Here is a 139610-nt window from a genome sequence, read left to right on the forward strand (position 1 = left end):
TCTGCTGGGTCATGGGCCTCATAATCCACTTGAAATGCAGAGTTAATATAGCAGCCTATCTTAAGGTGTAAACATTTGTCTTTTGGGAGATAAGAGACGTTTTATTATTCTTTTCAGAGGAGGTCAGTTAGCTAAGCAAATACTGCCTTGATTCCCAAGCAGACTTTGAACCTGCTATGCTGTATGAATTGTATGGGATTTTATTCTGACTTTGTAGTCTCTTGCGAGCTACTTACATGCTTGTATTCTGTTAGCTTATCCAGCAATGAACCAGTTATCTTTCTTTCGCTGTTGATGTGGCAAGGTCTCTGTGTTGGCTGCATTTTTACTCCCTAACATAGACACTTAGAACCCGTTTCTCTGTTAGGGGGTGATACCCTTGAAATCCCACTCTGGGAAAGACCATGAACAAAGGGGGGCTGTGGAAGACTGTCTATCCTGGCCTGTCTGATGAGGCCCTGGGTAGGAAAATGCCTTCCTTGATCATCTGTAGCCATAAGCCTGCCATCATGTGGGTCTGGCGTTCTAATTTACATTAACTCATTGGTCCAGGAAACCTCCAAGCCTAAAATTAACAGGGAAAGTGGTACCTGGCTGATACCAGGTGGTATCTTCTTGTCAGCTAGAAGTAAACACAAATGGAGGGTCAGGAAAACTTACGTGAGATGACCTCAGCTGAAGTCCTACAGAACATGGGACAACCCTTGATCATTACAGAGCACATGAGAAAGCCCCAGGACAGCTGGTTTCTGGTTCCACATGTAAGGAGTTTGGAAGTTGCCACTCCATCCTAACAGCAAGTGAAAAACTGAACAGACTGAAAAAATCAACCACTCTTCTTAGATGCATAAGAGAGGTGACCACACTGCTGCCCCTAAGTTTGGAAAGAATCACGATTTACTGGAGCAGAAACAAGAGTAGAGCCTCTGTGGGAATCGGCACCAGGGGAGGGAAACCTGACCTGGGACCGACAAGTTGCTGGAGGCTCAGTGTGGACAAGCCTGAAAGTTAAAACTCCAGGGGAAACCTGGTCATAGGGTGTCTGCCTCAATTCTGTGAGACTTCCCTCCAAGAGCCCCACCAGGTTCCCACAGTAAATATCAGAGAAAACCCCCCAGGAGCTTCCTGCAGGGGGTAGGGACCAGGAACCATTTTGAACACATTGTGCTACTCTGTTAACAAGGCCTGCCCTCGGGAGAAATCAGTTAACCAGAGACTCACCAGCTGGGGTATTATCAGGGCCTGGGGGAGGGGCTTAGCCAACTCTAGTCAGCCCTAGCCTTCCACTGCATAAAGGGAAATACCCAACTTCAGCCTCCTCCAGCCATCCTGTCCCACCTGAGGGGGAGAAAAAAACAGAAGCACCTGTGAAGTTCACAGCTAAGAGGCACAGGCACTGAAAGACTGAGGCTTTAATCATCGGACTATAGAATGCCTCCCCTCCCCTCCCCCCATCTCACCACCACATTGCTAAAGGCCTATTTACATCATGTCTGTCTAACAAGATAAAATTACAAGGCACACCAATAGGCAAAAAACACAATTTGAAGAGATAGAGCAAGCATCAGGACCAGATATGGCAGGGATGTTGGAATTACAGACTAGGAATTTAAAACAGCTATGATTACTATAGTAAGGGCTCTAATGGATAAAGTAGACAGCATGCAGGAACAGATGGGCAATGTAAGCAGAGACATGGAAATCCTAAAGAAGAACCTGGAAGAAATGCTAGAGATAATAAACGCTGTAATAGAAAGGAAGAATGTCTCTCATGAGCTTATTAGTAAACCGGACATTCTCAGAGGAAAGAATCTCTGAGCTTAAGCCTACCTCAATAGAAACCTCCAAAACTGAAAAGCAAAGAAACTGATGTAAAAACAGCACAGAATATCTAAGGACTGTGGGACAATAACAAAAGGTGTAACATACACATAATGGGAATACAAGAAGGAGAAGAAAGAAAGGAACAGAAGAAATATTTGAAACGAAAATGGTTGAGAATTTCATCAAATAATTTCAAACACCAAACCACAGAGCCAGGAAGCTCAAACAGCAAGTAGGATAACTTCCCTCCACAAAATGAAACATAAGTATATTATTTTCAAATTACAGAAAAGCAAAGGTAAAGAAAAAATCCTGACAGAAGCCGGGGTGGGGGTGGGGAACACTTTACCAATAGAGGAGCAAAGTTAGGAATTACATCCGACTTCTTCCCAGAAACCATGCAAGCAAGAAGAGAGTGGAGTGAAATATTTAAAGTGTTGAGAGAAAAAACCCTACCAACCTACAGTTCTGTACCCTGTGAAATTATCCTTCAAAAATGAAGGAGAAATAAAACAAACACAGACAAACACAAACTAAGGAAATTTATTGCCAGTAGACCTACCTTGCAAGGTAATGTTAAAGAATTTCTTTAGAGAGAAGGAAAATAATACAGGTCAGAAACTTGGCTCTACATAAAGAAAGGAAGAGTATCAAAGAAGTGAAGGTAAAATAAAAACTTTCATGCAAAAAATCTTAATTCGTCTAACAGATGACAGCTTTTTCAAAAAAAAAATAAGTCAATGAAATTGAAAACAGGAAATCAATAGAGAAACCCAATGAAACCAAAAGCCAGTTCTTTGAAAAGATCAATAAACTCAATAAGACTTTGGCAGGTAAACTAAGAAAAAGAGAGAGGACACAAATGACTAATATCATAAATAAAAGAGGGGGACATAGATCCCATGGATATTAAAAGGATAATAAAAGAATACTATGGCAACTCTATGCCCACAAGTTTGATAATGTAGATGAAAAGGATCAATTTTTTTAATTAACTTTTTTTTTTTTTTGGCTGTGCTGCACTGCTTCCAGATCTTAGTTCCCCCACCAGGGATGGAACCCGTGCCCTCAGCAGTGAAAGCGCAGAGCCCTAACCACTGGACTGCCAGGGAATTCCCCGGATCAATTTTTTGAGAGGCGTAATCTGCCAAAACTCATACCAGAGGAAATGAACAATCTGAACTGGCCTATATCTGTCAAATAAATTGAATCGGCAATTAATATCCTTCCCAAACAGAAAGGAGCAGGCCCAATGGATTCAGTGCCGATTTCTATCAAACACTTAAGGAGGAATGTATACTAATTCTCTTCAATCTCTTTCAGAAGATAGACGCACAGGGAATACTTCGTAACTCACTCCCAGCATCGCCCTACTAACATAACTGAGGAGTGGCAATATTAAAAAGGATAAAATCTGATAATTTCTCAGAACAAATGAAATGCAGGGGACCTCGGGCCGGGGAATCACAGCGAGCGCCCAGCAAGCGAGGAGTGTCCCTCCAAGCGCGAGAGGACCAGGAGCAGAAACCGCTAGGAAGGCTCTTCCCCTAGGGTATTTGAAAGCCTTGCCGGTAATTGTGCTTTACGAATGAAGTGTCCCAGTGTTTGCTGTTTCCTCTCTCTGGGGAGCTGCCCTCTGAACAGAGGCATCTTTGTTGCGCTCAGGAAGCTGTTTAACTACTGCGCGGCGGCCAGCGCCCACGACGGTGGATTTTCAGTCGTACCTTCTCCTTTCCCGCTTCCTCCTCCACTCTTTAATGAGGATTCCGCCCGTTGATTTGCGGGTGCCATTAATTAGCGTGTTTGGGGGGGAGTGAGCCAGAACGAGCAGGATTCCGCAGTCAGACCCGGTCAGCCGAGCGCACGGTCCCGGCCCTGCGCGCAGATGGCCGGCTCCGCCAGGTCCCCGCGGTCCCCGCACCCAGCCCGACCTCGGCCCCACGGCCCTCAGCCTTCACCAGTGAAAACCCCACGCGAACGAAACACAGCTGCAGGGTGGCTGCTCTGCAGCACACATCTCAAAACCTTTGTTGGAAGCAGTGAACCAAACAGCTTTGTAAAAAGAGGTACCAGGCAGGAATAAAACGCACAGCCCGTCCCTGCGATGGGAGGGCCGGTCGGAGGGCTGGGCTGTGACTCGGATGTGGGGCTCCTTCCTGCCCCTCCAGCCCTCGGGTTGCGCGGGGGGAGCTGTGCTCTCAGCCCACCCTCCTCCGACCTGGCCTTGGGAGTGGGGCAGGGGCTCTCGAGGAGAAGTACCGAGGCAGTGCCGCTGAAGTTCACGTCCATCCGCCGCAGATTCCTTCCCTCAACAAATCCTGGCCGTGCGCGGAATGCCGGGCCCACGGACGCCAGGACGGCCGGGCCCTTGTCTTGTGGAGCTTACCGATTGTCTAGGGGTGGGTTCCCCCAAAGCAGACCCTGAGGACGGGGATTGGGTGAAATAGTTCGTCTGGAAGTTGAAACTAGGCAGCCCTGATGAGGGGGCAAGACACAGGGAAGGCGGTGATAATGAGTGGGGTTTGCGGTTCTCCATCCTGACCGGGTGCTGGGAGCGACTGAGGCTGAACCCATCTCAGCCCAAACCGACAAGGATGCTGGGGTATTTACCCACCAACTCCCAATCGTCCTTGGAGGGGTGCTGCTGCGGCCGTTACCTCCCCAGGCCCCCAGGCCCGGCCGGTGCACTCCCGGGGCCTGTGTACATCGTCAGGCAGAGGGGCAGGTGTTGAGGTGTGTTTGGGAACTGTCTACAGGTGCTGCAGGTGACCTGGGCTGGTGGGCAGCCAGCAGTCAGTGCCAGCTTCGGGGTCTGATTAGGGGGCCAGGTAAAGCGCAGTAAACCAGCAGGCAAATGAGTAATTACAATCGTGGAGGTGTGTTGCGGGGAGCGGGCAGGAGCTGAGTGCAGTGGGGCAAGGGAGGACCTCCTTCAGGTGGGAGGCGCCTGTGTCTCCGGTGAGGAACCTGCAGCCCCGCCTCCCCGGGAGAACACATCTCACCCTGGCCAAGGCCTGGGTGGCTACACGTGAGTCAGGGCGGTGATGGTGTATTCACTGCCACTGCGAACTGGCTAAAAGTATGTTATTTGCTGTTAGATAGTTTTCTCAATTGCCAGTAGATGACCTAACACTTGACACTGGGAATGAAAGTCACCCACAGCACCCACCTGCCCTTAGTGACCCCTTCGCATGACCTGTTGGCCGACATAGCCTATGTCACCACCGTCCACCCTGCTGATGCCCAAGCAACACACCTGCTTCCATCTGCAGGTCCCTGTCCCCCTGGGGAGGCCATGCAGGCCTTCCCGGAGTCTTCCTCTGCTCAGGGATCCCCGCTCAGTGCTGGGTGCTGTACTGGCTCCTGCATTTCATCTGGTCTTGGGGTTCGTTGGACTTACAGATGGGACTTGAGGAGTGTGGCCATGAGCTCTTTTGATGAGCTGAAGTGAAGGAGGAGCTGAGGAGGAAGGGGGTGGGGAGAGGAAAGAGGACAGAGGTGGGTGGCGGTCAGGGAAGGAAGAAGGGAAATACAGTCCCGGGGGCCAAAGTGTTACCTGGGTTCCTACTTGGGGTTTCCCTGTTATCTCAGGACCTAAAGAGAAGAGACGGAGCATGGGCACCCGAGCCTCCTGCAGAAATCTGCCTCAAGCCCACAACACCGCTGACTGAAAGCACCTGGAGCAGTGCAAGACTGAGGGCTTTATAGGCCCTCAGCACCTAGAAATTAAAAATAAAACCAATGCTGAACCTCAGAAAAGTGTAGGGAACCCCTGACATGGTCATTTTCCCCATTGGGACTTCGCTGCTTCAGGCCCGACAGTCAGGCTTTGGGTCTCGACCTCTCCAAGGCCTGCCAGGCTAGTTGCAGCTCTGCCCCTCAGTTTTCTCAACCACAAAATGGGGATAAAAAGAGGCCTCCCTCGTTAGGTTTGTCACATGTATTAAATTAATTGATATGTGTCTAGTGCTTAGCACAGCACCTGGCCCAGAAGAGATTTTTACGGCTGGGTGAGGGGAATCTGGGAAGGACTCAGCCAGAGGAGCCCTTTGGACTGGGCCTCCAAGGCGGGGTCCCTGTGGCTGTGGAATAAAGACGGATTGCTGGGGGCGTGGGAAGGGGCACAAAGATGGTGGGGGAGACACCAGAGGTGGAAGGAAGCCCAGTGCCCAAGACAGCATCTTGGATGCAAACCATAGGAACCACAGCCAGCCAATTCATGCTGCAAAGAAGTTTACAGGATGGCATCACTTTTTTTTTTTCCCCAGACTGATGAAAGTTTGGAGAAAAAGAGCAGGGCCGTGACAGGCTGGGCATCTGTGAACGAGGCCAAATTATTCAGGGAACAGTGGGGAAGCGTCAGGGAGTGCAGAGTAGCCACTGGACACTCACCACTACTCCTGTACAAAACCCAGAGTGGACTCTGAGCCTCCAGGATAAGTCGTTTATCTGTGAGGGGATTTCAGGCAATGCCAGTAGGGGAGTTCAACAGTGAGACAGGAACAGGTCTCTAGAAGCAGAGCCCAAAGCACGGTCTGGCTGCATGAGCTTTATGGGGGGAGGGAGGGGGAATTCAGCAGTGAGGGGTCCAGAGAGGAGGGAAAGGGTGGACGAAGATGAACACTTGGGTCCAGATGAGCCTTGGCCTGACCCGTGAGCCGAAAGGGGTTTGAAGCAGAGACGGCTCTGCACAATTGTCCCTCCGAGGGTAAGGGGGCAGCCTCCTACCAAGTCATATCAGTTGATCAACCATTGTGTATGTGGGTGTGGGTGTGGGTGTGGCCTGGGTTAGAGGCTTTTGTCAGCAGAGGGCAGTTCTCCTGATTAGGGGCAAGAGCCTACATTGGGGTGGGGTGTGAGGTGTGGGACTGGGTGGTGTAGGGATAGGGTGGGGGGCGGTGCAAGAGCCCAGGAAAGGGGCTCTGGGTGGGGCACCCATAGCACTTAGGAAGAAAGCAATATGGGATGTGATAATTAGTGATAACTTGAGCAAACCCGGCTGGGGACTTCTGGAAGGCCTGAGTTATCCCACTGAAGACCTGGGGCCGTGTTTATACTCTGACTCCTGCCTTCTTTGGTCCTCGGCTTCTCAGGGCATGTACTCCTTGGCCCCTCTGGCCAGAGGACTCTGCAGACCAGAGAAAGCCCCCAGGCAAAGACGTGGGCCCTGGGCACTGGAGGCCCTGCAGGCTGCAGGCGGAATGGTCAGGGCACAGATGTGGACAGGGCAAAACAGCATCTGCTACAACAGCCTTTAAAGGGGACACAAAGGCAACCGAGAAGGAGCAGACAGAGGCGGGAGGAAAATCCAGAGAAGCAGAGCCGTAGGGTTCCAACGTGCAGACACACGCGATTCTCTATTCGCGGTGTGCATCCCACTCCTAGCGCATCTGCGCTGTATACTACCAGCCTGGCCGGGGGCGGCTCCGAAAAGCCCGAGACGGCTGTCGTTGAGCCACTTACACCCCGGCCAGCCTCAGCCTGGCGTGGCGAGGAGCCGGGACGCGTCCAGGCGGGGAGAACGAGGGAAGCGGAGAGCACATTCGTGGCTGGCCACCGACAGGGGCTGGAAACCTTCCCTGGAAAATACTGAGCGGAGAAACCTTTACTGATTAGTTAAATCCCAGATAATCCTGGTTGATGAAGGCAGATCCAGACCCCTTAACGGATTTAGGGTTCCAAAACGACTCCGGGGGTTGACCTAGGCGGGGACGCGCTAGAGGGCTCTGGCTCTGAACGCAGATTTGTATATGTTGGGAGGGGGGCTGGGAGGCGCCTACCTTCCACCCTGCTGGCGGCCGAGGGGTTCCCCAAAGCTGTCGCCCACTTGCGTAGACTCGGCAACCGCCGGGCGCCCGGAGGGACGCGCGGAACGTGGGTGGGCTCGGAGCCGGCTCGCTCCATTTCCAAGTCTCCTAAAGCACTGGACGCGCTTCCCCCACTGGGCGGGAGCTGCGCAGAGCGCTCGCCGGCTCCCCAGGGGTGGGGTCTTCTGAGCCGATCCCTCAGAGTCGAGGGGCGCGAGTGGACCCGCGATCCACCGCAGGAGCTAGGGGTGGGAGTGGTGGGGGGATTAGCGTAGCGGGGCGGGGCGCTTCTTACCCGGGAGGGGGCAGTGAGATTGCCCGCCCGCGCTGCGCTCCCGCCGCCTCCACGCTGCGGAAAGGAAGGCGCCCGGGGTTCAGCTCTCCCTCCATCCTGGTCCCTCCCGCGGTGTGGCTGGAGGAGGAGGCAGTGACTCTTCAGTCCAGGAATTGCAAGGTCCCCTTATAGCTCCAACCTCGGGGCTCTCGGGGTCTCTCTCTGCTTCGCTTTGCTCTCCCGATTTCTCTCTCCGTGTCAGGTGTGAGCGGGTTAATACACCTCAGTTTCTCTCATCTGCAAAATGGGTTTTATAATATCCTTCCGAAGGGGTTGAAAACCAGTGTGCTGTTGGCATTGAGTGGAGGTCACCGTGTGGTGCTGTCGAAGTTGGCCTCCTCCCGGATGGCCTTTTGGTACCTCTGGTTCCCTGGCCATCTACTCGAGGCCTCCTCTGACAGAGGCTGGGGGACAGAAACTTCGAGACCCGGGCCCAGGCGAGGGGGCGCCATCGGCCCTCCAAGCCGCAGGTGCAGCGCACACGTCTGCCTCTGAGACCGGCCCTTGCAAATGCCCCGGGCGGGGCCACCTCAAGGCCAGTTGTCCAGCCTTCCTGCTCCGGACGTCTGCAAATGTGTGCATCGTTAGCTGTCTTCCTTAACTGCGGCCCCAAATTCTGATTTACAAACTTCTGCTCTGCCGGGCCAAGAGCCAGAGCATCTTGGCTGGGTCCTGTACCCCTAACACCTTCCCCTAAACCCAGAGATAAATTTAGGGAGAAATTCCTGGCGGAGCCAAAAACGACGCTGGCGTCTAAAGCTGCCCCCGACCCCGAGCGACTCAAAGGACAATTATCCCAAAGGAAAGTTATTGTTTTGCTAATCCCGGGAACAGCTTGCGAGGGGGAGATTTGGGTCTTCTTTTAATAATGAAAAGTTAATGCGCAGCCTCTTGTAATTATCTTTATCGGAAGCCTCTCGTTTAATCCTCAGGTTTGCAGAGGACCCACCCCGAGGCGCAGCCAGCTGTAGATCCACTTTGCCGGGTTCGGCTCCAGCTCGGGTTCCTCCTCGGCTCGGGTTCCGGTTCGGCTCGGGCTCCGGCTCGTCCCCGCTCGGCTCGGGGTCCGACTCCGGCTCCGGCTGTGCTGATGGTGCGCGCAGAGACCCGTGGGGCGTCCGCGCGGCGCTGTGAGAGCTGCCGCACCCCTCGCTGGGCGCCCGCCTGGCCGCTCGCCCTCAGGGGCGGGACTGAGAGATTCTGCTTCCCGGGTTCCGCGTTGGAGAAGGGTGGGCTCAGGGCTCCGAGCGATTCAGGTTGGGTGGGCTCAAATTTTCGGAGTGCGAGCCAGGAGAGGTTTACCCATGTGTTTTGTTTCGCGCCCACTTTAACAAATATGGGCGCTGCACGTGAAAATCAGGCTTTCTTTGAATAGTCATAAAATCTGACAATAATGTGTTAGCCTCCATGAAGAGGGGTGGGTCCCAGTAGACAGGCCCTATTTTCCAATTTACCATCCCCACTTAGGGGTCACCAGATAAAATACTGGTACACACTTATAATTTAAAAGAATCACAGTTCATCTGAAATTCTGATTTCACTGGACCTCCTGTAATGCCGTTTGCAAAACCTGGCGCCCTTCTCCGACGCCCTGGCCCGGCCCGGCCGCTCCAGCCTCTCTCTTCTTCTTCTTCAGCTCCTTCAGTGTGTGAATTTTGCGACCCCGACGGCTCGGCCATTAGAACGCTGGGGTGGGTTTGGCTGGAGGTGGAGTGGGCACGGGTTAAATGAACGTTTTCCACTCCTTTCCCCTTGGGGATTTTCGGGGAAGGCCTTGCCTCCGGCGGTGGTGTTGGAGGGCTGGAGGGGGTCATATTGGTGGTAGTGTTGAGAGTGTGGCTGGGAATGGGGCCTTGGTCTTAATGGGCGACTGGATGCGGGGAGGGAGACTTCAGGGAGGCTGCGAGCAGGGCCTCCGCCGGAGTATCAGGAAGGGGAGAGAAGAGAATCGGGATCTGGAACCTGCGGCTTTCAGAGTAGAGGTTTAGGGAGGGGACGACTCTATGTTAGGAATAGAGTTGTCTGCTGCCTATTTTCCTCCCACCGAGAACGGGAGCGGGGGTGGGCAGGGGGACAACTAGAAAGGAGAGGGGAGAGGGAGCTGATTGAGGGGACCGCAGCTGGGAGGGCGGCGACCGAAGGGAGGGAAACTGGTGGCGTCCCCATCTCGCGGGGTCCAAGGCGTGACGCATCCGCGCCCCGCTGATTGGAGCCCTCCTGGCGCCCGACTGTATAAATCGTCCTCAGAGCTGCGCCCCCTCCGCAAAGGTGACCGAGAGAGGGTCCAGCCTCGCCGCCTAAGAAACCATGACCGGTCGGGACGCGCTTTCCGACGGGCGTTCCAGGAGCAGGGCACTGGTGCCCGGAGGCCCTCCCACCGGCTCGCGCCCCCGGGGCTTTGCCATCACCGACCTGCTGGGCCTGGAGGCTGAGCTGCCCGCACCTGCTGGCCCCGGGCCGGGATCCGGCTGCGAAGGCGCCGCGGCCGCGCCCTGCGGGGGTCCAGGGCTCTGGGGCTCCTGCTTGGCGCGCGGGGCCCTCCCTCTGGGGCTCGGCCTCCTCTGCGGCTTCGGCGCGCAGCCCCCTGCGGCCGCCCGGGCGCCCTGCCTCCTCCTCGCAGACGTGCCCCTCCTGCCGCCCGAGGGCCCTGAGCCCAGCGCCCCGCAAGTCCCCGGCCGCCCACCGACCCCGGCCGCCCGCCAGAAACGCAGCGAGAGCGTCTCGACGTCCGGTAAGGCCAGTCCGTGCCGCTCCCGTCCCTTCCCTCGGCTCAGGCGCGCAGGGTGACACTCCGGGGCCCCGCCAAGCCCAACGCAGCCCCCCAGATCTAGGGAAGTCGGAACCCCAGAGCGTGGCCTCGCCGGGGAACGCATTCTCGCAGCCGCGCCCTCTGCCCCTGGCCTCTCCTCCGAGTCTGGTCGCCGCTGCCCCGCGGACACCACCACCACCCGGTCCGGACCCACCCTGGGGTCTCAGCGACCCGGCAGCGGTCTCTGGGGGCCTTTCCCCCGTGCCCGCGCGAGGCTCGGCCTCTGGGAACGGCGGAGGGCGGGAGGCCTGGGCCTGCCTCGTTTGTCAGTGGCACAGAACCCGGTGCCCGCCAAGCTGGAGGGTTCGCTGAATTGACTGACGAATTGTCCGGCTCTTGGAGAGCGCGGGGCGGAGACCTGGAACTGTCCTCCTCCCTGTGCTGAAAAGCCAATCTGGGTACCGCGCTTCTCCCCTCCTCCCAGCACGTGAGAAGCAGGCTCGCCCGTCTTATGGTAGCTGTGCCCAGCTCCTCAGAGAAGTCGGGGTGGATTGCGGGGAACAGAAGGGAGCAATGGAAATCTACAAAGACAGGGCCGAGAAATCCAGAGGTTTGGGGTGTGGGGGAGGTGGACGGAGAGAAACTATGTAGTGGACCGCAGAGCTGAGCATCCAGGCAGCAGAGGCAGAAACAGTGCAGTGGTCTCCACTGCTGATTAAAGGAAGCAGGCGGGGGACTTCCCTGTAGGTCCAGTGGTTAAGACTCCGCGCTTCCACTGAAGCTGGTATGGTGGTCCGGGAATAACTAAGATCCTGCATGCCCCGCAGCGCGGCAAAAAAAAAAAAAAAAAAGCAGGCGGGATCAGCAGGCAGGCCAGCGTCCACCCAGGTCTAAAAGGACTTTGTTTTATGAGTGTCTAGGTAAGATCAAATGAACCCCACTATTAGTTTCACTAAAAATGCAGGAACCACTTTCATAGGATGGGCTCTTTCTGTGTGAGGACCATAAAACTAAAGGCAAAATGCAACTGCATCCTAGCCTGTGAGGGCGTTTCTCAAGACCAAGACCAACACCGTCCAGTAGAAACATCATGTGACTGCGAGTAATGAAAGTTTCTCAGAGCCACGCTAAAAAGGAAAAATAAATAGTTGAAACAAATTTAAATACTCTATCTTATTTAATCCAATACATACAAAACATTGTCATTTTACATATACTCAATATAAAAATTATTAATATTTTACTTTTGGGGGTATTAAGTCTTCAAAATCCACTGACTATTTCACATTTACAGCTGGTTTCAATTCAGATTGGCCACATTTCACATCTCAATAACCTTATATATATATATATATATATATATATATATTTTTTTTTTTTTTTTTTTTTTTTTTTTGCGGTACGCGGGCCTCTCACTGTTGTGGCCTCTCCCGTTGCAGAGCACAGGCTCCGGACGCGCAGGCTCAGCGGCCATGGCTCACGGGCCCAGCCGCTCCGAGGCATGTGGGATCTTCCCAGACGGGGGCACGAACCAGTGTCCCCTGCATCGGCAGGCGGACTCTCAACCACTGTGCCACCAGGGAAGCCCACCTTATATATCTATTGGTATACCAGATTGGACAGCATGGATAGCATAATATTATACTCCAATATTTCTGGTGAAGTAATTGATGTAGGAGTAAAACTGACATTATTTTACTATTTTTGCATTTCTTAATTCACTTTTTAGTGTTTTGAAGCAAATATGCTTTTAAACAATGAACCTGACAATAGTTTGGTCTTCTAACCTTCCTTTCAACCTAGATCTTTTGATATAATGGATTTCAAAAGATAAAGCATAGTGGAGTGGGTTCTTAAAATTACTTCACCTGCCATCTATGAATCATCTGGGCACATTTGCCAAGAATGAATTTCCCAGATCCCACTTCCAGAGGTTTGGAATCGGTACAGCAGGGCAGGGGGCCAGCTCTGATGAGGGTCTGATGTCACAAACCTCCGTCCTCCCTTTGAGAAATGTTGGTGTATTGGTTAAGATGAGGAAGGTGAGATAGAGGCAGAAGGAAGTGGATGAATTAGGAAGCTGAAGGGACAGGAAATGCAGTTAGTGTTCACGTAGCTTTGGCTTCACGCAGTCTGGGGTTTGATTCCCAACCTCACTCTTGACTACCTGTGTGATCTTGGGCAAGTTACTTAATCTCTCTGTGCCTTGGTTTCCTCCTCTGTAAAAAGAGAATAATAATAGCAGCTGCTTTGGAGTTCTTTTAATTTATGGAGAATAACGGTGATAATGCCTGAGCAGCGCTAAGCTCAGCACCTGGAGCATGGTGTGAAAAATGCGAGCTTGTAAATACTCACACCCCCAACAGGTTCAGAGCGTCAATCCTCAAAGTAAAATCCAGAAAGCAAAGTGAAAAATATGCTCACCTTTAAAGTCCTCCCTCTCTCCTTGTGCTAATAGATGAGGACAGCCCATCTGAAGACAGGAGTGACCTGAAGGCATCCCCCGCCCCCGGCAAGAGGAAGAAGCGGAGGCATAGGTACCTGCCCTCACCCCTTTCCTTGGGACACAGTGCCTGAGAACCAGCTGGCCCTGCGTTAGGGCAGCAGCGGGAAGGGCTCAGTAGCCATTTGGGAATGTAATTCTGCAGTTCCCAGGGGGCTGCAGGTCAGCCTTTGTAGCATTTTAAAGACACAGTTTTGTGGGCCTTTAAAATGGGTCTTCTTAGAATGAGTTGATGGAATTCATTGAGGAGAAAAAAAGACCTAAAGAACTTTGTTTGGTCTGAACTAAATTGTGGACTTTCCAGAGGCTAATCATTCAGAGGTGGGGCATCCAGTTTTCATGAAGTGGACAAAGAGGGGCCAGCCATGGGGTCCTCTGAGGCTGGAAGCCTCGCAGCCTCCTGTGGACATGTGCCCACGTGTGTGTTCGGGCCTCCCTCCAGGACCGTCTTCACCGCCCACCAGCTGGAAGAGCTGGAGAAGGCCTTCAGCGAGGCCCACTACCCTGATGTGTATGCCCGGGAAATGCTGGCCGTGAAGACTGAACTCCCCGAAGACCGAATACAGGTGCAGGTCCCACCACCCACAGACACCACAGAGAACATGCTGTCCTTACATGCAGTGAATCAGCCCATAGCCACCTCTAAACAGCCCAGCGCTTCCCCCTCCGCACCCAAACTGAAGGTTACTTAGATGCCAGAGCTTTCCTTTGTGTTCATTTAGAGAGGATGACCCCTGTAACCTTCAAGTCTTTTTTCCTTTTATTAAATCATTCTTAAAATACACGGTGTGTGCTGCATCTAGAAACCAGGTCAAGATATCAATAAAAAAATGACTATCACTCCATTGCAAACCCTCAAAGAAGCCAGTGTAAAGAGCCTGACGAGGCTTTTCTGCAAACTGCCCCCATGCCATATGCACATCTGGCCCTGGAACACGCACTCACAGGCACACAGGATTGGTCTTTGTCTTTACAGAAAGCCGTCCTGTGTGTGCCTCAGCCTCTGTGCTGACAGCACATCCTCGCCAGGTGAGAAGATATGCTACTCACTCACTCTTTTTAAACAGCTTAACGATAGTCAACACTATTATTAAGATAAAGCAATCCAACAACCGAGGTTAGAAGAGACCATTGCCCTGGTGACCTGCTCCCATCAGTGTAAAAATCGACTTCTTTACGCACTGTGGGATACTCTGATTTTGTTTTGTCATCCCTGACTCTGTGGAAACCTCGGTGGAAACTGGTCCCGATCACCCAGCACGACCAGTCCTGCGAGCCACGAGAAAGGCCTGGGTCCCAGGTGCCCCCAAGAGGGTGCACCTGAGCCCCTCTGCGCTGGGGTCTCCTCCCGTAAGCCCTCTGCTTCCCCTCCCGCCTCAATCCAGGTCTGGTTTCAAAACCGGCGGGCCAAGTGGCGGAAGCGGGAGAAGCGCTGGGACGGCAGCAGCGTGATGGCTGAGTACGGGCTCTACGGGGCGATGGTGCGACACTGCATCCCGCTGCCCGACTCAGTCCTCGGCTCCGCGGAGGGCGGCCTGCTGGGCTCCTGTGTGCCCTGGCTCCTGGGTAAGGAAGAGGGTCCTGTGGCCACGTCCTGCCAGAGATGTTGGGGGTCCCCATGCCCGGTGGCCATTGCCAAGCCAAGCAATGTAAATTTACTCAGATTCAGGCCCAGAATATCACATCCGATTTTTAATTAATTACAAGCCTTGGACTCTGATCAGTTGCCTTATTTTTCATTGGAACTATGTAGGCAGTGTGCAGACAGGTCCAATCAGGCCCTGGTTTCATGAGTGGAATGACACACTTTCATTATATGAAATATGTTTCCCAAATGTTGAGAGCTGTTAGAGGTTTTGGAAACCATACAGTTCAGAGCTCATGGTAATAGGAAGTGGGAAGGCGCAGGCAGTGAACCTGCAGACTGTTAACCCCTTGCACCCTGGACTCAGGAGTTCCAGTTCCTGGTCCTGGCTCGGCCATTAATAATCTGCCGCGTAGCTGTTCTGTGCCCTACTTTTTGGTGCTGGAACAGTCTTCACCGGTGAGGTCCAAGCTTTGAGGCTGGTTATTTTGAGGAGCTGGCACCCTTACTGGTCTGTTGGCTGTTACCAGAGACACTCTCGGGCTTGGAGGAATGAGTGACAGACAGCACGCTGGGCAGGGTGTGAGATTAGGATTAGGGGACCGAGGGGGCATTTTAGGCTGGGGAGGAGGAGGGTTTTTGTTCAGCAAACACTTTTTGAACCCCTACCCACCTGACACTATGCCGGGACTGGAGAAACCAATTGTCTTTGCCCTCAAGGGTTGGAGAGCCTGGAGGGAACTTTTGGGCAGGTAACCGGGCCCACCCCTCTGAGTTTACACGAGCAGGTGGGGTGGAGCTTACTGAGTCCGCAGGTCTGTGGCCGAACAAGAAACTGGGCCTTGTGCTGCCAGACATCTGACTTTTTGAGAGAAGCTGGAAGTTTGACTTCTGATGTAAATCTCCTGATATTAAAATGTTGCCAACAAGTTTTAAAATAAAAATTAAAAAATCACCATGTCATCCAAACAAGGCACTTTGCTGGCTGTGTCCAGCTGGCAGACACCAGTCTACAACCCCTGATGTTGAGAGTTACCTACGAGACTCTCCTGCAGGCCCCAAGACAGGTACCAATAAGGGAAATTCTAATGGGATTTAGAGAACAGTGACATGGAAGAAATTTACTTAATTGCTGTATTTAGAGATATCTGTTTTTATTTATTTTCCTTTTTTTGCAAGGGATGCATAAAAAATCCACAGGGATGATAAGGAAAGCAGAAAGTGAAGAAAAGCTGGCAGGACTCTGGGGTTCTGACCATCTCAAGGAAGGTTCTAGCCCACATCAGGCAGGACCCCAGAGGGGCTTGGAGGAAGGCAGCCCTGAGAGCGGCTTGGAAGACGTGGCCATTGATCTCTCCAGCACCACACGTCAGGAGACCAAGAGAGCGCAGCAGGGGTCTGGTGCCCAAGGATGTTCAGACTCTGAGGGGCTAGAAGGGCTCCAGCCAGGGAAGGAGGGGGCCTTATAAGGCTGCAGGTCCCCTCTCCCCCACCAAAGGCTGGAAATGTGCACATTCCTCACCAGCTTTTTCCAAAAGACAAAAGTTGTCGAAGACAAACGCTCTCAGTTGGATTTTCTTCTTCCGGTGTCAGGATGAAATGCAATGCCACTTGCTTTAAGAAGACAAATGGTGACTTATGGAAAATTCCATTTCATTCTAGAATGGAAATCATTCCTTAAAGGCACATGAATCAGTTAATTTGGTGTAAAACTTTAATTCTCTTCTGTAGAACTTGAGGAGGGAGGATATTAAGTCCAAAACCCATTTTCACTGCCAGACATCCCAAGATTTGGTCCAATATACTGTGTAGACTTACTGGTTAAGTCTGCTGTCCTTACTCTGAATCCAAAAATACAAAATTCTTTAACCTACAGAGAATCATATATCTTCATAGATACTGAAGACTTCATGCAGACCTCATATGAATGAAACATAACATGTTTACCTTGAACTTGGCTTTGGACTTTTCCATTTTCCTGTTAGGCAATGATTCTATGTCCTCCTGTGGAACTCTTCCAACCAAGAAAGCCCTTTCTCCCTTCCCTTCTGAAACAGCACAGGACCATATCTGAACAACTGCTGAATATCTATAAACAGTGTTTTAAGTTCAGACCAGGCTTCCTGGTTTTTTAAAATTTATGTTTGAGAGCACTTTAGTGACTTGATTTCATGAATGTTTCCTTGCCTGCATTTCCTTTCCTTTATTTATTATTTAAAAATAAACGTTTTGTGGTGTACTGGTGTTTCACACACCCCCTCTGTCTGCACGTGCACCTCCTGCTGCCCCTACCGAGGGCGCCTCCATTAGCCTGGAAACATTATACCCCAAGCGCTTCACGCTCGGGCTGCAGCACTGACCCTGTGTCGCTCTGTAAACTCCTGTGGGGCAGCGTCCGTGTCTAACTCTCTTTTCTGAGTTCAGAGTCCAGAGCTTGCACCTTGTTGATGGGGAGGCTGAGGGGGAAACACGGCTCGTCTTGAAGAGGAAGGCGTGGGAAGGAGGGTGAGGACCCCCTAAGCAGGTGGCTTCCTCTGGGAATGGGCGCCGCCGCCCTTCGGGCTGGGCCTAGCTCTCCCGATGAGAAAACACAGTTTCCTTCCTTTGGTCTGTTTCTCTCATCCTGTGATTGTCCCAGACCATTGTGAAAATTAAATGTCACCTATCCTTACTGCAGCAACATCAGCTAACAGTGAGCCCCGCCTTCTCTCATTCGTTCTGGCACCAAGGTCTCAGCTGAAGCCTGGGGCTGACAGCGGGAGGGCAGGTGCTGGGAAGAACCTGGAAGTCACCTTCTCTCTCTCCCGCTGGACCCGCAGAGCAGGCCCTGAGCGATGTGGCCACACCTGTTCTGGACCCTTTGCTGCCTCAGGCCAGTTCTCAGATTCTTGCCTCCATCTCTCTTCCTAGTTTATCCAGGGTTGAGTTTGGGGGAGGGAGCTAGTAACCTGTGCAACTTACGTACAGCACACTCATAAAATAAAATATTATGCAGCCACTAAAAATGATAACAATGAGGCATACTTATGTGGAAAGATGTTCATGAAATGTTGCCGAGTGGGGGCTTCTCTGGTGGCTCAGTGGTTAAGAATCCGCCTGCCAATGCAGGAGACACGGGTTCGAACACTGGTCCGGGAACATCCCACATGCCACGGAGCAACTAAGCCCGTGTGCCACAACTACTGAGCCCACAAGCCACAACTATTGAAGCGCGTGCGCCTAGAGCCCATGCTCCACAACAAGAGAAGCCACCGCAATGAGAAGCCCGTGTACCGCAGTGAAGAGGAGCCCCCACTCGCCGCAACTAGAGAAAACCTATGCGCAGCAACGAAGACCCAACGCAGCCAAAAATAATTTTAAAAATTAAAAAAAAAATTAAACGTAATTATAAAAAAAGTTGCTGATTTTTTTTATTTTTTTTTTATTTTTTGCTTTATAACAAATTTAATCAGTTATACATATACATATGTTCCCATATCCCCTCCCTTTTGCGTCTCCCTCCCACCCTCCCTATCCCACCCCTCCAGGCGGTCACAAAGCACCGAGCTGATCTCCCTGTGCTATGCGGTTGCTTCCCACTAGCTATCTACCTTACGTTTGGTAGTTGCTGATTGAAAACTCCTAAACGAACCCAAAAAAGGATACAAGTAGAAAAAAATATGTAAAGCAGAATAAAAATGAAATAAACTTAACTGCCATGGAACTATACAAATAGTGGACAAATTTCTAGGCAAAATTATCTAAAAAAGGAGAAAACAGGAAGAGGCAAAAGAGAAAGGGACTAGAACCAGTAACATAGACCATTTTAAATGTATAAGGACACTAATGTCTCCGTTTTTTCAATCATAAAATGGGGATCGTAATAGAACACCCTTGTTTTCGTGGAGATTAAATGGAAGGATGTGAGTAAAGTGCTTACCTCGGTTTCCAGCATGGTAGAGAAAGAGCAAAATAAATACCATTGTTACACTATTACTGGCATTCCCGTTAGTATCAAGACCCCAGTGAGAACGGTTGTCATCATCATTATTTAACAACATGGGATCCACTAAGTAAATCATGGGATAATAACCGGTTGGAACACTGTGCAAACAGCGTTTACGAAGAGCCCCAGGGGCACAGCAGAACTCCACCCGGGGGCCGCTCGGTGCAGGAGAGGGACATGCCCAACGTGGACAACCGTGCACTGTCCGGTGAACTTAAATCTGGGCTGGGCCTTCCAGCAGCTGGGGGACCCAGGTAGGGTCTGTCTTTCTGCCTCCTTCGCCTGCCCTGTTTGTCCAGGCCAGGGTGCTGGGCGCTCGACAGGCTTCCTCACTCCCCATTGGTCAGAACTGCTGTCACTCTCGGGCCTAAACCAATCGTGAGTCAAGGGGGCAGAATTGCTCGTTGGGCTTAGACCAAAAATTCACCTGCGTTCCCCAAGCTTCTCTCGCCCTAAAACTAAGTATAATTGGGCTCCTTCCAGCAACGAAGAAAAAGGAGTGGCCACTGACCAGCCAAGGGACAGGCTGGCCACAGGCAGAATGTGAAATAGTATATGTGACACTAAAAAAAAAGAAAAGAAGGCAGATGAAATTCCTTTGAAACGTTCAGAGCATTTATCTTTGGATCATGGGTAAATGGATACTTTTGGTCTTTTTTTCATATTTTCTAAGTTTTGTAAAGTTAGTATGTAAAAATATAATAAAATAGTGATTATTAATATTAATAATATTATTAAAATAGAAATTCCTCTTTCTCAATTTAGGGCTAAGCACACACAGGACAAAATCTCATTTAAAAATACAATGAGAACGTTTAAGGATAGAGTCCATATTTTGCCTGCGTCTCCTGTCAGGTCAACACAAGTGCCAACTTGACAGGAAACACATAGTCCCCTTCAGCCCTTACTCAAAGCATGCAGCAAATTGGAATCTGACCGCTGACAGCAGGACTGAATTGTTTCCAGCTTTCAAAATTGCTTTGCAGCTGAAATGTGGCTATAAAAGCCTAAAAGGAGATTTTTAAAAAATTATAATTTTAGCAAGGCCAATTTGGACAGATTCCTACTATGAACCAGTGTCACCCCTGCTGCACTTTGGTGACAGGAGCAGCACATCAGTGCCTGAGAAACATGCGTGACTCCAGGAGATATTTTCAGAAATGACAGAAGAACAAGATATAGCAATCAGTGTCGTTTTCTGAAGTTTACCAGTATAAATACAATAAACTAAAACTATCATTCTCTGTGGTCTACAAATCATGTCCATATTGCCTTTTTTTCTTCTCACAGCAGGTGAGAAACTGAGCTGCAGAGATATTAAGTGAACTTGCTAAGCTGATTCTCAAGTTTATAAGGCTCAGGGCCAGAAGAGCTAAGCCAGCCTTGAAGTAGACGGAGGTGGCCACTTGCTGTGCCACATGTGGACACTTGGGTGAAGCTGTATGGTCAGGCCTGAGAGTGCTGGCTGGGGAAGCAGACAGACCCAAGAGCAGGGAGCATACGCGCATGCGGATACAGAGGTGGCAAGGCCGGCCACGAAGGAAAGGGCTCACTGTTTGATACGTTATTGGGACAATTGTTTATCCAAACGGGGAAAAATGAAATGGACATCAGTTTCACACCTCACAGGAAAATATGTCCAGGCGGATTAGACAAATGTGAAAGGCAGAACTATAAAGCTTTTAGATGTTTGGGTCTAGAAGATGCTTCAGTTGCCCCAAGGCTGTGGTTCAAAACAACCATTTTATTTTGCTGACAGTTTTGTGGGTCTTTCTTCAGCAAGGCTTACCAAGCCTCAGCCCCTCTTTCCAGCCATCTATCATCTCTCTGTCCACACATTATATTTTTCTGAACCATTTGAGATTAAAATGCATGCACCATCAGACCCCTTATCTCTGTTTTTCCAGCTTGATTGAGATATAATTGATATACCATTGTGTAAGTTGGAGGTGTACAATGCAATGATTTGACACATGTGTAATGGCAGCCAAAGAACCCCGGGCCATTTGATCTGATATTGCTCTTGGGATTCTTAGAGCCTCACTTTGGAAGCTGAGTAGGGATTGCCAACGTTTCAGAACCCTGGGAATGGGACCAAGAATTTGGTCTTGGGTATAGCTCTAGGGAGACCTGCTCTCAGAGAATTACTGTGAAACTCTCTGTTTTCCAATGTTAACTTCTGCTCATCCAGGTCCCGTTCACAGGATTTCATCAGGGACCCCACAGGCTGCTCCATACCCTGTTTTGGTGCATGACCGCCTTCAGCTACACCCTCTAGTGTTGCCAAAGTTTGCTCCTCTGGGGAGTTTCTCACACAGCTGTGTTCTGCCCAAAATAAGCATGCTGTGTCCCTGTCACCACTGATGGTCCCTGTTAGTGGACGCCTCACGTGCAGGGCTCCCTGATGATGTAAAGGGTTCAACAACCTTAGGACAGAAAGCACTGATCTCCCAAGTGTATTGTATTCTTTGCCAAATCTATTACCCGGATGGTGAGAGCAGAATCACACCCATGACATCCGAGCCCAAGGAAAGGCGCGCAAAGCTGTTTTTACAGATGCGTCCTCTAAGTTAAGGCTTCCACACAGGTATCTATCAAGGGACTTTCCTGGTAGCATAGTGGTTAAGAATCTGCCTGCCAATGCAAGGGACACGGATTCGAGCCCTGGTCCGGGAACATCCCACATGCCACGGAGCAACTAAGCCCGTGTGCCACAACTACTGAGCCCGTGTGCCACACTACTGAAGCCCATGCGCCTAGAGCCCGTGCTCCGCAACAAGAGAAGCCACCACAATTAGAAGCCCGTGCACCACAATGAAGAGTAGGCCCCGCTCGTGGCAACTAGAGAAAGCCTGCGTGCAGCAAAGAAGACCCAACGCAGCCAAAAAACAGGTATCTATCAAAAGGGAATGGTAGGGACCCATGGTTTCGTTCTGACTTCTTTGGATCCTCCCCACTTCTTAAAAATTCATCCAAGGCTGGCTGCCTTTTCGCCCTTTCCATCAAAATAAACGGATAAATCATCACCAATAACATGCTGGCGCCACCTGTTGGCAGGCATGTGGCTGTGTTCTGGCCTGACTTGCGGGTCAGACATCTAAAAGCACAGCTTGAACACGTTTGTGTAGAGGAATTTGTTTTTCTACCCATCCTTCCAACCCACCCACCGAGCCACCGGCGGTGGTCGTCTCCCCTTTGAAATGTCTACAGTCATGTAACTGTCTCGTTAGCCACCCTTTCCGTGGTTAAACTGCCCAGTTTATGATACTTTGTTATAGGAGCCCACACGGACTCAGACACAAAGGCCTCATCTTTTTTCAATTTATCATCATTTAAAATAATTCCCGCTAGCCCTATGCCCAGTCCACCACCTTAACCTCTCTCTGCCGTGTACACTAGATCTCTCCTCTCCTTCCCCAGAGTGTCTGTCCCTCAAGTTCAGGGCTGTTCTGGATGCAACTAGCCTTCGTTGATCAATTCACTAGAGAGACAAAGACTGTTCTGAGGGCCTCATTGTTCAGGGGATGCTCCTGGACTTCCCTTGATGGAGACGTGGCTTCGAGGCCCGCGCTGTGTTCTTCCGGTCCACTGGTCCTGAAGCAACTTTAAAGTTAAAGGCAGAATCCATCACCAGGTGGCAGTGTTGGCCAGCTTTAAAGTTTGTCAAAATGGGCACCGGGTACTAGAAATTTGATTGTTTTGTTTTCTATCCCTCATCTTCCCATTCAATCAATCCAAAGTCAATCAATCAATCCAGATTCATTGGGCCCAATCCACACACACCCTCCTGGATTCTCAGCTGGTGCCTTCAGGGTTGGGCTCTGTTTAATTTCTTTGGGACCCCCAGGGGCCAGCCCCAGAGGAAGCGGTGTCCACCCCAGGCGGTCAGCACATGTTTGCTGGCTGGCCTTTCCCTGTCGTGGCCTTTGTCTCAAGGTCGTGCTCATATCATAAACCCTCACGTTTGGGTTGATTGAGCTGAGAGGCTGGGCAGCCCCAGAGACATTCCTGAGGCCCCAGGTAGGGACGGTGATGTGTTTTCAGCTGCCTCTGCTATCTCAGGCAGAAAAAGAGGCCGATCTCTCAGACCAGCCCAGAAGCTGCTCCCTGGTTTCACTCCGTACCTCTCATCCTCCTCTGACCCTGAGGAGTCCAGCATCCAGGGCGATCACTGCCAAACGAGCGTCTGAGCAGGGATTTCCACTGGCCTGAGACCATGAAGGGGACAGGGCAGCCACTGCTGAGCATCGGGACCTCGGGTTCCGAGTGAGGGGACTGCACAGGCCTCTGCCGGACGACGGACCTGCAGGATGAACCACGAGGACAAGTGGCCACGGGGCCTTTCTGGCGTGTGTGGGAAACCCACAGGCTGTTCAGGATGAGGTCTTGGTGTGGGAGCTGGCTCTTCTGAGCAGCGTTGCCCTTGGCCGTCCTGCCCCCTTGCCCTTGGCAGTAGAAGCATCCTCCTCCTCTACCTGCCCGCTGCTCGTGGTTCGGTCTCAAAGGCAACTCCGAGACTCAGCGGAGAGCACCTTCCCTAGCTGCCCAGCCCCTCAATTTTTAATTTTCTGCGTGTCAAAATACAAACGTTCCCAGCCAGAATTGCTGCCATTCTCAGAAGCTGTTGGACCAAAATCTGTTTATCCCTGGTTGCACTTGAGTCCAGGATACAGTTGGTTCTAGGGGGACCGGCTTCAGCAGGAGACCGCAGGAAGTGAGCTGGGGTTCGGGGGTAAGGGGAGGGAGGCATGGAGACTTCACTGCTGGAGCCCTGAAGTGGGAGGAGAAACAGCAGCTGCCGACTGAGGGGAACAGCAGCCCTCTAGCTGGGAGGGGGCAGTCCGCTAGCTGGGAGCCAAAGAAAGACGAGGGAAGGGGCAGGGAGGGCATGAGATTTAAGCTCATTAGCCCTTAAATACGCCTGTGCAGCCCCATGCCTTAGAAGCTATGATTTTACGGAAACAGAAAAAGCCGGATGCTCTGTCCGCCATATCCCCATTGGGATGAGCACAGCACCTGGCGTTTGAGAGCCGAAGGATTCAGGGTCTGGCTCCCACTCATTTATCTTGCACATGACAACACCGAGGCCCTTACTGCACGGTGGGCTGGGGGCAGCGCGAGGGCCTGGTGCGCTTGTCCTGGCTCCCTGACAGCGCCCTCTGTCCACCCGGCTTCCTCGAGGTGGACGGAGGAGGAAGCCAGGGCTTGATCCACGGGTGACGGTGGCCACAGCTCACAGTTCCTAGAGCTCGGCCCTCAGAGGGATGTCCTGTGTCTGGTGATCGCCCCTGGGCTGCTGCTACAGCAAGTGTCCATGCAGAGAGGCAGGAGGGGCCGTGGCTGTGAGGTCCCTGTGGACCTGGGCAGCGAGAGAGGTACCAGAGACACATCACAGGAGATGCCGCTGTCTTCTCTGACGGCGCTCTTGGCCACTGTGGGCTGTGGGAGTGTCTCCTGGGGGCCACGGAGAACTCAAAGTCCTACCTGTGGTTTGTGGATGGATGACACCTCAGTCTTTCCTGCTCACAGAGGGCTAGAGGGAGTTAAGGGGTTCCAGGATCTGGTGTTGACGGCATTTAGGGAGCTTGTTGCAAGAGCTGCCTGAGAACAGGCCCATCCCGACATCTGCTGGCTCCACATGGCCCCATCCTAAGCAGATGGGGGTCCCCAGCTCTGGGAGGACACCGTTGCCAGCCCTGTGCCACCTGGAGTCTCTTCTGGTTTTCACATCTGGTCTCTCCCACTCATTGGTGGTGAACCCTCCTGCCCTGGGGCTGCTGTGTGCATGCTCCCTCCTGGGGATCCTGTGTGCAGTGTTACAGGGCACTGTGTGGGGGTCCTGGAGACCCCACTGCTGAAGCCATGGATACGAGTGTGCCCACACGTCATCGCTGCCACTGAGGTCATGGGGACATCAGGAAATGCGGCCCTGGGGGCAGGGAGCCTGATACCCTTGTGCAGCCCATCCCAGACCCCCAGCAGCTGCATCCTCTCCTTCCTCCCACCCACTTCAAGGCTCTTAGTGTGGATTTTCTGTATTGGTTTTGCTTTGCATTTCAGTCATTTGATTTGGTGCCTGTCTCCCTGTCTCCCCCTTTCCTTGGTCGTGCCCTTGGGCTCAGGGGCTGTGTCTGGTTCATTGCTGTCGAGCTGACAGCCTCCATGCTGGCCCGTGCACACGGGATGGGTGGTGGTCCACAGATCCTGTCACTGAAGGGAGTTGTGGGAGTGAGGAGAACAGGGGCCAAGGAGCAGGGAGCTCTGGTGGCTCAGTGCTGGGTCTGCTGAGGGGGACGGTGGGTCTCCCGGACCTGTATCTACAAAGCTGCTTCTTAGGAGGGTCCAGTGCTGCAGCTCCGAGCAATGTGGGAGGTAGGGCCTAAGAAGGCAAACACCCTAAAGCTGCTAAAGCTGTGAGCACTGGGGGCTGAGGCTCCCCACTTGACAGCTGTGCTGCCTTGGGTGGGGGTTTCCCCTCTCTGTGTTTGCTTTTTCATGTGTAAAGTGGGGACCAGGGCATCCTTCTCTTAGGATTGTGAGGGTCGCTCTCTCCGAGTTGAACATCATGCCTGAGACGTAAAGTGATCCCAGCTCCCCTGAAAACCCTCCCAGGCCTCCCACATCTGTGCCTGCCAACTTGCAGCCTTCTGCAGCAGAGGGTCCTGCCTGTGTTAAGGGCAGGGGCTTTTGTGACCCGCGCTGCCTGGACAACCGGCTGCTCTCAGAACTGCCGAGGCCCCATGGGAAGCTGCTCTGTGGACGTGGCCAGACGGGCGGTAGGGTGTGGCTCCACCTGCCGTAGTTCCCAGACAGTCGCTTCCAGGAGGCAGCTGGCGGCCTTGGTGGTCTCATCCTGGGTAAGCTGGGCTGCAAGAAGTTCAATTCTGTACCACCTGATTGGCTCAGTAGTGTTTTCTCTACCCACAATCACTTCTCTTCACCCAGCCTGAAGGAAACACCAGCTTTGTACTTCTTTCTTTAGAGTCAAGTCCATGTACATTGCCCACTGTTCTTGTAACAGGGGTGGGGCCGGTGAGCCGTCTTTATGTGGCGGTTACAGTCAGCTGGCGGGGGTCCTGGTGGCAGAGAGTGCATTGAGAGGCGGGTTGTGGCCATCTGCCCTGGGGGGCCTGGGGGCAGGCTGGGGGCTGTGTCCCACGGAGCTCCAGAGCCCTGGCCTTGGCTGCCCACCGGCCAGACCCAGGCCTTGAAGCAGAACGAACCTCTCCCCCATCCCCACCTCCGCGACCTGATGGCGGCGGCGATCTCCATTGGTCGCAGGCTGAGGGACCTGGCCCCACTCTGGGTGACCTGAGGGCCAGCTGGGTCCTGGGCACCTGGCTCCCTCAGTGATGACGGCTGGGCAGGGTCTGGGGACTTGGCCATGAGGGTGCCGCCAGCTGAGATCTCCCTCTTCAGTCGGGCCTGGGCCCTGGCAGGAGGAGCCAGACTGGGTGCTGGTCGAATGCTCCCAGGTGAGGTAACCGGCCGGCGCATGCACCCCCTCCTTTTAGCCTTGGAGGGTGAAAGTCGAGCCGTGGGACCTTGAACAGTAAAATGAAGGGGAATGATGTTACTTTGCTTATGGGATTTGTTAAGTGTTAAAAGCCGCAAGGAGGCATGGAGACGGAACTAAACGCCTCCCCGTCCCTTTCTTGTCAGAACAGAGAATAACATTTGTTTTGGTGGAGGTTTTATAGGAACATCGTCACCTGGCCACGACCTAACCTCAAGAACAAAGGATCTGACACCAAGAAGTCTGCGACAACTAACCACGCCCCTCCCTCACCTTTCCTATAAAAGGGCTTTGCTGAAAGCTCTTGGGGAGTTCAGGGTTTTTAAGGCATGAGCCACCTGTCTCCTTGCATGGCCCTGCAATAAATGTTTCTCTGCTCCAAACTCCGATGTTTCGGTATTGTTTGGCCTTACCGTGCATCAGGCACACGTGCTAGCATTCAGTAACATTCTCTCCATGGGGTCTCTTCCTCCAGAAGGCTAGAGCTTACAGTATGGCAGCTGGGCTCCAGGAGAGCAGGGGCTGCAGCTGTGGCCTTGCGGGGCCTGGACTGGGACAGTCCGAGCAGCACTGCTTGCCCACTTGAGGGGGAGCTTCTCACTTACACAAGGGGGTGAAGTTGATGGCCATCTTTGGGGCCCCCAGCCACAGTTATGGTCTTTCCCTATTTCAATGTTATTTATTCTATTAAAAAGGTGATTCAGGCCAAGTGGTGAAGCAGAGATTGAGGTGGGAGGAGGGTTCTGCCCACCGTGTGCCTATTTCTTAGGGCTCAGTGCCCTCATTTGTTCCACTCAGGAGTTGAGAGTGGGCGGGACTTGACAGCATTAGATAATTTTTAAATTAAGTGAAAAATGCAGGTCGAGCACTTGGCACAGAGCAGGGCTCATGTCTAGTGCTAGTTGTTATCACTGGTTCCCCAGCCTTAAAAAGCAGGCACCACGTGCAAGCACATGCGTGCACGCGTGCACGCGCACACACACACACACACACCCGGGGCTGACTGACAGCAGAAGTTCCTCTTACAGCTAATAGGAGGGGATGTTTCTAAGCCCAAAGAACTCACCCAACCAGTTTTCAAAACTACCCTTCCTTCTGTTTACCTTATTTATTATGTATTTAGTTTGTGGGTGCTGTAATATTTAAGAGTCTGGTTGAGACAAGTTTCTGTGGGTTCCCTTCTATCTTTCCTGGCTTGACAACAAGAACACCGCTTCCACTACTGGGCTTCCTGGGTACGGCCCAGGGAGGGAGGCATCACTCCTGTTTCCCTCTCCTCAGGGCTGCATGTCTGAAACATGCAACCTGGAAGGGGCACTCAGTGAGTTCAGTAGTGGAGGGGGTGTAGGCACAGAGACGTTAAGGAACTCGCCCGAGGTCACAGAGCTAGAAACGTCGGGTTTTGAACCCAGGCCACAGATGCTGGAGCAATGAGCGAAACCCCCCCAGGGTTCCCAATCAGCTACGGTTAGTGGAGCGTTTACTTCTCTGCCACATGAAAGCACCGGACCCCAGACCACCGCCCAGGTCCCCACAGCCTCCTGCGCCCAGGACCCCTGACCAGCCCATAGCCCACAGGGGCTGCTTATGTGTGTGTGCATCTTGGCGGGGGGCGGGGGACGGGTACAGGCCGACCAGGCCGCTAGAGGGTTCACTCGCAAGGGTGCCCAAAAGGATGAATACTTTGCCTTCAGCCTCTGAGACGTTGAACTGACCTAACTGGTGGTCCTCGGACCCACCTAAGGGCCTCGCTCCGCCGGTCTCCTGACGCCGAGCCGGCTCCCTCCCACGCCAGACAGTTCCAGGCGCCCGGGAGAGCCTGCGTCCACGGCGCGCGTATCTGCGGGTCCCCGCGCGGCGCAGCCGTCGGAGCTTGAGGACGCACCAGCTGAAACCCCGGCAGCCCGCCCTGGGACCCCTTCCCCAGCTGCTCCCCGTCGCTTCCCGGCCCCGCTCTAGGGTGGGAGAAGAGAGGCGAGGTGGGACGAGGTGGGGTGGGTAGATTCTTCAGACTGCGATCGGCAGGGCCCCGGGGTTGGCCGGAGGGCGGGGTCTGGGGGCGGGGCCTGGCCGGGGCGTTGACCGGTGGGTGGGGCCGGGGCTGGGCGTTGGCCGGAGGGCGGGGCGGGGGCGGGGCGCGGACACGCGAGGGCACGGCTGTCACAGCCGCGCGGGGCTCTGAGGCGCGATGGCGGCGCGCTGCTTGGGCCGCGGTGTCGTACGGCTCCTGGGCGGCCTTCGCGGGGTGGGCGCGCGGGGCCTGGCGGCCCCCCGGCTCTGGAGCAGCGCCTCCGCCCCCGCCGCGCCGGCCGGCTCGTACCAGGAGCGGATCGCGCTGGCCGCCAGCGAGCCGGCCGCCTTCTGGGGGCCGCTGGCGCGGGATGTGCTCGTGTGGGACACCCCCTACCACACTGTGAGCGACTGCGACTTCCGCAGCGGCAGGATCGGCTGGTTCCTGGGAGGCCAGTTAAACGTGTCCGGTGAGTGGGCCTGGGGGCCGGGGCGCCCCAGCTCACGCGGCCCGAAGGGACCCCGAGCCCAGGCGGCGGGGGCCCCACAAGCTCCCTCCTCAGCGTTCGGGACTCGCCCCCGGCGAGCTGCGCAGTCACCCCGCACCCAACCACTAGCCCCGGGGACTCCCGGCCCGGCCCGACTCCCCAGTCCCGGCTCGGGCACCCGGCGTCCCTCAAGTTTAACTGGGGCCCCCACCGCCCCGCACGGCGAGTGCGCCGGGCCTCGGTGGAGGCGGCGAGGGGCGCCAGGAGCAGGACTACCTGCTCTCGCCCCGGCGCCGCCGGAGACAGAACCGAAAAGCTTCTGGCCGATGTCACCGCCGGGTGCCGGCCGGCGACCCGCCTGCTCGTGTAAACAAATCGAGCCGTGGCGGGTGGCGGGGCGGAGGAAGCCCGGCCGGCAGCGGGAGTCAGCCCGCGGGCGGGAAGGAGGCAATGGTGGGGCCTCCCAATACTCAGTTTCACCCTCGCCCCCAAGACCCACGGGGCTGGCTTTAGACCTCGTGCGACTGAGATCCCAGAAACCAGCTCCACCGCCAGTCAGTCCTCTGGTCTCTGCTGAGATTGGATCCACTACTGTTTTGTTAAGATTTGGGATTGGGGTGGGGTGGGAAAGGGTGCACTGCACCCACCCCCTGCCCAGCAAATGGAGAAGGCCCAGGAAGTGAGGGAGAACCCAGGCAGGCTAGGCTTGGGGTGTGGGCAGCCAGGCGGGGCGGTCAGAGGGGCAGCCTGTCGAGGAGGAAGGGGGTAACTGGGGATAGGTGGGGTCTAGGGGGTGTTTAAGGAAAGGATCTGTGGGTCTTGGTGGCCAAGGCCTGAACTGGGCAGTGGGGTCTGAATCTCCCAGGCTCCACCATTTACTGGCCCATTTTTTCTGTTCCTCTGAGCCTCAGTCTCCTCCTGTGTAGACCGGAGGCAGTAATGCCCACCTGAGGGACTGGTTGTGAGGCCAAGGCACATACAGAAATGGAACGGGCCCGGCACTTATTGGTGAGCAGTAAGTAGTAGTGATTTCAACTTGTGAAATTCAGAAGTAGTCATAGAATTATAGGTAGTATCTTGCAGTTATTTTTCAAACAAAGAAACTTCAGGGAACTTCGGACCAGATTTTTTTTCGTATGGTATATTGCTTTGCTGGTTTAATAAAAATGACTCAGTAGAGAAGTGTTTTCTCTAAACTTGAGTCAGCAGCAAGTGGCCTTGAACTATTGGGAAAAAACCAAACCCTTAGGTTTGCAGGGTTGGCGGAATGCGCCCTGGATGGGGGAGAGCAGAGTGCAGAGGTTCGGCGCAGAAGGATGCAGCTCCTTTGGAAGCTGCCTTGGACTTGGGAGGCCTGAGGCTGCCGCGACATTCAAGGTTGGCTCTGAACATGTGCTGCCTTTCAGTCTCAGATAAGACAGGGTGGGGTGGGGTGGCGGGGGGTGGGTAACGACAGACATATTGGACAGGCAGCAAGGGCCTCCTGAGCCTCACTTGGTCAGGGTCAAGGTCAGGGTCAGGGTGCAGCAGCAAGCAACTCTTGTGCCCCTTTTTCTTCACTTTTTTCTCCTTTATGGTTACCTTAGCCAGAAACTGAACTTCAGAAAACTGCCTTGTAGAAAAACAGCTTTTCAGCCGCATTCTCACCTCAAATGTGTATGCAACCCACTCATCTGTCAGGAATATCTCTGCTGTTCGCCAGTGTCTGCAAATCACCGAGGTGATGGTATGAAAAAGGACCAGGCCAAGCCATGGCTGCCCTGGGAGCCACTAGAAAGTTGTGGGCTGGGTAGGGTGTTTTGGCATGATCTGTCTGTGTGACGATCGTGTGATGATGGCTTGTTCCAAAGGAGCATCGCTTGGAACTCCCTTTACCCCTTCAGGAAGGTCTGTGAATACAGTTCTCAAAGTGTGGTCCCTGGACCAGTAGCATCAGCAGGACCTGCACACTTTTTAGAAATACAAGTTCTCAGGTCCCATCCTAGGTGGCCAGAACCAGAAACCCAGGGGTGGGTCCTCCAGGTGCTTCTGATATACACTTGAGGTTGAGAACCACTGACCTATGTCCAACCTGCTAAAGTGGGCAGAATTGGGAACTGTTTAACAGAGACAACTCTGTTAAACAAACAAAAAGAGTCTGTGGGTGGTTCTGTACAGTTGAGCCGTTCCAGGTGTGTCTTTGGAGTCACACCTGGGTTTGAATCCTTGTTTTCCCCGACTGTTCTTTTTTTTTTTTTTAAAATCTTGCCATGTGCTTTATTTTTTTTTAGTTAATTTTTTTATTGGAGTATAGTTGATTTACAATGTTGTGTTAGCTTCTGCTGTACAGCAAAGTAAGTCAGTTATACATATACATATATCCACTCTTTTTTAGATTCTATTCCCGTATAGGTCATTACAGAGTGTTGAGTAGAGTTCCCTGCACTATACAGTAGGTTCTTATTAGTTACCTATTTTATATATAGTAGCATGTGTATGTCAATCCCAATCTCCCAATTTATCCCTCCCTCCCTCCCCTAACTGTTCTTTCGTGCGTCTCCTCTTCTGTAACACGAGAATAGTGCGTAACTGAATTCTGTTCCGGTTCCTCTCGCTGCCATTTGATTAGTCTCCTGGATTCCATGGGTCAGGACTTTGGACAGGGCCGGCAGTGGCTTGTCTCTGCTCCCCGTCATCTGCATGACTCTAGTCATCTACGTGCTGCTCACTCCCAAGTCTGGGGCCTGAACTGCAGGCTGGGCTCAGCTGGAGCTGTGGCCCAAAGCACCTACAAGGGGCTTCTCACAGGATGGTGACTAGGCCCAGGGTCGTTGGTGGCCAGAGGTTCCAGAGACCAAGGCAGAGGCTGCTAGGCTTCTGACCAGTGGCAGGTGACCTGCGGACACCTGGGGCTGCTATTACCATTGAATGAGAAAACACTTCTAAAGCACTCTGCACTGTCTTTAGAACATTCCTTGCACCCAATCACTGGCCTTTGTTATTTACTAATGAATCCTGCGAGGAGGCTGTGACCTTGAACCTGGTGTTCACCAGTGCTGCTGAGCCTGCTGTGCTTCCTCTGAATGGGACCATGGGGGTTTCCACCTGATCATCCTGTTCCTGGAAGCAGGCTGGGGAGGGCACACAGGTGGCTGATCCTGGGAGAGCCAGGCCGTTGTTGTAGGGGTAGGTAGGTCGTGGTGTCAGAGGCCCTGGGTGGGGGAGGTAAAGCCAACACCCCCTGCAGTGCCACGTTCTGAAAAGGATTCTTTCCAGCTTTTGAAGTTTGGCTCTTTCCCTTGCAGGGCTCAACAGATGTCTTTGCTCCTTGGGTATAAACTCCAAGGTGTCAGGAAGTTGCAAGTGCAGAACTGGAGGGTAGTGACGCATTGCTTTCAAAACACAAAACTAAACTCTCCTTTGAGTCTGATTTTAAAAAACAAGTGTGTTTATTCTTACTTTCAAGCTCGGGTATAGAGACACTGTTGTTAACTAAGCATTGAACACAGAGATTCCTTGGACGCTTTGGGGAACATTCCTTGCAGCAATGGAAACCATTTCGCTGTAGCTCTCTCCTCTTCAGGATGTGCCTCGAATAATTCAGATGGCAGACACGCTGAGATGGCAGGAGCCTGCCTTCTGCGTTGCATTTCCTCCCAGCGACTGAAGTAGCTCTCTCAGGTCCCTCAAGGAACTCTAAGTGGACACGTGACCTCAGGTCTCAGAAGGAGCGTCCCTCAGAAAAGTCTGAATCCTCCCCAGTTGTTAGAGACGTGACTTACTTTAAATACCAGGTGCTTCTGGAAAGTTGGCAAATAGAATTTTTGTGACTGCTGTAATACCTCAAATTGTACCAAGGAGGTTTTCTATTTAAAGAAAACCTATTGTGAATTCTTTTGTGAATATTAACTCCCTTATCTCTTTGGATTGAAATTGAACTTCTGTAAAGTGGGGAGGGGCAGGGATGCATTTAAACAACCAGCAAGAGTTCGTTGAATGAAAATACCTGCCTTTGTGTGTACATGTTTATGATGGAAATGATGACCCTCTCGTCACCTGTTCTTAAAAACAAACCCAAACCCACCACACACACTAGCTTACCTGCTTGCAGAGCCGTGCCAGGCCCGGGTGCAGACCTGCCCTTAGGTGAATGAGATGATGCTTCATCTCCCCTCATCCTTGTGACACCAACATGAAGTGTCTGGTGACCCCCTTGTACAGATGTGGAAATAAAGGCTCCAACTCATGTTTGGTGGTGAACGGTGCAGAAAATGCCCCAGTGCCTCGGAGACTGCATTCTAATGAGACGGACCACAGATCAGTAAAGGAGCAGGTCCACACTGGGGAACGTTCTCAAGGTTTTTACAGCTGCTAAGGGGAGAATTAGGAAGTGTGCTCCACCATCCCCTGCCCCCCTCCCGTGCTGAAGGAATCTTAGGGACGTGGTCTCTGCCTTCGGGGACGGGGACGTTCTGACCCGGATGGGGGAGGGTTTAGCGAGCTGGGAAGATGAGTGAGCGCTGAATGGTGTGGTGGGAGGGAGAGATCACTGTGTGCTGGGAAATTTGGAAAAGGCTTGAAATAAGAGGTCCGGTTTGAGCCAAGCCTTAAATTGCCCTCTCTTCTTGCCCAACTCTTCTTGGAAATACTTGGAAAGGAAAGTTCCTTGTCCCACTGCCCAGTTCTTTGGGTCGAGACTTTTTTAAAAATGGGGGATGTAAGAGTTTCCTTCCCTTCCTCCTTCCTCTTTTGTTTTTCTCTCTTCTGTTGCGGCAATAGCGGGAGCCATGCATACGTGTTAAGAGCCAACATACATATTGGCATTGTAGAGCCACGTCGCCCCAGACCCTGTACTGTGCTTTTTTCTGGGCGCTGTGTCATCTGAGTGTTGTCCATGGCAGCTGTGAACTGTGTTTCCCTTGGGGACACAGCCACACCAGCTGACCCCATGGCAGGAAAACTCCAGTGGCATCTAATTACTACCGTGACTCCTAGAGTCTGGAACCATTTCCACCGCCATGGATTAAGAGAGTGAGATTTAGCGGTGCTGTTTAGAGATAAACAGGCGAGTCTGCAGTTAGCGGTTAGCGAGTGGTTGGACAGCGGCCTGGCTCTAGAGCATGGTTTTAACCATGACCCCAGGCTGCCATCCAGTGGGGGCGTGGCCAGATGTCTTACAGAGCTCATAAGAGTCTTTAATTACTCCTGTCCCCACTGGAAAAAGAAAGCCCCCCTGGAATCGGGAATATACATACCAGGTAGACGTGAGTGCATGTGTGCATACGTCCGCCTGTGAGCGTGGTCCTGGACCACAGCATCATGTCAGATCTTGGTAGAAGTGAAATGCTTAGGCCCACCCCTACCTGCTCAGTCAGAGACTTAGGGTGGGGCCTCGCTACATGCTCATAAGTCCTCTGAGGATCCCAGGGAATTTAGAAGCCCTAATTTAGACCAAAAAGAAAACTTCTTGAGGGACTAAGCCATGAAGATGAGAAGAGGTGTGTTCCCTCCCCTGGGCATGGGGCCAACCTGGGGTCATTTGGACCCCACATTGCCCTCCAGCTCAGGGACTTGGGAGGTCCATCCGTCATCCAGAGCTTAGTTGCTTCTTCTGCTCTGAGCCCTGGGTCAGGCTGCAGGTGTCCAAACAGGAACAGGGCATCTGGCCCCTGCCCACAGAGGGGCAGCAAGTTGGATACATCGCAGGAAGAGTTAAGAGTCTGGGAGGCACGAGGTCCAAGGGAAGAGAAGTGCTCCATAACAGAGTGAGGCCGTGTAGGCTGGGACCTGTGGGAGGGCGGGCACCAGACGAAGGGCAGGAGTGGTGAGGGTGGGACGGTGCACCCCGGGCAGGGTGAAACTGTGCAAAGGCCCCGAGGCAGGAAGACTCTCAGCAGACTCGGCACGGCCAGTGAGGGGGGGGACGGGACCCGCCCCTGCTGAGGGTGGTCACCGCCTCAGCTGCCAGGCGAAGGTAGGGCCTCCTCTGCTGCTTGTTCAAGAGAAGCCAGAAATCTGTGGTTTTAGTGTGAAAACTCTTGATTTCTGAACTTTGGACCAGACTGACACACACATTGATGTTGGGTTTACTGTGTAAATCCAGGTTTTGCCACCAAGCCCCTTCTCAGTTTGTCTTCTTGCTTTCCTCTCTTCTATTTTCTTGGTATTTTTTCTCTTCTATTTTTCTAGCAATTCAAAGAACTTTCCTGTGTAAGTAGTCATTTTTCCCATGACATCTATCTTTATTTATTAAAATTTTTGAGGTATAATTTATATACTTGTTAGGAGCCAGAAAGTTGAAATGAAACTTTTTAATTTGTAAGAGTAAATGACAGATAAAATAACCTGAGAGGGAAAAATGTGATACACACACACACACACACAGAGACACACACACACAAGCTAAAGTTTGTAAATGTTTTCATGTGAGTTCACCCTGTTGAGGATTATGGGGATCATGTGGTTTGTTATGGGGAGGGCCTCCCATAACTTTTGTCAGAATGGTTTTCCATCAGGAAGTATTTGTAGTAACTCGCAGCAGGGTGACTATCAGCTGGTAGTTGACCTTGTATTCCTGTGGTAGCACCTCAGCGTTGCCTTCCATCTGATTCTGACCCAGCCCCGTGAGTTAGATGCAGCAGTGGGTGCATCTCCCATTTATGTAGGAGGAGATTGATCTGGAGAAGATAGTAACTGCCCCAAAAAGAAACAAAAAAGAAAAATGTATGTACCTGGACATGAGGGTGACCCTGAAGACCAGGTGAGCAGTGGCTGCTGCCCCCAAAGCTGTTTGTGGTATTTATTCCTCTGCTGATGGGGAAGTGTGTAATGAAAACAGGCCATGAGGGCCGGCTGGAAGGGGCTCTGGCACAAACCAGCCACAGCCAAGCTCACCTTGAAGTCCAGCCAGTGGTAGTGAATAGGAGGTTAGCAATGAACATGATCCTACTAATCTTCAGGTTGACGGTAGACCAGCACAACTGACCTGTTTTTGCGGGCAGTCACGTGACCTGAGCTTGGGTAATGGAGGGAAAGGGAGCAAAGCCTCCCGGAAAACTAGCAAGGCATTTTGCCATCATCGCATCACTTCTTGGGGCAGGATGCTGGCTGGGCACCTGAGAAGGGATGTGGGCCCTTGTCCTGGATCGCACCTCCACCACACGAGAGCCCACCCCGCGCATGCGCACTGATTCGGAGCGCCCTGTTTGCATCGAGTCTTCTTTCCCACAGCCCAGCCTGCGGTGCTCATCCCTGGCTGCGCACGTTAGAACTGCCAGGGAGCCTTGAAAACCACGGGGCCAGTCGGGTCAGGGTCCCCTGGGTGGGGGCCGGGGTTGGGACTCCTGGTGTGAAGCACCTGCTTCAGAGCATTCCCAGGGGTCACCTGTACCTGCGAGGTCATCTTTGTGTAGTGACCACCTCGTTTCTGCGGGCTCTATCACCCTTCTCCTTGCAAGGAAGTAGAAACCCGCCTCTGATGAGGGAAGGGTCCACCCCAGTGAGAGCAGCGCAAACCACTGCAAACCTGACCCTCCCCTTTCTGACTCCAGTGGCACCAAGTGTAATGTCTATGAACCTGTTTTTGTGCAGTCAACTGCTTGGATCAGCATGTTCGGAAGTCCCCGGAGAGCATCGCTTTGATCTGGGAGCAGGATGAGCCTGGAACTGAAGTGAGGATCACCTACAGGTACCATGTGTCCCCTGAGGGAGGGCACCTCTGTCGCGCTGGACGTCAGCGCCAAACGCTGCTGCCGGGCTGTTGAGAGGAGGAGCCCCGGCCTCCTTGCCTACCTGGGCAATACTTGTTGTCTTTCGATTCCCCTGGAAGGAACTGGGTCCTCAGAAACAAATATGACAAACGTTCAAGGCACAGGGCAGACTCTTGGTGCAGTCCCGTGTGACTGTGACCTGTTCTGGGCGGGGGGTTATATGAGTATCAGGGGCCATGTTTCCACTTGGGAAATGTTCTCTGGTCTCAGGAAAAGTAAGCGTGAACATGGACTGAATAAAGTACACGCTGGGGTAACTCAAATCAGCCTCTCTTAGTGTGCTTATGACAGTGGCACAACAAATAAAATTGTCTTTAAAAAGGGCCTAAAATAAAACAAACAAGAAGGGACTACACCTGATATTTGTATCTGTGACTCCTTAAATAAATTCGTCACGTATTCTGTACACCAAGCCTGTGTGTTGGGGGGTTTGAGCGGACCTGGCGTCTGGGGGCAGGTGCTGGCCTTCTCAAAGCCCTGCCCCCTCCCGGGACTGCCTTGCTCAGAGGTCTCTGGTCTGTCACCGCATCCCTGCGGGAAAACCCCTTTGCTCAAGCTTCAACTTACCTTTACAGCGCTATCTCAGGAGGAGGTTTCAGAGGAGCAGGTCCTGACCCCGGGGACCCCCTGGTTTCCTGCTTGTTTTTCAGACGCAGGTTTTATCACAGATCCAGTGCACCAAGCCTGGGGAAGCTGTGTTCAGTTGAACTTCTGGATGGAGCAAAGTGACATTCGTTAATCTCCTGTGGTTCCTAGTGCGCCCTGCCTTGCTTGTCCCTCCCCTGCTCCCAATATCCCTGGGCCGTCACAGTCCCTCCCAGCCTTTACTGCCAGTCACTGCACTGACCTGGGTCCCCTGGACAGATAACCCTCCTGACTCCATGGGGTTCACACATCAGCAGCATTGTGGCCTGGGACCCCCGGGCCCTGCACACTGTAGCTGGGGGCACTGCTCTAATGGACAAGCTGCTCCGCTGTTCTTCACCCTTATTGGCCCGACTTGATCTATGTGTGATTGTCCAGTAGATTAAGTCTCTATGGGTGGGGGTGGAGGAGGTAAGGGGAGTTCAGCTATGGGCTCATTTTCTCCGGTCCTCCCGTGGACCGGGACCCGGAACTGGGGTTGGGCTGAGTCAGGCTTCTGAGAGCCGCTCGGCTGGACTGCTGAGTGTGTGTTTGTAACTCGGGGCGAGTCTCAGGACTGCAGCCAGCTTGTTAAAACAAAGAACAACTTCATTTCCATTGCAGAGCAGCCCCGGGCAAGGTATAAACCTATAAGTACAGGCAAAGAATTTATTATTCTCTCTTTAAAAATAAACAAGCTCAGCCTGAAGAAATGGTTTTACAAACTTCAGCTGGTCTTAGTGCCAGGTGACTGTTGTTTTTACTGCTTGAGGGAAAATAGAAGTGTGTGAACCGGTTGTCTGTAATTGCAGCTAGTTTTTTTTTTTTTTTTTTTTTTTTTGCGGTATGCGGGCCTCTCACTGTTGTGGCCTCTCCCGTTGCGGAGCACAGGCTCCGGACGCGCAGGCTCAGCGTCCATGGCTCACGGGCCCAGCCGCTCCGCGGCACGTGGGATCCTCCCGGACCGGGGCACGAACCCGTGTCCCCTGCATCGGCAGGCGGACTCTCAACCACTGCGCCACCAGGGAAGCCCCTGCAGCTAGTCTTTGAGGGACTTAGATTCATCATTTTCCTGGTCATGTTAGGTTTTTGACATGAGATTTTCTTCCTCCTGTCTCAGAGGAGAGCTGCCTACGCTTGGTGCTGGTCATCCTGCCAGCATACAAACTGCCACTAAAATAAAGTGCATTCCTGCCAAGTGTCTTACATGGTGGCACCCAAGGTGCCCCAGGATGGTCACAGGCCTTGGTGACCTGAAGACCAAGTTCCAGACCCATGGTCTGAGCCCTTGAAGGAAACTGCGTGGGGATGTGGTTCTCACGGGCTGGGGTGCTGGAGGTGGATTCCCAGGGACCACGCCTGCCTGTTCTGTCCTAAGCTTGGGGGGCCCATCTCAGTCCTCAGGTGCACAGAGCCTCTCCCTCCTGAGTCTGCTGAATTCTTCTGAAGAGGTGCATTTCTGAAGAATCATCGGAGAGCTTGTAACGTGAACCCACTCCTGTCCCAAGCCCTAGTGATATGTGGGTCCACATGTGTTGCACATGCCCTCGCACACACGCCCTAAACGTGCACGTGTCTACAACCTGCTCTTGGTGTTCAAGGATCCTCCTGAGCCGCTCTCCTGGGTTGCAGGCACCGCCCTGCTCCTGCTCTGGAAGTCGGGCCATTGCCTGTGGGTGGGCTGTCTGCTGTCTTCAAGGTTCTGAGCCCTGGGGTGTATTTGCAGCTGCACCTCCCTAGGGTCGGGGAGGGCTGGCAGGACCAGCTTTGGGAACCCCTGGGCAGCCGAGTGTCCTCATCCCGGCCCCACCCCACCTGCAATTGTTGCTTGGCTGGCGGCAATTCCCAGGCGTACCCTGGCAGACGGGCTGAGGCCTCAGGGGCCCGCTAGGCAGCGCGTGGGGCGCCTCATGCTGGCGCCAGCTGCATGGCTCTGGGAGAAGGACAGCCTCGTGGGCTGGGGTTCTGTCCGTCCGGCGCGGTGCTCCCTCCCCGATGGGAGGCGAAGGGGCAGGACCTCTGCTGTCTGGGATCAGCCTGGGATGGCCTGCACGTGTCTCCCGGGGAAGAGGGCAGCCTGTGACCTGAGGCCGGAGCCAGGGCCAGAGGGCCGCCCAGCCGATTTCCGGCCTTCCTCTGCCCAGAAGTGTGTTCAGAACCGAACTGAGGGAGCTGTTCTCCCCAGCGAGCCAGCAGGCCTGCAAACCTGGGCCCCCTGGCACCGCCTGAGGCCTCCGAGGCCAGGGCTGCAGACGCCAGGCAGGCACAGATAATCTGGGTGGCTCCCCGAGGCTGTGCAGCCAGATAGCACTGGGAGCAGTTCTTTCCAGCCGTCCACGTGCTTATTTCGCAAGAGGGTCCTTCACATTCAGTTTAAGCAGACAGATTCTAGAGGCCCTTGGCGATGGGGATGTGGACAAACACAAATCCCTGTCTTCTAGGCAGGTGGTGTGGGGGCTCAAGACCATTGCCTGCCTGGAGCCCGGGCTCTGGGCCAGGGGTTTCCAAGCTGGGGATGGGCAGAGGGCGTGGAGCAGGGCAGACCCTGTGGCTGGTCCTGGCGTCCCTGTGCTCAGGACCTCTCAGTGGCGGGTGCCTGTGCTCGGACAGAGGAGGGAGCAGCCTGAGAGTGTTCTCCAGGCTCTGAACCGGCATCTCCCGTGTGAGGCTCTCTGAGCAGGGGTCCAGATGTGAGTCCTTTTAAAAAAAAGTTTTTTAAAAATTTATTTTATGGAAGTAGAGTTGATTTACAATGTTGTGTTAATTTCTGCTGTACAGCAGAGTGATTCCGTTATACACATATATATTCTTTTCCGTTATGGTTTATCCCAGGATATTGAATATAGTTCCCTGAGCTCTACAGTAGGCCCTTGTTATTCATCTAAGATGTGACCTTTTACTTAATCTGTAGCAGGTTTTAGCCCTGGCCTGGCCCTCCTCTGTGAACGCGGGTTGCCGCGAGGGCAGCGCTGCGGTGGTCATGGCCAGGCTGTGCAGCTGAGCTGGGCATCTGGGCTGCAGCGGGGAGAGCAGGCCTGGCACCCGCCATGTGCCCACACGTGAGCCGAGTGGAGTTTCCACTGTGGGTCCAGCCCTAGAGGCGGGGATTTCTGTAGTTGTTGCAGCTGGGCCTTCTTGTGGTGGGGCGTGCACAGTGGGGAGCCCCTACCCAGAGGCGCAGAGCGGACGGCAGGCCCCCTCCCCGCTGCCTGCCTCAGAGCCCCTCAGCCGGTGCGGAGGATGCCTCCTGCCTGGGCCAGCCGACCAGGCACTGGGTGTTACTGGTGCCTAGCATGGAGGGCCCACTGAGAATACAGAATGGGGCCCAGCCCCTGGGGCGGCCCTCGGTCTGGGGCAGCCACACCAGCAACCCTGGGCAGAGGGTGCCGCAAGCTCTGAAGCCTAGAGGCACCGCCTGAGAAGCTGGCTTGTGCCCCGGGCCCCGGGTGTCTTTACGTGGCCACTTGTTAAGGTCACGGAAGGGCCCTGTGGGCTCTGGCGGGAGGAAGCAGGAAGTTGCTGGGACGCCGTTGGGGGGTTGGGTTTCGGGAGGCCGAGGAGGGGAGGCCGAGGGCAGGGCCAGCCAGTGCACTGTGGGGTGAGGCGGCGGGGTGGGCGGAGGCCTGTGTTCCCGCCCGCTTTGTCCCCAGCTGTGTGTGACCTGGAGCAAATCTCCAGCTCTCTGACTCTGTTTTCTCCTCCACTGGGTGCTGGGTGTTGAGCAGCACAGGGGAGTGAAAGCCCAGACCTGGGTCTGGGAGGATGCGGGTCTGATTTGGCTGTAGGTCGGGGCAGGTGAGGGGAGGTCAGTAGTGGATTTCAGGTCTGACGAGGGGAGGGGCGCAGGTGGCCCTGCGGGTGCTGCGGCCGGGAGGGCCCGGTGGGGTTTTCAGGGAGAGGTCCTCACCTCAGGAGAACAGTTCGGAGCCCGCTAAAAGGCAGCCCCCCCGACCCTTGCACCTGGTGCTTCTCACCCCCAGATTAAGTACAGTTTGCAGTGAGCAAACTCCTTTATTAAAATATTAGGGCAACTGAGGGGGAGGATCATTAACGGACATAGTGAGGCTGAGGGTGGGGTGCTTTGGGGTGAACCAGGGCCGGTGACCATGAGGCTCCAGGACAGGGGCCCCTGGCAGGCAGGGTAAGTGGGTTTGTCGGTGGGCTCTCCTCGGTGGAGGCACCAGAAGCTAGTGGCTTCCAGGCTTGTGTGCAGTGTCCCCTGCTGACTTCTGAGTAACTCCGATCGCAAAACTTGGTCAGGAATCCCCGTGCTGGCTCCCAGAATCCGGTAGGAGCTCTGGGTTACTTGGATGGAGCTGGTTTTAAACCAGCATTCAACTTTCCTTTAAGACGTGGCTCCAGATTTTGAAGCTGGCAAGTGCTTTGAATCTTTCTATACGTGACACTTATTTTTCTTTCTCATTCTTTGGGGCAAGCTGAGGCTCTTGGAATTTCACATTTTACAATGGCCCTGTCTTGGGACTGCAGGAGGAATGACCTCCACAGAGAGTCGAACCTCCTTGACGGGGCCGTTTCTGGGAACCCTCTGGCGGACGTTTAGCTGGAGGACCACACATAACAGACGCCTCCCTTGGAGCTGGATGCCTGCGTTTTGTGAACTTCCTTCTGCTGTGCAGGGGATGCTGGAGGGGCTGCACTGTGGGAGGTGGAGGGGCAGCGGCCTGCGGAGGGAAAGGGCGCTGGCCCCTGGGGGACCCGTCTTTAAGGAGGTGCTTCTGTTCCAGCTGTGTGGTTCGGCTTCTGGCAGCTGCAGACCTGGTGGTGGGAGGGGGGCCGACAGCCTTGCTGTGGCTGCGCTGGGTCCCCTCCGGGGCAGCACGGAGGCCTGCTTGGGTGCTTGTCACCCCAGGCCCCTCCTCCGCCCTCCCCGCTCCCTCCTTGGCCACTTCCTCTTCCGGCTGAGGTAGAAAATCAAGGCCCCTGGAAGGAGCAGCCCAGCAGGCAGCCCTGAGACCCTGCAGGGCCGCCCTGATGCTCGGCTGACATGTAGCCCCCCGTGCCCACCGTGCTGGACCCTTCCGTCTGCTGCCCAAGACCCGCTCGCAGGAGGGTTCCCTGTAACCAGCCACGGGCTGGCTGTCCTCCAGGTCCCCAGACCCTAACCCTGGCCCTGACCCTAAGGCTGGGGCAGCCCCCGCTGTGTGGGCCACTGGCACTTATGATCTTAGTTTGGATTCCCGGTCACCCTGGGTTGTAAAGTGAGGGACCTGATGCCAGCGAGCTTAGGGGGCTCTCAGGCTCACCCAGCTGGAAATGCCAGAAACAGGGTTTGGACCCAGCAGTGTCTGATCTGCGAGATGTGCAGTGGAATCTTGGAGGCGGTGAAGGTGTAAACGGCGGGCTGCCCTGTGGCGCTAACTTGGTGACAGGCCTGTAGGTCCGTGTGCAGACATCGCACCCCTCCACTGACCAGGGCCATGTGTTCCAGGACCTCCAAGACAAGCAGACGCATGTTAACCGCGATTCCAGCTGGGGAGGAGAGGTCAGTGCCTGAGGGCTCCAGGTGGCCTCTAGGAGGGACAAGGGATGGCTGCGGAACAAGGTGGGCCTAAGGACTGTGGAGTCCTGGTGTGACTGCGGGGCCCTGAGGAGCAGAAAGTGCATGTGCTGGAGGGGCTCTGGAGACCTCGGGGCCTTGGAGGCAGGAGGTACAAGAGGAGGGGCAATGGGCCAGGTTGGGGGGCCTGCCTGGCCCTTCATTCTGTCTCCTGACCCCCTGTGTCTGTCTTGGACCTCATCTGAACCTGGGAACGGTGGGGGTCCGGATGGGGTAGAGGCCTGGCAATTTCCCATCAACAGATCCAGTTAAACTTCCTCTGGGAAGCTGGAGCGAGGTTTCTGGGCCACTGGGAGGGTGGATTCTTTTGCTCCATCTGGGCCGACAGCCCCATTCTCCCTGCTGGTTGTCCTTGGACTGGGGCCTCAGACCGCTCTTGCCCAGGGCTACCGGCCCGCGGGAGCCTCTGGGGTTCTTCGTGTGTTGGCACTGGCTGCCTCGATGTGAGCGGGGCTCTGAGTCTGGAAAGGAAAGAACTTCTTTTCTGGAGACAAGACTCGGGCTGAAGGCCAGTGCCAAGGTCCAAGGGAAATCAGGCGTGAATCAGGGAAGAGGGCAGACCTTTTCTCAAGTCTGACCCGTCACTTCTGTTCCACCAGGGCTGCGTCAAGAGTGGGAGAGAAAGACTTAGGATGAGAGGGAGCTGGACCCTGGGGCAGGTGGTTCTGAACGTGGAGCCAAACACTGAAGCGTGAAGAAAAGCACGCCCACCCCGCCCCAGTTCTCCTCCGTCCTGATGAGAGGAAGGCTCGATTCGACCACAGTGAGCGGCTTTGAACACTTCTCTTGCTCATTTAAACCAATCCAAGGAAAGATGTTACATAAATAACGATGGAGTTGGCAGATGGCAAAAAATCCTCAGGTCTGGGAACCTTTGAAATAGGGTGTGAGTTGTTCTGAAGCTGTGGGTTTTGAGAGCTGCCCTTGGAGCCAGGCTTGGGTTTGAATCCTGACCTGATCCTTGACCCTTTCAGCTGAAGAGCCTTGAGAAGTCACTTAACTCCTCTGTGCCTCAGTTTCCTCATCTGGAAAATGGGGTCGTGATGGTAGCTCCCGGCCCACGGGCTGTTGTGAGTGCTCCATGGATGTGCCTAGGGTTCAGAGCAGTGCCGATCCTGCTGTCACTGAAGGAACTGTGCATGTGGTGGCAGTGGGCGGGCAGGAGGAGGCTTCTCTGGGCAGTAACACGAGCGAGTTGGGGAAGGCTGAGGAGGCAGGAGCCTGTGGGCCTGCAGGTGGCCGAGGCTGGCCTGGAGAGGAGGCTCCTTATGCTTACAGTGGGTGGCAAGCGTGGCTGGAGAAGACGGGGCAGCTGGTGGAGGCGGTGAGGTGACACAGCAGGTGGCGGATCGGCAGGGTGCACAGGCATGGTGGTGGGCCTACCTTCCCTCCAGGCTCCCGGAACCCCAGGCCATGGCCTGGAATCTGTAGCTGGCAGCAGCCCTGACTGTGGATGATGCATCCTCAGACCCACCTCCCACCCCAAACGAGGGCTTCCCATCAACAACCACGGCAGGGCTCGTGGAGCAGGTGGCCCTTCAGGGGAGGGATTCTCGAACCACATTCAAATACACTGGTGACTCATTCACCCCGAGCCAGTGACACGACTGCCTAAGATTTACACAAAAGCAAACTGGCGTTTTCACTCTCCTTCCTGCTGTTAAGGAACTACTGATTTTCACCAATTTTATTTTTCTGCCATTCTGCAATAATTATAGCTACTGCTTATAGGATGCCTTTATATGTGCCTGGGACTTCACATTTGGTCTTGTCTTAAGTCTGTTTGTTTGGGCTGCTATGACAAAACACCACTGACCGGGGGGAGTGGGGGGTGCTTATAAATAACAGAGACTTATTTCTCACAGTTGTGGAGGCTGGAAATCCAAGATCAAGGTGCCAGCACGGTCACCTGCTGGTAGGGCCCTCCTCCTGGGTCACAGCCAGCGCCTTCCTTTTGTGTCCTCACATGGTGGAAGGAAAAAGGGAGCTCTGTGGGGGTCTCACTTATAAGGGCACTAATCCCATCATGGGGCTCCACCCTCGTGCCCTAATTACCCCCCCAAGGCCCCATCTGCTAATACTATCATCTTATCATCTTTGGGGGTTAGGATTCTGCAGACATTCAGACCACAGGAGTCCTCGAGACCACCTTAGTAGTGGTCCTATTATTAGGCCTTTCTATGGTTGGGACAGTCTAGACCCTGGGTGTATGGGGAGCTGGATGGGAGCCCCATCTCTGATCAGATGTCGTTCACTGAGGCACTCTCCTGAGAGGGAAATTCTCTGAGTCCAGAACTTTCTGCAGAGTGTAGCAAAGCCTCAAGGAGAATACATTTATTTTTTGTAAGAAATTTAGAAAACATGCAGCCTTAGTGATTGCAGGTTCACTGGCTGGCCTGGTGTCAGCTGTGGCCGTTCAGCTCTCGTTTCCTGTGAACGCTGAGTGTGTCCGGGGCCTTCCTTGGCAATGGCAGCTTGGGCGTTTTTGTGTCGACATGTGGCAGCTGCTTCATAGTTCACTGCAGCTTACCTTCGCTCAAGGTCATGGTCACGTGATCAAATCATGACGTGAGAGGAATTCCATACTTGGGGTATGAGCCCGCTCAGCTGAATTTCCTGGGCTTCTGTTCTCTCAGTGGCAGTAAGTAGCAGAGCAAGCACGTCATTACGTTAGATTAGATTTAGTGGCTACAGTAACGTCTGGGCCAGAGGAGTCTGCCAGAGGGAAGGAGTTGGTCCCGAGGCCTGGTGAGCTTCTCCCTGTGAGAAGGGGACCCTCTTGCCGTGCTCCGCTTTCCGAAAGCCAGCCTTTGCTTCTCTCACCACCTCCATCTTCCAGAAATGGCTTGCTGAAGAGAATATCAAAGTCTAGAGCAGTGTACCGAAGAAAGATGTGTCCTGTCCAGTCCTGCATCTGGACCATGGGGTTGACCCCTCCCCTCAGCACCAGGCTTGGAGGAAAGAAGTGACTGTCACAGGTCTTCCACGCACACATCGACCCAGTTCCCTGGGTTCCTTCCCTTATCGGCAGAAGGAAATGCAGAGGACAGTAGCTGTGCGCTGGCCTATCAGTGGGGCGGTCCCGTCCATCGCTCTCTCTGAGGGGCAGGATGTCTCCTGCCAGGGTACAGGAGGTACAGGAGGCTGGGAGGCATTTGCGGGGTGGACCGGCGCTCATGGTTAGAGCTCGGGCTCCAGTTGCCCTGCGCCCGCCAGGGCTCTCGTCCTTTCTTGCTTACCTGCTCTTCCTTTCCAGTCCACAGGTATCTGTCGCATACCTTCTCTGAGCTAGGCCCGGTTCCGGACGCTGGGAGGCAGGCAAAGAACAAGCCCTGCCCAAGTAAAGCTCATACTCAGTGGGGCAGGTGGACAAAGAAGGAGGTAGCCTCTTAGCCAGTGTTTAGTTAATGAGCACAAGAGCCAGAGTAATGGTAGCCAGTAAGCAAGGCATGCATTCCGGATGAGTTTCTTAAATACAACAGCACCCCCACACACACACACACGCACACACACACACACACACACACGCACACACACACACACACACGCACACACACACACACACACACACACACACACACGGCTTATCTTACTTCCCCTGGGGCTGTCCAGCTGTGTCCTGTTTTGGATTGATCTGGGCCAGAGGTGGCTTTCTTCTGTTTGTGTTTGGGCAGATGTCGTGTTGGTTACGGATTAGCATTGGATGAATGCTCCTCCCACTTGAAGCTTAGAGTTGGCTGTAGAAGGTCTCCTTCCTTCCCCCAAGGCCAGGCAGCAACTTGCTGGTGCTCAGCACCCTGAATATGAGGCCAGTCTGTGCACTTGTGCCTGTCATTTGCAAGCGTCCACATGGAAGGCATGGCCCTGAGGAGTCTACTCACAGACAAACGTAGATATCTTATTCAGAACCTGCATGACGAACGCTATATTTCTCCTGGCACTTGAAAATAGAACTCTAACTCATTTTGTTGAGGTCATTTCTCAGAAAGCTGCACGTTACTGTCCCTTGGAAAGATCCCGCAGGCAAGGAGGAAGCCAGTGCATCCTGCAGCCACAGCCCAGAGCACCCATCACTGAGTGGCTGTATTGTCTTTTTGATACAGAAACAGCATTTCGGTTTATGAAAGTCTGAGAAGCTATGAGTATCCAAGAACTGCTTTTGAATGATTTTTGAGTACCTCGGGTAACAGGATCGCTTGAATAACACTTACTTTTTTGTGATTTGAAGACCTAGGTTTGCTGACCATATATTCCAGTGGTCTAAATCTGGAGGAGATTGCTAATGAAAAGCAAAAGCTTAAAATGAAAAATCCAAGTTTAAAAAAATAATGGATGAACTGGAAAGATGAGGAGAAATGGAGATGGAATTAAATAGGGACAAATGGATAGTCTGGAAAGTCCAATTTTAAAAATTAATTTGCTGACTGTTAAATGGAGGACCCCGGTTCAGAGTCCTGTTCTGTGTGTGGCGATGGTCAGTGGGTTAGTGACCTCATGTTGAATTTGGGCCACCTTTGTCAGGCATTAGAAAATAAATGTATTCTTCATTTTCATGGTTAAATATAGAGTTGGGGTCAAGGGTCTGCGTTCCATATTCTGACCCAGGCAGATACCATGAGAATGCAGGGGTCCGTTTGGTAACCTGGGGGTTTCTAGAGAATGGGAGTGGCGTCATGGAGGGCTGGGCAAGAGAACCTGGGAGAGAAAAGGCTTTGCGAGGTAGTGGTGGGGGGTATTCAGGAATCTGAAGGGCTATCACTGAATGACAGATTTTCCCTGGACATCTTTAAAGGGCTGAGCTGGGACCAAGGGGTGGAAGTGGAACAGCTACAAGTCTTGGCCTCATTCTAAGAAGACTGTTTAGTGCTGTGCGGGGTGATTCCCAGCAACGTGATGTTAAGCAGAGGCTGGACTGCTGTGGCCAGGAACCCCAGGGAGGCTTCAAGGATCTCTTCGACCTTGAGTTTTATGGCCTTGGCAGAGAGGATGGGAAGGGGAGTGAACTCAAGAGATCTACCCGGATCAGATTCTTTATGAGAGACTTCTCTGGATGCAGCAGCAAGAGTGTGGGACCCAGCAGACTCAGTTCCAGGGCCCATGAGAAGGCCCCTCGATCCTCCAGGGAACACCTGGGCTACTTCAGCTTGGTCTCCAGACCTGCCCAGGGCTATAGGTCAGCTGCCCAGCTCTGACCGCCAGGCAACTTCTGCCCCTGAAGGGAGTCCTTTCCCCTTTGCTGCCTTGCTCCTCCTCCCCACGGCCAACCTTTCCAGAAGGCTCTCCCTGCTGCCACAGTAATTGTACCAGAAGCTGAGGTGATAAACGCCCATCACACTTTCACGTGCCTTCATTTCCCCAGTGGGAGCTGGGCTGCAGGAGGACCCTTTCCCTCCCATTTCTTTTGTCTGGTGCCCTCCTCACCCCCACGGTGCCTAGAATGGAATTTTCAACATCTTACAAATTCATCAAAATGAATTAGTTGATTTTAGTACTTCTAGAAAGTAATTTCAAACAAAGACGTCTGATGGTAAAGATAATCTCTACTGAATGTTTGGCAGGGTCCTGAGTGGGTGAAGCTTTTCACTAACACTCGTGACAGTTAAACAAGGTGGAAGGGGCCTGCTGTTTCTTAGGTGATCTTGTGGCAGCTGAGAAACGTGAGCTCCCTTGCCTGTGCAGCTCCTATAGAAAGTAACCCAGGCCTCTCTGTCTGGACGGCTCTGTGCCTTCCTCGACTTCAACATGCTGCCTTCCGTCTGCAGAAAAAGGACTGGATTTCATCACCACTGATCTCTGACGCACTTGAGCCTCCATCTCCCCAGCACCGACTCCTTAAGTCCTTAGCGCTGTTGAAAACGGCACCTGCGCTGGGCCAAAGTTATCCGTCTGTGTGACTGACCATGGCTGCCTCTTGAGTGGTGTCACAGACTATCCTAGCCTCCTCCCCGCACGCAGAAGGCGTGTTTCTGGGCCCTGGCTCCGGGGAGTTTGCTGTTGGGGGCTGTCGGGGTTCTCTTTCTTTCATCACAAGCTCAGGTGCGGGATGGATGGGGTCAGTGAATGGCGCTTTTGTCCTCCTGAAGCCTTAAGGAGAAAGGATAGGGTCCTACCAGAGGGGCGCTGTGCCAGCCTGGGCAGGAGTCGAGGGGGAGCGCAGGCTGCACTCGTGTTACCCGAACCAAACTTGGGTCTGTCCGCTTGCCTGTGCACAGTAAAGCCAATCTACCGACACCGGGTTGGAGTGAAGGAAAGTGCAGCGTTTATTGCAGGCACCAAGCAAGGAGTCCAGGGCCGCTGGTGCTCAGAACACCCGACTCCCCGATGGGTTTCCGGAAAGCCTTTTTAAAGGCAAGGTGAGGGAGCGGAGTCAGCTCACCACAGTTCTCTGGTGGATGGTGACGTAACAGGGCTGTTAACATTATCTATCCTCAGGCTCCAGTAGGTCCAGAGGCTACAAGTAGTTAATTTCTTCCGTCTGGCGGGGGGTTTTAGCATCTGTAAAACAGCTCAGGAATGTGCATCAGATACTATTATCTAGTTACTTTAGAGAGGAGCTAAAGCAGAGGGCATGGGGGAGGGGTCTGTCCCGGGAAGGCCCCATAAGGTCCTGCTTGGTTACACTAGGGAGCTCTCGTCTGCTCTCGTCTGGTCTCCCCCAAGGCCTGTCACTGCCCAGCCTTCATGTCCTGTTGGCCCTTGCTGGGCTGCCCCTTTCTGGGCCTCTGGGCACAGGGCAACCAGAAACACTCCTGGGTCTTGGCCAGGAGGGTGGAGCCACGTGGGTGGGGCGGACTTACCCTGCCCTTCCATGCCAGCTTTCTGTTAAATAACAAACACAATAAAACAAGAGCAGTGAAAACGGGAAATGTCCCTTCCCGTGGGAAGTGGGGTTCAGTGGGACCGCGTGGGAAGCAGTGCCGAACCCAGCGTCCACCTGCTTCTGCCCTCCTGCACTTTCCTCCGTTTCCTGCTCTGGTTTCTGGTAGACTGTCATCCTCTCGGGGTCGTGTTGGGTCACGTGCCAACCCCAAGCCAATCAGCTTGTTCAGCGGGATGCTGCTCTCTGACTGGCTGGCCAAGCCTAAGCCCCTGGAGTGGAGGCAGGGGCCATGTGGGCACAAGAGGCGGGGCACAGTGTCCTGGTCCCTCAACACCCAGCCCTGACCCGGGCTGCGGGCTGCTTTCCTTCCCAAATCACCGAGGCTTCGCAGAGTTGGGGTCCCCTGCCCAGCAAGGCCTGTGCTGACCCAGAGAACAGGGGCCTCTTGGGGAGGACGTGTCAGAGGACTCCGGGACCGGATGACCCAGGTCTCTGAGAAGCCCTGCTTTCAGTGGATGCAGGGACAGGCGATTTTTCTCAGCAATGTGGCCGTGAATCCGTGTCAGGACAAGCCTACAAAGTTACAGTGTTTTCTGAAAAGAGCCTTCCATGCATCAAGTGTTGGAGTAGCTGCCCTCCCCCTGGCTGGCCGGGGTTCCAGTGCCTGCAGTTTGCAGAATTATTCCAGCCAAATGACTGTGCGTTCTGGCCCTCCCCCTTCTCTGACAGCCCTCCCTTCCTCGTGCCACAGGGAACTGCTGGAGACCACGTGCCGCCTGGCCAACACGCTCAAGAGGCATGGAGTCCACCGAGGGGACCGGGTAGCCATCTACATGCCTGTCTCCCCGCTGGCTGTGGCCTCAATGCTGGCTTGCGCCAGGATTGGAGCCATCCACACTGTTGTCTTTGCTGGCTTCAGTGCGGGGTCCTTGGCTGGGAGGATCAATGATGGTGAGCACGTGGGCAGTGGGAGGGAGGGAGGAACCTGGGTCCCCTGGCCTTCAGGGACTTAGTGTGGTGACAGACATCACTGAAAGTCACACATACAGCTGATGGACACTACCAGGGACAGCGCATGGCTGAATGAACATTTGCTCTATCAGCTGAGATCTGAGTGCGTTGGATTTAACCAGATGAAGGAAGGGAAGATTCCAGGTGGAGGGAATGGCATAGGTACCGGCTGGAGGAGGCTGTGTGGCTGCAGTGGAGGAGGGAAGAAACGTAGGGTGAGGTGAGGCTGGGGAGATATGGGGAAGATTCCACAGGTCAACAGCTGGAAGCCTTCTGTGGTGAGGAATGATGGGGTGGGCCATCTCCTGAGGCTTGGAGTCAGGTGTGGGCCTTGTGGTGTGTCTTTAAGGCCTTCTGTCTGCAGGTAGGTCAGAGCCTCCCAGGCAGGTGTGCAGAGCATATCGCCTCCTTCCTTTTTCTGGTGTCGGAGGGCTGAGTGTCTGAATGGTGGCCTCATGTCTGTGCAGCCTGACCCCTGCTCCCTTGAGATCCTAGAGGGTTCCTTGAGCTGGCTCCCCTGGGGGCTGTTGGGAATTCTTTGTGTCTCACAGAAGACTTGCCTTTGGGTAATGGACAGAGTTGGAGGGCATAGTTCTCAGACCTCTGTTGACCACTCTCTTTAGGAAAGACTGGGGAGCCTTTCTGCTCCCTTTCAACATTTCCCCTCTAATTTCAAGCGTTGGTGCTGCTACTCCTTTCTCTCTCTCTCTCAACTCTGTAGCACCTACTGTGTGCCAGGTTTTGTTCTAAGCAGTTTGTGAAGGCCATCTCTCTTCATTTTAACTTAGTCTTCATAAATATTATATGAGATAATACTCCCACTATTTCTACCCTCTCCCTTTTTCTATTACCATTGAATCATTTTAAAGTGTACAGTTCAGAGACATTAAGCACATTCACAACGTTGTGCAACCGTCATCACTATTCCAGAACTTTCCCATCATCCTAAATGGACATCTCATACCCATTAAGCAGGCATTCCTCATTTCCCCTCCATCCAGCCTCTGACAACCACTAATCTGCTTTCTCTCTCTATGATTTGCTTGTTCTGGAGGTTTTGTAAAAATGAACTCCTACAGTAGGTGGCATTCTGTGTTCTCCTTTCACTAAGCATCATGTTTTCAAGGTGCATCTATGTTGTAGTGTGTATCAGTATTTCATTTCTTTTTGTAGATGAATAATATTTCACTGTATGGATAAACCACATTTTGTTTATCCATTGATCTGTTTGTGGGTATTTTTACTTGTTTCTACTTTTTGGCTATTGTGAATAGAACTGCTATGAACGTTTATGTACAAGAATACCTGCTTTCAATTATTTGGATATATACCTAGGAATGGAATTGCTGGCACATATGGTAAATCTATGTTTAACTTACTGACAAACTGCAAAACTTTCCCAAAGGAGTTATTCTGTTTTACATTTCTACTAGCAATGTATGAGGGTTCCAATTTCTCCAAATCCTCATCAACACTTGTTATTTTCCTTAAAAAAAAAAATTATAACCATCCCAATGGGTATGAAGTGGTATTTCATTGTAGTTTTGATTTGCATTTTTCTAATGACTAATATCATTAAATATCTTTTTATGTGCTTGTCCATTTGTGTCTTCTTTGGAGAAATATCTACTTAAGTCCTTTGCCCATTTTTTAAATTGGTCGTTTGTCTTTTTTTTGTCGTTGAGTTGTGAGTTCTCTAGATATTCTGGATACTGTACCTTTATCAGATATATGATTTGCAATTATTTTATCCCATTCTGTGGGTTGTCTTTTTGCTTTCTCAGTATTGTCCTTTGAAGCACAAAAATTTTTAATTGTGATAAAGTCCAGTTCACCTGTTTCTTTTTGCTGTTTGTGTTCCTGGTGTATTATTTAAGACTCCATTGCCAGTACAACATTACAAAGATTTGCCTCTGTGTTTTCTTCTAAGAGTTTTTTATAGTTTTAGCTTTTTCATTTAGGTCTTTGATCCATTTTTAATTTTTATTTTTTTTATGGTACGCGGGCCTCTCACTGTTGTGGCCTCTCCCATTGCGGAGCACAGGCTCCGGACACGCAGGCTCAGCGGCCATGGCTCACAGGCCCAGCCGCTCCGCGGCATGTGGGACCTTCCCGGACCAGAGCACGAACCCGTGTCCCCTGCATCGGCAGGTGGACTCTCAACCACTGTGCCACCAGGGAAGCCCTTTGATCCATTTAAAAAATATATTTATGTATTTTGGTTGTGCCATGTCTTAGTAGTGGCAGGCGGGCTCCTTAGTTGCAGTTCCAGGGCTCGCCGGTGCCTTAGTTGTGGGATGTGGGCTCCTTAGCTGCAGCAGGCAGGTTCCTTAGTTGTGGCATGCAAAGTCTTAGGGCTCCTTAGTAGTTGCAGCTCCAGGGCTCCTTAGTTGCGGCATGCGGGTTTCTTAGTTGTGGCATGCGAACTCTCAGTCTCAGCATGCATATGGGATCTAGTTCCCTGACCAGGGATCAAACCCGGGCCCCCTGCATTGGGAGTGCGGAGTCTTATGCACTGCGCCACCAGGGAAGTCCCAGGTCTTTGATCCATTTTGAGTTAATTTTTGCATATGGTGTGAGGTAAGGGCCCAGCTTCATTTTGTTTGGCCTGTGCATATCCAATGATACCATTTATTGAAGAGACTATTGTTTCCTTTGTTGAATGGTCTTGAAACTCTTGTCAAAAATAACTTGACTGTATATGTGAGTGCTTATTTCTGAGTTCCCTATTCTATTACACTGATCTATATAGCTATCCTTGATTTTCGTATGCTGAACCATCCATGCATTCCAGGAATAAATCCCACTTGGTCATGATGTATAATCTTGTTAATATGCTGCTGGATACAGTTTGTTAGCATTTGTTTGAGGATTTTTGCATCAGTGTTTATAAGGGATATTGGTCCCTAGTTTTCTTTTCTTGTGATCTGTTTGTCTGGTTTTGGTATCAGGGTAAAGCTGGCCACATAGAATGAGTAAGAAAGTGCTTCCTCCTCTGCAATTTTTAGGAAGAGTTTGAGAAAGATTGATGTTAATTTGTCTTTATCTGTTTGGTAGAATTCACCAGTGAAGCCATCTGGTCTTGGAAACTAAGGCACAGAAAGGTTAAGTGACTTGCCTAAGGTCACACTGCTACTTAGTGACAGACCCAGGATTTGAACCCAGGCATTCTACCAATGCTTTTAACATTACATTAGGCTGCTCCTTTCCTCTCTTGCTGATGTGGCCACAGTTACCAAGTGTTTCTGTTAAGATTCTTTGAAACAAGCAAAAGCAATTGACTCTGGAGAATTAGTAGCTGGATGCCAGGCAATTCCCAGAACTCAGGAATTCTAAACAGCCAGGCCATGGGAAGGCAGGGGCCCGGTCAGCTCTGAGGGACTCAGTAGGGGAAAGTCCTATAACTTTTCTCTAGAGCTTTGCCATTAAGCAGCTCTTCCCCAGCACCCTACAGCCTCCATGTCCAGCTATTCAGGTGTCAGTTTCCTGGGGGCAAGACCCTGTTGGGACAAGTGTCTGTGTTCTCTTGGCCCAGTGAGGGTGGTATTTTGGTTATTTATTGCTGTGTTATAAGCTACTCCAAAAGTAAGTACTTAGAACAATATATTTTCTTATTATGTTTCATGATTCTGTGGGGCAGGAGTCAGGTGGGCATAGTGGAAATGGCTTCCCTCTGCTTTGTGATATCTGGGATATTGGCTGGATTGGTTTGAATGTTTGGGGGTGGCCAGGGGTCTCTTTCTGTTCATGTAGCCTCTTCACATGACTAACTTGGGCTTCCCCATAGCAAGGCAGCCTCAGGTAGTCAGACTTGTTACATGGTGGCTTATGTAGAGGCTTATGTAGTGGCTTATGTAGAGGAAGCAAGGAAACTGCCACTTGTCCTAAAGGCTGACCCTGGAATATGCATAGCATCATTTTGGCTATACTCCATTGGTCAAACCAGTCTGTAGCCATCCCAAATTTAAGGGGAGGGGGCCTAGACCCGACTTGTCCATGAGAAGTGGCGTGAGACCAGGTCAGAGAATTCACAGCTGTCTTTTGTCTTTTGTCTTTTGTCTTTTGTCCACCACTGGGAAGGAGAGTGTCAGTGTGGCGACCAGGTCTCACTGTGAGGAGGCAGCCACTCCGGGTAGTATGTCCTATTCTACAGCCCCGGCCCCCTGGCCTGGCCTCTGGGCTCTGGCCACTGCTCTTCCTGTATCTTCCCTCCTGGTCTAGGCTGTGTGAGGAGTGGAGAGAGGGAGGCGTGGGGAGGGCGGAGAATGGCTCTGCGAGATGCTCTGGGGGCAGAGTAGTGGCCCGAGCCGCTGTCCACGCCCAAATTCCCCAGTACCTGTGAATAGGTACCTTACCTGGCAGAAGGCCTCTGCAGATGTGATGGGACCCTAAAATGGGGGGACGCTGCTGGTCGGCCCGGTGTAACCACCGATCCTTAAAAGCAGAGAACTTTCTCTGGCTGAAGCAGAAAACATGTGGCAGAGGGGGAGGTGAGAGAGATTCAAAGTGACAAGGACTTGACCTGCCTTTGCTGGCTTTGAGGATGAAGGAGGTTGTGTGCAGGGTGTGTCGGTGGCTCTAAAAGCTGAGGACGACCCCTGACTGACAGCAAGGAAATGGGGGCCTCAGTCCTACAGCCACACGGACCTGACTTCCGCCAACACCCTGAGCAACCTGAAAGCAGATTCTCCCCAGAGCCTCCAGGTGAGATCTGCCCCCACCCGCACCGGCACCTTGATTTTGGCCGTGAGACTCTAAGCAGAGAACCCAGCTTAGAGTCTCACGGCCGAGGTCACCCAGACTATAGAACCGTGAGCTAAAAAAAAAATGGGGGTTCTGAGCCACTAAATTTGTGGTAATTGGCTATGGGAGCAATTAAAAACAAAGACAGAAGCTGAGACCTGATCAAAAGCCGGGGTGAAAGTGAATCCCCCCCAGACCAAAGCGTCTGCTGATCCTGCCTGTGCTGGTGCCCACCGCTGCCCGCCCTCGGGGACCGCAGACAGAGGGTGCTCCTCAAGCACCTCCTGGGGACTGGGCGTGTCGGGCCCGGAGTTTCCTGCCCTGGAGAACCACTCGGGCAGGGAGGCCTCGCACAGATGGGCACCGGGAGTGGGGCCTGTGTCTCGGAGGCCGAGATTCCAGCACCCAGGTTGGGCAGGGGCCACTGTTTTCTCCAGAGGGTCCTGAGCTTTCTTTGTCTCTCATCCCCTTGAGCAGGGTCCCTTTCTACCTGCTGGGCCATCTCCCTTCCTGCCCCACAGGGAGCTTCCCTGGACAGTCCCAGCTCAGGGATGTAGGCCTGGAGCGTCTCAGGTGGGCACTGTCCACCTGACTTTGTCTCCCCAAGGCGACCGATTGCCAAGGCTCGAGGAGCAAACAGTGTGTGTGGCCGGGGCCTGGTGTGCAGAGCTGATGACGCTGCCCTAGGCGCCCGAAGCAGTCCAGAGTATCTCTCTGACCCAGGCAAAGGCGTGTGCTGGCAGGGCCTCAGGTGGCCCGTGGGGCTGTGCCGCTTCTAGGGCCCTTGGGAGGAAGAGAGGCTGTGAGCATGTCTCTAGAAAGCACGTTTCAGACTGGAAAGCTGAGGGAGACTGGCGCCTCAGGTAGGGCCCCCAGGGGCCGCCCTGTGACGAGAGTTCAAGTGCAGGCAGTTCACTGGGAAGGTGGTCCTGGGAGGTGCTGCGGGCTGCAGGGAGTGAGGCCCGGGAGCTCCCACTGTGGGTGCCCAGGGCTCAGATGGCAGGGAAACCCTGGAAGGCGATGGGGCCGCGGGCGTCAGCATGAACCCCGGGGGGCTGGTTGAGGACTCCTGGGTGGGGTGATTCCTCAACACTTCTGCCTGTGGCTCCAAATCAGGCCTCGGTGCCCACGTCACAGGTCTGAGGGCTGTGCTTGGCCATCAGCATGGCAGCTGGATGGTTGTTCCAGGCTCTTTCTCAGGAGCCAGTTGTACAATAGCCCACCTCAGCCGTGATCCCTCCGGGGGCATCCGGGGGTTGGGGCATGGTGGGTGGAGGGGAGCCTGGGAAGGCCCCGGGGCAGGTGGGAGGGAGCGGGAGTCTGGCAGAGTTGAGCTTCCGGTGACTTATCTCCAGTTACACCTGCTCCTCCCAGAGCCGGGAAAAGGCTGGCCCTTCTGCTCTGAGCATAAAGATCCCAAAGCAGGTGGAACTTCACTTTTTTGTGTTGACTCTCTTGCTCAAGGATGGACTTTCTTCATTACACCCTTAGGCCTGGGGTGTGTGGCTGTCTGGGCTGTGAAGGTCGGAGTGGGGAGGAAACTGACCAGAAATACCTGCCTTTGACTCCGATAGCCAAGTGCAAGGTGGTTATCACCTTCAACCAAGGACTCCGGGGAGGGCGCGTGGTGGAGCTGAAGAAGATTGTGGACGAAGCCATAAAGCTCTGCCCAACTGTCCAGCATGTCCTCGTGGCTCACAGGACAGACAACAAGGTCCACATGGGGGATCTGGACATCCCCCTTGAGCAGGTGGGTTTATCTCCTTTTGTATAGTTTGAGGAGAAGAGGTTGTCATTGGATTAACTGAGCCTGAGTCTTGTCAGATTGTGGTTCTCAATCTGGGTCCCCCAGAGGTGCCCAGGGTTCCCCTTTGCTATTTGATGGGTTTCCATCCTGGTAGGGAAGATGGAACTCAAATCCCACAAACAGAGGGAAACATTTAACATAACAGAAATGACTGGATCCATCCTTTTATTTGGAATTAAACTAGGGCAGGCTAGAGAAGGTGAACTCTGAACACTGTCTGCCGAGTCCTGAGGCCGAGGGGGAGAGGTGTTCTCGGGGACGCCGGGTGCAGGGGCGAGGTCACTGCCCTTGACGGGCTGTCTGGTCTTCTCCCTCACAGGAAATGGCCAAGGAGGAGCCAGTGTGCGCCCCAGAGAGCATGGGCAGTGAGGACACGCTCTTCCTGCTGTACACCTCGGGGAGCACTGGGACGCCCAAGGGGCTCGTCCACACCCAGGCGGGCTACCTGCTGTACGCCGCTCTGACGCACCGGGTAGGGCGCTGCCCCGGGGGGCTCTGGGCGGGGGGCCAGGAAAGGCTGGATTGGGGCCAGAGCTCCTGCTAACGTCTTCTCCTCATGTGTTCACGAGCAGGGCTGGGAGTCCTGGCATCAGCGTGGTGGAGGGGTGGGCTTGGGGAGCTGAGCTTGTGTCCTTGTTGGAAGGGCCTGGGTCCTGGACCTGTGTCTTCTGCTGGTCTTTAGTCCATCACACGTGTGCCAAGCCCTCCCTAGGCCTGACGTGCTGGCTGGCACGGCTGCTTTCAGGTGCTGGGAGTCCAGGTGCTCTGGCCTTCCTGGACCCTTGTCCTATACAACAAGGTTGGTGTAAATATGAGTACATTATTGTTATTTGTTAAGACGCATTCTTCTACTTAAGAGATCTTTTTAATCTGATTTTAAAAGAAAGTAAAACATTTTTATGGGCCCCTAAAAGTGCTGTGGCCTCTAGGCTCTGCTTACTGGGGCCACATTTTAAAAGGAAAATTTTAAAAAAGACTTGATTTTATGAGGAGGCTTAAATTTAGTGTATGGAAATTGTATTACAGGGGACCATCCTTTAAGGATTCTAAAGCAAATGATCTGGCACAGTTTTATTATAGTAAATGCATTTAAAAATCAGCACTCATTTAAACATGGGTGGGTGGGGGGATTTTGGTTAACATGCATCCCTGGTTGCCTTGGGGAATAGCTGACGCTTCCCAGGTGGGCTGGGGTCTCAGGATATTGTCTGTGGACCAGACTCTCTCTCTGGCCAAAGGCAGAACTCAGGCCCAGGCAATGCAGGAACAGGGGAGCTGACTGGCCATGTGACCGGGAAGCCCAGGTGCATCCAGGCAGGGCTTGGATGCTGAGAGCACCTACAGTCTGGCTGGGGACCAGGGCCCCGCCCACTCAGTCACTATGGTGGGGGTGGGAGTGGGATATGCTGATTGGCCAGGCCTGGTCATCTGGAGGTGGACCTCACGGATGAGCACAGATGACGAGCGGGTCCTGGGAGGGCAAAGATGAGGCCTGAGAGTGGCAGCCACTTGCAGGCAGCACTGAAGATGCAGAAGTGAGGCAGAAAGATAGATGTGGCACAGAACCAGGCCGGGAAGATGAGGTATTATGCTTGACACAGTCCATGTTAAAGCCGCTGTCTTCTGGCCGCTGGGTGACCGTGAGCATCACAGAGCTGTTCTCGTTTGAAAGCCCCTTGCTCAGCTCTGGATGGGCGTGTTGCAAAGATTGACACGTTGTGTAAGTCAGAACACTTTGGAAAATGTAGCTACCGAGACCGAACACCAAGAAAGTCACAGAATGGGTCAACGTGTTTCCATCAATTTATAACAAAATTAGCATGAGGGGAGCTGTAAATGTGGTGAAAGAGTCTTCATTTTTTGTTTTCAAGCATTACCAGGACACTGTCTACATGAGCAAAAGAAGTGGGGATGTAAGGACGGGACCATCTTTTGAATTTCTCTTCAATACAGTGAGGGCATTTTAAAGCATTAGGAATAGAAACTTTCAGTCTTCTGTACATAAGCGTATGTCTATGAGTGTGTACGTCTGTGTGTGTGTGTGTGTGTCCGTCCGTGCACCTGCTGAAGGTATTAGGACTGTTGGTTTCTTCAGGGAAAAGGACAGTTGACTCTGCAGGGACGGTGGGGACGTGGGCAGGTTTCAGGGTGAGCAGTGGGGTCGGGGTGCCCTTTGGAGCGTGGCCGGTCCCGGGCACCTGTTCTCCTTCCAAGAACAGCAGGTAGAGAGATCGCCAGCCCCTTGAAAGATGTGGCACTGTGGGTCCTCGTATTAAAAATCCCCTCAGTTCCGGGATGCTATGGGCCTTGGGGTGTGGACGTCCTGCTTCACCGGTGCAGTGGGAGTGCAGTTTCCTTGAAAGACCCCTCTGCCTTGGGTCATGGCTCCACAGGACCCTGGCAGACTCGAGACCACTGTGCTGTCTGGAAACTCCTGGGGGACCTCAATGTGTGTCTGTGGCAGCAAGAGACTGGGCCACTCGCCCAAAGGTTAAAAAACATCTTTATTGCAAAACAGAACACAGATATAGAAAACCACCGAAATCAAATGTGTGGCTTAATGAATTATTGTTGGACAAACTCACGTCAGTCAAAAACTGGGACATTGCCAGCCTCACACAGAAGCCCCTTCATGGCCCATAGTGTCCCTGCCCTTTCTAGTTTTGTCACCCAAATGTGCATCCCTAGGTACTGTAGCTTACTCTTGCCCACTGACTGTTCTGGGTAAGCCTTTTAAGCCAAGTTTAGCCAATGGGTTTTCCTCCATCCCTTCATTTCCTTGAACGTTGTTGGTCGTAGCGCCTGGCTGTGTGTCTCTCTGTCCTCAGCGTCTCCTGCAAAAGGGCAAGTGGACCCGCAGACAGGGTCAGGTTCAGGTTTGACTTTTTGGCAAGAATAAGGAGATGCCCGTTTCTCTCAGACTCTTAGAAGCTGATGATGCTTGGTGCGTTTCTTCGCCTTTTTGGCTTTTGTTTTTTTGCAGTTTTAAAAGGATTTAAAAAACTATGGTGTAAAAAACCAAAAAAGCTATGGTGTAACTTAAGGCAGAAAGGTGCCCTTATTTTAGACATAGGACTGGATGGAGTTTTACCTGTGGGTACACGTGTGGCCAGCACCTGTATCAGGACATGGGCGTCTCCAGCTCCTTCAGGCCCTGACATCCGCCTGCTCCCCCAAAACCCCCATCCCCGCCTGCCTCAGGACTAGTACTAGGCGACCTCCAGCGTATGGGTGGGCTTTGTGCTGGGGCTCAAAGAGTGTCCCCTCTGAAGTCCGGCTTCTTTTGCTGTCATCTGCGGGCCTGGAGCAACTGTCACCAGTGTCCCCTCTCATCACTGCTGTGGCTGCTCCGCCCTCACTCCTGCCCTCGGGGGCCATAGGAGCAGCTGTGCCTCGGTGACAGAACACGCCCTGTGACGTGTGGGAACGGGTGACAGGCTCCTGACAGCCCCTCCTCCTGTTTCTGCAGTTTGTGTTTGACTACCGGCCAGGTGACGTCTTTGGCTGCGTGGCTGACATTGGCTGGATTACGGGACACAGCTATGTGGTGTACGGGCCTCTCTGCAATGGAGCGACCAGCGTCCTTTTTGAGAGCACCCCGGTTTACCCCGACGCTGGTGCGGACTGCAGCAGGGGCAGGAGGAAGGAGGAGAGGTTGGGGGCTGCAGGCTGCGGGGTGGAGGCTTTGCTTGGGTCGGGCTTGTGGGTTCTTGTGACAAAGCTGCTGGGCGGCAGGGCCCGGGCCAGGTCTGCAGTGGGATCACACGCGCAATGGGAGGGGGTCCAGTCGCTGGAGCCTTCGAGAGACCACTTACCCTAGTGTCCCCCTAACCTCTGCGGCCACCTGACCGGATCCTGCCCTTCCTCAAAGCCGAGGCCAGTGGCCAGCCTCCCCGGGTGCCCTGCTGCCTGTGCCTTCAGGCCACTCAGGCCGAGCTCGTGGTGTGTGGCCTGGAGCCGCCACCATGGAGAGGGATCCCTTTGAGGACCCACATCTTGCTCCCCTGGCATCTTCCTCCCTTGCGGCACAGCGCCTTCAAGTATTTGTTCAAACGTGACCGAAGGTTGGCGGCTCTGCCGAGGCTCTTGCCCAGGCTCTTGCCCAGGCTCTTGCCCAGGCGGTCCACAGCGCTGACGGTTTGGTGCCTGGAACTTTGGTCCCCTGCCCCCAGGTCCTCTCCAGCCTCCCGCAGGGGCCAGATGTGCCCCTGGAAGATGTGCAGGGGGCCCGGCTAGGAATGAGAGCCGAGTCTCAGGTGGCCTCAACCTCTCGTGTGCAGAGTGGTGGCGGCGAGTTGGGGGGTTGATGGGGCGCATGCGTCCTGGGCGCCGCTGCTGCTCCGGGGGAAGCACGGGTCGCCACTAGAGACCAGTTAAATGTGCCTGAATGCGGGTTCTGCATTGGTGCTACTTCACGGTAATATCCCTTTGACCCAATTCCTCGCTGTGTCCCATGGGTCAGGACATGGGCTGTCAGCATGTGGGTCAGCACCCAGGGCCAGGCGGAGGCTCCAGCCTCCGACGCGGGGAGCCCAGGAGGTGGCCCCATGGGGAGCCCCTCCCGTCCCGGAGGTGGATGCAGAGTGCGTTTCGTGGACACCGTGGGTGTCTGCACACGTCTGGCACCCGGTAACGTGGGCCGCCTCTAAGTGAGGCTCATGGAGGTGACGTGACCCGGGGCCTCTCGTAGGTCGGTACTGGGAGATGGTGCAGAGGTTGAAGATCAATCAGTTCTATGGCGCCCCGACGGCCTTCCGGCTGCTGCTGAAATTCGAGGATTCCTGGGTGAAGAAGTATGACCGCTCCTCCCTGCGGACCCTGGGCTCAGGTGAGCGGCTGCAGGATCCTCCCTGCGGGCCCTGGGCTCAGGTGAGCGGCTGCAGGATCCTCCCTGCGGGCCCTGGGCTCAGGTGAGTGGCTGCAGGCGGCACGTGTGTGCCAGAGCCAGCGCAGGTCTCTGGATGGCTTCAGCACAAAGGCTGTGTCTGCGCTGAGTTCACGTGATGCGGCTGCAGCCAGTAGAAAGCAGATGTCCCACGTGGAAGCCCCTTCTGGGAGCCCACAGCTGTTACGGGTCTGGGGCTCAGCACTGTGATGTTGTCTGTGCTCTGTCTTCATTATGAAAACTCACCACCGTTGGCAGGTCAGGCCCAAGCCCCTTCCCTAGTGGCTGCCCAGGATCTCACCCCCTGCTGCTCCCAGCGCTGTCATCAGTGCCATTCTGCCCTGGGTGCGTGTTTCCAGGCAGGGAGGGAGTTGTGAGATCAAAGGTTATCTCCACTCGCAATCAGGATAGATGTCGCCAAGTCATGTGAGAGCGTTTTGGAAAGCTGACCCGGGTTACCCTGAGTTGAGGTGGTCCTGGGAGGTGGAAGGCGCCAGGCTGTTCTCCTGCAGGGGATTCGGTTACCAAGGAAGCAGGACGCAGGTGACAAGGCAGATGCTCAGAGTGTTCTGCTGCGCGTCCCCCAGGCCAGGGGTGGGCTCCTATGGGCCTCACTCCATAAGGGCTGTGACCAGAGCCACTCTCTGGTCGGACCAGGCAGCAGCGAGCGTGCAGGGACCCCCTACTCCCCCCAGGGAGTCCTCACCAGCTGGCTGGGCTCTGTGTAGCTTGGGGGCACCCCTGCTGCATTACCAACTCCAACAGCAGAGCCCTGCGGGGGTTTCCTGAGACCAGGGTATTGTCGAGGAAAATAACCAGTAACCGATCTATAACAAGAGTAGAAGAGAACTTCATTCAAACCAAGCTGAGGGCTATAAGCTCTAAGGGAGCTGCTCCAGAGAAGCATGTTTTTCAGCAGTTTTATGTCTTATCAGGACAAAGAACATCAAACAAGTCAGGGATACATTCCTTCAGGGTTTCAGAAAAGCAGATCAGCACGTACACAGAGAGTCAGTATAGCCTTGGCTCTGGGAAGGGAGTCTTATCATCAAAGGAGTCCCAGCACTGGCATCCCAGGGAGGCATTTACCTCTATCTTCAGACATTCTTTACTTCCGGACAGCCTGCCCTTTTCTTTAATGATCAACGCAGATGTGCAGTGTATGTTTGACAGGCCACAGACAGGCTGTTCCAGTTAGCATAAGGTCTGAGTTAAATGGTGTGAGCCAGAATGACTTCCCCTCACCTCGACGTGTGGACGTGTTTCTTCCATCAGGACCAGTGAGCTGTGCTGGCAGGTGGGTGAATAGCACGGCGGCTCCTGCACCTGGGCCAATTCATGCCTTGGCCGGTGGTGGTCCCTCACGAACGTGGCATGATTCATTTCGCCGTTCTCCTCTCCACGGACAGTTTTTAGCTCTTGGCCATGGGAACATCCTCGTCCGTGTCTGCTTCTGGGGGTGGGTGCCTGGAGCGACCTCCTCCAGTCACAGGACGAGTGTGTCTGGCTTTAGTGGGTTCCGTCACCAGCAGGCATCCAAAGCAGTTGCCACGGGCGTGTGCACTTCTAAGCGGGAAGAGAAGCACTCGAAGCGCTCTCCAAACTGCGCTCCTGCAGTGTGCGTGGGGTTGTTTCCTCCACACTCTTACCAACTTCTTGGTTTTTGACCCTCTGATGGTGAAAATATCTCATTGTCATTTGTGTTCTTCCATAGCCAGAAACCTGATGATCTCACTGCTTTTTCAAGTCTCCTTTTGTGTCTTTTGGGAAAATTATAGAGCTGTTTTCGTCGTGAAATCAGCTCCTTTTGGTTTCAGCCTTTCTGAGGTCTCTTAACATCTTCTCTCTCTCGTGTGGTTGCAGTGGGAGAGCCGATCAACCACGAGGCCTGGGAGTGGCTGCACAGGGTGGTGGGGGACAGCCGGTGCACGCTGGTGGACACCTGGTGGCAGACAGGTGAGCACGTCCCCGGGGGAGGGGCAGGGAGCTCGGAGCGTCAGCTCAACGGGCGCCTGGCGTGTGGGGAGAGGAGGCTCGGGGCAGCAGCTGCCGCTCTGCAGCTGTGAGACATGGGTGCGAAGGCTCCCCTGAGCCTCGGTTTCCTCGTCTGAAAGGTGGGGCCCGGGAGGGGGCGGAGGGGCGACACAGGGCCCTGCGAAGGTTCCCTTCCTCGGCGGCCCGCCTCCTGAACCCAGTACGGCCCAGTGATGGGTCCTGCTGTTTAGGCGACCTTGAGTCTAGATTTGGATCTAGAGGGAAAGGAGTTTTTTCTGTGCCACTGTGTTTTGATTTGCCCCCCTCCTCTGGGGTGTCTGACTTATCAGGATTTTGGGGGCAAGAGACCACCATTGACATAATAAACGTGGCTGAGGTCTCCTCCTTCAAGAAGCCAGAAAGTGAGACGTTCCCAGTGGTGCGGGCCTCGTGGTTCAGGAAGGCCCCGGATGTTCCCTACAGCAGAGTCTTGGGGGGACCCTTGCCATGCAGGCTGATGGAGGCTGGAGCCAGAGAAATGCCTGTGGGCAGGACCCGTGGGCGTCCTTCCCTCTGCCCTCCTTTCCGCCGTCCCCACAACACGGGATGGGGGCCGTGGCTCCTGGGGCTGAACCTGGCCTCTAGCCCGCTCTCATTTCCACGGTGGAGGGGACTGGCACCCAAGTCTGGTTTCTCCTCAGAGGTCCTTCTGTCACTGGGGGCTGTTTCCTTGCCCCGGATGGGCAGGCCTACCCCCCTCCCACTCTGGAGAGCAGCCGTGTGTGTGGACCCTGTGTCCATACGGTGTGGATACACGTGTCAGTAGCCCCAGGCCCACTGGTGTTTCTTCCTGTCCTCCCCGCAGAAACGGGGGGCATCTGCATCTCGCCGCGGCCCTCGGAGGAGGAGGCAGAAATCCTGCCCTGCATGGCGATGAGGCCCTTGTTTGGCATCGTCCCTGTTCTCATGGATGAGAAGGTGAGTCTCCCCGTCCACGTGCCCCGCCCCCCTGGCCTCGGCTGCCCTCCCCCGTCGCGCGGCACCCACCGCAGGGTCTCCTCTCGAGGAGAAAGCTCTGAGCAGCTCCCTCTGGGGCACTTGTCCTGTTCCTGCGTCAGGCCCGGCAGTTCGGAGAACGCGAGATGGTCACTCCATCTGTCTCCCTATCTCCCGGGTCTGCAGGGAAATGTCCTGGAGGGTGGAGATGTGTCCGGGGCTCTGTGCCTGTCCCAGGCCTGGCCAGGCATGGCCCGGACCATCTTCGGAGATCACCAGCGATTCATGGACGCCTACTTCGAGGCCTACCCGGGTGAGCCTTTCCTGCCGCCGCTGGACTCGGTCTCAGAACTGTTTCCGAGGGGCTGGGGGTTGCGTGAATGCTCCCTCCTTTCCTTACCCCTGAGCTAGGAGCGGTCCAGCTTGGGGTTCTCCCAGGGGCTCAGGCCACGGGCTCCCAGGAGAAGAGCAGGACGCCACCTTGGCGACAATCGCGGTGGCTCCAGGCCTCCCTCCGGCCTCCGTGTCGTTGTCTTCCCGGCTTGTGTCATGTCGTTGGGTGGGAGTTCACGTACACGTGTGCCCCTGCGAACCGATGCTCTGCAGTCGCAAGCATGCCAGCGACACTCACTTTTGGGGAAGCTCGAGTGGGCTCCTCGTATCTCCTGCTTCCAGACGTTCGCAGCCTCCTGCTGTCTGGCAGCCCCTCTGCCCTTTACTGGCACCAGCTTAGCAGCACCGGAGAGGTGTCTCCATGGGGGGGGGTGCGTCGGCAGGGGGGCTTCGGCGCTTCCTCCTGTCCAGGGGGTGTCCCTCATGGAAGGACGGGAGCCCTGCTGGGTCCCAGTTCGGAGCTGGTGCTGAATCCCTCACGGTGGTGCAGGCTACTACTTCACAGGAGACGGGGCTTACCGAACTGAGGACGGCTACTACCAGATCACGGGGCGGATGGACGATGTCATCAACATCAGCGGCCACCGGCTGGGGACGGCGGAGATTGAGGACGCCATGGTGAGCCCACCCGGGCTCCGTGCCCTGCACCGCCACCGGCTGCCACTGCCTGGGGTCTGGGGTGGTCGTCACTGGCTGAGTCGCTGCCTCACCTCTGCATTCTCTGTCGTGCCCAGGCTGACCACCCGGCAGTGCCCGAGACCGCCGTCATCGGCTACCCCCATGACATCAAGGGAGAAGGTGTGTGTCCCCCGAGGACCCTCCTGGCCCTGGGGCCAGGGCTCCTGTAGGAGAACCAGACTCGGTGGGCGGGGGCCAGGGCTTTCTCGTGGGTCAGGCTGCTGGTTCACGTCTCTCTCAAGTGGAGATTTTGGCTGAGGAGGCTGAACTGGCACAAGTGTTAGAAAAGTCAGGACTCTGAACTGTCCTGGGTCTGCCGTCCTTTAAGGGCACTCACCCACAAGCAGTTGTGACCTGTTGGGCCCAGCTGAGCTTGGGGAGCTTCCTCCCCGTCCACAGGGCCCTGGCGGCCCTGTCAGGGACAGTGTGTGCAAATGCCCTGTGCTGCCCACACGTCCCTCACACGTGCTCCGTCACAGCGCCCCATGCCTTGCAGCGGCTCCTTGACTGGCTTGAGACTCTTTGGAGGAGTCTGACCTGTGGTTCCCCCTGCACAGCGATGGGCCAGGGGAGCACAGAGCCAGTGATCGGACTGGTCCTCACTGGGGACACACTTTGTTCCAAAGTCTGCCAGTTCCTAAGCAGTGGGTCTGGGAAGCGGGAGGGTCACCTGAGTGTTGTAATGCCAGGCATGTAGTAGTCACACTGGCCTGGCCTGGCCTGGCCTGGCGTGACCCAGACACTCTCTGACCTTATGCTGCGCTGCTGGGCAGACTGACTTCTTCTGCCCGGCTGAATGGCCTGGGCACCCTCCCTCCTGCTGTCAGGATGCACGATGACCCAGTGTCACCTGCCTCCCAGCCACGTCTGTGTGCTCTTCTTCTGTTACATACTGTCTCTAAGCCAACCTGTTGGAAAACTGAACACTTATGTAAGTGCTTTAAAAAAGCGTTTTCAGTTGCCACCGAAGGATGTGCCTGTGAGGATGTCGCCCATGATAACAGGGGCGGGGATGTGGGGGGCTGTTGGGGGTCGAGGGGATGAGACAGGACAGGTCCTCGAGTGTGCGTCTCAGGGGCCTCGGGCCACATCACGCTCCCGCCAGCAGCCCTTCCCTGCATCCTAAGCGACTCCGGCGTTGCCTGCCAGACTTTGGGGGAGGATTTGTGTATCGGGCACGATGAGGATGTGCACTTTCCTGATTTCTAATGAATATGAGCATTTGTCCACTTGTAAAACATGAACAACAGCAAAAGCTGTGGGTGTGTATTCATCCCCACTCTCCCTGTTTGCACTCGATCTGACGGAGGGGAGCCCCCAGGTCTCATGTGATTAGGACGCAGACCTGGAGAGCGACCTAAGTCCCTGCCCCGGGGGCTCATGTGCTGGAGGGGCTGGGGGAGAGGGGAGAGGCAGACGGACAGGACCAGTGGGGGTTAGGTGGTGCGCAGGGCGTGTAGATCAGGACGGGGTGGGCTCGGTGCAGGGACGGACAGGCCACTGAGCAAGGAGGCTGTGGAGAGAGGCTTGGAGGCTTGGAGGAAGGACAGTGCGGGTCAGCGGGGGAAGGACAGACCGTCCTAAGTGGCGCTGGGACAGCGATTGCTCACGTGGAGAGAAATGGAGTTGGAGTTGGGTCCGTGTGTGAGATCATCCCCGGTGGGTTAAGGAGAAACGTGCTGGACACCCGTGGGAGCCACTCTGATCCTCGCTGGAGTATTGAAAACAAAACCTGGTGTTTGTGCTAAAATACTGGTTGACCAGCGCAGCCCAACAGAACTTCCTGCCTCGACGGAGCCATTCTTCGTCCGTGCTGTCCACACGGTGGGTCCCGGCTACACGTGGCTCTCGTGACTGGGGAGCTGCATTTTACATTTAACTTACCTTTAAATAGCCACGTGGCTGGTGCCCACAGGCTGGACACGTGCCCAGAGACTATTGCCTGGGCGGGGTTTCCACACCTGTCGCACGCGGTGGAGAGTGAGTCTTCTACAGCCCACGTCACGGCTGTGTCACGGGTGTGCGGACAGAGGTGAGTCACGGCTCCAGGGTCTCTCCACACGTGCCCGCCACCCGGGGCGCTCAGAGGAGCCAGTGGAGTCACTTCCACCTTGAATGAAAATGGAAATGCCCCGGGCTGCAGCTAAAGAGACCAGCTGCCACAGGGTCACCGGCCTATGATTTAAAGACCCTTTGGATTTATGGCGATTTGTGTGAAACATGCTGCCCCGGGAGGTGGGTCGTGGTCTGATGTTCCTGAACCTCTGGTCTCCTTCCAGCTGCGTTTGCCTTCATCGTGTTGAAAGATGACGCGGGTGACGCAGACATGGTGGTGAAGGAGCTCCGGTCGGTGGTGGCCTCCAAAATCGCCAAGTACGCGGTGCCCGACCAGGTCCTGGTGAGTGGACACGCCTCAGGGGCCACAGCAATGCTCCTCCTCGCTTCCCACCATTGACGGGGGACGGTGACAGGAGGTGGGCAAGGGCGGTGGGCTGCTGCGTCCTCAGATGGAGGGAGACACAGCCACCTGCGCAGGGACTGGGCTGGGCTGTGGAGCATCGTGGATTGTAAACAGAGGCCTGGAGTGGGACCAGAGGTCCCCGGGACGGTGAGGAGACACTGCCAGACCCTGCCTGGGAGCCTGTGCTGGGGTCAGTTTCAAGGAGGAACTGGGCCACCTTCTCAGCCCTGCTGGCTTTTCACTCCTTCCTTGGCTGGGAGCTGGGCCTCGGTGGCAGGAGGGCCCAGCTTCACTCGGTGCCATACAAGGTCAGACTGTCGGCCTGGTGACCAGAGCTTCATCTGAACTCCCCGTAAGTTAACTGGACTCTTGCAAAAGACAGGCCACTGTTACAGGCCCCAAACGCAGCCCTTAACATATCGCCTTGACGTTGGATGCCTGTAGTTGGAAAATGTCAAAGGCTAAGTTTCAAACACTAAGCAAGACATTTTCCTCTTGAGTACCCCTTGCTTCTTATGTTAGAAAAAGCCAACTACAGCCCCGGCTGGGGGAGGAGACAAGGTGCCCAGAGAATGCCTGGCTCTGCTGCCACCTGGGAGCCCCCCAGTGTAGTGGGCACGAGAAACGCATGTCGGCAGAGAGGTCCACCTGGGTAGGGGAGAGCCTCCTGGTGGAGGCTCAACTAAACCCCTGACCATGGCTGATTTCAGCTTTAGGTCCAGATGGAGGATAAAAGCAGAGGCCAGGGCCCCGCTCTTCTCTGGGGTGGGCTGCACGTCAGCCATTCCTGTCAGGTCCCCGGAGACGGGCGTCCTCCCTTGAGCAGTACCCTCCTCATCTCAACGCCATCGGATATAGGCTGGGAGTCTGGGCACCACCCAAAGTCTAATGCTGCGCCTTCCCTGCCAGGTAGTGAAACGTCTTCCAAAAACGCGGTCTGGAAAAGTCATGAGGAGGCTTCTGAGGAAGATCGTCACAGGCAGAGCTCAGGACCTGGGGGACACCACCACACTGGAGGACCCCGCTGTCATCACGGAGATACTGAGCGCCTACCAGGAGTACAAAGACAAGTGGGGGGCCGCCCAGTGACGATGGCTCTGCCGAGACCCCGAGCCAGGCCCCGAATTTACGCTCCTAGAACACAGCTTCCGAGTCGGCTTGTTCCTAGACGCCCCAGCGGAACCCATGTTGCCCTCCACACGAAGCCCCAAGTCCCTGCCTTCCCTCTACGTGGGGACCCATGACAGGTCCTCACACAAGGTGAGCTTTCTCCCACTTGCCCTGAATTGGTTTCCCGGTGAAAAGTCCGTCACTTCCGTTCCCGAGTCTTCCCGACAGCACAGGGAGGTGGAGCCCCTGTGCCTGCTCAGGTGACTGGAAACTATAAGCAGTCATGTTTCCTCCAGGTGTTTCTAGAAACGAAAGGTGGAAATTTTATTTTTATACTTTTATATATTAGAAGAAAAATGGTGCAAACACATATGTGCAATGTGTGGTTTACTTGTACACACTCTTCTTAACACTTACGAAAAGCTCCTTCTTTGCCTCTGCTCTTGGGGAAATGTGGAGGCTTGGAGGGTGCACTTTTGGGTACCGTTTGGCCTACTTGAAATCCGAATGGAAATGTTTGTGCCTCCGTCTGAACACAGCCATCTTGAAATCTCTCAAGCCCACAGCATCTGTTTTTGGTGTATGTTTCCACTTCTCTTGGTTTGTGTGTGATGAAACCTAACTGCTAAAAGCACCTGTGGGGATGGGCTCACTTTTCAGCTCTGAAGGGCTCCGGTCACATGTTGTTCTGCAGCTTGCAGTCTGGAAACATTCCCCTCCCCCCGGCCTTGGACACTCAGCAGCCAGTTGATGCGCTCCGTGCCTAGGGCTGTTCAGGGAAGCCAGGGACTCAGTAATGCAGCCGGAACTGGGTCCCTGAAAACTGCCCTACCGCCCTACTCTGAGCCAGGTCTCTCCCTTTTCCAATGTGCCTTGGGTTCTCTGGACCTAGCAAGACAACGTCGACCATTAGGTTGCAAAGTGCCTATTGATAGCCAAGCATGAGAGGGACCACTTGTGGAGTGCTGGGAGGGTGGCCTGCTGAGCTGGGTCCTGGAGGACAGGGAGGGCTGCCTCAACCTGCACCCCCCAGAGGGCGGTACCCTGCAGCTGTGCAGGTGTTCACGGGGACCTGGAGTGCTCAATACCCGCCATACGTGGCTGTGCTGGCCTCTCGGTGACAAGGTGAGGACGGGTGGCCTTGGCTGTAGCACACAGATTGGCAGCTCTCACCGCCTGTACCGGTAGCAGTTTGCTGGACTTGGCGGATTATGGTTAGGGCGCTACTTATGAAATAACAGCTATAAACTGGGACAGTGACCAGTGCCTCAAAATGATCTGCAGGGCTGTTCAAATAAAGCTTTATTTTGTTCATTCTCTTCTTTTTTTGTGGTGATGTTTTTTGATCAAATAATGCTATTTTTTGTTGTTGAATATAATCCTTGGAACAAAACTGGAAGAGACCTATTCACTCAAAAGAGAACACTTAAAAAATTCACTGTCTTATGGGGAGGAAATACACAACAAGCGCTCACCTATCTTAGACTGTTATTTGGTAGACTTACCTGTCTCTAGGCCACTGTGCTGGCCAATCACTAATCACAGGTAGCTAGTTAGATATAAGTAAAAAAGCCAATAAAATAAAATACTTAGTCCCTTGGTGGCAGTGGCCATAGTTAAATACTCAGGTGCCACATGGCCAGGAGCTACCACACTGGACGACACAAGACCCCCTTGTCACATGGAACCCTGGCCGTGGGTGCTGGTCTAGAGTACAGAGAACAAGGATGCAAAACCACAACTAGGAAGCGCTGCCCTTGCAGACCCCACAGGTGAGCAGCTCAGCCTGCCTGAGACCCAGCCCCTGCCCAGGGGTGGGCTGGGTTTCTGTGTCCTTCAGTGGATGAGATGCAGGCTTTAGAGAACGCACTGAACTGGTGCCCTGAGAGGTGGGACAAGAAATGCTCCTCCAGAGCAGGAGCTGGACTGTCCCGGGGAGAGTGTCCATCCCGAGCCCCAGGTGTGGGGAGGGAGGCTGTGGAGGATGCTGAATTTACAAAGGCGGCTCACCGGGGAACAACCCAGATCTGCACCTCTGGATGCCTGGGAAGTCACAGCAGGACTTTCCTCTTATCAGAATAGTCTGGCCCAGGGCAGGGCAGCAGGAGAGGTTTATAGAAGCTTTTAACAAGTTCAATTGCGCAGCACCCCCCTTCTGGTGAAGCCACCCTGATCTTGTCTCCTGGCTGCTGGGGGCTTGTGAAGGTCATTCCCAGCATCACAGTCCCTGGCCATGTGATGCATCAGGCCACTAAGAGAGGACAGGACGCGGAGGTGAGCCTCGAGCAGGGCCTGCCTGGGGCCCAGCTGCCCCTGCCCACCCCGGCCCCAGGCTTCACTTCCTGCTTCGGATCTTCTGTCAAGGCTGAAAAGTCCTGACAAAGACCCAACTCGGAGTGGCCAAGAAGCAGAATGCAGAGCAGAGACGGATGTCGGATGGTGTGGAAGCAGCGAAGGGACCAGGCGGAACTCAGAGACCGTCGTCATCTGACCGCACATTTACCTAAGGGTAAATCTCGACGTGATTCAGGCACATGCCGGTCCCGGCTCACCCACGGCTGCTGAGCTTGTGGTGCAGGAAAGGTAGTGTGAATTCTCACCCCGCTGCCTTGGCCTGACTCGAGTGAAATTAACTCGAGTCCTCGCAGACTGACCTGCCCCCACCTCCAGCCCTCACGATACCCAATGTCGGAACAGAAATGCTTCTGCTGCCGAGCACAGTGGGCAAGGGGGCCCTGCCCGGTGCTCCACTGCCCAGCCCACTTCATTCCCACGGCGCCTCCTGAGCAGACACTTGGCCCCACTTGGTAGAGGAGGCGGGAAGGTGGCGGAGCTGGGTTTGGATGGAGCTGACACCATCTTTGAGACCCATGCTCAGATCCCCTCCTGGGAGAGCTTAGGGGAACATCTACATTTAATTTAATTTTATAATTTTTAAGGCATCTTACCGTTGGCCTCTGTATTGGTCTCTGGGCCGGGGACAGCGGCACCCAGGTGCAGGCCCAGAGAAAGCCTTCCCAGAGGTGGTGACTCTGGGGTGGGGGTGGGGGTAGGAGGCAGGGTGGTGACCTCCAATCTGAGTTAGAGGCTTTTCCTTCATCACTGGGAATTTCTGCTGTGTAACAGGGTGAAACCAAGCAAACAGATCCTTTCTGGTCTGTGAAAACCATTTGTCTTTGGTTCCACAGAATTATTTTTCACTGACTTGTTTTTATTTATCCTGCCTGGGCTCTATAGGGCTTCTTGGGTCTGTGGCTTGACGTCCACCTGAATCAATTTTGGGAATATCTCCATCATTCATTATATCTTTAAATAGAGTTTTTGTCATTCTCGCTTCTTTTCTGAGGACGCAGACATCCCATATGTTGGAACTTCTCATGTTCTGGTCTCTCTTCCTGCCTTGGTCTCGACTGCCCTGAAAGCAGAGCCTGAGATAAAGGCTTCTATGCAGCCCTCCCTGTTCTTACTTAGGAATGTGATTCCAGGAACAAGTGTGAGGGATGGGTGAGAAACAGGGAAGGAGGGAAACTAACGCCGTGGCAACCGTTGCCGACCTCGCAGGACTCACGAGGAATCCTATACATGTGTCTCGGAACTGGCTGGCCTCTCAACTTCCTCCTCTGGACCTGCGAATGCACTCGGGGAAAAAGTGGCTCCCGACCCTGGGCTCACCTTCCTGGGCCTCTTCTGTCCTTTCTGTTACCTGATCACCATGCTGGGCTTGCCAGTGTCTTCACGCGGATGTTTCAAGCATTTTGTTCATCATTGTTCTCACTGCCAGTGTGAATCTCAGTTATCTAATCTGCCGTCACACGAACAGAAAGTCATGCATAATGTTCCTTAAATGTGAAAGGTTCTCAATTCCAACATCCACTTCGCCCAAGCATTTCCCATAAGTGACTGAGGCCCTTTACCTATTACTTTGTACTTGTTTGTTCCCTCCCAGTATAACGCAAGTATCTCCCCATCTTATTCCTTGTATTGATTGCATATGGCAAACCACTGAATTTGAGCGTTTGTTTAACCATTATTAATGGACACCTGAGGTGATTCCAATTTGTCTACATTAGAAACAAGACTGAAATGGACATCCATGCCCATCTTTGCACCATGGGATCAAAAGGAATGCTCGGCCCCTGCAATGAGGTGAATGTCTGCCCCCCTCCCCTCCTATTCACATGTTGAAATCCTATCTTTCAAGGTGATGGTGTCAGGATGTGGTGTCTTTGGGAGGTTGGGGTCTGGGAATCTGGACTTTCAACAATTCCCAGGTGTTTTGCACAGTTGGCCAGGCCCTGGTCCAGTTTTGGGGATCACTGATCAAGCCCAGCACTAAATGCATTTCCTTCTATTTCAATTTAAGAAAGTGATCTGGACAAAGACAGCTTTCAAACTAGTTAACAGCTTTCTTTCAGACATTTTTTGGGGATGAAATATAACAAACATATATAGAAAGATATATAAAACATAAATGTACAGCTTAACAAACTGACATAAACAAACACCCAGGTAACGCCCGTCAAGGTCATGATAGGAAACATTGCCTGGATGTGGGAAGCCACCCAGCCCGTTCCTCATCATAATCTGTGTTCCCCCTGACAAGTCACAGCCCCTCCGGTCCCAAGCCCTCAGGGTCATGCCTGAGTCCCCCCAGCCCCTCGTGGCGCAGAGCTGCCTGTCCCATGTTTCCCGCAGGCAGTCTCCGAGGCTCCCAAAGCAAAGCGGTGGTGGGGTGATTCTCTTGGTCTCCAATCTTAGGGACACTGGACTCAGACCCCTGTCTCCCCCAAACTGGAATGCTGTATATATGTCTCTATTTCTTATTTCTTCTCTAAGCAGTGATGCTCAACTTCGCCTTTTAAAAGTGTCTGGGGAGGGACTTCCCTGGTAGTAAAGAATCCGCCTTCTAATGCAGGGGAAGAAGGTTCAATCCCTGGTCGGGGAACTAAGATCCCACATGCCGCGCGCCTCAACTAGAGAGCCCGCGCGCCTCAACTAGAGAGCCTGCATGCTCTGGAGCCCGTGCACCACAACTAGAGGGAAGCCCGCGCGCCTCAGTGAAAGATCTCACATGCCGCAATGAAGATCCTGCGTGCTGCAACTAAGACCCAACGCAGCCAAAAAAAAAAAAAAAAAGAAAAAAAAAAGAAAAAGTGTCTGGGGACCCTTTAAAACTACCCATGCCCAAGCCACACCCCAGACCGATTGCATTGGAATTTCTGGGATAGGACTGAGGCATCAGGATATTTCAAAGCTTCCTGGATGATTCTAACATGCAGCTAAAGCTGAGAACCCCTGTCTTTAACAGTGACAGTATCCTGGGGCAACACGAATCAGTGACCAGCTGGGGCACTTGCCACTGCTGCCTGGCAAACGTGTTTATTTTCACCCTCATGTCAGGCCTTTCAGTCCAGTTGCTGACACTGTGAAGGCCTCAAGACTCTGATGATGGCGTCTAACCCCTGGGACGGTCCTCCTGGCACAGGTGACTTAAAAACAAGTGGCTGGGAAGCAGCACCGCTGGAACAGGCTCAGGGTGAGGGGAGTGGGTTCTGGTTGGTCTAACCCATGGGACACTTGGTAAGGCCTGGAGACATTACTGATTATCATGACTAGGTGGGATGCTGCTGGCATCTAGTGGGTGGAGGCCAGGGATGCTGTTAAACATCCTACAGTGCACAGGACAGCTCCCCACCCTCTCCCTTCCCTCCAGGGAATTATCTGGCCCAAACTGTCAACACCACTGAGGTTGAGGGACCTGATCTAACCAATCATAGTGGCCCCACCCCCCTGCCAGGAACGGGGTGTTAGCTATGCTGGAGGGTGGGTGGGGGGACTGAGAAGGAAAGAAACCACAGCTAGCAAAGTGGGCCTGACCATGACACGCAAACAGAAAAACAGGACTAAACCATGCCGTGCAACACACGTGACTCTGCTCATGCAGAGTACGTGCTCCAAGACAAAACCACCGACCCCTCCAGTGGCTCTCCTGATTACAAATTCGGACCCATCCTTGCCAAGACCATCTATGGCCAACTACAGCGCCACACCCCTCGAGGACCCTTCCATAACACTCCTGTTTTGAGGAGACTCACGTGTCCTCTGGTGCATTCCTTTGCTGCAGCAAGTTGAATAAACCTTTTATTATTTTCTTGTACAGCCATGTTCCTGGCTGTTTTCAGTTGCCATGGAACACAAATAACTCCAGTGAAAGTGCCTTAGACACAAGGAAGATGTCCTGCTTGTGAAATTAGGGGGAGGATTTTCAGCAAATGAAGTGGGTCCTGAGTGATAAAGCCGGTCTGACCAAGTGGAGGTGAAGGAAAGCATTATCACAGAGAGAAGCAACAATAAGAACCAAGGCAGGGAGGCGCAGAATTAGAAATAGCAAGCAATCCTGAGTGTGTGAAACACAGGATTCAGGGCAGGGATATTCCAGACAGGCAGGAAGGGGCCGACCATGCAGCGCTGTTAAAACCATCCCTGGCAGAGCAGCTGTACTGGCTGCATCCCGCGCGGAATGAAGTAAGATGCTGCCAAGGCCTGAACTATAATCCGGGGCCCTGCCGACCTGGATTCACACAAGGAATCTTCATTCCCCCACGCTGGGTCTTCCGAGCTTTTCTTGGAGACAGCTGGGTGGGAGTCCGGTGCCCTCGAGCACCCAGAAAGGCCGTGGCACACTGGCCTGGGGACCGCCTTGCCTAGTAGCAAGAAAATCGATTCTCAGGGTTTCATTTTGAGTGGCCTTTTCTGGAGACGCTGCACAGTAACAGGAGCCGGTTTCCTCTGCCAGGAAAGCCTCCTCCCAGTGTCTTCCCATACAACTTTAGCTGCGTCATCTGCTGGACGCCCTTACGAGCCCGTTGGTCTCCTTAGGCAAAATTCCTCATTAAAACACCAAAGTGTCTCACGACGACCGGCTAGAGTCGGCTCTTCCGGGAGGAGATCGCGCGGGTCCGTCGGCGGGCGCGGCCCTCGGCTTGTCCGCCGCTCCTGGCGACAGCTCCGTCCACACGCTTACAAACCGCCGAACGTCGCTGTGACCGACACAACGGCGAACACGGCCGGCTGCCCTTTTCCGGCGCGTTTTCCGCTTAACCCCATCGGTTAGGAAACGGCCACGGGATTCTTCGTGGGCCCCGCCTCGAGGTCAGACCGGACGTGAAAGGCTGGGACGGCGGGCGAGGACGCGGCGATGCAGACACCGGAAGCCGCTGCCGGGATGGCTCGCTGGCTCGCACCCGCTGGGAAGCGCCTTGCAGCAATTCCCGCCCCGGCAGCCAGAAGGGGCGGGGCTCCAGTCACTTCCGCGCGCGGCCAAGGAGGGAGGCGGGGCCTGTTCGTCACTTCCGCGCGCCGGGCTGTAGGTAGGGGGAACGGCGCTCAGGCAGCAGGCGCACGGGCGCCATGAGCGAGGCGGATGGGCTGCGGCAGCGCCGGCCCGTGCGGCCGCAGGTCGTCACGGACGATGCCCGGGTCCCGGAGGCCAAGGGCGGCAGGTAGGCCGGGCCCGGAGCGGGACCGCGACCCCGAGGCGGTGACAGCGGCGAGCGCCTCGTTTAGTCCCCGGGGGCTTCGCTTCACGGGAGGAAGTGGGCTCTCGCCGCGCGGTGCACCTGCGGCCCTTCGGTCATTGCCCGGCTCCCGGGCCCCCCTTGCCCCGGCCCGGCCGCACTTTCCCGTGGGGACGTCTGCGGAGCAGCCCGGGGCGCGCGGAGAGGGCCTCCGCACCTGCCTTTCTTGCCGCGCCTTCAGGAAGAGCGCGGAGCCGAAGGGACGTTGTTGGGCAGGTTTTGTGAGGGTCCAGGCTTGCACATTTTCCTGGTAGGGACGGAGATGCATAGAGACCTTCCGGAATTTAAATATACTTTGCTTTGTTAGCTAAAAACTGAAGCATAAGCCTTTAAAATTCTTAAAGTTCTCCTCTTAACTTTATGCTCTGAGTGTCCTAACTTTGGATTTTTAGGAAGAACCAAGAGGCCCCACACAGACCAAGCTCAAAGTGTGGAACTGATTGACTTATATGTTGATAGAAAGATTGGGAATATTTCTTGGAGTGCCAGCGGGTGTGGTACATACTGAATGCGGGGCAGCTTTTGCCGAGAGAGACCGAATTTATTCCCTGATGATAATGAGAGGAACACATTTGAAGAAGAGACATAGCAGAGAGGAGCGTTTGGGCTCTAGAAAGGAGATTCATGGAGAGTTTTTAATAATATGTCTCGAGGTCAGTGGAAAGGTTGGATTTATGTTTCGTATATAGTCCTTACTGTAGGGTGATCAGCTATCCTGGTTTGTCCTGGACTTTAGGACGTGGGACTCTAAGTGCTGACCCTGGGCAAACCAGGATAGGTTGGACACCTTTTTGACTGTGGGTGTTGTGCAATCATCTGGTGATGACTTAGGAGCCTTTAGAGCACACGTGATCGGACTGGCAGTGCTGTGCTCCAGAAACTGTGCCAACACCGAGTCTCTACACACTCATGCCCAGGAGACCAGGAAGCAGCCGGCCTGGGTCTGTCTGGAGGTGCAGGGCATAGAGTGCCCGAGGGCACTCGTTCGATGGGCCCAACTCTCAGCTGGGCTCCCCCAGGCACTCCAGGCCCCAGGGCAGGGGGCAGAGTTAATTCAACTGTTTTTCAGTTTCTCTGGGGGTTTCTTCCTTAATGGTAGGGTTAATTGAATGTTCCAAAGCTCTCACCTGTTGCTGGTCTTACCCTGGGTGCCTTTTGCACTGTGTTGATTTAAGACATTTTCTTGGCTTTCCTGTGTTTCCCTCTTTCTCTTCTTTGCTCTTCTTCTGTATCTTTGTAACAGTCTCTTTCCCGTCACCCACTTTCTTTCGTATGTGTATATTGTAATTCTTTAGTTCTTTCTTATTTTTATCATGCAGTTCTTCTCTATTTTTCACTTCTTTTGTGGTGGTTTCTAGTAGTTCATCTGATTGTCATCTTGGATTACCTTAAAAGTTGAGGGTTCACCTTAAGACGGGAAAACGTTGTGTATAATGGGTGAAGTAAAGGAATCTGAAGGAAGTAGAAACGTGATGATGATAGAGTAAACTTTAGACGTGCTGAACAGAATAAAGGAAGCCTCGAAGGACATACTGTTCAGTTAACAGAACAGGACAATAGATTTCGGTGGACAGGACACTGAACGATACCTTGCTCAGTCTCCTGACTCTTGGCATGAAAGGTGGCATTAGCTCTGTTTTCCTGGTGAGGTCGTTGAGGTCTCTGTGAGTGACGTGGTTTATGTAAAGTTACAGAGGAATGGAGTCACAAGTGACATGAAAACGAATGAAGGAGAGAATTGGCCGCTGGGCCATGAGAAGCATTGAGAAGAGTTGTGTGTGACTCTCAGGTTCCAGGTATACTTGGCACCTTGGGTTCCAGTCTCCCCTGGATTTGGGCCTAACAGGTTTTCCATAAAAATCACAGGTCTTTTTTTTTTTTCTTTTGCGGTACGTGGGCCTCTCACTGTTGTGGCCTCTCCCATTGCGGAGCACAGGCTCCGGACACGCAGGCTCAGCGTCCATGGCCCACGGGCCCAGCCGCTCCGCGGCATATGGGATCCTCCCAGACCGGGGCACGAACCCGTGTCCCCTGCATCGGCAGGCGGACTCTCAACCACTGCGCCACCAGGGAAGCCCCACAGGTCTTTTTTGATCTCACTGAATCTGTTGGTCAGGACTTCTGTCCGGGACTCAAGGCCCTGATGTCCTGTGTGCAGAAGGGGTTAGAGCATGCCCTCTGCCGCATTTGGCTGGTGCCGCAACAGGATTCTGTAAGTCGTGGCTGAGCCGAGGGTAGTCGTCAAATCCTGTCGCATCACTGTGATCGCTCTCTTGCCTTAGAGACTGTAGGAGGTTTCAGGGTGCAGGTGTAGAGGTTGGGGCAAACAAGTCGGTCTCCCAGGTGGCACCTGGGAGGGAAGTTGCTGGCCTTCTGGGATGTGTCAGCCCAGATTGGGAAGGAGAGTAGGATGGGTACGTGCAGCGCTTTGTCGGTGAAAACGGTACGGATGAGTGCGGGGTCCTTTATTGGAGTGGACGCAGGGCAGGTGTGCGGTGGGGGCAGCCGTGCAGGAGAGGCAGAACTGTGGCTGACTGTGAGTTCACAGGAGCTGGCAGTGAGGTGGGCCTGCCAGAGAGTTAATGAACCTTGGGCCAAAATAACCATGTGCCCAGAGCCTGGGTGGGAAGCCCTCCGACCTCACCCCCAGGACCTGTGCGCCCAGCAGTTACAGGCTCCGTGCCCAGGGGAGTGCAGCTCTCGCCTGTGCTGAGAGCTCGTTGAGTCCTGTGTTTCCTCGGCTGCATGGCTCTGCTCAGTGGTTTCTCCTGAGGTTTCTGGGCAGAGCTCATGGGTTTCGAGCCCTCCCCACCCTCTGCCCGACCTGCTGTACTGTTCCCCTGTGTGCTTGTCACTCCCTGGTGGGCCGTGTTTACACCAGGATGCACGGAGGGCGGGAACTTGATGGGGCCTGGCATGCCTGCCGTGTGTGGAGGTGGTCATTAAATGCTTGTGGGCTCCCAGGTGGTGCTGTCTGATGTGGCAGCCACTTGGCCACATGTAGCTACTTAAGTCTAAATTAATTAAAATGAACCAAAATTAAAACTTCAGTCCCTTTTTGGTGTTACGTAGCGGGTTTGAGGGATGCTGGGGCTGATGAAGGAAAGTGATGTGACTGTGGGGTGGCGGCAGCCACGTGAGCTTCGTGGGTAACACTGACGGGTTTGCGTGTGGGGGAATCTCACGGGGGAGGGGATGAGAGAGGCTCCTGGGTCAAGGCAGGTGGTCAGAGAGCTCCAAGGGCAGGAGTGGGGTGGGAGTGGCGAGGCTGTTTTATCGATGGGTAATAGCTGTCTGGTGAGGTTTCACAGAGAATGCAAAGCAGGAAGGCTCTAAATGGCTAATATTTTGTTTGGGCTATTTTTAAAGTGATTGGATATGTAAAGTTGGAGTTTGGCGCTGATGGGCCTTTTGAGCTAATGTGTCTCAGCCTGCAGTGAGGAAGTAAACAGCCTGGGGCCGAGCTGCTGTTTCTAAATAAAACTTGACCCTGTGCAGAACTTTCCAAAGGGGCTGGCCGGCGGTCAGCCAGGGTGTTGATGGACTTCGTTCACTGGGGAGGGGTTTGGATCAGGTCAGCGGTGTCCGGCCGCACATCAGACACAACTGGGGTCCTTGAACCTGCCAGACAGAATCTTGGGCCTTGTTTACAGGTGCCCCCTTCAGGAGCACTGGGCTTGGTGGCCTCCAAGTTCTTCTCCAGTTCTTTATACTCTGATTGTAAGAGGGGGCTGGCTGGGTCCCAGGCAAGGATGGGCCGTGTGGACACAGGCCTTTGTCTGAGTTCCGGCCGCCTTTCTAGCTGTATGCAGTTGCCTTCTGTCCTGGCTGGACTCCTCGTTTTCCCCGTCGTAGGAAGGGGCAACCAGGTCTTCAAGCACGCTGCCACCGGCTCTAAATCACATTCCTAAATTAAGATTTTCAAATGTACGCAACAGTGTAGAAAAGGAGAGTTAACAACATAGAGTCCGAGCCAGATGGGAAGGATCTGTTTTATGTGGAATCGTGTTCGGCAAGGAAAAGGGAAAGGGGCGCTTTGGCCAGTGTCACCATTTTCGTCTGTGAGTTTGCACAAGGCAGCTTCCCCTGAGGAGCAGGGGCCGGGGGTAGGGGGATTACATCAGCCCCCTTTGCAGGATGGCCCGTCCTTCTTTGTGGGGGCCCTGCAGAAGGAAGGGTCTGTGCGGTGCCGTGTGGCCCGCCCTTTGGGACTCCACTGTTAAAGGAACCGCAGGACCAAATCATTCCTGCCCTGCGCCCTTGCAGATGCCCTCTTGCTGTGCAGACACTGGCTGTGGCCACCACGCTGACAGACTGGGCACCGAATCAGTGATGCATGTCCCAGCCTGTGGACGGGCGGTTTGCAGAGTTGGTCACTGACTTTGTTTACTTTCTTGACATCTTTGTTGAGATGTAATTCACACACCATCATTCACCAGTTTAGAATGTCCAATTCAGGGGTTTTTAGTTTATTCAGAGAGATTTGCAACAGTCATCACAGTCTAAGTTAGGAATATTTTCATCACCCGTTAACTTTTTTTGAGATGAAATTCACATAAAATAAAGGGAAACACCTCAGAGTGTACAGTTCAGTGATGTTTAGTGTTGGGCAACCACCACTGTGGTTTCAAAACTTTTCCTCATCCTATGAAACTCCTTGTTCCCATTAAGTAATCACCCCCTGTCTCCCCTCCCACCAAGTGTCCGTTAGCAGACGAGCGGATAAACGTTGGTGGTGTTGAGCTGCAGAGGGCAGGAGGTGCGGACACGTGCTGCAGCTTGGATGAAGCTGGACACGTCGTGCTGAGCGCAGGGAGAGGCTCACAGAGGCCACACCGGTAGCTCCATTTACCCGCAACGCCCGGAAGGGCAGACACAGTCAGCTTGTGCAGTGTTTCAAACGCTACTCCAGGCTCCAGGTCCAGGCGTCTCCTCCTGTCCTTGGCAGGTGGCGTTGCTAGCAGGGACTGTGGGCTTGGGGTCAGACCTGGCCCTCGGTCTCGTCCTTCTGGCAGTGGGCCGTGCGCCGGCCACCGTGCCCCATCCGCTTCCCTTGTCCTGGAGCAGACGGTCCAGTTCCGCCCGGTCACCCTCCTGAGCACGTTGCATGGCACCTCTTGTTTTCACCGTCTTTGTCATCACCCTTTTGGGGGCCCTTGCTCCTTGCCCCTCGCAGGACTCTCAGGTCGTGCCTGCCTGCTGTGTTGTCTGGTGGTCAGTGCTGATCTGTGCCACGTGTGCACTGCATGTTCTCTGTTCTTGTACCCTTGACCACGTGAGTCAGTCATGGTAGAAGAAGGCTAATGGGGTTTGGAGACCGGCCTGGGAGGGAGGGGTTGCCTGATTTTCCCTTCCTGGTCACCTGTCTTCTGCCAGGAGCCTGGCAACTCGGCGTTTCATCTGCTGGGGGTGCGTCCTCAACCCCACGTGAAAAGGGGGTTAGGAACAAAACTCGCTTTTTGGAGGTTATTAGAGGGAAAATAGGCGCAGTTTGGGATACTCATTAGCAAAAGGGAAGTGTCAAAGGTCAGCACTGTCCCCTGTGCGTGAAGGTACAGGTGCACCTCAGTTTGCTTGGAGGTGTCCCGGCTCATCAGGTACAGGTGTGCTGTCCCCCTCACTGTGGGATACAGTCAGCCCGGCTCTCTGCTGCCGCATGACAAGGTCTGCTTTCCTCCAGGTCTGGTCCTTGTCCTGGCATCCTCCTGAGGTCTCACCATCAGTGCCTTCCGTGTCCGTGTTTCAGCTCACAGTCTGTTCTCACTTCGTCCTGAGCCCTTGCCAGCAGAGTCTTTAAGGTCCGTGTTTCTAACAACAGTCAGTTCGAGGAAATCTAGACCTTTTCTGTCCTGATCCTCCACCTACAGCTCGATTCCAGAGCTACTTCCTCATTTTTAGCTATTCGTTACAGCAGCGCCCCATTTCCAGGTGACAGATTTAGTTTAATTAGAAAACTGTATTAGGACTTCCCTGGTGGCTCAGTGGTTAAGAATCCACCTGCCAATGCAGGGGACACGGGTTCGAGCCGTGGTCCGGGAGGATCCCATATGCTACGGAACAACTAAGCCGTGTGCCACAACTACTGAGCCTGCGCTCTAGAGCTGGCGAGCCGCAGCTGCTGAGCCCGCATGCCACAACTACTGAAGCCTGCACGCCTAGAGCCTGTGCTCCGTAGCAAAGACAGGCCACAGCAACGAGAAGCCCGCGCACCACAGTGAGGAGTAGCCCCCGCTCTCCACAACTAGAGAAAGCCCGCGTGCAGCAACAAAGACCCAACGCAGCCAAAAATAAATAATAAAGTAAAATAAATAAATTAAAACAAAACCGTATTAGTTTTCTGTGGCCGCCATGACAAGCAACCACACACGTAATGTAAACAACACAAGTTGATTCTCTCACAGTTTCGGGCTCAGGAGTCATGCACAGTCTCACTTTGCTGAAACCAAGGTATCAGCAGGGCCACCACGTTCCTCCTGGCAGCTCTAAGGACAGTCTGTTCCTCCTGTTTAGACTGAGGGCAGGACTCAAGCACTTCAGCTTGCTGTCCATGTGTCTGCAGGGGGCACTGTGTCATTCTTTCATTTCCACCTACCCCCAGTAGAAGCAGAACGATTTGTTTTCTGCTTTATTTGCTTATTAAAATCATGGGTGTTCAGAACCGGGTAGGACTTTGAGGTTACTCTGCCGCAAACCCCGAGTCACAGTGGGGAACCGTGGTCTTCGGGGTGCAACAGCTCACCTGAAGTGGCGTGGCTGTAGTTGGGACAGTTGGGGCTGGCCCCCAGGCCCCCACATTTCTGCATTCTTCATTGAAACCGTCTTGTCAAAAGTCAAGTGAAACATTGCCCTCATGTCAAGTTGCTTTGTTAAGTGTGAGTCCTGATTTTTTTCAAGTCAACTTTTTTTGATAGAAAAAGATTTTCCACTTTAGCAGCTCATGATTTTAATTTGCTGTAAGTTACTCTTGATTGCAGGTGTTCAGTGAATTTGAATACGATGATGCAAGGAAACAGTGATCCTGGGCAGTTTATTTCTTAGCAGGAGGCTTCACGTGCTCCCTGGCCCATGGGTGAGTGAGGATGTGTGTGAAGAGTGTTGGAGAGGAGTTTCAGTCCCCCGTGGTCATGTGTCCACACGCTTCGCTAGAGGTCCCAGGGCACTGTCAGGTCTCCCCACAGCTTTTGCAGTGACGGCCTGGAGGTGTGATCTTGTAGGTTCTCTAACTGTCTGTATCTGTCAGGCTTCTCCCAGGCAGAAGAGCTGGGGTCACCTCTTGAGCTCTTAGAGGTGTGATGCCCAAAATGGTTGGGGTTGGATGCTCAGGACGTTCTGCTTCTGTTTCCTTCTTTTTAAAAAAAAATTAATTTTATTTATTTCTTTATTTATTTTTGGTTGTGTTGGGTCTTCGTTGCTGCACACGGGCTTTCTCTAGTTGTGGCGAGGGAGGGCTGTTGCGGTGTGTGGGCTTCTCATTGCAGTGGCTTCTCTTGTTGCAGAGCACGGGCTCTAGGCGCGTGGGCTTTAGTAGTTGTGGCACGTGGGCTCAGTCGTTGTGGCGCGTGGGCTCTAGAGTGCAGGCTCAGTAGTTGTGGCGCACGGGCTTAGTTGCTCTGTGGCACGTGGGATCTTCCCGGACTAGGGCTCGAACCTGTGTCCCCTGCATTGGCAGGCGGATTCTTAACCACTGTGCCACCAGGGAAGCCCTATTTCCTTCTTGAGTTTGTCTCTGAGCGTTGCTTCTTTGAGTCCAGGCGGCCAGAGGTGGCGGCTGAGGGATGCTGTCTTCCCCGTGGATGAGGGTGGCTCCTGGCCTCAGCGCCACTCTCTCCTCTGTCACTTTGTGCCCATCAGTTCTTTGGGTTTGCCTACTTTTAACCTCTGCTAGAGGATCCAAGATACAGCCTAGCAGACTACCTTGGAAATAACCGAGAAGAGTGTCCCACACGCTGAAAGGTTAACAAAAGAGCAAGGTCATGGAGTGTACAGTGTTGACCTTTAGTCACTGACATGGAGGTGGTGGCGGGCAGGCCAGGCGGGAGGGCTGCCCCTGCCCAGAGGGCCGAGACTGTGGCCAGTCCGCCTGAGCCCTGCCCAGTGCCTTCCTGTGCTTTGTCTCTGGCAGCTCCTTCAGCAGCAGAGTGTTCCGAGCCACCTTCCTGATGCTGGCTGTGTTCCTCACTGTCCCCCTGCTTGGTGCCATGATGCTGCTGGACTCTCCCATAGACCCACAGCCTCTCAGGTGAGCTGCTGCACAACTTGGGGGGCTGGGGGTGCTGCTTGACAAAATATAGTAAACGGGCTGAAATGACTTCTCGACTGATAAACCCACCTGCTCTGAAAGGTAGGTTATTATGGGAAATAGAGATCTGTGATTTCTTTAGTGCCTGTGTTTCATGTTAAGTTAGATGTTGTACAGTGTTATCCATGTTACTGTTTCAAAAACAAAACTGTACAAAGCAAAATTAAAAACCAGAAAAATCCCAAACAAGAGAAGCTTAAGTATTAGAGATGATTAACCTGAATTCATTTGACGTGTCAAAAGCACACATAAACGAAGGTTAAGTTCAGGTTGCCTGCTTTACATTTTTTAAGTAACTGATTTTTTTTCTTTATTGATAAGGGCTATTTGTTCAGCAGCCACAGATACGTTTGCTGGAATAAGGATTTCTAAGTAGCTGAGTTTTAGTAAACCTTGTAATTACTGTTCTGTTTTTCCTAAGTTACCCTCTATCAGTGGGGATCTGTGGGTAATGCAGTCCGTTATAACTTGAAAAAATAGTATACACCTCAGGGTCTTGTGAATGTATTCACATTTGTAATTACAGTCACGCAGAGCCAGGCTCCTCTTGGTGTGATTATTTATGACATCAAGGGCCGTGCAGTGTGGTTCAGTAAGTTCCTGTTTCCCCTCAGAACCGCCCAGGGTGATGAGGCTGTCTGAAGTTTACTATGAGTGAGTTCATGTAAGACTTAAAAGCTTCAGATAAGAACCCTGTCTCAGTATAGAGAGAATCTAACAGGTACAACTGAATAACACGTTGGTGGTTTGTGAGTGAGAGTTGAGGCTTCATAGTGGGTGGTGTGTTGGGCGTCCTCTCCAAGGGGCTCCCTCCTGCCGACCCCCTCACTGTGTAGAAGGATGCGGCTAAGCCTGCCCCAAATGCAAACTGCCTGGGCCTTTCTGGATAATCCAGTTGGCCAGGCAGGAGCATGAATTGTGTCCACAGCTGGGGATCCACACCTGGGCTGGGGAGCTGGCCTTGGAGAGAGGAGGCAGCGGGGACCAGGTGAGCATCCGGCATCTGGGGGACTGGGAGGGTTCGAGCTTCCGTGGCCGAAGACCTGTGATCTCAGTGGAGGTCCTTTATCGTGCAGCGTGGTGAAGAAATCCGGGGAAAGGAGGTGTGGAGTCCTGACAGCCTGGGGGGGAGCGAGGTCAGGAAGGCGTTGAGGTTGTGCAGCGTGAGCCCTGTCTGTGGAGTAGATATGCCGGGTGAGGAGAAACCCAGAGAAACCGGTGTGGCTGACGGGCCTCTCCTGGGCTCAGAGGTAGGGAATGTCTGGCTCCCGCATTGGGGGTGTGGTCCCCCAAAGCCAGAACGAAGGCAGGAGGCCGGCAGATGGTGAGAACGGGAACGATCGGGGGTTTGGGGAAAAGTGCTGATAACAGCAGCAAACAGGACTTTTGTAAAACTCCCTTCAGAGCAAAATGAACAAGGAAGGGGGAGACCCACCGACGAGGGCGAGCGGTGCAGTCTCAGGGCTGGTGGGGCTCGGCTGGCGGAGGTGCCTTGGGGGCTCTGTCTGCAGGGGATGCAGGAAAACAGAGGACAGACAGACCCAGAGGGCGCGAGACCAGGGGCGACCCTTCCAGCGTGGCTTGTTATGCAGTTGGTGGCAGTCCTTAGGGAGCAGGGTCACCGGGAAGGCTGCCAGACTTGGCCAGATCCTGCTGTGCAGAGCAGCCTTCTTTTCTTTGTTAGGAAGATTGGGGACTAGTGGACACGACATACGTGACATCCCGATTCCTGGAGGGTGTTGCCCAGTGTACGCCAGGATACATTTTACATGTGGAGAGATGGGAGCACAGCGGTGTGGTCACCTGTGGTTGGCACGGGCGCAGGAAACGTGCGTCAGCTTAGTGGTCCTCACTGCACAGGAGCGTCCGCTCGTGGAACCAGAGGGGTGGGGTGGCTCAAAGGTTTCCTGAGCATCTCCGAGGACGCCAGCGTGTCTCCCTCCCGAAGGGGTCAGGGGGCATGGGACACTGTCTCTCTCCCTCCCCTGCAGGTCTCCCGTGGGCCTTGCCTGAGTTTTATTTTTTGTGTTTCTGTTTGCTCCTCACATCCCTGACCACCTGTAGCACTTTGTTGCTACTATTTGTTTATTATCTTTGAGTTGTGCAGTTTCACTCTGCTAATAAAATGCATACTTTTGACAGTAATGGTAATAGCTTTCAGTTGCTAGAAGAATTACTATTCCTGTTGGTTTTTTAAATCATAGCCACAAAAATCTCTTCTTTAAAACTGTGTTTTTTATGTTAAATTTTACAGTAACTGAAAAATATGGTTTAAATATGGCAGAAACAGTCCTATCCTTTTATGAAAAATAATGTTTCTGTTCCTTTCTGGATGGAAGCTGAGTCCTTCCACAAAATGGTGGGTGGAGGCTGCGGTGGCCACTGCTGAATTGGGGCCCATGGGCCGTGTCCTGGCCACATGCTTGTGAGACACATTCACAGCTCACAGTCGGGGGGGGGCATTTCCTCAGTTCCACCTCAGAAGGAAGACTAAAGAGTGATCCTGATCAGATGGAACCATGGGGAGAAACAGGATAAAATTGGAAACAGCATAAGTGGTGACTGAAGTTAGGGGGAGTAGCACGAGTGAATAAGAGTTAACAATTAACGAGCTCATGCGAGTCCATGGGACCTGGGCCGGCCCGAGGTGCTGGGCTGGGCCTCCTGGGCTGCTGTTCCCTGATGCTTCTGCGCCCAGCAGCGGGCCTGGGGACCCTTCTTGCATGTCCTTTGCATTTTCTCCTGTTTTCTTGTCTCCCCGTGGAGATTGCTCAGGCTCCTTGGGGGCAGGGACAGCGCCTGATACACTGACTAGTTTGATGCTGCAGCCGTTCCCTGAGGACTTCCGGAGTGTAGGGAAACCGGCAGCGTCCACGTGGGCAGAGGGAGCTTGAGTCTCAGGGGAGGCTCCCCTCCCCCTGCTCTGTGTGGTCGTCTGTTGTTCCGTTTACACATGTACCTGCACCTCGGGAGGTGTGACCTTCCCGGGCAGAGTTTGAACCCAGGTGTGTTGCAGGTCATGGTCCTGCTCTCCCCCTTTGGAAATAAAACTCCTTAGTTAACCCAAGAGTGTGTTTTTGAAAAGCAGGTAGAAAGCCATAATTGGAAGGCAGCAGAGGGTGAAGCGGGGGGATTCAATCTGGGGGGAGTTGTGCTGTGTCTTGAGTAGGGGGCGGAGGGGAGTGAAGAATTCTGCCTGGAGGGGGATGGGGGTGGAGAGTTCCCACATCATCACCCCCCAGCCACCCACCCTGCCTTGGTCGTCCCACTCTGGTGGGCAAAGGCGGGGGGAAGTGGGAGCTCTCCCCCCTTCCTCCCTCCCTCCCACGGTACTCCCCGGGAGCCTCCTGGGTGCCAGGTGTTCAGGATACAACAGGGAAAAAAACACAACAAATCCCTGATCTCGTGTGTTCTTGTGGGGACACACAGTCGACAGAGAAGTGAGAGCTGAAAAGTGCTGCCAACAAAGTCGAGTGGGGTGGGGTCTGTGCTTCTGGGGGTGGCGTTGGACGCTGAACTGGGTGGTGGGAGCAGGCTTCACAGAGAAGGTGATGGGGAGGAGGCAGCAGGCTTAGGATGGGAGGCGCCTGGTGCCCTCAGGGACCAGCAGGGAGGCGGAGTGAGGGGAGGAGAGGGGGCTGTGGCCGGACTCGAGGGCGAGGAGCTCATGGAAGACCGTGGCTCCGGGGGAGAGGGCCCGTGGCAGGGGTTTGAGGGGCGGATGCCGTGATCTGACTGTGTTTCCCAAGGTGCAGGTGGGCTGCTGGGTTGCGAGCAGACTGGGGGGGACCAGGGAGGAGGTGGGGAGGGAAGATGGTGGCGTGGAGCAGGCTGGCAGCAGAGGACCTGACGTGTACAGGTGGCATCAGCAGGAGTTGCTGACGGGTTGGGAGAAATGGCGTATTTGCCTGTGGATGGAGAGGGGAGAGCTCCTGGGGCTGCTTCTGCGTGCGGGGAGGGGTCTGGGCCAGAGGGAGCTGGGGGGCCCCCGAGAGTGAGAGGCGGGAGACAGGTGTGCGTGTGCGGACGCTGGGGCTGTGGCGCCAGGCCCAGCCGTCTTCTGTCCCCTCTGGAGCGGGGGGTGAGGCTGTCACTGTGAAATGTCCACTCCGCTCCCTCCGTCTCAGCTGGACCCGGATGGCCTGGCAGCCCGGGGGAGAATAAAGGCCTGGGTGTGTGAACCGCAGGGTGGAGCAGGTTGGATGGGTGGGCGGAGGCCCGGTGGCCTCGGGTGGCTGCGCGTGCGGAGTTCTTGCGTCAGCCACGCTTACGTTCTCAGTCCTCTTTTGTGCTGTGACCTTTCCTGATATCCCAGGAAGTTCTTCTTCTTAACTTGTGCTTCTGGCAACTAAGGATGTTATTGGAACGTGTGCGCTTTGTCAAAGAACGGGGCGTTATGCATGTAGGTCCTTGTAGGTCCTCCGTAAGTACTTTCCTCATGTACTTTTATAGACAAATCCCTATAATTGCGTTATTTTACAGCTTCAAAGAACCCCCGCTCTTGCTTGGTGTCCTGCAACCGAATACGAAGTTACGACAGGCGGAAAGGCTTTTTGAAAATCAGCTTGTTGGGCCAGAGTCCATAGCACATATCGGGGGTAAGTAGACCCCTGGGACTTGGCGCTGTCTGTTGCCTGAGTGGGGTCCTGTGGGGGCAGCTCCGTGGGGAGCCCCGGGCAGCCTTCTTGGCTGCGGTCGTGCGCGTGTTTGTCTACCAGATGCCCTGAGGGAGCCTCTCACCTCTCCGAGTTGCAGGCCATTTTAGTGCTGGGTGATTCTGAGTTCATGTCTGTGAAGCATTTTATTCTGCTCAAACTGTTGGACCCTTTAAAATGAAAGGAGGAAGGAAAAAATGTGGACAAACATTGGTGTTCAGTTCATTTATCACATTGGGTAGGTGTTACTTGATAGGACGTTCCTAGCACAGATTGTCTTTGTGTAGATTTCATTTTTGAAAGAAACAGGAAGTATTCTCAATATTTCCACTTTTTTTTTAAAGCTCACTTTGGTGGGTACATCTGAGGGTAACCATCTGCTTCAAACTTGCCCAAACCTAAGAACTGGAATAGGGTCTGGTTCTAATTCTTGAGTCTGTAGCAACCTGGAACAGGTCTTTTCTGTCTGTTAGAATGAGAATTAAGCTCAGGAGTCAAAAAATATAGTTAATGAAAAGGTTGCCGAGGGTTGAGATGTGAGGATTTCCCAGCCACTTCTTACCTCTGCTCACTGGCCGTCTTTCCAAAGCACGGGGGAACGGCTGTGGGCGTGGGCGGCCAGTGTGCTTCTGTTTCCTTCCGAAGGCCTGTCAGGCCCACGCCTCCACCTCTGTTGCTGTGGACCAGCCCCTCTTTCCCAGCCCTACTGTTGGGCTGGCCCGAGGACTCGGTGTTTCTGCAGTTGGTGGTTGCTCTTTGGCAAAGTCAGAATTGTTCAGGAGGGATGGGCACTTCGTGATAGAGCTTCATGTTTCTCTTAAAAAGATTTTGATGTTTATTAATTTCACAGATTTTGTGTTTTTGGTTAAAAAAAGCCAGTATTGACATTTAAAACTGGAACTTTGAGGAGTTATAGTGATTTTTAAAAAAAATCTCTCAGAGGATGCTTTTCTTGTCTTTTCTACTTGGCCTCATGCCTCATCTTGCTCTGTCATCACGCCTCCCTTTCCTCTCTTAAAGGAGCTGCTTGTCCTTTGGTGATGTTCCTGGTTACCCCCTGCAGGTGTGAACCGCACAAAGGCCCCGGGGACCCACTGCTGCTGACAGTGGAGGGAGGCGCTAGCCTCAGGAGGTGCCGATGAACATCCTTTAATGTTTTAAATAGACTTTACGCTTTAGAGCAGTTTTGCAGTCACAGCAAAATTGAGGGGAAGGTACAGAGATTTACCGTATATCCCCTACCCCCTACTTGCCCCATTATTATTGCTGTTAAAATTTTATTTTATTTGTTTATTTTTGGCTGCATTGGGTCTTCGGTTGCTGTGCGCGGGCTTTCTCTAGTTGCGTTGAGCGGGGGCTACTCTTCGTGCGGTATGTGGGCTTCTCATCCCAGTGGCTTCTCTTGTGGAGCACGGGCTCTAGGCGCAGGGGCTTCAGTAGTTGTAGCACGCAGGCTCAGTCGTTGTGGCTCGCAGGCTCTAGAGCGCAGGCTCAAGTTGTGGCACACGGGCTTAGTTGCTCCGCGGCATGTGGGATCTTCCTGGACCAGGGCTTGAACCTGTGTCCTGTGCATTGGCAGGCGGATTCTTAACCACTGTGCCACCAGGGAAGCCCCTTGCCCTGTTATTAACATCTCCCATAAGATGGTACGTTTGTTATAATTGATGACCCTCCATTGACACATCATCATCACCAGATTCCACAGTTTACATTAGGGTTCACTCTTGGTGTGTACGTTCTATGGGTTTGGACAAATGTTTAGTGACATGCATCCATCATTATAGTATCATACGGAGAATGTTTACTGCCTCTGCAGAAATCCCCTGTGCTCCACCTCTTCATCCCTCTCTGCCCCCAGCCTCTGGCAACCACTGATCTGTTTCCTGTCTCCTTAGTTTTGCCTTTTCCAAATGTCTTAGAGTTAGAATTATACAGCATATAGTCTTTTCAGATTGACTTCTTTCACTTGCTGATACGCATTTAAGGTCCTCCATGTCTTTTCATGGCTTTATAGCTCATTCCTTTTTATTGCTGAATAATATTCCATTGTCTGGATATAGCATAGTTTATTTTTCCATTCACCTACTGGAGGACATTTTGGTTGCTTCCAAGGTTTGGAAATTATAAATAAACCTGCTGTAAACATCTGTGTGCAAATTATTTCGTGGACTTAAGTTTTCAGTTCATTTGGGCAAATACCAAAATAATTGCTGGATCATATGATAAGAGTATGTTTAGTTTCATAAGAAACTGCCAAACTGTCTTTCAAAGTGGCTGTACCATTTTTTATTACCCCCGAGCAATGAATGAGAGTTCCTTTTGCTCCACATCCTCGCCAGCATTTGGTGGTGTCAGTGTTCTGGCTTTTGGCCATTTTAATAGGTGTGAAGTGGTATCTCATGGCTGTTTTAATTTGCAACTTCCTGCTGACATATGATGTGGAGCATCTTTTCACGTGCTTATTTGCCATCTGTATATCTTCTGTGGTGAGGTGCCTCTTTAAGTCTTTGGGATATTTTTAAAATTGGATTGTTCATTTTCTTATTGTTGAGTTTTAAGAGTTCTTCGTATATTTTGGATACAAGTTCTTTGTCAGATGCATCATTTGCAGATATTTTCTCCCAGTCTGTGGCTTGTCTTCTTATTCTCTAGATGGTGTCTTTCTCAGAGCAGAAGTTTTTAGTTTTAATGAAGTCCAGCTTATCAGGTCTTTCTTTCATGGATCATGTCTTTGGTGTTATATTTAAAATGTCATCACCACACCCAAAGTCAACTAAGTTTTCTCCTTTTTTATCTTCTAGGAGTTTTGTAGTTTTGTGTTTTACTTGATCTAGGTCTGTGATCCATTTTGAGTTAATTTTTGTGAAGGGTGTAAGGTCTGTGTCTAGGTTCATCTTTTTGCAGGTGAATGTCCAGTTGTTCCAGCAACATTTGTTTGAAGAGACCATCTGTACCTCATTATATTGCCTTTGCTTTGTTAGAGATGAGTTGTGGATCTATTTCTGGGCTCTGTATTCTGTTACTTTGATCTATTTGTCTCTTCTTTTGCTATTACCACACTGCCTTCATTATTATAGCTTTTTGTAAGTCTTGAAGTCAGGTAGTGTCAGTCCTCCAGCTTTTTGTGTTGGCTATTCTGGATCTTTTGCTTTTCCATATAAGCATTAGAATCATTTTGTGGATATCTACAAAATAGCTGCTTGGGATTGCTTTGAATCTATAGATCAAGTTGGGAAGAACCTCTTGACAATGTTGAATCTCCCAGTCCATGAACATGGAATATCTCTCCTTTTATTTAGTTCTTTGATTTCTGTTATCAGAGTTCCATGGTTTTCCTCATCTAGATCTTGTACATATTTTGTTATATCTAAACCAAATACTTCATTCTTTTGGAAGCTAGTGTAAAAGGTATTCTGATTTTAATTTCAAATTTCACTTGTTCATTGCTGGTTTGTAGCAAACTGATTGACTTCTGTATATTATCTTTGTATCCTGCAACCTTGCTATAATTGCTTATTAGTTCCAGGAGTTTTTTGTTGTTGTTGTTGATCCTTTGGGATTTTCGACATAGACAATCATGTCATCTACAAGTTAAGGTAGATTTATTTCCTCCTTCCCAATAAGTATACCTTTCATGTCCTTTTCTGGTCTTACTGCTTTAGCTAGAACTTTCAGTCCAGTATTGTAAAGGAGTGGTGAGAGCAGACATCCTTGCTTTGTTCCTGATTTTCGTGGGAAAGCGTCTAGTTCTCACCATTAAGTACGCTGTTAACTGTAGGTTTTTTGTAGATATTCTTTATCAAGGGGAGGAAGTTCCCCTCGACTCCTAATTTGCTAAAAGTTTTTATCATGAAATGAGTGTTGGGTTTTGGTCAATGCTTTGTCTGCATCTATTGATATATTCATGTAGTTTTTCTTTAGTCTGTTGATATTGTGGATTACTTAACCGATTTTCAAATGCTAAACTAGCCTCGCGTACTTGGGATAAATCCCACTTGGTTGGGGTGTATAATTCTTTTTATACATCGTTGGATTTGACTTGCTAATATTTTCTTGAGGATTTTTGCATCTTTGTACTTGAGAGATGTTGGTCTGTAGTTTTCTTTTTTCTTTTAATTTATTTTTATTAATTTATTTTTGGCTGCGTTGGGTCTTCGTTGCTGCGTGAGGGCTTTCTCTAGTTGCGGCGAGCGGGGGCTACTCTTCATTGCAGTGCGTGGGCTTCTCATTGCGGTGGCTCCTCTTGTTGCGGAGCATGGGCTCTAGGTGCGCGGACTTCAGTAGTTGTGGCATGCGGGCTCAGAAGTTGTGGCTCGTGAGCTCTAGAGCACAGGCTCAGTAGTTGTGGCGCATGGGCTTAGTTGCTCCGCAGCACGTGGGATCTTCCTGGACCAGGGCTCGAACCCGTGTCCCCTGCATTGGCAGGCAGATTCTTAACCACTGCGCCACCAGGGAAGTCGGGTCTGTAGTTTTCTTGAAATGACTTTTTCTGGGTTTGGTATTAGGGTGATGCTGGCTTCATAGAATGAGTTAAGAAGTATTTCCTCTGCTTCTGTTTTCTGGAAAAGATTATAGAAAATTGGTATCATTTCTTCCTTAAATGTTTAGTAGAATTCATCAGTGAACCCATCTCAGCCTGGTACTGTTTTGGAAGGTTATTAATTATTGATTGATTTCCTCAATAGATACAGACCTATTCAAATTGTCTCTTTTCTTCTTGTGTGAGTTTTGGCAGATTGTGTCTTTCAAGGGATTGGACCATTTCATCTGCATTATCAAATTTGTGGACATAGGGTTGTTCATAGTGTTCCTTTATTATCCTTTCAATGTCCATGGGGTCTATAGTGATGTTCCCGCTTTCATTTCTGATATTGGTAATTTCTATCTTTTCTCTTTTTTGTTAGCATGGCTAGAGGATTATTTATTGGGTTGGCCAAAAAGTGTGTTTGGGTTTTCTGTAGCATCTTATGGAAAAACCCAAACGAACTTTTGGGCCAACCCAGTATTTTATTGATCTTTTCAAAGAACCAGCTTTTGTTTTGGTGATTTTTCTCTATTGATTTCCTGTTTTCAATTTCATTGATATCTGCTCTAATTTTTATTATTTCTTTCTTCTGCTTACCTGGGGTTTCATTTGCTCTTCTTTTTCTAGTTTCCTAAGATGGAAGCTTAGATGATTGATTTTAGGTCTTTTTTCTTTCCTAATATATGCCTTTGATGCTACAACTTTCTTTCTAAGCACTGCTTTCTCTGAAGCCAGAAAATTTTGATAAGTTGTATTTTCATTTTGTTCAAAATGTTTTCTAATTTCTCTTGAGGTTTCTTCTTTGAATTATGTGTTATTTAGAAGTGCACATTGTTTAATCTCCAAGTATTTTGTGATTTTCCATCTCTCTTTGTGTTATTGATTTCTAGTTTAATTTCATATTGGTCTGAGAGCAGACGTTGTATGATTTTTATTCTTTTAAATTTGTTAAGGTGTGTGTTGTGGCCCAGAATATGGTCTGTCTTGGTGAATGTTCCATGCGAACTTGAGAAAAATATATATTCTGCTGTTGTTTGGATGAGGTAGTTGATATCCAGTTAATCAGTGATGCTGTTGAGTTCAACTGTGTCTTTACTAATTTTCTGTCTGCAGAATCTTTCCATTTCTTTTTTATTTTTATTTTTTTTGTATCGAAGTATAGCTGCTTTTCAGTGTTGTGTTAATTTCTGCTGTACAGCCAAGTGACTCAGTTACACATATGTATACGTTCTTTTTCATATTCTTTTTCATTATGGCTTATCCCAGGACATTGAATATAGTTCCCCGTGCTGTACAGTCAGACCTTGTTGTCCATCAGTGTCTGTCCATTTCTGAGAGAGGTATGCTGAGGTCTCCTCCCCTCATCATGGATTCATCTGCTTCCTTGCAGTTCTGTCAGTTTTGCCTCATGTATTTTGATGATTGTTTTTAGGCACATACATGTTAAGGACTGTTACGTCTTCTCAACAGTTGACCCTTTGTCATTACGTGGAGGCCTTCTTTATCCCTGATTGTGTTCCTAGGTCTGCAGCCGCTCTGAGGTTAATAGAACTACTCCAGCTTTCTTTTGATTAGTGTTAGTGTAGTATAGCTTTCTCTTCATTTTTAATCTGTATGTGTCTGTATATCTAAAGAGGGTTTCTTGTAGACTGCATATGGTTGGGTCTTGTTTTTTGATACACTCTGACAGTCTCTGTTTTTTAATTGGGGTTTTTATACCATTGATGTTGAAAATGATAATTGATATACAGTTGACCCTTGAACAAGTCGGGTTTGAACTGCGTGGGTCCACTTACACGTGGATTTTTTTCCAATAAATACATTCTGCAGCACTACTCGATCCACAGTTGCTTAAATCCACGGGTGCAGAACCTCGCGATACAGAACCTCCTGAATGCAGGACCTGGAGGATGTGAGGGCTGACCAGAAAGTTATACACAGACTTTCGACTGTGCGCAGGGTTGACACCCCTAACTCCCAGGTTGTTCAAGGGTTAACTGTAGTTGGATTTCTATCTCCCATATTTGTTACTGTTTTCTATTCATTGCCTTTGTTTTTTTATTTCTTATTTTCTCTTCCACTCTCCTTCTGACTTTGTAGTTTCAGCTGAACATTTATGATTCTGTTTTCTCTCCTTTCTTCGCATATCAGTTATACTTATTTTAAAAACTTTTTTTAGTGGTTGCCCTAGAGTTTGCAATATACATTTAAAAATACGGAGCATTTCATGAATTTGCACATCATCTTTGTGGTTCCAGTTCTAGTGTATGTGCTGCTGAAGTGAGCACTTAATTTTACACCAAGGGCCTTCCTAGCAGTTCTTTCCCTTTGGTTGGGTGTAATCGGCTTCAGCAGCAGACACTGACATGAAGCAGACGTGAACGGCCCTGAGTGCTGAGTGTCAGCCCGAGGGTCCCCGCTTCTTTGAGGGTAGAAAATCCTGTTTTTATCCCTGACTGGTGTCTGCTGTGCCCTGGATCCAGCCTCAGGGTCATGGCCATGCTGGTTCTGAGGCCCCCGTGGGGTTTATCGCTGCACGTGTTAAGACTTTTGTCCCCAGACACCACTTGCCTTCATCTTCAAAACTGCCATTTCCTCTCTGGAGATAAAAAGCACAGACTGGCTGCCTCTGTTGCAGAAGGTTGTGAGAGCACAGTTCTTAGGCTAACCCAGTAATACCCTTATTCCCTCCTGTCTTTAAACAGATGTAATGTTCACTGGTACAGCAGATGGCCGAGTCGTAAAACTTGAAAACGGTGAAGTAGAGACCATCGCCCGGTTTGGCTCAGGCCCATGCAGTAAGTCAGTGACCCCTGATGTGTGTCTCTTCCAGGCACCCAGGAGGGTGCCAGGAGGAGCTGTGTTCCCCAGAAGTTGGGTTCTTGCAGGAGGAGAGCCTGACGGCCCAGCTAGAGGCTGCCTGGGCTCCTCATTTGCCACCTGTGCTTGCAGTTTCCCGTCCAGCTGTGGCCGTGGCCCTGCCGGGCCCCCACACCCCAGAGCTGCTGCAGGAGGTGCGGGGCTTTGTCCCCCACGTGCTGGAGCGCATTCCTGCACTAGCCCCTCAGGAACCTCAGCCCTGCATCCAGAGTGAAATACCCTTAGGTCGCTCAGCGTTTAGAAACTCACTGTTTAAAAACTGGTAGCTCCCAGACTTACTTGTTATCTTTTTTTAAGAGCTAGAATGTTTTTCTAAAAATGATGCATTTTTGTGGTGAAATGCAAAAAACGCGGAGAAGAAAGTAAAAATCACCTCAGAGAGTCTTCTCAGGTGTAACTGTTAACAGTTTAATGAATAACTTTTCAGATTTCTTTCTGTTCATGGGTACTCACACCCACACATGGTTTTATGTGAGGGACTCATACTCTACATTTGGATATTTAACCTGCTTTTTCCCACTCCGTATTTTGCCTATAAGTGCCTCTGCAGTAAGTGCCCTGCAGTATACACCTTGAGGAGCACACCCTGCTGTGAGCACCCTATAGTAAGCACACTGCAGTAAGCACCCTGCAGTCAACACCCTGTGGTAAGCACCCTATAGTAAGTGCCCTGCAGTAAGCACCCTGCAGTAAGCACTCTGTGATAAGTGCCCTGCAGTGAGTGCCCAGCAATAAATATGCTCTGCCACAGGTTTAAAAAGAGTATAGGTAGTAGAACAGGAGAATGGATCTAAGCAGTAAAATAGGAGCTTTCCCTTTATGACGGGTGGAGGGACCCTGCCATGTCCCTGGATGGGCACAGCATTCAGGTCCAGCTGTTGGGCTTAAATCCCACTCCTGAGGTTCTGGGGGATTTGGGAGTGGGGCCTGTGTCTGCTGACGTCCCTGAGTTAACTGTTTGAGTCTCAGGATGCTGATGTGAACTTGCTTCTTGGGTATCAGTTGCTGTGCTTATGTCCACATCCAGATTCTCGGGTGGTCCCTCTAGACATGCTGGACAGTTGTCCTAAGCTCTAGGGGGGCTGGAACACAGAAGGCTGAGTCTGTCTCTGATGCCATGGTCTGTTTTGTTCTCTGCAGCGTGATGCAGGTTGAGGACGGGGTGGAGGAGCTGTTTGGACACTGGGGGGCCACAAATCTTGGACCAACCACTGATTCCTGTCTGTTTGTTTCCCTAGAAACCCGAGATGATGAGCCTGCTTGTGGGAGACCCCTGGGCATCCGGGCCGGGCCCAACGGGACCCTTTTTGTGGCTGATGCATACAAAGGGCTATTTGAAGTAAATCCCTGGAAACGTAAGTGACAGTAACTTGTTTCCTTCTATGATGATTACCGATCTTTTAAACAATATGTGCATTTATTTATAAATGGATTTAGTACAATTTGTTCAGTACAGTCTACTGGAGACGCTGATGTTTTTCTTACTCACTGAATGGAACTGAAAATATTCCCTGCAGATACCAGCCAGTATTCACACCGTGTGGCTCCTCACTTATGCCTGCTTCTGGCCCATTCCCTCCTTTCCCCTGGCCTTTGTGTTTGAGCCACAGGATCTCAGAAGGACTCATTTTGAGGATGTTAGGCTCCTCTTCCTATCTTTACTTCTCTGTGTATTTCTCTGCATCTGGTCTTGCTGTTTGTTTTCTGCCTCTCTGTCTTTTCCTTCCTCCAGCTCCTTCTCCTCTTTCTCTCCCCTGACTGAGCACGATGTCACCTCGATCAGTGCTACAACATTGCTGTATGCGCTTCAGCGGGAGGTTCACGCTGAGGGAGGGGTTGCCATCGTGGCCCCCGGGCGGCCCCTGCTCTGCTGGGTGCTGGCTGTGTGAGAGTTACTCAGCCTCTCTGTGCCTGCTTTCCTCACCCACGGGGCAGGGATGACGGGAGTGCCTGCCTTGTGGGATAGTTGTGGGGGGTTCAAATGGGATTACACGTGGGAGGCTCTGAGCGCTCCTTGAACGTTTGTGCTACAATCTAAAAAGATTTACTACGATTCCTGCTTTTTAAATTTAAAAGCAGATGAGGTGAAGATTCTATATTTCTCTCAAGCGGACAAACAGAAAATTGCCTTTTTAGCCTAAGATTCTTACCAGATTTTTAAGTCAATTGGTCTTGATAAAAGGAGTTCCTCATCCTTAGAGGGGGGATTCTGCCTTTAGTGGAGCTGGTCTAAAAAAATTCATCACCTAATAGAAAGAAAGGAAAACACTGATTTTTACTGTAAGAAGGAATAAATCTTCTGTCAGGACACGGAGAAGCTCATTTAGTTTTTCCTTGTAAATCAGTTAGGCCGACGGATATTTTGAAATTACTGAGTTACACGTTCTCAGAATACAAGCAAGTCCCTCCCCCTCTTTCTTCTTTCCTCCTTCCCTTCTTTCCTCCCCGCCCCCCCCGCCCCTTCCCTCAGGTGAAGTAAAACTGCTGCTGTCCTCCGAGACACCCATTGAGGGGAGGAAAATGTCCTTCGTGAACGATCTTACAGTGACTCGGGACGGGAGGAAGATTTATTTTACGGATTCTAGCAGCAAATGGCAAAGACGAGATTATCTGCTGCTGGTGATGGAGGGGACGGATGATGGCCGGTGAGTGTTCCTTCTGGGTCTTCTCCTCAGGGAGGCCGTAGACAGGCAGGGTGACTTCGCAGAGCTTATTACATCCAGGAATTGTTGGGGTGTTTCTGAGCCTAGTACTTTTAAGGGAGGATCTTACTGTCTCCTGGAAATGGGGGGCGGACACAGTGAAACAGCGAGATGTTCTCACTTTGTTCTTTGGAGAAATGAAGGTAGAATGGCCAGGCTGTCTGAGGGTGTGGTCTCGCAGCCTGGGGAGACCTCACAGGCGACCTCTGAAGGGGACTCCTGTAAGGCTGCAGCCATGGTAGCCCTCCCTGGTGCTGAACCAGTGCTCAGGTCAGCGAGAGAGCTGACCGTGGGCTTGTCTGGAGGAGGGTGCCTGGGTCTGCCCCAGACAGGGATGGGCCTGCAGGGCCAGCCTGGAACTGGTCTGAGCGGAGGATGGGGGCCCTGCTACTCCCTTGGAGGACGAGGCCCCCTCCATAGGCCCTGGCCCGAGGGCCCAGACCGGAGGCAGGGCCCCAGCCCAGCAGGGGCCCCCAGACACCCCGTGTGACCTCTGCTGTTGGCGCCCGCAGCCTGCTGGAGTACGACACCGAGACCAAGGAGGTGAAGGTTTTGCTGGACCACTTGCGGTTCCCCAACGGGGTACAGCTCTCTCCTGCGGAGGACTTTGTCCTGGTGGCAGAATTGACCATGGCGAGGATCAGGAGGTGCGTGAGCTGATGTCAGGTCCACCGAGCTCTGGGCTGGGCGGCTGTGAGGTGTCAGCTCAGAGCCTGGGACGCAGCGGGTGCCTGTCCTGTGTGATGAGAGAGTCACCTTCCCTCTGCCTTCCTCAGCCTTCTTGCGTGTTAAGGGCTGGGAGAGTCTTGATGGAATGCTGACCGCGATCCCGGCCCTTTTCCCTGCTGGTGGGCCTGGTCCGGCCCTGCTTCCCGCACCTGCTTCTCGCGGGGTGGGCCCAGGGCTCTGAGGGCTTCTTGGAGCAGCCGTGCCAGCGTTCATGATGGACGGGTTTACAGTTGTGTCCATTCGGTTATTGGGACCAAGACCAATTTGGTGCTTGGCTAAAATATTTCCTTCAGTTGGGGGGCTGCCACTCATTGCCTGCTTGGGCGAATCTTTCAGGTTCTACGTGTCTGGCCTGATGAAGGGAGGGGCCGACCTGTTTGTGGAGAACTTGCCTGGATTCCCAGACAACATCCGAGCCAGCAGCTCCGGGGGTTACTGGGTCGGCATGTCGGCCATTCGCTCCAGTCCTGGGTTTTCCATGTTGGATTTCTTATCTGAGAGACCGTATCTTAAAAGAATGATTTTTAAGGTAACTATGAGAACTATTGATTTCAAAAAACAAAATGAAAATGCATCTAGTTACGGGTTTTTTGACCTTTATGGAAGCTCTGGAAATTCTAGTTCTGCTTATAGTATTTGGTGCTTTGAATGACTTCTTTAAAACGTATTTTTTTCTTTGCCTTGTAACGTAAATGTAAACATTTGAGCCCTCTGATTTTTTTCTCCTGGTTTCCTTGTCTGGGTATTTTATCGTCACCCTCCCCGTCGTGACCTGTTGGGGCCTCTGCCCTGCCTGTCCCTCTTGCTCTCCGCTCTCCCCCAGACCCCATCCCCGGCAAGCTTAGCTCTTCCCTGAGTGGTTGCAGGTGCCGCTTCCTCCCGCCCCGCTTCCTCCTGCCTCCTCGGAGCCTCGTCACCCCCTTCATGGGATTCTGCCCGTGTCCTTAGCCGCAAATACTAAACTGTTTGAGACTTAAGGTCGTGGAAGGTGCTGCGCAGCAGTTGCTGAGTCTGTGTGGCACGTAGCCCTGTGTCTGGGCCCCGCCAAGGGCTGCGGGCACCTTCTCAGTGAGGCTGGCCCACGGCCTTCAGTGTTGTTCCGAGTTCGGCAGGTCACTGTTCAGACGTGACACATCGTCGGCTGCAGAGTTACATCTGTTCGCTGGGGCCTGGAGGGGGCAGAATGGCAGGGTGGGCAAGGAGAAGGGTTTTGAGGAAGGCCTGACCAGCTGTGGGGCCCTGGGCAGGGGACGTGGTCTCTCTGCCTCAGTTTCTCCATCTGTCAAGTGGGAAGAATAATAGCACTTCATCAGGTGATGGAAAAATTTAATGAGAATATGCAGATGCTGCCCTTAGCTGAGTATAGTGAGTGCTCGAAGCTGGTACCCGTCAGAGGATGTGCTCTGTCCGTGGTGATCGCATCTCCCCTGGTTGATAGGATGCATCTCTGCCCTGGTGGGACGTGTGCTCCATCAGAGCAGGTGCTTTTTCTGTTGAGTTCTCTCCTTTATCCTCAGCACCTAGAACAGTGTCTGCATCAGGAGCCAAGACCGTGCGTGAGAAAGGGCCAGCGGGGTGGGCGTGTTCCCGGACATGGGCGTCCTGGGCAGGAGTGGCCCGGTGTCTTCATGTGGCTGGGAGATAGATGGTGGGTCTGGGGCAGGGGGGAGGTGGGAGGTGGGAGAGGACCACAGGCCTTGCAGACTTGAAAAGGAGGTTAGATTTTCTTCACAATGTTGTTGAAGTCTTTGAGGATTTTCTTTTTTTAGTTTTGAGACAACATCAGACCTAAAAAGCAGCAGGAAGGGAACAGAAAACGTCTTTCCCTCAGCTGTTTGCAGGCAGGTGGCTGACCTGTCGCCCCCGGACGCTCCAAGCGCTGTTCCTATAGCAGGGATGACCCCCTTGGGACAGGATGTCCTGCGGATACGGGTGACCCTCCGGTGCACAGACCCAGCTCAGGCTCGTCAGTGGCCCAGGGGTGTCCTTTGTAATGGGACTGTGCCCAGGGTCGGGCTGGCTTAGTCGCCACCTCTCCTTGTCCCCTTCAGCCTGGAGCGGCTCCCAGACCTGACCTTCAGGATCCCAGGTCAGCTCTGCTGCAGAACGTCCCTGCCTCGGGCTGCCTGGTGTTTCTCACGGTCAGGTTCAGGCTGTGCCTCTCCGGTGCCCTCAGCATGACCTGTCGGGAGGTGCGTGGTGTCCACTTGTCCCTGCAGTGCCCATCACCCCATCCACTGGTGGCTGCCGGGTGTCCACTGTGAAGTTATTCTTTATCATTTGTAATTAATAAGTATTTTGTGGGGATAGTAAGTGTCATTATGATCTCGGGGTTGATGGTTTTATCAGTGATTATGATCTGTTAACCATTGTTGCTTACTTTGACGCTCACGTTGTCCGGCTGTGGCCAGTGGGAGCCCCTTCCGTGTGGCCCCTTGACCTTTGCATGTGTCCCGGTCGTTCTTGGAGTAGTTCCTGCTTCCCGGCCCCGCCCATTGTTCAGGCTCCTCTCGTTCTTTCCCTGCCCTGCTCTGGGATCAGCCGTTTCTCAGGGAGCCCGGCTTCTCCTAGAGGGGACAGGTGCTAAGTGTGCTTACTGACGGGGGGTCACTGCTCCCAGGCCCTCGTGACAGAGCTGGGGGTGTATGCACACGTGTTCGTGCACAGACCCTCACACCTACATTTATGTGTCTTCATCTATTTCTTTAAATTGAAAACCATAAGTAAGGCTGTGTCTCTGCTTCCGGTTCAGTACCACAGGATTTATGCCAGTTTTCTTACCGTCTGTGTTTGTACTTCCCTTCTCTAAGGGTGAGAAACCTGGGTCTCATGCTCCTTCACACCTGTGTGATCAGATTCCCCAGCTGTACCTGTCTGTAGCCATTGTCCCCTGTCATGTGGCCCCAGCTGTTATGTGGCTGGGCTGTCATGTGGCCCCAGCATCACATGGCCCCGGCTAGGGCTCTAGCACCCATGCTGGCCCTTTTCCCTCCTCCCAGCCGTGTGCAGGGGCCTTACCTCTCAAGGGCTCATGGCCTGTGCCAGGTCACCCTGCTGCAGGACACCATCTCCCCTGCTTGGGCCCTGACACCCTGCTTGGAGCCATGGCCCTCTCTCTTCTCCAGCGTGGACTCTCCCTGCTCAGACCGACTCTCTGGTCTGGGCCGCCCCTGCACGCACCTACCCTGCTTGGCTCCACAAGCTACTTCTTGACTGAATTGTTCAGGTGTGGGGTGTGCCGGCATTTTAAAAAGGCAGCTGCAGTACCGTGTAGAAGCGAGCCGGTGGGGAGGTGGGGGGCGGGGTGGGTGGGACATGCACAGCAGGTGACAAGAGCCACGGTGCCCGGCCTGCGGGACTCCACGTGGCCCGTGTCACGCTCTCCTCTCACTGTGCTTCCCTTTCAGCTGTTCAGCCAGGAGACGGTGATGAAGTTCGTGCCGCGGTACAGCCTCGTCCTGGAGCTCAGTGACAGCGGGGCCTTCCGGAGGAGCCTGCACGACCCCGATGGGCAGGTGGCCGCTTACGTGAGCGAGGTGCACGAGCGTGACGGGCACCTGTACCTGGGCTCCTTTAGGTCCCCTTTCCTCTGCAGACTCAGCCTGCAGTCTGCTTAGGCCCATCGTTGCCCTGCGCGCCACCCCTGGGCCAGGAGGTGCGTGGACACACCCTTCCCACCGGCACCTGCCGGTCCGCGGAGGTGTGGTGCGGCCTCTTGGGGCACCCTTACCTGGACTTGGCCTTGCATCTGCCGTGGGGAAGATGAGTCCACGTAAAGACCTGTTCTCTTAAAAACCTTCCCAAGTGCAGTGATTCTTTAGGCCCCGGGGACTTGGTGCACTTAACAGGCTTCAGGTGTGGGGATGGAGCTGTGGGTGAGTCGGCTGGCGTCTCGCTTTTGCTGCTGGCTGTGTCCCGCCAGCCTCGATGTCTTTGTTGTTAAATGGGTGATACCTGTCTTTGTGGGAGGGGCTCCGGGAGGGCGCGGAGAGCTCAGAGCAAACGTGTGTGAAGCCGCGGATGGGCTGTGCAGGCGAAGAGGGCACGGCTATGTTCCCCAGAGTCAAGTGAGACCCGAGCCTCGGCCCTGGGCGTCCCTCCCGTGGCGCCCACCCTCCCGTGGCGCCCACCCTCCCGTGGCGCCCACCCTCCTGCTGCGCCTGGCCCCTCCCTGCCCGGGTCCCCGCCAGCGCTCTGAAGGCAAGGACCTGGGTGTGTGTGGAGGAAGAGCACGTTGATTCCAGCAGCTCAGAGGACTCACCGGCTTCTCCGTGGACAGCCTGCCGTGTGGATCAGAGGATGGGGAGTGAAGGTGGGCGCTGGGCACCAGGAGTCCTGTTCACACACCTGGTTCCTCACCCCAGACCCAGGTGTGAATTGTGCATGTGCTGGGGTTGCGTCTGCTCTAGTGTTACAAGCCTGACGCTGCTCTGTATCCTCATGGGTGTGTCCACACATGGTCCCGGTTGTGGGGTGATCCATGTGATTATGATAATTAAATGGACTTTTCTGCGGATGAACCTCTTGATGGTGTTGCCTGGGAATTTCTTCTGTGCTTTCATCTACTTTAACAGTGAGTGAGGTCTTGTCCTCCACCTGTCGTGAGAGCCGATCTGCTGGGGTCATGTTTAGATTTGCTCGGGGCCTCCCCTGTGGCCGCCTGCCCCCCACGCTGACTCAGTCCACATGACACTGCTCTCCTGTTTCCATTCTCTAAGATGGAGCTGATGTCTGCTCCTTCCTTTCCTGCGTATTTGTGAGAACAGGGATTGTGTCTCTGGAATTGTCTTTGTAACTTGAAAAGACAGTATTTTGACTAGGGGATGACATTGAACGTCAAGGATGGCCGACATTGTGGTGAGACTTGAACCGTTTGTGTCTTGTGCTGGTTCATAGCTCCTTTCCCCTCCCTGCTCCCAGCCATTTTAGGGGAGAGAGTCAGGGTCTGATGGGGGCTCATTCCGAGTTGCCTGCTCGGGGCCAGCTTTACGCATAGCCGCGTACAGCAGAGTCAGACTGGCTGCATGGCCGTGATGTGACCCGTGTCCTGTCAGGTGATGTAACTTCATAGGAAATGCTTTTTAACAGGCAACAGTGCACCCATGTATCGAGTCTGCAGGAATAGTAAGGTGAAACCTGACCATTCTGCCTCGAAAACACACAGCCCAAGCGCGCTGACCCTGAACGTTTCTTCTTGGTTGGGAACTGAGGGCTGTGCTCTCAGTGCAGAGAAGCTGGTAGCTTTTCACGCTTTTCAGCAAAGGTGGCTTTTTTTTGTTTTGACTCAGATGTTTATTTTCTGTCTCAAAGTGTCATTTCCTGTGTTTTATCTGGTAACTTGCCATGATAAGGTGCAAAATACAGCCTCATTAGGCTTAAATATATGATAGGTTTTTGTTGTAAACATGAAACGGATTTGCTCTAATGGGAATTACTAACATGATCTTAAAATTAAATCAAGTGATTCATTCACTGTGTGCTGCTTTGTCATCATTACAAAAACTCCATCAGGACTCAGTTGCTGCCTTTTATAGGACAGAGGCCCCGCGTTGAGGTTTTTGTCATCAGCCTTTGCCGTGTTGAGTTTTCATGTGCACTGACCTCTTTGTGATATAAGGAGACGTGGCCGCGTCTCATGGGGGAACCGCGGCTGGGGAGGGACCTGCCTAGGGTCACAGGTGGCTGGGGGCGAGAAGGCAGGGTGGCTGCCCAGTCCAGGGGTCAGGCTTGTGGGTGCCTATGTCCCCGGGCACCGAGGTGGGACAGCAACGGGGCTAAGCCTTGCAGGTGGTCCTCTGGGTGGCTGCGTTCCTCAGGGCCTGGCCCGTCTGCAACCCAGGGCGGGCTGGGCTGCATCTGGAGTGGAGGCCCTGAAGCTGGATCCCAGAGTCTGCACGGCTGGTGAGCCGGGGCGGAGGGCCTGGCGGGGAGGCTCTGGAACACAGAGCAGGGCAGGCCTGTCTGTCGGGAGTTTGACTGGTTTTGGTCAGTTTGAGACCTCACGTGTTTCTTCTTCCTGGTCATAATTCTGGTACTGTATGTCTTAGAATCCTGTGTCCTGAACTTGACCTTTTCCCAGTGACAGTGACTGAGATGCAGGTGCAGCTTCCCACTGTCAGAATCCTTCCCTCTTAGAGCAAAGCTGGGAAGTGTTAAACAACAGGTGGAATCGGGTGGCAGCATGGGACTGCAGGCCACCACTGGTTGACATCCACTCCCTGTGGTAAGCAACGCTGTCACGGGCACAGGGGGAGTTGGGGGCAGGGGTGCCATGAGGCTGCTCCCCCCCACACCTCTCTTTCTCACACCATGTGAGGCCTGTGGGGCAGCGTCCGGTTGGTCTCACAGTTGTCAGGAGACACTTGGCCTTGTGCTCTGGTGCGTGTTTGAAAGTGAGGATTGAGGGGACCTCAGAGCTTGTGTCCCCTGCGTCAGTCACGGGGGCCCCACAGGTGTGTCCTGAAGCGTCTGGCCCTGGTGCTGGACCCCGGCGTGCCTGCCGTCCTGCCGACGGACGGGGTCAAGCAGGGACTGAACTTGCTTGTGTTCACGAGAGGGCTGCCTTCAGGGGCCTTCAGAGTCTCGAACGAGTCCAGCATCGCGTGGCATAGTGGCCACCACTGCCCCTGAATTAGTGACCAGGAGGTGAGTCAGGGCCGCAGAAATGGAGGCGGCTGTGGAATTATCGTGACTCTCATTGCCGCAGGAGCCAGAGGAACTTCACTTGGGGGTTCGCGTTTGTCACATTTATGACGGCGAGCTAAGTCGCCGTTCGAGTTTAATGCCCATTTTCTGTTTCCCGTGCATTACCGAGTCGTTCTTTTAAAGGTGACAGCACGTTTTGCGCTAATCCGTCGTTGGACGAGGACGCCCGGGCTCACGGTGCAGGCGTCTGGGTCCCCTGCTCCTGCTCGCCTTGTACCACCTCCACTGCGAAGGCCTCCCCGCCTCCCCGCCTCCCCGCCTCCCCGCCCACGGCGGTGCCCCCGCCCAGCATGTCCCCCACCCTGCCTCCCTCTCCGGGCTGGGCCGTGGGATCTGCTCCGTCCCTGCCCACCTACCTGCCCAGGCGCAGCTGCGGAGCCTCAGGCAGCAGAGAACGTGGGGGTGGGATGCGCAGAGGACAGTGCAGCTGGAGGTGGGGGGCCTTGGGGGTTCAGTGGCGAGGCCCCCCAGGGCTTTGTGGGGGGAAGGGGGCCTCCTGACTTGCCCATTCTCCCCTTAGCAGGTCAAGCAGCAGGCATTGCTTCGAGGTGATGAGTTCTTTATTCAGGTTATTCCTAACTATTCACCCAAGACGTCACTGATGCCTGGTCCCTGCCCAGTGCTGGGACGGTTATTCAGATGGAAAGATGGCCCTCTGGGCTTTCCTCGAGGGCCTGGGACCCCAGGGCAGTGAGGTGGGAGGGCCCCTCGGGGTCGAGAACCCGTGTAATCCCCCCCATTGGAGGACTCGCCCTGTCTGTGCAGACCCTGAATCTAGGTGCACAGCGTCGGGGAGACTAGTTAAGTTTGGAAGGAGACTTGATGTGTTCAATCCAGCCGTGGGGTTGCTCTGCGCTGACCCCTGGCACCGCCGTTCTGCTCTCAGGAGATGCTGCTTCCCAGGGCCCACGACTGCAGGGTTGGAGCTGGGAGGCGGGAGTCAGTGACAGCGGAGGACAGGCACCTTGACGCTCTGGAGCCAGGGGACGAGCCAGACTTCAGAGTAGCAGCTGAGAGTCTGAAACGAGGGTGGCCTGAGGGTCCCCGTTCATGGAGGCTTTCCACCCCACCAGGGCGACCTCACCCGCCGCAGAGGGGGGTTCCCAGTACCACTGCTTTGGGCGGGTGTGTTGTGTGTGTTTGTACACATGTGTGCTTGTGTGCTCACGTGTGTGCGTGTCTGTGTGTGCACCCACACATGTGCATGTTTGTTTTCTTTACTGAAGAATTTGCTCCCTGCCCTGACTTTATTTTGAAAAATTTCAAACCTACAGAAAAGTTGAAAGAGTAATTCAAAAATATATACTCAACACATGTATTTACAAATTACCAAATTTTGCCACATCTGCTCTCCCTGTGTGTGTATATAGAATTTCTCAATTATGTACAAGTTTTCTTTTGCTCTCCCCCCAACCCCCAAACCTGCAGTGTTTACTCCCTGGAGATGTGCCTGTGGGAGCGAGGAGGGGTGTCGTTTGGGAAGTCCTGGGGGGCTGCCTCTCGCTCTCCCGTGTCGGGGGTGGACGTGGGTGCTGCTCAGGGGTAGGATCAGGAACCTCGCAGGTAGAGCAGTGCCGAGGGTGATTTCCGAGGCTGCGGAGGTGGCTGGGGGGTGGTGAGCGGTGGGGAGGCCAGAGCCCTCTTACCTGCTTCAGGGTGCGGTTGGTCTGGAAGCCGCAGTCGTCCAGGCTCGAGTGCCTGTTCTTCTTGCAGCTGGTTCTGCTGATGTCCAGGTCCAGCATGAACTTCAGGCCCTTCACTATCTGAGGGCATAGAGGGCGGGCCTGGGTCACTGGGTCCAGGACACGGTGAGAGGTGGGGTGAGCTGGGGGCCCACCGCCCTCCCCCAGGCTCGGGCATACGCTCCTGCAGACGGTGGAGGCTGAAGACCCCAGTCCCCGGGTCTGGGCCCCTGGAGTCCTGACACTGGCTACTTACACCCACGCAGACCACCCTCCATGATAGGGACAGCATCCTGCTCTGAGAGTTTGCAGTTACCAAAGAGAAGAGAGATAATAAAGTCACCCCCCAATCCTGTACCCAGGGGTGACTGTTATCGTGAGTCAGTATGTGGGGTGGTGTCAGGCAGCACACATCCTCGGGGCTGTGGGTCTCTCTCCCCAGGGCCAGCTCCCCGGTCAGTGACCACGAAGCTTGCTGACTGGCTGCACCGGGCCCCTGCTTTTCGAGAGTGGCTGCGTCCTGTCACTGACTGTGTCCTGTACCCTCATTGACCTGTGTTCTCGGGACCCAGGATGAGCCAGGCCTGGCTGCCCTGTGGTGTCCCCGTGGGAGGGGGAGCACTGAGCTGCTCGTATGGGGCCGCTGAGAAGCCTGGGGACCTCGCAGGGTGTGACACTCCTGCAGGGACGGGGCAGTGGTTGGGGGATGTGGCCGGAAGTGCTTTGGGGCCGTGGAGCAGTGGCCTGCGGGCAGCCCGGCAGGCGGGCAGCCCTGAAGGTGGGCGGCGGGGCAGCTTGTGGCCTGTGGTAGCCGCCCTCGCCCGCCCTCCTCCCTGTGTGCTGCCTGGGAGGAGCCTGGTTCAGTGAGAGACGGCGCCGGCCTCGGTGCCCGACGCTGGTGGCCCCAGTCCGGTTCTGGCCGCCTTGGGCAGTCCTGAGCCCGGACCCCACCTGGACGAGGGCTCTGCTGATGTGCGACTCCCGGAACAGGAAGGCGTCGTTGCTGCAGTTGTTGAAGCTCTCGGCGCTGTGTCTGGCTGCCCTGAGGACGTCCGGGTCGTTGGTCTTGATAGTCTTGGGAAATCCTGGCTTCACACCCGAGTTAAGGATCTGGGAACAAAAATCTGGACGAGAAACAGAACCAGACAAAAACGTTACTGTTGGGGGGGGGGGGTCCTTGGTCCAGGGATCATGCCTCCTGCCTCTGCTCCCAGTGTGGCGCCTGGCCCATCCGCCCACCCGGCCTGTTCTCCCCTCCCCTGGCCGTGTACCCTGCCGGCCCGTCCACCTCTCGCCCCCCAGTGCGTCTGCCCTCCATCCTCGTGGTTGCCCCGTCCTCAGCCAAGGGCCAGTGCGGTGGGCGGCGCAGAGGTGTGGTCCCGTCCTGTCCCTGCCCGCGTGTGTCCCTGGGTTCTGTCCTTTCAGAACCCAGGTTGTTTCCAACAGTTCCAGGAGCCTGGACGCCCCTGCCCGCCCTCAGGCCTAGAGCCTCTGTCAGGATGAGCCTGGTGTTCCGAGGAGTCGGCCCTGGCCTTTGAGGCCACCCTCTGGCTTCGACCCCTCAGCTTGTCCCCAGCAAGTGGCCGAGGGGAAGTGCTCGAAGGCTGTCCTCTGCCCCCAGGACCCTCGACCGAATCCGCCCAACTGCCAGGTCCCCGCGGCGCCCGTGTGCTGCTTCCTTTGGGGCGTTTGGGCAGCAGGTGGGTGGTGGCTTTTCTAGTTGGTGGCTCAGGGGCGACTTGATTTCAAATTTGTGTGTCTCAGTTTTGCTGCAGTGGTCATGGACTACTTCTGTGTTAAAATCTAAAGTGAGGGGGAGGGAGAACGGGAAGAGGGTTTAGGGTTGTGCATTACTTCTCTTTTCTAAGAATTCCCCGGATTTTCCTGAAATCATCTTGTGCCGGAAGTGCCCCGGAGCTGACCCACCCCCTGGTGCCAGCTCAGCTGTCTTCTTTCACTGAGTCGCGTGGAGCGTGGGGCCCGCGCCTCGTGCACGGCCTGCACCGGGGATCAGCTGCGTCCTGGCCGGTGTGGAGGGTCCACCGCCCTGTGCTGCCCTGGAAGGTCACTCTGCCTCCCTTGGCTGTGACCTTGGGGAGTACCTGTGGTGCATGCAGTGGGGGTGGGGTCAGCGCGTCGCCACGTGTTGGTGGGGACCCGCTGGGGCCACAGCAAGCAGAGACTCGTGGACGAGCTTCCGGGCGTTGCGTGCGGAAAGGAGGGGTCAGTGCTGCCTGGGTCCCCTCCTCACGGGGGACCCGCTGGGACTGCAGACGCAGGGTGCTGGGTGTGGGCCCCGCTGTCTTGAGGACACATGGTTCCCTGGTTGTGAAGAAGTCTCGACTCGTGGGGGGAAAACAGTGGTGTGAGGTCAGCAGTGCTTGGGGGCTTTGTTCCTCAGGGGCTGGACGGGGTTGTCCCGCTGGAGACAGGGCCCCCCAGCCACGGGGCTGATGGACTGAGAGGACCTTCACCTCAGCTGGGGGTGGGGGTCAGAGTCAGTGGGCTTGCTGGGTCAGGACCCAGGCACCTGGCAGGATGGCCTGTGTGCGGCTTTGTGTCCAGGAGCCTGGGCCGGGGTCAGTCCAGTACGCTGGGACCTCTTCTGGGGGCCGGCCTGTATGCGGGTCACAGCAGAGGGTGAGACACGGCGGATGCCAGCTCAGCTCAACTCAGTGGGGAGGTCTTGCCAGGGTGTCAGTGAGCCCATCAGCCTAGAGCGAGGTTTTCAGAGGAGGCTGGTTCCACCACCGCCTGAGGTCTGCACAGAGCTCTCCTTAGAACTGGACATCTGCTGTGGCAGTGGGCACACGAGACCCCCACTGGGTGCGAGAACCAGGACGGCCAGAGCCGGCCCTATGCGGCCTCGCTGAGGGGTCTCCTCTCCAGGTGGGTGGAGCGGTGGAGGGGGCTCTGGCAGTGAGCAGAGGAGGTGTGGGTCCGGTCTGGGTAGGATCTGCGGAGGGCCTGTGACCCTGCGGGTGAGCCGCTGGCGCTCGTGACAGCCTCTTTGTAAGGGGGGCTGGCGATGCCCGCCCAAGCGGGACCCCTCCTGGCAGGTGGGCCCCAGCTGGGTCCCTGGGCCGAGATGGAGCTCTGGAGCTCTGTGAGGCCCCCCTCAGCTGGGAGGCCTGCTCCACTCCCATGAGAGCTTCCCAGCAGGTGAGGTGGTTGCTCGTCCCCCATGAAACTCTGTCTCCAACGTCTCTGAGAGTCTCCTTTGCCATAATCCGGCCCTCACACGATGTCCCCACAGACTCTGGGCTGGGCCGTGGCTGAGGTCTCTGCACGCGGCAGCTGGGTTGGTCGGCTGGCTGGGCCCTGAGCCCGTGGCTCTGACTCTGGTGCTGGGAGGGCTGCTGGCCTGCTGCTGACGACAGGAAGTCCAGTGTGGTTTTCTGTTTGGAAAACAGCTTGATTTCTGCTTGTCAGCATAGTCCGAACAGCAGACGGGAAGGACCACCTGGCGGCCGGTCCAGTCTCCCATGTGTTTGTGGGTCTATATCCACGGCTGTTTTTTCTTTGTACAAATTATATACGTTGCTTTTTCTGATTATAAGCTTATTTGTTTGGTAGGAAACGAGAAACACAGAAAAGTACAACAGAAACATTAGAGCTCACTCTCAGTGTTGCAAAGGTAACCACTGCTACCTGTTTTTTAAATAAAGTATACTACATTTAATTTCTCTTGAACTTAACATGATTGTAATAACGAAGTGAAACTAGGTGAGGCCAAACCTCCGATGAATGCCTCTGCCAAACGTGTGATGTCAATTCCTAAGCGATTTTGGTAAAGTTACAAAGAGGTTGTAGGAAACTTGAGGTTGGTTTATTTTTAACTACATTTCCTGAAATATAGGCTTCAGTTAAGTGAGGCTTCATCAGCAGAGTTATCTAAACAAACAGTAAAACCCCACTTTTAATTTTAAAAAGTTGAAAAGTCAAACCTATTTTCAGAGTGATTCTTCAGAACATCCACAGGGCAAGGTTGGTGCAGAATAAGCCCAAAGAGGGGCTCTCCTTCTGGAAGAAGACAGGCAGCCGGGGGCCCTGGGGCCCAGCCAGCTAGCCCCCTCCCACCACTGCCAAGGGGTCCCCCCCCCCGGGGCTGGCCGTGGTCCCATCTACAGGGAGGGAACAGGCCTCAAAGGAGTGCAGGGCGGGTTAAACCTAGGTGTGAAAGCCGTGCTCTTTTTCCTCTCAAGAAGTATTTCTCGATGGGTGCTGTGGGCAACTCCAGGTTGGGGGCGGGACAGTGATCCGGCAGAAGGGGCTCAAAGAGGGAACTGGGGGTGGGGACCAGTTAGAAGGCGCGGAGATGGGCCGGGGGAGCAGAGAGCAGAACACGAGGCAGACCTGACCGCCCTTAGCTGCAGGCTGGGTGCGGGGGCCACGGGGGGATCGTGAGTCACACTGGTGGCAGGTGGTGGCCTGGTGACGTGGACTGAAAGGACAACCAGAAGGAGTGGTGACGTGGACTGAAAGGACAACCAGAAGGAGAGGTTGTGAGGAGGAACAGACACTCTTTATCACACACGCTGGGGTGGGGAGGGGCTGGGCAGCGCAGAGAAGTGAGATTTCCAAATGAGCCGGACTCTCTCCCCCATCCCCTGCCTGGCGGGGCCTGGAGGCTTTGGCCCAGAAAGGCACTGGGAAGAGGGAGGCAGGCAGACCCCTTGGTGAGGGCGGGCTGAGTCAGGAAGGAGAGAAGAGGGCCCCTTACTGCTCTTGGGAGAGAAGTAGCTCTTCAGCTGGTCTTGAAAAAAATGACTCAAGATGGCAAGAGATTGGGCAAGAGATGAGGGGCTGGAGACTTGGGAAGATTAGGGTGACAGCGCTGTGCTGGGTACTGAGCGGGGGCTCCTGCCGCGCCCGGATGCACAGTTGTAAGAGCACCGGGCGAGCACAGTGTGCAGGGGCGCAAGGCTTGGAGGGAGGACAGCAGAGGCCCAGCTTTCCTGGGGCCAGAGCAGACTCTCCGGGGCAGAAATGCGAGCCCCTGTCGTCTCAGACCTGGGCGGTGGAGCTGGCCCTGGGACCGAGAGCGTGGGCAGGAGCCAGTGCGGGACCTGCCTCTGGCAGATCCTTCCCACCTGCCCTGGCACAGCCGGGACCTGCTCCAGGAGCCAACATGGCTGGGGATCCCGCAGGCCCCTGGGCTGCTCAGGCTGCACCAGTGGACTCCCGGCCACCCCCTTCTGTGAAATCACCCCAGGCCCCTTCGACACCTGCTGATTCAACCCGATTCAAGGGAGTCAAGGAGTCTCTCCTCTCCTGTGATCAGAACGGGAAGCAAAACGTCAAGGAAACATTCTGACGTTTCTTGCTGAAAGGCGTAACTTTCCATCTAAATCACAAGTGATTCCTACTCCAGCTCCTGTCCTGTCCTGTCCCTACACCCTCTTCTTCAGAACTAACACCGGCCGCACTGATTTTGGTGGCCAGGCTCTGCGCTTGCCCTCACCAGTTGGGGCACTCGGTTCCCTCCACCAGTGTGTGGGCACTTCACAAACATCGAGGGGTTCAAGGCAGATCCACAGTTGAGCAAGTGGGGCTGGAGCTTGGGGGACATGGTCAGCAGCCCTTTGGGTTGCGGCAACAGTTAACTGTTTCTATGCAGGTTAAAGAGGATGGAGCCTGCCCTCCAGTTACCACCAAACGTGCAGCAAATGTCCCAGGAGAGGACAGCAACTTCCTGACAAAGAGCAGCTGGTAAAATGAACCAGCAGCAAATGTGTTTGGTAAACGTCCCTCAACGTGCTTTTCTGGAAAAGGAAGACGTGGGATGATGTCCCGTAGGAGGCGCTGGAGCCTGGGGCGCTGGCTGTGCGTCCATGGACGCACCGAAGCCGGTTAGGGGTGCTGGGCCCTTCGGAGAGTCCAGTGCCTTCGGCCACGCAGCCCTCCCTCCCTGGGGTGGAAGGGAGAGGGGGCTGCTCAGGCAGCTGGGGCTCCCCACCCCTTCCTGTTTCAGGAGGGTTCTGTGTGTGGCTGGGAGGTGGGGGGACCCTAGAAGGGAACCGGGGTGCCCAGGAGCCAAACACTGAGGCCCCCACTGGAGGCCACCCCACCGTGTCCCCGGTGCTCTCCTCGTGGTGGCTGCTTCCCTGCCAGCATCACGGGGCCCTTGTCATGTCACGGGCGGGGTCCTGGAGCGCACACTAGGAGGACTGTGCCCAGAGGGCGGGGTGCTGGTGTCCACTGCCCACCTGGAGGTTCACTCCGAGCCTCGCCCCCTCACATGACACCAGAACTCAGTGCGCTGGTGGTTGCCCTTAATTCCGTGGGGCCACACCCACCCGGCTGTGCTCTGGGGGCTCTGACTAATGAGTAGCCCCGTTGTTTTGAGAGCATAGGTGTCCCCTGGCACAAACAAGATGCTGGTTAGTCCCCACCTTAATCCACTGGGACATGCCCAGAGAGTCCCGAGTCTGCCTCTCAAAGGCTGTACAGCCTTAGGGAAACTGCTTGACCTTTCTGAGCCTCCGTGTCCTCATCTGTATAATGGGGTGATGATGGCACCAACCCCACAGGGTTGTGGTTGAAATACAGGAGACCATCCGTAGGAAGATCTTGTCGATAAAGGACATGCCATAGTGTCACGATTATCAAATATGTGAAATGGCTGCAGTGGGGCTCTGAGGGCAAATGGGTGTCCCCACTGGAAAAAATAAACCTCAAAATGCAGAGGGTGGTCAGTGGCCCTCACGCCAAGATGCAGCAGTTCCCCCCCATCCCCCGCCCTGGGATGCAGGCCGGCGTTGGCCTCCCTTGTGGTGGGTGGTCTCTGGGTCCTGCCACTGGTGACGATGGCTGCTGGACCCCAGACCCTGCCAGGCAGCCTGTGATTGTGAGATGGGCCCCTGTGAGCCCGACTGGGAGGGCTTCCCAGGAGAGATGAGAGTCAGGTTGAAAAAGGGCTTCCATTTTCAACCGAAGGAAAAGTGGCAGAAGAAATCGATGTAGCAATTTCCTAGGTTCTGAAGGGCTTGGGGGGGGAGGCTGCCGGGCTCAGGTCAGCGTAGTTGAGCTCCAGGGGTGGGGAGAAACCAGGTGCCCAGGTGGCGACACTCGGGGCCCCTGGCCTCCCACCACGGAAGGCTCTAGGATCTGTTCTCAGAGGAAGGCCGTGGGGCTGAGGGGCGGACTCGGGTCTGGGGCCGAGCTGTCTCTTCTCGACTCCCAGACGGGGGCCTCCAAGCCACTCACTCGAGCCCGAGGCCCTCGCTGGGGCCGTCACCTGTCACCTGAAGGGGGCAGCGGAAAGGATCTGTGTGGCACAGGGGCTGCTGCCAGCAGAGGCTCAGGAGCAGGGGTGCGGGCGGAAGGCGGCCCACCTCCCCAGGCCTGGGGCATTGCCTTCCGTGGGCCACCGCAGCCAGGCGCCTCCAGGGCCTGAGGGGTGCAGTGGTTTACCCATTTCATGGACAGTGAGACTGAGGCTCAGAGAGGCTCCAGGTCCCAAGGCCTCTGCATGTGGCTTGGACTCTGGACCCTCCTCCATCTGGGCTGTGGGGCTGAGAGCAGGCCTGAGGGGGGAGGGCCAGGCCAGCCAGAGGGCTGTGTCAAGGGCAGGCCGTCTTCCACCTCCTGAGGGGGCAGGTGCGGGACTGGGTTGGAGAGGGTTTGGTCCAGCACCAGACCCCAGCAGAGGGGAGGCAGTCCTGCCAAGGAAAGGAGGCCAGCGTCCAGCGCCTCCTGGGCCAGGATTCCCCACACAATCCTGCTTCCCCGCTTATTAGGGGAGGAAACGCGGCCGGCAGAAGCAGCTTAGGAGAGCGGCACAGAGGGCACGAACGTTACATCCCAGTGCAGTGGGGACGGCGGGCCCCTCACTCAGGCTTTCAGGGGGAGTCACTTCCCAGGTCTGAACGTCCAGCCACTTCCCTGGCCTGGCCTCCTCGGTTGGGCACTAAGGGGGCCCAGTAGGACAGACAGCTCCCGGAGGAGAGGACCCGTGAGGCTTCATGGTGTGAGCCAAGACCGCGGCTGGGGGAGGGGCAGAGGCAGGATGTCCCGTCCCCATGGTGCCTGAGATGGTCCAGAGCCCCAGGCGGTGTCACCCACTCCCGAGGCTGTGACCTCCAGGGACTGAGAGGCTCAGGCTGTCCCTTGGGCACCTGCCTGGGCACCCCCGACCTGGTCACCCGTGGCCAGGCTCCAGACCTCTTCAAAGAGGGAGGAGGGCAGAGACCAGCTGCTACCTGGGGGCTGTACCCTCCACCTCCTGCTGGTCACTTCAGCCCCGGCTACCAGCTTCCTCGTGCGCATGAGGGCAGGTGCTCACCGGCTGTGTTACTGGGCAAGTCGCCTAACCTCTCCGTGCCTCATTTCCTGGCCTACAGGTGGCGGCTCCCCTCGCCCTCCCCCCAGCTCTGGCCTGGCTGGGAGGATGAAGACTTAGGTTCCCCGGAGCTAAGTCACAGGGCAGCAGTGGAGGCAGGAAGGGTGCACCATCAAATAGAAACGGCCTGACCGCTACCCCGTGCGCTGTCTCCGTGGAGGGGCCGTGGCGGGCCTCCCTTGGGTACTTGCAGAGTGGCCAGTGACAGAAGGCACTTCCCCGGTCCCCAGATCCCCCCAGTCCCCCTCTTTGCCGAAGCCTGCTCCCCACAAAGGCAGCTGCTGTGAGGTCCCCTGGAACGTGCCTTGGGAACGGGGTTGGGGGGCAAGCTTACGGCGCCTGGACAGTGGGGAGGCCCCCTCTTACCTCGGGAAGGGTCCCCTGTGGCACCCAGGACGAGGCCACAGACGACCAGCAGAATCCCAGCAGGACGCATGGCTGCACGCAGGGCTGTGCTGAGCAGGGGCGCCGGCAGCGAGGTGCTGGGGGAGCCCCGCCCCGCGAACCGCCTGCCTGGGGTGCGGGTGGTGGTTTCTCGCTCTTCATCTCCACATCTTGCAGCTACAAACTCAACCGCTTCCTTTGTAAAAGTTTCCAAACAGCGATTATTGGCAGGGGAAGGGAGGAAGAGGTGAGAGCTGTAAGCAAAACTTTTGCGATTTTCTACCCTTGAAACACATGGAAGAGACATTGCAGCAGAAAAATGAGCAGGGATTTTCAGAAGCACACGCACTTGGGGTTCCTTCTCCAAAGGGTACACTCCTCAGGCCTAGGTTCTGGGGTCTGAGTGGCCCACTGCAGGAGTCTGTCCTCCTGCTGGCGTGAATTAGGCGACTCTCCCTGGGAAGTAGCAGGAAAACAGGGTGCAGACTGCAGTTCAGAGGATGACCATCGCCAGGCCTGGAACCGGGTGAGGAACAGCATTTGCTGTGGAGTGATGGATCCTTGAACCTTTTTGGCTCAGAGCTGGCAAAGGAGAGGAACAGTGTCTGGCCTAGAGGTCCCGGCACTCTGCCCAACCTCTAGGCCAGGCCCACGGTTAGGAGTGGGAGCTCTGGAGCCAAAAGGCTTGAGGCTCTACCTCTGAACACCTGGCTGACCTTGGGTGGGGGTCTCCAAGCCTCAGTTCCTCAGGTTATGCTGAGGATTTGGGGATGTCGTGAATGTCAACGGCCACTGTGCCTGTGCCCTCCACCAGGCATGGCAAGGAGTTGGGCTTCCCCTGTGCGCACGGCCTTGACCTTGCAGTACCTGAGGGGGAGCCGGCGGTCACTCCTGCATGTCCTCGGTGCGGTGGCTCATTCCCACTTTCAGAAGCTCCGGGGGTTGGGGAGCTCAGAGCGGTTATGGGACCTGCCTGTCACTGCAGTGTCTCTGGCCCTCGGCCCTGTTTGTGAATGTGGGTGACAGTCCACCTCGCCGCCCAGGCCTGGGGGCGAGCAGAGGCCCAGAGAGGAGGAAGGAACTGGGGTTAGAGCAGCGTTACGGGCCCCTGGGGAAGTGTGCATGTGTGCACTGTGTACATGTGTCCTGTGTATGCGTGTGCACCCAGTCTTTACATGTGTCTGAATGTGAACATGTGGAAGTGTGTTTTTCTGAGTGTGAATGAAAGGTGTGTATGTGCTTACATGCAGATGTGTATAAGTCTGTGTGAGTGTGTTTTGTATGTATGTTGTGATGTTGATTATATGTGTCCACTGGGCCACTGAGGGCCCGGACATTTGGTCTCAAACACGATCCCATGTGTGTCCACGAGGAGTGTTTCTGGAGGAGATCAGTGCTGGAGCCAATAAACTGACTAAGGCACCCGGCCCTCCTGCGTGGTGGGCCTTGTCCAATCAGTTGAAGGCCTGAATAGAACTAAGCCCGGGAACTAAGAATCCTCTCTGCCTGCCTATCTTCCAGCTGGGACGTCGGTCTTCTCCAGCCTTCGGGCTCAGACTCGGACTGTCCTGGGTCTGGACTTCTCAGCCTCCTTAATCCCATGAGCCAATTCCTTGTGATAAATCTCTTCATACATACACATACCCTACTGCCTTTGATTTTCTGGAGAACACTGACCCATACATTTGTGCAGGTGTCTGTGCCTGTATGTATTTGTGTGTGAGTGTACGTTGCTTTCGAGTCTGTGTGTTCATATGTGTCTGTGTGTCTGTGTCTCTGTGCATGCGTGTGACTGTGTGTAGGTGTGTACGTGCACTATTTCTGCCCCATCCTCGGCCTGCTGGGGGCCGTGGGCTCTGCACTGAGCCCCACTCGCTCATTGGTGGGTCTGTTCATCACTCACCCCTCCTGCCACCCCTTCCTGCTTGAAGTGTGGTCCCCTGCCCAGTGCCCAGTCAGCACTTCCTGGGCCCTTGATGGAAATGCAGCTTCTCAGGCCCTGCCCGTGATCAGGCTCTATGAGTGGGGCCCAGGAATCTGTTTTCACAAACCCCCCAGGAGACTTTGTCTTTCGCCCTCCACGCTGTGCCCCCTGCTGGTTGGCTGGAGCCGTCCAGTTCTCAGGCTGTCCTCCCCTGGCTGAGGAGCGAACCGGACACCTGAGCCGTCCTGCTGCTTCTAGGTCCCGAGCTTCCTGCCTCGTGCAGCCCGTCTTGGTCACAGCCAGGCCCAGGGAGCCTGGGGCTCCGCCAGAAGTGTTGCTGCATTCGTTCTGATGACAGCCGCGGTGATGGTGAGAGGGCATGTTCCAGCACTTGCTGTGTGTCAAATCCCCACACCATTTGACAGTCGAGGAAACTGAGGCACAAGGGGGTGAGAAGTTGCGGGAAGTTCTGCAGAGTTGGGGCCCAGGCCCAGCGCTGTGGTCCCACCCGCTGCCCTGCACTCCCTGCCCCCTGTCCCCCAAACCCCCCATACCCCCTGCCCCTGGCCTGGGGCCTCAAGCCTGGGGCTGTCCGTGCCGGCCACGCTGGCACCGGCCAGCCTGCAGATGCCAGCTTGGCCATGGGGGTCCCTGATGGTGGCCCGAGTGAGCCGACATCCTGTCCAGCACGACTGTTGGCAAAAGCATCACTGAGCCCTGCAGAGCAGGAGCATGGGGGACCTTGGAAGGAGTCTAGGGTTGTGTGTGTGTGACTTTTGTGCACCCAAACAATGTACAGAAGAAGCACAAAAACTGGTTGTCCCAGTAGAGGATTATCCGATGGGCTTCTGAGACCTTACGCCCTGCGTGTACTTTATTTTCTAAAGTCCACGGTGGTTGTCTGAGTGGAGGGGCAGGAGTGTGCTTTTTTGGTCTGGGAAGAGCTGCTGGGTGGCGAGCAGACTTTGTCCACACGGTGGCGCCGTGATCCAAGAAACGAGCAGGTCTCGCCTGGCGTTTCCCACGCTGGGGGCTGGGGGCTTCCTCCTCTGCTGTGGGACCCCCCCTGCTTCCGTCTCTACATCTGCTGTCCTGGTGATGGATTTCAGCAGTCCTGGGCCCTCTCTGGGGAAATGCAGTTCTCAGTGGGGGTAGGAGGGACCCTGCAAATCTTCGGCCTGGGGGCTCTTCACTCTCCCCAGGCTGGGCCTCCTCCTGGGGGATCTTGGTGCTTGTGCGGGTAGGGTTCCTGCACCCAGTGCCGCCTGCAACCATCCGTCATGATCGCACATTCTGCACGTGGGGGGCTGCATGCGTCAGCATGTCCATCTCCGTGGGGTCTGGGGCGTCCCTGGGAAGAGCCACAGGCTGGGCCTGGAATCACCCTAAGATGCTGGTGCTGCGTCTGGACTTGATCTCAGCGGGGCTGTCGGTGTGGTGGCCTCTGGAGTGGCAGGTGACAACCCCCTGGATCAAACCTACCCTGAAGCTCATGTGCTGCTAGATTTTCCAGTTATGAGTTCCCATCCAGTCTCTTGCTGCTTAAGACCATTCTAGTTGGATTTTCTAGGTTTGTTTTCCTTTCCCTCAGCATAAAAGGCCCTGACTGACAGATGGGAAGCAAGTTTGTGGCTGGGTCAGTATCAGGGGTATGTGCTTGCCAGCTGGGAGGCTGGAGAGGTTGGTAATGCTATTGACCAGGAGAACTGAGAACCTTCCCAGTGGTGACGGGAGCCTGGATCCACAGGTGGAGCTGAACTCACGTGCCACAGGCACAGTGGGGCTTGGTTCCTGGATGCTGCACACAACCTGCCTTACCTGTCTCAGTGCTGTGGCTTCTGCCCAGAGGTCACGTAAAGGCCTGGCCTGGCTTCTGACACCCGTTACCTAAGGTTGCCAGTTAAAATACAGGGCACCCTATAAACATGAATTTCAGAGAAACAACAAATAAATTTTTAGGATAAGTATATCCTAAATATCGCATGGGCTTTACTTATACTGAAATCATTCATTCTATAAAATCCAAATTTTCTGTATTTTTTTTTTCTTTGCTGTATGCGGGCCTCTCACTGCTGTGGCCTCTCCCGTTGTGGAGCACAGGCTCCGGACACACAGGCCCAGTGACCATGGCTCATGGGCTCAGCCGCTCCGCCGCATGTGGGATCCTCCCAGATCAGGACACTAACCCGTGTCCCCCGCATCGGCAGGCGGACTCTCAACCACTGCGCCACCAGGGAAGCCCCCAAATTTTCTGTATTTTTATGTGCTAAACCTGGCAGCCCAACCCTTGCTTGGTCTGGTGACCTGGCTGGAAGGACAGAGTTGCCAGCTCTTTACATGTGATTCTTCTGTGTGGATCTGGGGGCTCTCAGCTCAGGGCCCCGGTGGGTCAGCCTGGTCAGCTGACCACACCGGCCAGCCCTGGGTCCTGGTTTGGAGCAGCACCTGGTGTGACGGGACGAGATTCTGCTGCTCCTCTTGCCCTTACGCTTTGCGGGTAAGAAGCGTCCCCAGGGGTCCTGATACTTGCTCGCCTGGGTGGGCTAGGTGCTGCCCCTCGCCTGGGGACTCCACGAGGGCTGGGCTGCTTGGCCTCCCGCTGTGTCACCCAGACAGCGACTCACGACATCATGTTGCGGCAGCGGCTTCTCACGGAGACTGGAGCTCAGCCTGCACAGCTGTCTCTACCGCCCTGAGGGTGGCTGAGGCCCGGGCCTGGGACCAGGGGGCTAGCCCGGAGGGGCTGAGGGCGCGGCTGCCCCCTCTGCTGACTGCTTGGTGGGCACAGGGCACCGCCGGCCCCGCGGCAGGACCTTGGTGCTCATCCTCTAGCCGAGGGGAGGGTCACGCCCTTTCCCAGGGGCAGCCTGAACCCCCGGGGCTCCAGGCAGCACCTCTCTGCAGGCCCATCACCGCTCCAGAGTTCCGGCTGCCCTCACGCCCCAGCAGGCCCCCCGCTCTCCCAGCACTATCTTGTTTGCTCCCCAGGGACTCATCCCTCCTATCTCCACAGAAGGGATATTTAAGTTGAGCTCTGATGACGGGGTAGGACTTTTATTGGCAGGAAAAGAGGGGGTGAAAGCAGAGGGAGCATCGTGAGCAGAGGCTGGTGGGAGTCGGGCTCCTCGTCAGGACAGCTGTGCTGTGCCGGCCCAGCCTCATCGTGTGGTCCTGGACCTCTGGGTCCTTCTTAGGGCCACCTGAGCCTAGGAAGGTTTTGCTCAAGGGGAGCAAGTGCTGGTGCTGACAGCGAACTTGGCTCTGCCGCTGCCAGCCAGGCCCTTGTCCAGTGGCCCTGTAAGCCTCACGCTGCAGGACAGTGGCAGTAGAGTGACCTATGACCTGGCACTGGAGAGCCAAGGGCTGTGTGCAGATTTAGACTCTGCGTCCACCTGGATCGTCCCCACCCGCCTGCTGAGTTTCCATGGGCCGCATTCTCTTTGAGTGGGTTTTACAGCCAAGGGCTGTCAGGGTCTGGAATTGGGGCTCTGGAAACCCCTGGAAATTCTGGAACCGGAGGATGAGGAGGGAAAGGCTCAGGGCAGCACGTCGGGTGCTGGAACCTGCTGGGACCCCAGCACAGGGACACGGGCTGCTGACCACCGAGGCGAGGCAGCTCTCTGACCTGTTTTCCCCCTTCACATCTTTCTTTCCGACTAAAGCTGCGTTTTCTGCTCTTAAGGCTTCACGTGATTACATTTAGCCCCCGGCCATACCCCTGTATTCTGGGTAATCACCCCACCTCAAGGTCCTTCCTCACATCTGCAGCGTCCCTTTTCCCTGAAGAGTACCATAGTCACAGGTTTCAGGCTTAGGATGTGGGCATCTCTGGGGCCATTGTTGCGTCTGCTTCAGGGGGTGTCAGGAAGAGGATGGCCCTGCAAGGTGGTGAGCCAAGAGCTGCTGAGGCCTCTGGGGGCCTCGGCTCAGCTATCTCACAGACCGCCTACCTTCATCCTCCTCAGGAAGGTCTCACGCTGAGTACCGCCCCTCCAGCAGACCTGAGACAGTGGCTGGAGCACTTGGCATATGGGGGGGTCCCAGTGAGACATGTGCACTCGTGGGCAACAGCCAGACCACATGTGACCATGGCACTCCCTGCTGCACCTGCCCAGGAAGCCAGACCACAGCCTCTGCTGCAATCATCCCAACGGTCAGGCTTGGTCAGGAACTGCCAGCTTCCCTAATTTTTGTCCCCGTGTTCAACTTAGCATCAACCAGAGAAGAAAGCCGAATGTGCCCCCAGCCAGGCCCGCGGGATGCCCCGCTTCTAGTTGCCTGCCTCCAGCCTCCCCCGTCCCCCTCCCTGGCCTGCACGTCCGTCTCTTGCCACGTGCCAGTGGCTGAGTTCCCTTGCTGTCTCACGCTCTGAATAGGGGAGATAGCTTTTGCTTGTTCTCCTCTGGGTGGTCCTTGTTTATTTCCATGCCGGGAGATGTGGGTGGGGACACAGTCTGTACAGGTGGGCTAACGCACAGGTTCTTGCTGGGCAGCTAGGGATCTCAGAGCCAGGCCCCTGGAGGTTGGGGAGGTGCTGGGTGGTGGGCTGAGAGCAGCCCTCAGGGCGGCTGGAGAGAGCCCTCAGGCAGAGGTGGCGCTCACAGTGTCCCCCCAGTAGCACGGCCACCCCGCCAGCCACCGCGATGTGGGCCAGGCACTGAGATCACCTGCCTCTGGCCGCCAGCAGCTTCCAGGTGGGGTCCTGGTTCCTACGGGGGCCTCTCATTAGAATAGCCCCACAAACTTGGCAAAAATGCAGACCGTTTGTTCCTGAGTGAACACTCACTCTGTGGATCTGGGTGTAGGCCTGGGAATGAGCATCTTCAAAGCTCCTGGGGGCCCAGCTAGACCTTGGAGCGCAGCTGGGTCTCCGTGAGAGCTCAGGGAGACACACCGCCTGCCCCACGGCCCAGGCTTGTCTTCCTCCCTGCGTCCCTCCTCGTTTCACGGAATGATTGCGGATTTAAATGCACGAAGATGGTATCAACTACAAATTGGCACTTGCCATTGGCACTTGCCACCTACTTCTACAAGGATTACATCAGGTGCTGCTGCAGCTGATGACTTTCAACACCCCCTGAAAGGAGCTCAGGTGGAGAGCAGATAGGAGGCCCTTTGTGCTCTGGGGAAAACTGGCAGAACAGGTCTGAGATACATATTTTCAGGAGCAGATTTTATGAGCCCAATTCTTGTATCTCCTCATATCTAGAAAAGCACTAAAATCCTTCATGGTGACGACTGCTTCTCGTGCCTAGCAGAAACCTGTAAAAAAAATATGTGCTTGATTGCATGTACTCCCCTTGAGTGAAAATCACACATATACTGACCTTCCCCCCACCTCTTTGGAGCAGTTTCTCAGAGCTATCTGAAATGCGCTCTCCCGGGCTGCAGTCCTCATTTTGCCCCAAATAAAACTTAGCTCACAACTCTCATATTGTGCATTCTTTTTTAAGTCGACAGTGGCTTCTCTGCCTCGGTCCCCCTTGGCATCTGACGTCCCACTTATTGCTGTTAATTAGGCACCCGGGCGTACCTTCCCTCGGGCGTCTGTAACTCTTGGGCCTCGTTCGTTTGGCTCCATGCTGATGCGGATAACCCATTTCACTGGCTTTCCTTCTGCCATTAGTTTCCGTAGCCCTCGTGTAAAATTTCCAGATTGTAATTTCCCGACTCCAAGTTGTGTGGTGAGCTAGGGTTGGTTTCACCGCCTCCCTTGCCTTTGTCCCATCCTTGGTGAATTTTTTATTTTTTTAATAAATTTATTTATTTTATTTATTTATTTTTGGCTGTATTGGGTCTTCGTTGCTGCACACAGCCTTTCTCTAGCTGCAGCCAGCAGAGGGCTACTCTTTGCGGTGCACGGGCTTCTCATTGTGGTGGCTTCTCTTGTTGTGGAGCCCGGACTCTAGGTGCACAGGCTTCAGTAATTGTGGCACGTGGGCTCTAGAGCACAAGCTCAGTAGTTGTGGCGCACAAGCTTAGTTGCTCTGTGGCATGTGGGACCTTCCCAGACCAGGGATCGAACCCGTGTCCCCCGCATTGCCAGGCGGATTCTTAACCACTGTGCCATTAGGGAAGTGGGGTTGGTGAATTTTTAATTGTGCAGGTGAATCTGCTGAGGTGTTTACCCTCCTGAAACCCCTGGGACCAGCCCGAACCAGGGCTGGCTGGACTTACATGTCGTGTGTGTGGTGGGTGCAGGTGTCACAGAACCACGAATCCAGGGTCAAAGGGACAGTCATGAAAGTCGGTTCTCACTTGATTTCTTCCACAACATTTTAGTAGAAAAATTTTCAAGCTTTTTCAGAAAAGTTGAATGAATTGTTCTGTGGACATTCACAAGCCACCCCCTAGATGCCACAGTTAACTTCTTCTACATTGGCTCCATCCATCCATCATCCATCCATCCATCATCTATCCATCTATCCATCCATTATCCATCATCCATCCATCCATCCATCATCTATCCATCTATCCATCCATTATCCATCCATCCATCCATCGATCCATCATCCATCATCCATCCATCCATCCATCCATCATCCATCCATCTATCCATCCATCCATCCATCCATCATCCATCCATCCATTCATCCATCATCCATCTATCCATCCATCCATCCCTCCATTATCCATCATCCATCCATCATCCATCCATCCATCCATCCATCCATCCATCATCTGTCATCCTTCATCCATCCATTCATCCACCCATTATCCCTCAGTTCCTCTTGCTGTTTTTGCACATTAATTACAAAGTAGCTGCACTTCAGTTGATGTTGAATCCTGGGGACCCCATGCTGCCCAGTGACCACGTGGCCTCAGTTTAAATTCCCCTGGAAACAGGAAACCTGCTGCCTGCTGCAGCCCAGTTCCACTGCTCCAGCTGAACCAGGTTCCCTTCTGTGCCAGGGGCCCAGTGACAGGCTCCCTCTCTCCCAGGTGTGACTCTTCAAAAGAAGGCATTGAAGGGAAGCAAGAGGTGGAACCCATGGGGATGTTAGAGCCCGGGGCCGGGCCCTTCCCAGCCTCTGGCCCAGGGCCTCTCGCAGGCCCGGAATGTGTGGGTCTAACAAGCCCGTAGGCGAGGCTGATGCAGCTCATCCAAGCTCCACTTTGAGAACTACTGATTTAAGCTTGCACGGATCGGTGGAAGTCCAGTTATCCCTAAAATAACTGCTTAGTCAGAGTCTTGGGTGTCCTTTTGGAATAGGTATGGAAACATGCTTCTGGCCCGAGGGTACCACTGTTTGACCCCTGAGGGAGGCCAGGCCAGCCCCTCTCCTGGGCCCCCAGACACACCAGGCTGCTGGTCGTGGAGCGGGCATCTTCAGGGTGGCGACTTACTACTGTCTGGGTGTGTTTCAGGCTGCATGTCTCTGCAGGTCTGCCGCCGGCCGCCCCAGTGGCCTCTGTGCCTCTCCTCAATGCCTGGCTGTCCATGGCTCCACCGACTGGCAGGAGATGGGGTCCAGGCTGAGTCCCCACAGAGAGGCGTCATCATCACAGCTGGATGGGCCGTGGCACCAATAACCTTTCTTTGCTTAATTTATTTCTTCACCACCCAAAGTAAAATGTTCTGTAAGCAGGCAAGTGTGTGTCTCTGAGAACGCCTTTGCCTTCTTCTGTGGACTGCGCAATGCTGTCTTTCACACTCTGCTGTTGCAAGTTGTCATTAAAGAAAGAGTAAACTTGTGCTAATTGTTGATAGCTTATTACTACCTACGAGGATGGCCAGGCTGGGGATGTGTGTGAATTTCATTAATTTCTCTAGGCTTTTGGGGTTTGGCTTGAACTCAAAGGCCCTCCATGAGCAAACTCTTGTAAAAGCTTTGATTAACTCTTGCCAGTGTCAATATGTTTTATTACCTTCTGCAGCCCACAGGCTCCCCCCGTGACTAATTTACACGGATGTTCCCAGCCACCGTCATGAAGGCCGGTGCTCTGGGCAGACGGGAGTGGATTGAGTTGCTTTATGGGCTTCAGCTCAAGGGCAGTTCCTCTCCGTCAGAGATGATGGCGGGGGCAAGTGGGGGGTGTCTTCTGTTCTGGGGAGTCAGAACTTGTTGCATCAGAAACCAAAGGGCTGAGCTTAGACTGACATATACACACTACTATATATAGAATAGATAACTAATAAGGACCTACTGTGTAGCACAGGGAACTCTACTCAATACTCTGTAATGACCTATATGGGAAAAGACCCTAAAAAAGAGTGGACATATGTATATGTATAACTGATTCACTTTACTGTGCAGCAGAAACTAACACAACGTTGTAAATTAACTATACTCCAATAAAAATTAATTTAAAACAAGAAGGCAAGGTGCTGAGCTTGGAGATATGACCTTGGCCATGCCCTTGAAGGCTACGTGGGGTCTGGGACTCAAGTTCGAGTCTTGATCTAAGTTTGGAAGCTGTGGGGGCGAGTCACGCCCACCTCCGGCTCCCTCTCCCTCCATTTGAAGGTGAGGGCAGGAATCTTGCCCCTAGACGGCCAGGTGCGGGGGCATCTTCACGGCCATAGGTGTATGCAGAGCCGCTGACTTCCACTGGCTCGTGGTCTGGGGTCCGTGGCTGCCTGGCCTCTCGGTGGGAGCCAGGGGACAGACATTGTCAGCCTGTGGCCCCTGCAGCACCCACCTGCCACATTCCACCCACACCCGCAGCCCCTGCCTCTCTGCCCACAGGACCAGAAGGGCTTGGGGGGATGACAAGCCCAACCTCACCATGACTCCTGGGGGTAGAGGGGGTGGAGGTCTGCACGATGGGGGCACCCCAGCCTGCCAGGCCTGCATCCCCCTGCCACTGGCTTCCCCTTGGCTCCAAATCCAAATTTATCCAAACATTGATCTTTGAGGCTTGCTACTTTGATTTGATTGAGGTAATATTTACATGCAGTGAATGTAAGATCGTAAGCGGATGATTCCATGAGCTTCCGCAGATACACACAAGCGGGTACGGAGCCCCGGGTTCCCTCGAGCCCTGGCACCAGTCTGCCGGCTCCCCAGGCACCGTGTTCTGATTGCGTCCCCAGAGACTGGCCACCTTGAGCTCTGCACGAGGGACTTTTCCATCCCCCTTCTGCTGTTCAGGTGATGTCCCTGGGGTTGAACCCTGTGGTTTGTGTGTCAGCGTCTCCTTTCCTTTTACTGAGGAGTAGGGTTCCCATCTGTTTGTCCATTACTTGTTGACGTGTGTTACATTTTGTCCAGGTTTTGGCCACCATGAAAAACGCTGCTATAACTGTCCTTGGATAATGCCCTTGTGTGGTGGTTGTTTTTGTTTCTCTTGGAGGGTATTGTTGAGTCGTTGGGTAGTGTGTGTTCAATTTCATGAGAAACTGCCAGGCTGTTTTCTGGCCGGACCGTTCTTCACCCCCAGCAGCAGTGCTGTCCGCACTTGATACTGTCAACCCTGAACTTTAGCCATCATGGTGGGTGCACAGCAGCATCTCCTTGAGATTCTCATTTGCATTTTCCTGAAAACTGATGATGTTGGGCTTCTTCTCATCTACTTATTGGACAACTGTGTAATTCACTTTGTGAAGTATTTGTTCATGTTTTTTGCTCATTCTTAAATTGGCGTGTCTTCTTATTGATTTGTATTTCTTTATATCTTCTGGGTAGAAATCAACAGTCAGGTATACACATTACACAACTTTCTCCTGGTCTGGGGCTTGTCTTCATAAGCAGAAGTTTTTCATCTTGATGAGTGCTTTCTACTTTTGTAATTGAGATGTACATAGACTCTCTGAGCTGGGATTGTAAATTTAGTTTTTGCAATTAGAAAAGTTCATTATTCCCTGAAATATGACACAAGTGAATCTATCTATGAAACAGAAACAGAATCATGGACATAGAGAACAGACTGGTGGTTGCCAAGGGGGAGGGGGTTGGGGGGAGGGATGGAGTGGGAAGTTGGGGTCAGCAGATGTAAGCCAGCATATATAGGATGGATAAACAACAAGGTCCTACTGTATAGCACAGGGAACTATATTCAATATCCTGTGATAAACCATAATGGAAAAGAATATAAAAAATAATGTATATATATGTATAACTGAATCACTTTGCTGTACAGCAGTAATTAACACAACATTGTAAATCAACTATACTTCAATAAAAAAAAAAAGTAAAAAATTTCATTATTCCCATGATACATCCCCCGCTCACCCCAAGGTAACTGGCGTTGGCAGCCTCACCTGTATCCTCCTTCACCTTTCTCCACGCTGCAAACACACCCACGTGAGATTGCCCTTGTTTTTTTTCACTTAGATGGGCCTGGACTCCACACTAAGGGACTGGCCTTCTCACGTCACAGCACAGTGGTTCATCCACGGAGGCAACACGGAGATCTGACACCTTCTTTTTCGTTGCTGCTTAATATTGCAGAGAATGGATGTGCCATGGTTTATTTAACTCCTCTTTTTAAAGACTTTTATCGTTTTATTTTGCTGGGAATTCAGGTTGTTTCCAGTTTCTTGCTGCCTCAAACAATGCTGGGATCCGAGCACACAGCTGTCATACCACCTCACCGTGTCACAGGCCTTGGAAGCTGCTGCCTTTTTCCTGTGGGAAAATTCCCAGTGAGAGATCGTTGGGTTATTGAGTGTGTGGTTTTGAGACTTGACAGGTCTGGCAGACTCTTCCCCCAGAGACTGTGGGAATTCACAGCAGTGGGTGAGGTTCTGTGTCCCGTTCACAAGCACTGGCTGTTGTCACTTAACGTGTATGTCAGTCTGATGGGCGATGACACTCTTACTCATCCCCCTGCAGCCCAGTTGTGCTTTTCTATGAACTCATCTTAAAAACTGACTTGTGGGGGCTTCCCTGGTGGCACAGTGGTTGAGAGTCCGCCTGCCAATGCAGGGGACACGGGTTCGTGCCCCAGTCCGGGAAGATCCCACATGCCGTGGAGCGGCTGGGCCCGTGAGCCATGGCCGTTGAGCCTGCGCGTCCGGAGCCTGTGCTCCACAATGGGAGAGGCCACAGCAGTGAGAGGCCCGCGTGCTGCAAAAAACCAAAAGACCAAACAAACAAAAAAACCTGACTTGCACAGATTATCTACAGATTTCTTTGCTGTTCAGAAATGTTCTTTTTCTCTCTTTCTCCCCATTTTGTCTTCAACACTCTCCCTTGCTCTTCACCTTGTCCTTCTCAAATGATGCGTTTCAAACCAATTCCTAGGAGATCTTTGGTTCTCATTCAGTGATTTCCCATCTTTTGAAATGGATGTGACTCTCCCCACATGTTTTCTTCCAGGCTCAGGCCCTGCCGACAGGCCTTGTAGCCGCTTGAGCTCCCTGGGAATCCAGTGCACAGCTTCTGGGTAAGACTTTGATTACGGCTGGCTTTATAGGAACCGTCTCAGTTTTGTAATTGTGCCCTAGTGTCCTGGACGTGGTTTCTTTTTAGAAGACTGATCCTACCCGCGCCAGGATCAGATTCATCCTGACTGAATCTGAACCTCCCTCCATGGTGTCTGAGCTTGTTTCTGAGCCTTTCTTCCTGAGAGTGGGTTTTGTGGCTGGAGAACCAACTCCTGGCCTCTGTGGAACCGGCACTGCTGGCCTCGGTGTGGCATGGTTCCATCCCGACCACCGGCAGGGCATCTGCATCCCAGGAAGGAGGGTGCCCTTAGAGCCTAGGAAGTGGTGTGCATGCAGGGGCCATAGCCTTGTCCAGAGCAGGAGAAGCACGCCCAGCCCCTCTCGCCTCCTCCACTCTGCGGCGCTTTGTGGAGACTGGGGCCAGGCAACCAAAGCACGGAAATGCTTTTCAAAGCGTCAAAACCTATTTGACTAGGGTTTGAGCCTTTCAGCATTTCAACTGTCCATACATGTCCACGTGTCAAGTGAAAGGGCCTCCATGAAGTTAATTTCTTTCTCTCTCTTTTTTTTTCTTTTAAATATTACCTAGAGCACAGGGCCTGCACAAGTACAGCACTTTATTATTTTTTTTTAAAAAATATTTATTTATTTATTTATTTATTTATTTTGGCTGTGCCAGGCCTTAGTTGCGGCACACAGGATCTTTAGTTGTGGCATGTGGGATCTAGTTCCCCGACCAGGGATGGAACCCGGGCCCCCTGCATTGGGAGCTCAGAGTCTTACCCACTGGACCACCAAGGAAGTCCCTCTTTGTCTTTCTTTCTCTCTCCCTCCCTCCCCCTTCCTTCCTTCCTTCCCTCCTTCCTCTCTCTTCTTTCTTTTCCTTCTCCTTCCCTCCCTCCCTCCCTCTCTCCATCTAATAATGCTCTATGTAGAACATTTGAATGATTATACCACAGAGTATAATGAACAAAAGAAAGCTTGCAGACTTCCCTGGTGGTCCAGTGGTTAAGACTCTGTGCTTCCACTACAGGGGGCACAAGTTTGATCCCTGGTCAGGGAACTAAGATCCTGCATGTCCCGTGGTGCGGCCAAAGGAATAAAAAAAGAAAAAGAAACAAAGTTTGTAAACTTGCACGTAATCTCACTATCCTCAGATAATTTCCCACACTAGCTTTGTGAATTTTTTTCAGTGATACACATACATTTATATACATATAATATATATATTAAATTTTATATGTATTTAAAATTTGGCTCCTATTATGTATGCAATTCTCTCTTACTTAACATTATATTATCTGCATTTAACTATGTCATTAAGTATTCTTTAAAAATGTAATTTTTGGATAAACTTTTTATTGAAGCATAATATACACAAAAGAGTGCACGCACCATAAATGTGTAGCTCAACTGATTTTTCACATGAAAATGTGATTTTTACACTACAGAGTAATCTGTTGCATGTAACTTATCTGAGCAGCCTGTTGTTTGTAATTTTGCATGACGATAAATAGCTCTGTAACAGACCTCCTTGTGCACAAATCTTTGGGTGCATCCTGGGTGACTGATTTTTAATTAAACATACACGTTTGTAGGAATCATCCTCCCAGACTTCAGACTATACTACTCAGCTACAGTCATCAAAACCACATGGGCCTGGCACAAAAACAGATACATGGATCAATGGAACAGAATAGCGAGCCCAGAAATAAACTCACACATGTATGGTCAATTAATCTACGACAAAAGAGGTAAGAATATACAATGGAGAAAAGACAGTCTCTTTAGAAAGTGGTGCTGGGAAAGCTGGACAGCCGCATGTAAAACAACGAAATTAGAACATTCTCTAACACCGTATACAAAAATAAACTTAAAATGGATTAAAGACCTACATGTAAGACCTGAAACCATAAAACTCCTAGAAGAAAACATAGGCAGAACACTCTTTGACATAAATCATAGCAATATTTTTTGGATCTGTCTCTGAAGGCAAAAGAAATAAAAGCAAAAATAAACAAATGGGACCTCATTAAATTTAAAAGCTTTTGCACAGCAAAGGAAACCATCAACAAAACAAAAAGAAACCTATGGAATAGGAGAATATATTTACAAATGATGATCAACAAGGGGTTAATATCCAAAATACATAAACAGCTCATACAACTCGACCTCAAAAAACAAAACCAACCCAATCAAATATGGGCAGAAAACCTGAATAGAAATTTTTTTTTCCAAAGAAGACATAGAGATAGCCAGCAGGCACAAGAAAAAATGCTCATCATTGCTAATTATTAGAAGAATGCAAATCAAAACCACAATGAGGTATCACTTCACACCTGTCAGAATGGCTATCATACTTCGTATGTGAGAAGATTTTAACTTCTTATTTAATTTCTTTAATTGTTTTGAGAAAATTTGGGCCACCATTCTTAGTAAGGTTTTCAAATTGAGTGTAACTTACATTTGGAAACGTGCCCAGTTTGTGTTACAACTTGATGGGTCTTCCATGTCACCATCACCCAGGTCAGCCCCACTATGGTCCCTTGTGTCCCCCCACCTGTGTGTGGCTGTTTGACCAAATACTTATCTGCACCTGCTGAAATGGCCTTGTACTTTTCCATTATTCTTTTAATGTGGTGAAACACAGTAAGTGATTTTCAATGATAGGTTAACCTTGCATTTCTGGAATAAACCCAACTTGGACATGCTATTACCCTTTACATATATTGCTGGATTGGATTTGCTAATGTTTTCTTTAAGATATTTGTGTCTATGCTTATGAAAAAGATTGACCTCTAATTTTCCGTTCTCAAAATATCCCTTTGATGCAAAACCAATTTTGTCAGATAGAAGGTAAAAGGTTTAGCCCTCTGGAAGGCAGCTGGTGGGGAGGGGAGGGAGTGGGTGGTGGCTCAAGAGCTACAGATTCTGACAATTTTCACTGAGATTTAGTAGGTTTTCTTGCACAAATATTTTTTCAGTTGCTCTCTGCCCTTAGGGCGGTTTCCAGAGACTTCAAAACGGTTATTATTCTTTAAAAATACTTTTCACCAGTTGTGGCTGTCTCACTGCAGAACGTGGACTATTTCGTTATCTTTGTTGGTAGGATTTCCACTATAAGTGCTTTTCTTTATTTTGCATTTCTTTTCTCAGGTGAGACTTCTGTGTAATTTTGTCAGCTCTGCTCTGCAATTGACTATTTCTCTCTCCAGCTAAATCTATTCTGCTGTTCAACCCATGGAGTTTGAAATTTCAATTATTATATTTTTCATTTCAGAAATTCCACTTTGTACTTTATTAAAACTATATGGCCAATTTTGAGAGTCTCTTGTTCCTTTGGTTTTTATCCATTTCAGCATATTAAGCATCTTTATATTTTTGAATTTGATAATTCCCTTTCATTTTCTCAGTGAATCCTCTCCCCTCACTTTTTGTTGTTGTTGTTGATTCTAGATTGAAATGGTTTGTTTCCTCATACATATCACGATTAAAAAAATTCCAGTTTATCTGTGGGGATTCTTTGTGGCCTGAATTTAAAATACCTCCAGAAATGATATACGTTTGCTTCTGTCAGGAGCCTGGAGATTGTGAATCTAGGTCTGTTGTAACCTGGATTTTCAGCTTTTATTTTCCACACAGAGGCAGTGTGACTTGCGTCCCCAAAGCCCTGGGCGTGTTGTCTTCTTGGGGGGAGCCTCCTTCCCTTTTCAAAACTCCCAAGTCTCTGTCCAGCGTCAGGGAGGCTCAGTGCCCCCTTGCGGGAAGGCAGACCTCCGGCCTTGTTCTCTGGCAGGTTCTGCGTTGGACAGGCCAACTCCTCTGCCTGCCGGGTGCCTGTGGGTGACCCTCCACCTCAGCAGACCCAGGGTCCAGTCCGCTTCACCCCCCTCTGCCGATGCACAGGCTTGCATCCTGGCATCAAAGCTCAGCAGCTCTGTGACCTTGGGTTAGTTTTTAAAAAACGCCTCTGAACCTCAGTTTCCTCATCTGTAACATGGCCACATAGCAGTACTCTAATGGAAGTTAAATTATTTCTTTCCTTCCCTTTCTCTCTTCTTTTATACCCATTTTCCCTCACTTAGAGTAACTATTAAGCCAAGACCACCAGAAACCCCGAACTGTGTATTAAATTAGATTGAAGCTCTCCTTGCAATATAATAAAGGTTCTTTGAAAATATTTCACCTCTTAATCTGTTCCGCTGGTGCCTTCTTGCCTCTCTGATTTGCCAGGAGGGCAGAAAACCCAACAAAGAGCTTTGACGTAAGAAGTCTCTTGGTAGCTGGTGTAATAAATCTTCAACCGGAATTCAGGTAACTCTCACCTTTGAGCCACGATGAGGAAGAGGGGAAGAGCAGGGCAGAGGGGCATCCCACGCAGCTGCCACCCTTGGAAGGCGTTCTCAGATGTGGCGTTTAAGGTCTGCCGGGGTGTCTTCAGGTGGCTGGAGCTCCCAAGACTAGGGTGTCATGTCCTTTGAATATTTCTCGAAAGATAAAATACTCTGACTGCCCGTGTATTTCAAGTCTTGTGCGTGTAATGAGAACCTTTGCTTCCATTGCCAGGGGCTCTGAAAGGGGGTAAATGTTAATTCGCAGTCAGTAAAGTTCCCTCCTTTCACTATGAAGGATCTGGGATCCTACCCAGCTGAACTGTCGGGGTTGCGTGGCAGTCACAGCTGTGAAGGGTTCAGGAGGTTTGTTTGTCACCTCTTCTGGGTGGCAGGCCCCTTGCTCCCTTTTCCATCAAGGCCTTGTGTTCCTACAAGAGGTGACACACATGACGCCTCCTCTCTGGTCCTGGGTTCACTTCCCTGTCCGGAAAGGCCCCCTTCTCCTCTGTCAGGTGGTGCCTCAGCTCCAGAAGCAGCCCCTCCGGAGGCTGTGTTGCTGTGCCCAGAGACTTCTCTGCTTCACGAGTCTTGTTGGAAACCCTCCCCAAGGCACGCTCGCACAGGGGGGGGCCATGGGCTGGCCTTGGAAGGACAGTCCTGCTGCTGTAAATGGCACCCGAGAAGATGCCTGGTGTAGGCAGCAGGGGGAGACGCAAGATGCAAAGGGATAGAGGGGGGGTGGGACCCATCTATCCATCCGTCCATCCATCCATGCACTTAGGTATGGATGTATTAATTTCTTTTCTTCAGCAGGCATTTGAAGGCTCTAAGCCTGGTGCTGGAGTTACAAACACAGGACACTCTCGTGTCCTGCTCTCTCGTGGCCAAGAGTGACATGTAAACAGAGATTCATTACACAGTGTGAAAATCACCACGGTGAAGTAAGTGCATGCGGTTGGAGAGGAGGGCAGAGATCTGGGAGCGGGGCTGGGTGACCAGGGGACGCTCCAGAGTTCACCTTCAGGCCAGGTCTTGAACTACGGGGCTGAAAGGGCTGAGTTACTGTCCGCATGAGAGTCTGGCATGGACGAAAGTGTGGCCCGTGGCAGGACGTCCTCCAGGTGGACGAGATGACAGGTGCAGGTGCTGATCACCCGGGGCCCCGGGGACCTGGCTACGGGATTTTCACTTTATTCTACAGGAGCTGGGGCCTTACGAAGGGATGTGATAACAGTCAGAGGTGAATTTTGTAAAATCGTTCTGCAAGGCTCTTTGGTGGACGAGGAAAAGAGGGCAGATGAGAAGCAAGTGTCCAGGCAGGAGGTGCCGGTGCTGAGCCGAGGGGAGGTGGAGGGCAGTGGCAGCCGCTCCCCGGGAAGAGGCTTTGGCAGGAGGTGAGGGAGAGACATGGACGGAGGTGAGACAAGGCTCAGGGGCTGATGCCGGGGCCAACAGGAGATCCGGAAAACAGGCCACAGGTGTGACGGGCGTGCTGGGTGGGTAATGGATGTTGGTGAGTATTGTTCAGGTTTAGGGGTCTGTGCACATTCAGGTGGGGAGGTCTCACAGACAGTTGTAAACACGTCAGAGCTCAGGAGGGAGGAGGGAGAGACACGGGGGTGAGTAGCCATAGAAATTCTCTGGAAGCCCTCTGACGAGGTCCTAGCTTATTAATTAGCATCTCTACAGCACATCACAGTGTTGGTTCATATTAAGCTTGTGATGAGCTCAAAATGTAGGACTTTTCCATCAGAACTGCCGACAATTCAAATCTCTGCCGTCTCATTCCTGGATGACTGATCCTTTGAGTTCAAATGCACGACCTCACGTCTGGTTATCTGTAGTCTGACTCTGGCCTACGGGGCCTGGCTGATGTGCTGCCCTCTGAGTCCTGTGGCCCCTGCCGCCATGGTGTGGTCCCACTGGCGGGGCTGTTGACCAAGCAGGGCCCTGCGGCTCCTCCGGGTGTGGCCCTGACCCCTGGGAGCTCCTGCCTGCAGCTCAGCGCCCCCCAGTTCTGTGCGTGGGGCACAAAGACGCCACCTACTCGAGGGGCAGTGCTCGTTGTCATGAGGTCCCTGAATGAGTGTATCGGCAGAGGTCACAGGTCATGTGCCTTGGCCGTCCTGGACGCACCCACCTGACTGTGGTTTCGGGCCCCCTTTCCTGTCCCTGGAAGAGTTTTAAACTGGAAGGAAGCTTAGACGACCCACTGTGTTGAGGGGAAAACAGGAGTCAGAAAAACCCCCGCTCTCTGCCAGGGACTGTCTCAACCCAAATCACAGGACAATTTCTTTGTTATTTGTGGAAAGATGGTGAGGAATTTAGAGAAATGGTATAAGTGGTTAAAATCTTTTACTTCCTCTTTCTTAAACATTACATTTTCAAAGACTGGCAGGCAAATTAGAAGGGAAGAGAAGGCGTGTGGGTGGCGCGTGGGAGCCCAGTCTGAAGCTCTGATGTCTGTTGCCCAGCAGCACATGGGTTCCAGGTTTAGATGCTCCCCAAGATTCGCCCCAGTTTGGGGCGTTTGACCTCGCCAGTCCTGGCCTGGTTGTCGGGGCCAGGGTGTGCGGCCAGGATGGCCCGGAACCAAGAAGGCCCTGGAAATCCAACCGCCTCTGCACTGAGCAGCTAACTTCTTTTACATTAGCCAGGGGCAAGGAAAAGTTTGTTCTTTTAAAAACTGGGGTGGAGCTGTTTTACAATGTTGCGTTCGTTTCTACTGTACAGGGGAGTGGAGCTCCCTGTGCTGTACAGCAGGTCTTATTACTTGTCCATTTTACACATATTAGTGTCTACATGTCTATCCCAATCTCCCAATTCATCCCCCCGCCCCGCTTTCCCCCCTTGGTGTCCATGTGTTTGTTCTCTACATCTGTGTCTCTATTTCTGCCTTGCAAACCAGTTCACCTGTACCATTTTTCTAGATTCCACATATATGTGTTAGCATACGGTATTTGTTTTTCTCTTTCTGACTTACTTCACTCTGTAGGACAGTCTCTAGGTCCATCCATGTCTCTACAAATGACCCAACAAGGAAACGTTTTGTTGACAAGGAAAATCTCCTATGGTTGGTTTTCAGGTTAAAAAGCTGTGAGTCAGGCATAAACAATTTCTCCTTCAGTTTGCATGTCACGCAGACCGTGAGATGGGCAGACGAGGCCAAAATTGATCAGAAGTGAGGAGCAGCTGCCCCTGTGTGGATCCTCAGTGTGTCCTTCCTGGGACTTACACCCCCTCCCCCCCGCCCTGCCCCCCCCCCCCCACCAAACCCCATCCCATCCCATCGCCTCTGGCTGCCGGTCCACTCACCTTGTCTTGCTCCGTCCACCAGGACCCGGGCAGCGGTGCAGCGTCAGTGCTCTGGCCCTGGGCGGGGGGCCCCCCTCCTCCTCCTCCTGCAGGTGAGGGTGGTCATGATGGCCCCCTCCCCCAACAAAGCTGTCGATGCCCCCCGCCGAGCCGTGGTCCCCTGTGGTCAGAAGGCCGCTCAGCCTCGGGCTGCCTTTTTGAAGGGACCTGAGCTCCCGATGGACACTCTGGCCCAGTGCAGGCAGGGAGGGGCTTCGGGAGGGCCTTGGAGAGAGGGCTCTGGAGAGAGGTGCTGCCTGGGAGTGGGGTGGGTGGGTGGGGAAGGTTCCAAGAGGTGCTCCTGTGGTCAGAGGGGAGGCATGCGGCGTGGGCCCCGATGGACCAGCGTCTCCTCCGTCGTGCCAGCTGGGTTGGTTCTGTGCGGCCTCCACCCCATCACTCGGTGCAGGTCCTTCCTGAGGGGTCGGCTCAAAACAATAAACACTAAGTCAGTGTGCTCGGGGCATTTTCACCTTTCTTGGTCTCCAGCTTTGTGAAACAGAAAGACGGCCTTGGCTCTTCGACAGCTCAGGCTTTCCCTGGGAACAGGAAGCC

The 139610-nt window shown here is 53.4% G+C and overlaps 4 protein-coding genes across 4 annotated transcripts; 3 read left to right on the forward strand and 1 right to left on the reverse strand.

Moving 5' to 3' along the window:
* Nucleotides 1–10272: 10272 nt before the first annotated feature.
* VSX1 (visual system homeobox 1) lies at nucleotides 10273–16271 on the forward strand (the record flags this gene model as incomplete). The annotated part of the gene is made up of 5 exons (XM_082644475.1): nucleotides 10273–10696; nucleotides 13173–13251; nucleotides 13660–13783; nucleotides 14603–14783; nucleotides 15982–16271. The coding sequence occupies 5 exons, from the start codon at nucleotides 10273–10275 to the stop codon at nucleotides 16269–16271; spliced, it is 1098 nt and encodes a 365-aa protein (XP_082500601.1).
* A 12214-nt stretch (nucleotides 16272–28485) lies between these two features.
* On the forward strand, nucleotides 28486–70946 carry ACSS1 (acyl-CoA synthetase short chain family member 1). Its single transcript, XM_082600455.1, has 14 exons — nucleotides 28486–28783; nucleotides 36371–36467; nucleotides 50323–50522; nucleotides 56900–57075; nucleotides 57452–57604; nucleotides 60602–60749; nucleotides 61823–61960; nucleotides 63881–63973; nucleotides 64857–64969; nucleotides 65174–65300; nucleotides 65871–65998; nucleotides 66115–66178; nucleotides 68338–68456; nucleotides 69429–70946. The coding sequence occupies exons 1-14, from the start codon at nucleotides 28492–28494 to the stop codon at nucleotides 69606–69608; spliced, it is 2028 nt and encodes a 675-aa protein (XP_082456581.1). The 5' UTR covers nucleotides 28486–28491; the 3' UTR covers nucleotides 69609–70946.
* Nucleotides 70947–76971: 6025 nt separating this feature from the next.
* On the forward strand, nucleotides 76972–105516 carry APMAP (adipocyte plasma membrane associated protein). Its single transcript, XM_082645708.1, has 9 exons — nucleotides 76972–77131; nucleotides 85329–85445; nucleotides 89988–90103; nucleotides 97391–97483; nucleotides 98804–98920; nucleotides 100036–100210; nucleotides 100780–100914; nucleotides 101333–101525; nucleotides 104404–105516. The coding sequence occupies exons 1-9, from the start codon at nucleotides 77040–77042 to the stop codon at nucleotides 104611–104613; spliced, it is 1248 nt and encodes a 415-aa protein (XP_082501834.1). The 5' UTR covers nucleotides 76972–77039; the 3' UTR covers nucleotides 104614–105516.
* Nucleotides 105517–108082: 2566 nt separating this feature from the next.
* CST7 (cystatin F) lies at nucleotides 108083–118484 on the reverse strand. Its single transcript, XM_082645534.1, has 4 exons — nucleotides 118094–118484; nucleotides 110335–110507; nucleotides 109348–109464; nucleotides 108083–108719 (listed from the first exon to the last, which is right to left on the reverse strand). Exons 1-4 carry the CDS (start codon nucleotides 118416–118418, stop codon nucleotides 108642–108644), a joined length of 693 nt encoding a protein of 230 aa, XP_082501660.1. The 5' UTR covers nucleotides 118419–118484; the 3' UTR covers nucleotides 108083–108641.
* Nucleotides 118485–139610: the final 21126 nt, after the last annotated feature.

The sequence above is a fragment of the Mesoplodon mirus genome (assembly GCF_964341445.2).
Source record: "Mesoplodon mirus genome assembly, chromosome: 15".
NCBI lineage: Eukaryota > Metazoa > Chordata > Mammalia > Artiodactyla > Ziphiidae > Mesoplodon > Mesoplodon mirus.

Coding starts and splice junctions, on each gene's coding strand:
- ACSS1 (XM_082600455.1), top strand. CDS start 28,492: ATGGCGGCGCGCTGCTTGGGCCGCGGTGTCGTACGGCTCCTGGGCGGC. Junction 36,468..50,322: donor GAAGTGAGGATCACCTACAG/GTACCATGTGTC, acceptor CTCGTGCCACAG/GGAACTGCTGGAGACCACGT. Junction 61,961..63,880: donor CCTGCGGACCCTGGGCTCAG/GTGAGCGGCTGC, acceptor GTGTGGTTGCAG/TGGGAGAGCCGATCAACCAC.
- APMAP (XM_082645708.1), top strand. CDS start 77,040: ATGAGCGAGGCGGATGGGCTGCGGCAGCGCCGGCCCGTGCGGCCGCAG. Junction 85,446..89,987: donor ATAGACCCACAGCCTCTCAG/GTGAGCTGCTGC, acceptor GTTATTTTACAG/CTTCAAAGAACCCCCGCTCT. Junction 97,484..98,803: donor GTTTGGCTCAGGCCCATGCA/GTAAGTCAGTGA, acceptor TTGTTTCCCTAG/AAACCCGAGATGATGAGCCT.
- CST7 (XM_082645534.1), bottom strand. CDS start 118,418: ATGTCTCTTCCATGTGTTTCAAGGGTAGAAAATCGCAAAAGTTTTGCT. Junction 110,508..118,093: donor CACAGGGGACCCTTCCCGAG/GTAAGAGGGGGC, acceptor TTTCTCGTCCAG/ATTTTTGTTCCCAGATCCTT. Junction 109,465..110,334: donor TCAGCAGAGCCCTCGTCCAG/GTGGGGTCCGGG, acceptor CTATGCCCTCAG/ATAGTGAAGGGCCTGAAGTT.